The following is a 144179-nucleotide window of genomic DNA, read 5'->3' as shown; positions in this document are numbered from 1 at the left end:
AAAAAAAAGAAAAGCTTCTGATTTCTTGTTTTGATTTGTGAGACAGGAAGGCACAACCCAAAGAACAACTGATGACAGTCTCCAGTCTGCTGCTGTAAATCATTATCAACTTTTTTTCCTTCCATGTTCAAAGCAGTCTCATGTGCTCACTTTGTTGGAGTATGTAACACAAAAAAGACAACAGAGTTTCTGTCATGTAAGAAGATGTATTTGAGCAGACAAGTAAAATTAGGATCCATTCGCTAATAAACAGAGTACTGAGTATTAGGAATGGCAGTTTAATAACAAGCCCACTCTGATTTCATGCCATGAACATGCCGATCTGCAAACCCCTTTTCAACCTGTGCCTTTCGCAAAATATGAATTTGACCTCAGGAGAGATGCAACCTAAAAAGGAAAAATCAATAAAGAATCGAAACTTTCATGTGGACTACCTTGATCTCTGGGAAAAAGTACATATTCCTTATGTTTTGCACAGTTGGTTTCAACTACATTTTGACAGGGTAGAAAAACAGCTGAGACCATCTTGAAAGACGACTATCAATGACTCAAAAATCAGTACAACTAATACATTATTAACTATACGCAGACCTAGATATACTGTCTCTGATTTTCATGCATCATAAACAACTATATATGAGCTACTTCAGCATTCTTTTTGACCTCTACAAAGAAACGAAATTCACAAAAAATTTTTTTATTTGGAACTGCTATGTATGAATATAAAAAGAAAAAGAGGAAAAAAAAACATTTCTGCAGAAAAGGGCAGAGTGAGCAGAAAATAAACAAAAGCACACAGAGAATGCTCTAATAGTGCATTGAAATGAGGCCCATGCATGACACATATTAGCACTTTACAAAGATTAGTTTGTTTTTGATGAGTAATAAAGCACCACTCCCCCAGAAAAGGGGGCAACATTTCAATTTTCTTAGATAACTTTTTTTTGTTCCACATGAAAACCCAACAGAGAAGATTTTTTAAAGGTTTTGCTCTTGCTGTGTCAACAGATTTTTTTATCGAAATATTTGTCATTTTATGCTATACATAACTATTTCAAACAAGAGATGAAATGATAATCGACAGGTACTTATGTAGGACAGTCCACAAGGTCTTGTCAGGTAATAGAAATACATACAATATCAAACTTTATGTTTTCTAAATGTGAACCCACGAGTGGGTGGCATGGGCTCCTGCAGCAGCATGACCACAAAAAGGGATAAACATGCATGGCTTTTGTAGCCTACGAAGGACTACAGTTACTAGTCTTGTGTTCATGTCAAAGTCTTGCTGATTTTTTGAGGCTACCAACATCTGCAAGACGGCATTCTCTGGCACCAGCATTGTAACGGCTATTTTATTGGAAATTTTCAAAAGCAAAATCTTTCTTTTTGGTGTTTTTAACATTTTCTTAAAGCATTTTTCTCATAATGGAGGACATATATAAAGGAGATTTAACTCAATATTGCATTTCTGTATATTTCTTTATTCAAATCTTTGTGAATCAGAAACAGATGGGGAAAAAATGCCATTAGAAAAAGGTTGTAAATGTGACATAGAAGCCACTGTACAATCAGCAAGTCACAAGCTTCCTGCTCCACTCAATTCCAATGCGTTCACTTACAGACAGTCAGATCAGATCCATGTATGTCACGTCTTTGTTTTCCTCATCTGAGCTGGCATCTGGCTCAAAACTGTACAGCTATAAATCTCTGATATTGGTCCCGTTTTAAGGTTGAGGTTGTGAGCGGCTGTAAGCTAGCGGAAGAACACATAAACAAATGGATGATGGGAAATGGGGTGGGCTTACTCCATGCCAACAGCTCTGCCCACAACTCAGGGGACAAATTTCTAATGAATCACTGCTGCTTTGCAGAAACTAAGCCCAAGAAAACAACATCGTTTTTTTTATTTTTATTTTTTTATTTTAGCTAATAATGGCATCATCACAATTAAAAGACCACTGGGAACACTTAAGAAATAGATAAAATGATGATCGGAGTGGGACTTTTAAAGCAGCATGAGAGGAGCTGTTGGGTAAGCTGTACTAGCATTTACTTCACCTTCCAAAATTATTAAATTTAGGATACGTTATGATAAAAATGTCTTTAAAGTTTTAAATAAACAATTACCTCCTTGACTGAACATAAAAATAAAATCCATATCATTTGCAGCACACCTGATGGAGTAAAAGCTAGGCAAAAGAGAGGATTTTAACCAAAAAACAAAACTGAAAAAACGTTTGACTTAAAAGCAATGTTGTACTGAGCTTTGAGGACCATATATACACACAAGACATGAACACAGTGTTCCCTTTTGCTAAGCACATCAAAAGCTTTTTTATTACAAATCGAACTGGAGATCGACATACTCAGATTTTTTTGGGTTTAACAATGATTACAGCTTTTCAATATCTGATAATGTACACTTCTAACTTCAGAGGGGACAAATAATGATCTAAAGGCTTTCTGAGAAAAAGTACCAAGTCTTAAGTCATTCTCCTGTTGATAATGAAGAGGTGCTGATTAGCAGCTTTATTTAAAATTGAATGCTGAGAAGAAGAAAAAAAAGAAATATTCGACAAAACACGATTCCACTTGTCTTTTCCTTACACTACTATTGTTGGCTGCTTACAGCTGCTGTGTGGAACCTCAGAAAGGTGTTTAGAATGAGCCCCATCATATCCAAAGATGACTGGATAACAAGTGTGAGGTAGTGAGAGAGAAAGGTGGAGAAAATAACCTCAATTTACACTCATTTTCACATTTCTTTGGCAAATGTTGCAACATATTGTGTTTTGCTGTGGCAGAGCCTGCTTTCTGTCCAGCGGGTGTGTATGTGTGTGGCGTGTGTGGACAATGGGCAGACTCTCCTGGTCTCCTAGTTGTCCTAACCCCCTGCAGTGAGGCTGAATGACACACCTCATCCTGTGCTTCTTTTCTCCGGCTCACTCATTATCGCAGTCATCTTTTCTCTTCTTCCAAAAGGCTGAGACAAAAGCAGGCCTGTGCTATTGCCATTTTGTCTGTGTGTATGTGTGTGTGTTAATGCGCGTGTATGTAAACGTCCTGTCTTGTTCTTTCAGGGAAATGGTGCAGAAATGGCCTTCATGTGGGTTTCTGACTACCAGTCACTGGTCGTCATTCTTCTGACTGTGTTCCAATAATGAAATTTAAACTACAATAACTGAATAAAATTTACTTGGGTGGTTTGTAGGCAACTGTTGAAAGTATTGCTGACATGACATTCAACGTTGTCCTTTTCTTATGATTTAACAAAAAAGTATTTTGCAAGCACCAACTCATTTTATAGAAAATTATGGCAGTTGGAAAATAAGAAAAACTTAGAAACATACAAAAAAAGAACTTATAAAAGTAGTTTATTTTGTTGCCAAAAAAGTCTGTGCCTTATAAATATAAATTGTTGTAAGGAGTAAGATATTATAGTTATAGTTTATAGTTTAGGGGAATTTTCTGTCAAAAATAAAAAGAGGGACGTGGCTACAGATAACAAAAAAGGTTCCGGATATCATCAGCATGAAGTGGATATAACAGAACTTTAGGCAGAAACAAATGTCTATTTAATAATAAACCAATAAAACTTCTGACAAATAAATCCAATATTTGTCTCAAATATTGGATTTATTTGTCAGAAGTGAAAAGTAGGTTTTTTCAAATAATGCAGTCAAATAATCATTCAACATGCATGAAAATGTTGAGTGCATTGTCCGCAAGCTTTATTTTGAAGATTTGAAGTGGAAGTAGATCATGTTCTTTAGTGAGGATCTGCGATCTGCTCTTTGCAGAGTTTTTTTTTTTTTTGTTTTTTATGAATTTCAAGAACAATCTTACAATGTCTGTCCAAACAGCTGACAGGCTTGTTGATCCTGCGAGTTATCATAGGTATAAACTGTAATAGCTCAATCCAATGTTTCAACTATTATGCCAGTGGTGTTGGCCTGATGTCTTGAAATGCTTGATGCGTCCCACGGAATAAACGCCATTTCCTCTTAACAGATCTAGGGTCTGTTCAATGTTGCAAATCAAAGCCAATATCGATTTATTCATTTCTGTACTGAGGATCCAAAACTAACAGAGACGTTTATTTTGCTTTGTGGCAAAGATCTAAAACAATTTTAACCCCTTCAGACCAACACACCTTTAATCACAGATTCCACCTCTATTTCACATGTCAGTTTTCACGACCAACGGAAAAAAATATATATATATATATTTCCAAACTAAATATTTTGGGGAATTTTGAGAATTTGGTCTCTTTCAACCCCAAATGCTGATTTTGTCTGAGAAAAGAAGTTGCTTTTTTACACTTTAAATCTTTTTGATAAATACTGGTAAGCTGGTACATTTTTCTTACATTTTCCTTTTTTTAGTCTATTTGGGTTTGTTGCCAGTTAAACAAATAAACTCTAAAATGATGCAGATTAAATAATAATCTATTTCAAATAGAAGTAAAGTTTGAAAAAGAAAATCAAATGCGTGGTTTGTTCTTTCAACAGAAACAAGTCTGCAAAATGCAGACTCCACTTTTATAACACTCGTCACCAAATTCACATCATTTTCCTTTGAATGGTGATCCTTCTATAGTTTCCTTTTTATTTTATTTTTGTCAAGAAAACCTAAATCAATGCTTTAGGTCAGACTGCTGCAAACTTCACACTGAAACCACAGAAGTGAAAACATCAAAGTTTCCACAAAGCAGGAATATCAATACTGAACTGCAATATATTGAACAAAACTGAATTCTCTAAAGCTGCTGCACGTTTCTTTTATCTACAGAAGATTTATTTTATTTACTGTGAAAATAAAGTTTTCGATAAAAGTCATTCCTTGTTAATTCAGGAATGACTGCTGCTGTAACAAGGACGCAGCGATCAAACACAACCAGGGATTTACATATCTGTCAGTTTATCTCTGGCCACATTACCTCACATATATTACATCTTAATGCCACTATTTCATCTGATTATTCGGCAATAAAAGGCAAATCATCATGAGATTTTTTTTATTGGGTTGGTCTTTACATTCTAAAATTAATCATTTCACCAATCTCGCCGATCTTGATATCTGTCTCAAAGAATCATTTTATGGCTGTTTTCATTTTTCATGGGACTTGTGATGAAGTGGAATATTAAACCAGGTAGAATGCTCATTTTCTACTCTTCAACAGGCCCAGCATGTGAATGTGAGATTCCGGCATGCTGTAAAGAAAGAAACGGATCGCTGAGTCTCCCTAAGGTGCTGCAGAGTGATTAGGCTTCAGATAGGAGATCATCAATTCATACTGGGATCTATACTGGTCCTAATGATGGGGGAGTTTGTGGCTGTCTGCCGTATTTGTTTGTGTGCCTGTGTTTGTGTGTGTGTGGAGGGGGAGGGCAGGTGGGAGATAGTCAATTAAAATGTGAGGCAGGCTAAAGAGAGTGATTATGTGCTGACCTTTCCAGAAGTTTTAGACACCCTGACCGTGAAAGGGTTATAAGGGACTCTAAATAGAAGCCACGCACACACACGCATACTCACACACACAGCATGCCCTATGGATTGAAATTAATTAAACTTCTAGGTGATTTAGCGGAGGCTGATTGGAAGCTAATGTCCTTCTGACTGTTTACCTGCCCTGAGCTAAAACAACACAAACCATATCTAATAGGCTGAGGAGTGGGTGGAGGAGTCCGCAGCCGTACACATGCTCTGGGAAACTCTCCCACACACTCCTGGGCAATTAAAGATCCCCCTAAAGCTGAGACTCAGGGTGTTGCAACAACAATTGCAACTCTACAACCGATTGATAGTACATCTCCTGAAACCCTTCGTGTCTTGATCAACGTGTCATACAAGTTGACGAAAATAACAAAAACAGCTGTTGAGCACAGAGATAGTCTCAAATTCAAAATCTTTTTATTTTTTGTCGTATGTGCTGCATATCAAGTTAGATTTGTTCCAAAAGTATTGTCTGTCCGTAATAAAGTTTTGTACCTGTGTGTATTATCTGTGAAAAGATTTTAAAGACCCCCAAAATAAGGGGACAGGCACCCAAAATGAGCTCACCTTTCTGCATATCCTTTTAAGCGTCGCCACAGCGAATTGGCGTTCACTGATTCGCACAATTGGTTTGCCAGAGATTTTTACGCCAGATGCCCTTCCTGACACAACTCTGTATTTTAACTGGGTTGGGGACCGGCACAGGGAGGTCCGGATCTGGGCCTCCTTCTGGCTAGATAGTGCGACGGGTCTTGCTCAAGGACCCACACTGGATCAAGCTCATAGCGCCCCCAGGAATCAAGCTCTGACTTCTCCTGTGCCAGTCCCGGACTTAACCAACTGAGCTATCCAGCCTCAATACACCCAAAATAAGGTGATAAATGTATTTCATGACGCCATTGAAACAACAACAACAAAAAACCTGTTGATTGTTATTACTTTCAGGAAATTCTGATGATATCTTCCCCTATTTTGTCTTGTCTCATTTGTGTAGAATGAAGAAACCTTTCTTGTATGTGTGTTTGTTATGCATCTGATTGGCTGGTTCAAGCAGCACACTCATTAGGTGACAGTGAAAGGCTGCTGATTGATTGATTGAGAAGCAAAAGAATTGTACTTGTAACTTGGGTTTTGTCAGTGTGGATCAATGGGTCCGTATTCGTATGTGCGTGTGACATTTTACACATAGGCAAAGCATATTTACGGAAAGACAATTTTTTTTACAGGTATAAAAACTGTTATAGACTCACAAATCTCTTATTAGAATTACCTAAAAAAACTTTTATACAGACATTTTTTCTCTATAAATACGAAATAGTTTTGCAGAGACACAAATCTCTTATAAAAAGCATTAAAACCTTTTTACAGATGGACAATACTTCTGCAACAAATCTAACTTCATAGCTGTATCTCAAAATTGAAACTTAGAATTTCTTCATTGTGGTATTTTGTATAGAGCATGTCCTCTAAAGTGTCACCATTTTTTTCATGTTGTCTGCACTATGTGTGTGTGTAAAGTGATTTATTGCGAGCTGAGGGAAACACAATTAAATTCTGGTCACTTTGTTGGGTACAACTGTCGAACTGTTTATTGATGCAAAATTCTAATCAGCGCTTGACATGGCAGCAGCTTAATGCATTCTGATACGAAGACATGGTCCAGGCGACCTGCTGAAGTTCAAAGCCAGCATTATAATGGGGAATAAAAAGTGGTTTAAGTGACTTTGAACATGGCACGATTGTTGATACACGGCAGGATGGATTGATGCTTTCAAGTTGTTCATGCTAAATTCTGACCTGTAAGTTCAGAGTTTCACAGCAGTAATTCAGACACTTCAGACCAGGCAACACTTTCCCAATCATTTATTGTTCAATTTCAGGAACTAGAGCATCGGTTCATTGCAGGCAGTAGCAGCAATCACTGTGGTTTTTTTTTTTTTTTTTTACTCATCTGCTTCAAGGTTATGTATTCAAAGATAGTCTTTCATGCCTTAATTTTTACCAACTTACTGGTTGAGTCACTACCACTTTTCTGTCATCTATTTCCTGTCTGACCTCACTCCTAAGGCTTCAACAAAGTAAAGAACTTGTACTAAAGGTTCTTTTTTTTTCTAGAAGCCTTTGCAGTACAAATTAAAGATGTCTGTATCACAATAATTTTGGTTATTTCTAAAAAGAAAGTTAATTAAAAAAATGGAGCAATCTGTCTGGAACCAACCCCCCTAACTATCTCACAGTCACTTTATTTCTAATTATTTTTTCAAACCTCTTTGCTAGTGTAGAAGTTTGACGTAAAAAACAAAATAACAGTAATGGTGTAACATACACATAACTTGCCAAACAAAATTAATATTTGACTGACAATTTAGTCTAAAATCTTAAGGCATAAAATACATAAAAAACATGTAAAAAAGGAAATATTGAAAGTTTAATACGACATTAAAAGTTTAACTATTTTGTAGGACTCAGCTTCTAAATTTGGTCATCATTTACATTTTTTTCAACAGTTTGTTGAAACAATCACCTTCTTGAAGTAAGGGATGCTTGTTTTATATGGTTGATTTTAATATTTTAAAAAAATATTGATATACTTCATTGCTATCAGCTGAAAAATTCTTGGGAAAGCTTATAAAAATGTTAAAATTCTGAGGGGCTGTAATGGAGTCTTGTGAAATCAGAGGCATTAATGAAACTAAAGTCAGTGCCATTCATACATTTATTTCATGTTATCTCTGCAATCATATTTTAATAAAATGATCTATACTACATTTCTAAAACTATTTGTCAGTATTGTTACTTTGTCCTGACAGAAATACACATTGTGATGCAAAAGTCTTGAGATTACTTTTTTAATATCCTGAAATAGAAAAGAACAAAAACACTTTTTGCTCCAGCTCTAAAACACGAGTTTTATATGTATTCATTTTACATTTGATATCCTTTTATGTTTGTGTGCGTTGTTGTGTGGCCCTTGGTGTACGCTGCCTTCACCTAGCAGCTAGGATAGGCTCCACAAACCATCCGACACTGACAGGGCTAAAGTGCATTTGGAGACTGGATGACTGGACTTCTTTTTATTGTAGAAAAATTAGCAAGTGACATTGTGGTGGTGCTGACGCAGATCGGACCACCAACCGTTGGAAGATTGCAGGTTCGGTTTCTGCCCTGCCCTCCAATGTGTCCAAGTGTCCTTGGGCGAGACGCTGAACCCTACATTGGCAGCAGTGCAGTGCTGTCTTGTCTGTGTGTGAATGTGTGTGTCAATGGATGAATGGGACTGTAACTGTAAAATGCTTTGGACCTTCTAAAAATGTTGTAAATGAAGGATTGAAATGAATTAATAAATGAAAGAAATCTTCCCAAACGGATTAGTGTTTGAAAAAAAAAACAAGTTGCATCGTGTGTTAATATTTTAGTAAATTAAGGTTTTCAGACAATAACCTAAAGGATAACTAAAGAAAGATAACTGACTAGAGCTCAACATTTTAAAAGTAAGTGATAGTTTCATAAAATCTTTAATGTGGACTTTTCATTTTATAAGCTCCCACTGCTGTAGGTCTCTGGGTGATGAATCAGCCATGAGGGTGATGGCATGCCAGCTCTCCTGATTTAAAGCACTAGACACCATTTCCACAAATGGCATTAGCACCAGTCCTACAGAAGCCATCCTAAATGAGCCACGCAGTCATGAGCATTCAGGACAGTTGATGTTAAAGCTCTATGCATTTGCTGCTTACTGCAAGGGCGACGTTATATAGAGAATAACAAAGAGCTTGATTGACACTAGATGGTAAAAATAAATAAAGAACTAAGAGACAGGGGACAGTGATAAAGGGAATAATAGCAGCAGACAGTGAAGGTGGACGTCCTGTGTCGGAGACAATCAGCCCGCAGGTTGGCTGTCCTTTATGACTCTAGGGGCTCATAATAACTAAACGTTTATATTAACACAGCATATCAGCCTTGCCATCAGAGCAGTCAATGATAGAGAAAGAAACCACACGTAATTATACTCGGGGCCGGGAAATGAACTGTCGTTAGTTTCATACACATACAGGGGGAGGGAGGGGAAACGTGAGAAAAGCAGAGAGAAAGGCAAAATCTAATTTACCCCTTCAAATCACATTCATAGGCTGGGACTGCCTGGCACCTCCTGAGAGGAAAAGATGACAGAGAAACACAGAGAGAAAGACTTAGGAGGTTGAATAGGTCAGGGGACCTCAGCTTATGGGAGATAGCCAAATATTATGTTAATATGGACTTCATTTCACATACAGAGCTAATCAGCGTGGCACAGAATTAAAAGGGCAGATAATTAATTCTGGAGTAACGGGTTATCCTCCGTGGCTATTGTCTTGTCAGGAAAGAGGAGGGCGGAGGGAAAGAGGAAGGACGAAGAAAGCCAGAGCAGTCCCTCGGCCCGTGTTGAACACGCAGTGATAAGGGACGAGCTGGGACACGGCCGCAGGAGGCAAGAAGCGACAGGACAGAGGAAGGGAGGAGAAATTCAAAAGGGGAGGTGAAAAAGAATGTCGGATTGCAGTCACACACAAAGACAATAATAGAAAAATCTGGTGCTGTACAAATGAAATCTGCAAGGGTGACTTTTTCGCACCTTCTTCACATCTGTTCTTTCATTTCTTTCAATGTGAAAAGAAAAAAAAGAACATAGTGGGGAAGGAAATGGCTGGTTTGGACAGGTTGGGTGACCAATGCACCAAAAGGTGTAAAAAATGCTGTTTGGTAAGTGAACTTCATATAGACCTTGTTAACACCGCTGTCAGGTAAAGATTAAAGGTTGTTTTCACTTGAAGATTAACAATCAGTAAACTACTCTGAGCTGTAAAGTAAAGTTTTTGAAAAGATTCAGATTCATCTTGTTTTAAGTTAAACACATTGATCTAATTTTGGCTATAAAGGCTTGACATTGACTGATGATCAGGATCTGAGATCCTGACATAAGTTGGTTCAAAGTGGTCTTTTAATTAAGAAAATGCCGTTTTTAGCCATGATCAAAACACCTGTGTCATTTTCTAGGAGGTAGTTTCTGTAGAGCAGCAGTGATTCATTATAAATTCCCATCCGAGTTGTGGTGCGGACTGTTGGTGCGGAGTAATGCTGTGTTCACCGGGTTTGGCGGAATAGTTACAAAGCAACACAGAGGATGAAAAATTCAGTGGATTTAGAGATGTGAAGTGGGGATTTTGGCTGTTGTTACTTATACTGGTATGAGTTCAGTGGTGATGAACTGCTTATATTTAACATACAAGGTAGGAAGTCCTGTATGCCTTTCCATCCACTGACCTCCCTCCCACTGTAATGATTTGACCCCCCGGTTTCAAAGGAGCTCCAATGAGCAAACCCACACAGACAGCAATTATACTTGCTTGAAAGCTTACTTTGCAGAAAGTAAACAGATAGCCAGCATTTTAATGTATACAAAGCATTATTATTACCCCCCGTTCTGCTCTTTGTCATGTGCCACCACAACATCAGAGCTTCTGTAAAACAGCACTTCCATGATGCTCTTTGCCTTATGTACTAAAGCGCAGGCTATTCAAGTGTGCAAAATGAATCCATGAAAAGAAGTAAAAAGGCATTTCTTTTCTGCCACAGGGTTTTCCTTGCAGTAAAATGTAGCAAACTGTTACACAGCCGGAAGCTAGGCCCCTCTTTATTTCTCTGCCAGAAGAAGCCGAAGCGATTCTCTCTGTCTCCATCTTTTTGTGCTCATGTTTAAACCATAAGGGCGACAGCCTCATTACATATGACTCCCTCACCTGCCACTACATAGGCAGTACGACGTGCAAACACACATTTTTCAACGTGCGCACACACGATTGTTGTCCAGAGTTGCATGACAGAATTTTTTTTTCAAAGATAAAAATAAAACCGCAGCCCACTACAGTTTATAATTACATTAATATGCCACCGAGTCTTTGCAAGCAGATAAAAATACAACATCCCCGATGTGCATGTGTGCAGACATTGTGATGCACACCCGGCTTAGGTAGAGTATGCCCTGTTTACATGGACTAATGTGCGTTAGCAGGTACTTACTTTGAAGTATCATCCTTCATGCCTGTAGAGCAAGCTCAGATTATGTTGAGGCTGTCACTAAAGGGTATAAACACAGGCCTACACACACTCAAAAACCACACTCGCTCATGCACGTCAAACGCACACACATAAACACTCAGAGCTTGCATTGTATCAGTCCCCCTAAGCAGTCAGAACGTGCCGCCTAGCAGGCCTCAGAAGGTGTGCATCAGTGTTCTGATTTGCATACATGAAGTGCAGCAAATGCAGCCTGATGTTTTCACCTCTGCAAAAAAGATTACAGCGGCTGGCGCTTTGCTACTTGAAACGTTCCAGCTAAAATGTAATTTTTACCCCCATTGTTGGGAGATGAAACCAGGCAAAACAACAAAAGGTGGGATACGACAGGGAAGATGTGGCGGTGGGAGAGAGGAATAAAAGGCTGGAGAGATGGGGGGAGAAGGATTAAATAAGCAAGATCGGAGTCTTTGATATTCCCAAAATTTGAACCCAGTGGAAGGAGTTACGCTTGTTGCTAGAACACGTGAATCTGAAGGAAAAAAAAGGAAAAAATAAAAACAAAGAGTGGTGTAAAAGTTTAATGTAAAGCCTTTACTACTTCATTCCCATCCCCTGCTATTTGAAGTTTAATTTTTAACAGTATATTTAACACTTTTAATCAATTGACCTCCATTGTGGGCTAATCCCTGTCTGTGCCAAATTCATTGAGCTCATAGTGTCATTCGGTTAAGCTCTGTTCAATATATTTTCATTGACACTTATCCAAATGGGACTAATATGTCCTCAGCAGACGCATTTAATTTCCATCTGCTCAATTTAGTGGTGAATGAGAATTAATATGAAGAGAAAGAGACTGGATTTAGCCTTCTTTCTGTTTTATCTGCATGAACTGAAGCAACTGCCTCTGTTTCTTCAGTGGCAGTTTTAATGTTGAAGAAAATGTAAGAAAAAGAGAGTCTTCAAAGCGGATAAAGAACAACACTTTTGAAGACTTCCGGTTTTCCTGTGTTCGAGGCTCGAGGATCAGTGTCTTCATGAATTTGAGCCCATGCATTTCATGGAAGCAGTGTTTTGCTGGTCAAATCTGAGCCCTGTTCAATAGTAATGTGATCATCTAAGTTTTACTCCATTTTCTGTCTCTTCTAGATGAAAGATTGGATTGTAAAGCTCAGACAGCATCTTGTAGAAATACTTGCAAAAAAAACCCACCAACAATAAATACACCCACATATGCGCACACACACATTTACTATATTTCAGTAAAGCCTTCTTTTGTCTTACTATCAATCCCTCCTCTCCTGGAGTCTTTCGCTCTTATCTCGTTTATCCCAGCTCCACATGGAGCTGAGATGTTAAAGAAGAACACATATAAGGAAGATACAAAGACAAGTGAAAATAAGATAGGAGAAACAAGACAAAGGGAATAAAAGGACTGAAAAGAAAGGAGAAAGGTTAGAAAGGGGGCACATGGTGGAAACTGATGGGTGGAAGAGGGAGGCGAATGCAGAACGGGCAGAAGAAATAGATAAAAGAGAAATGCTTATGGTCAGTCATGTAGATAATATTCTGGTGTCGTGATCATGCAGTGGAAGTACCTATTAGACTCCTCAAACATCATCTGATTTTATAGATATTCTGGAATCTAATGAAGATAATACAGCTCTGCGATGGTGCTAATCAATACAAGATGCCCTCAAAAAGATTTTACCCCTTCTGGAAATCACTGTGACATAATTAAATTGGGAAGAATAGATAGAGCCACGTTTTTATTTTCATGTGAAATAGGCCAAAGATTATTCAAATTTATCAAGATATCATTAGTATGTTAGCGTAGTGTCATTAGTGTTAGGTTAGCAGTGTAAACAATACACTACTTTGTAAAATGTTGTTTGTGGAGGAAACATTATTTCCAATTTGCCTTCACATTGCATAGCATCTCATTGAAGCACTAGTGGCTCATTGGTTTGGATGAATAAGGACTGAAAAAAACATTTAGTGGAAAACTGGCTGTTGGCAATAACCCCCCCCCCCCCCCATCGCCCAAATGAACTGCAGCTATGTAATTGTAAGAGGCATACTTTGTTGTTGCTGTAATTGAGGATCATTTTTGCACAATTATTTCCATTTCCATTGCCAGATACATAAACCATTGGATGGAGTAAAGTTTGAGATGGTTAGGATAACTTAGAAATGCATAAAAAATAATAATAACTCCACTGCAATTGTCAAAGACAATTGTGCTTAAGAACACAGTCACACGCAATGAAGCACTTTGGTGCAGACACAAGCAAAAAAGAAGGTGTTCCTGCAGATAGTGGGGTCAATGTTCTTAATCCAAAACACACCCCATCTGTCTCCAATTAAAGCCTTAGCCGCAAGAATGTCTACATTTCATAAATATTATCTGGGCCTGGCAAAGCTGGACGGACAAAAGCCAGAGTAGTGTTTCTCAGGGCCGCATCAAGGAATAATTAACAATCATAACATCATCCCTGCATGCCATAAAGTCTTTTTTCTTTTCTTAAAGCCTTTTATTGCCTTGAGGTTGAAAAAAATATGAGACGCAGTCTGAACCTAAAAAAATTCTAGTAATAGCCTAAAAGCAGTTCAAAAAGTTGTCAACAAATGGCAACAAAACACTATTGAAAAAACAGTTTCTGTTTTATGGCCTCTGATCTTAAAAATGAATATTTCTGGCCATCTTTTTTTACTGTGTTGGAAAAAACTATAAATAAATGAAATGGGTGTAACGATTCATTTTAACAATTCAATTCGATTCATATCATAATTTATGGTTGATGATTTAAAGTCAATATTTGTTCATTTTGAATGATCCAACTCACTAACCCAAACTTGATCCAGGACATCTTTAGCCAAAAATTCAACAAGTGTGACTCAGAGTTAAAAACCTTTCCTTAACAGTGCAGGCAAATTTTTTTCAGATTCCTTGTATTTCTTTCAAGATAATCAAGTGTGAAATAAATATGTGTACAAACAAACAAGTAAACACGATTTAATGGCAAATCCATTCACATTTTAGATTTATGAAGTTCAGCCCACTGTTGTTCTTCCACATCAAAATAATACAAACGGAACATTATCAGAACATTTTACCACACTGTATGGTCACATGTGTTTCCACACATTGTACTGGAGTGATAGCTTGATCGTTTTTTGCTGCCATCGCGTGTGTGTTGTCCGCTGTGATGCCACTTGGTAGTTTTTATGTTATAATGAAATAAACATACAGTTCCTCAATTCAAACTGTATTTGCAAACATCAATTATAATCGATGTATGTCATCTGGAAACAATTTTATAATAGTATAGGTCAATGAGATTACAGGGCTATACCTGCTATTGCTAAGCCTTTTATAGTAAACAATATCCATGTATGTGATAATATTACCTTTAGCGCACAAAAGAACAACATTTTTATTAAATATTAGTTATTTTGCTGAGTCAATTTTTAACCTAGAAGTAAAACGGCTTGACTTCTGAGGCACCGGCTGTCGCTCTTTAAGGGTGCTGCCCATTTCATGGCGTTAATCTAGAGTTGGCCTCTGCAGCGTGTAAGAACATCCAAACTTTTGCAAAGATGGATGTGCGTATTGTGTATTAAGAGGAAAGAGTTGCCAAACACCGCTAGTTAAGTGGAGAAAGTGCGTGTGTGTGTTAGCCTGGGGGCAGACTCCTTCTGGAAGGGGGAGTTCTCACTTGTCTACGTCGGTTTGTGAGAAGCTGGCCATTTTCGTGGGTTGGGAAGGGCTAGGGATCAGACGGCAGGGTTTTAGAGGAATGAACATTATAATCCACTTAAAAGCTCCAAAAATTGATTGTGTATGTTACAGGCCCTTTAACAACTTGCTTCAAACAAATCGATCTGGTTGGATTGTAGGGATACAAATCGATTCATCAGAACACTCCTAATAAATAAAAAAAGGTCATTCCTCTTTCTTTTTTTGGCAGAAAAAGGGTAAAACAGCAGATGTACATGGAGGAAAGCAGAGGGTTAAAAGATGTAAGCTCATTACTGAGACAAGTTTAAAAACCAGAGACTTAGAAAGGAGAAAGTAAAAGTTGAGCACTTCCTGAAACTTTGGCTCCCTTTTTTTCCTGTCTTTCTTGAAGAGTTTACCCCTCCCTGCCATCGCCACTATGCCACCTGTACTCCTCCGCACTCCCACCCCTCTCTCTTACTCATTCGCTCTCCCTGCTCTCTTTGAGTTAAGGAGGGTAGGGTAATCGTAATGAAATGACCCCGTGAGGCACAATGGCAGCCCTCGCCTGATAAGTTATTCCTGACTGGCTTTTAAGCTGCTGTCAAGCAATTTCTCTTGAAACCTTGCTTTGTTTTTTAAAGGATAGTGTGTAGATGTGTCGGTGGTGTTGGTGGTGTCTTGTGAGTGTGTGGTGACGATGGTGGTGGTACTGGGGAGGGAGAAAAGGGGGGATGCTTTGACACTCCTGCTTGTCTCCCATGAGAGGTACAGATGACAACCTCAAGGTATAGGCATGTGTGTGAGGCGTTGTGCACATGTGGGTGTGTCTATGCATGTGTGCAGCGGGAGACATCTCTTAGATGACAATCCCGCTAATTGAAATGACAGATTATTCTAATGTGCAGAAAGTCATTAAAAACCTGCTGCCGTTTTTCCTTCCTTCTCTCTGTTTCCTCTTGCAGAGAATATTTCTGACTCTAAGTCTGAGCTGGAGGAATCTGCACTTAAAGGAGATGTTAGATTCCCTTCCTTCAAGCTCATGATGATTATCAGGATCACCTGCCACATAGTTAACATCCGGGAGACACTTTTCTAACTTTCAGTGAAATTACTGAAAGTGCCATAGGCGACAAAATATGCTGGGTTGGACCATAAAGTTTCATTTCTAGCTGCTTCTGTCGAGTGCAAAGGCAAAGACTGATACTTCAAAGGATTTATAATTAGTCAAGGGCAATAACTGCATGCACATCTGGACTATTTGAGCTTGTCAGTGACTCTAGGAACAAAGGCAGTGTCCCATTTATATCTGTATCATTTCCCTAAACACGTCCCATGCATTATAATTAAATCTCTTTATGTGACAGAACTAAAGAAAACCAAGTGTGAGCTAAAATTAACCGCAAACTAACTTTGGAAATTAAGGTAGAGCATCAAAATGTTTACTTTTGCTTGCAAAACCATTCTGAATATTTTACACTTTCTACCAAACAAGTATGACAGAATTGTTGAACTGGTGGGGTATGATAATAAGGCCAGTCTGAGCTAAAAGCATCCTCCCAAAAACACATTAGTCAAACTTTGATCCCAACCCACAACAATCTCTCGTGGTAACTGTTGATAGGGTTTTCCTGAGATTCACTACAAGGTGGCCTTCAGTTCATTTCCACCAAAGGCTTAAATGGAAAGTGGCTCTGCCGCATTGCAGGTGAAAATCCCGAATGAAGACAGTCACAGTAAATTTTAGTGCATCCAAATAGCTCCACTTCCCTGTCTGAAGGCACAAATATCCAACTATTCTTTTTTTTTTCAATTTCCAGTTCTTGCGTTTTTTGCTCCTCACTTGAGCAAGCAGATACACTGATATGGCGTCACAATATCCTAAAACATTCTGCTGGCTGATATGGAATTTCCCAGCGCAACAGATCCAGACAGCTAAAACACCAGCCGGGGACACATTTTTCCATTTTTCCCCTCTGTCTCCTACTCTCTCCACCCACTCTGCCTCCACTGACATTCAGCAGAGGTAAATATTTAACAGCATGCTATTGAGTGCCGTGTGCAGCGTGGCACAGGCCCGGCTGCGGTAGAGATATGTATATAGACAAGACTGTTTTATTAAGAGTCGCTGCAGACATATTAAGGTAAAGTATGCCTGACACCTGGGGAGGAAATTGCCAGTATATGACACTATTCCTCAATACTGTGGCAGCTCGCTTCAGTGCAATTTTGCACAAGGCGAGTGACAGAGAATGACATGCAGAGGGGGAGGGAAAGGGAATGAGAGATAGATGAAATAGTGAATGTGAATGCTTGGTGGTTCGAAACTAAGGGGTGTGTCTCCAGGTGTGTGTGTGTGGGTGTGGAAGTGGCATGGTGTGGTGACATGCAGAGTTTGTAATTGCCTCACCCCATGTGAAGGATTGGCCCAGAGATAGTGCTGTTTACCGGTGCTCTGCTATAGTCACTGTTTGTGGGTGTGATGGCGGGAGAGAGCCTGCGCCGAATGATAAGTTGGTGACATTGGTGAAGAACATGTAAGCCAACACATACGGGGTTAGAAAAAGACATAATGTCTGCGCTAACGCACACCCAGCACTTTCTACATAAACATGTCGAAGTGAAAAGCAAGTTGGTTTTGTTTTGCTTTTCTTTTTCTACGATTTTCAAGCAACTGAGAAAATCTTTAAATGTCCTGTCTATTTGTGTGGAGGCAGAATGGTCCATAGCGAAAGACCTCTCTACAGTCCCAGTTAGTGTCACGCATCATCAGTCAGGCTGCGACAACCAAGTGACCCCAAGTGTGGAGGGGTTGCCTCATGAGTCTCCATTGCTCAGGTATCATTCTGTGGTTGTGAAGTGAATAGTGCTACTTAGTGACAGCCCGAATTACTGTGGTTGATGCCTACGGTTTATAAAGTTGTCAAACTAAATGATTCTTTGTTTAGTTTGGGGGACTCTACTGGCTACCTGCAGGCCAATCAGGGCACTGCTTGGGCAGAAGCTAAAGCAATAACTGAAGTGTGGAGAAGCCAAAAAGAAATGCTGGCAAATAGACAAAGTAAAGCGAGAAGAAGTGCCTCCTCCACAGTGAGTGGAGGGCTGTTGACCTCAACTGGGGATACTCTGGTTTTTTATCTTCTTATTTTTAATTCTTCAGGGATTTTTCCACAACTGGCACATGACAGAATATCTGCAGAAAACACCTTTTAACCTTTCTATTAAGGGAACCATTTTCATAAAACTAATTTCATGTTCCAGAGGCTCAAGAGCTTGGGATGTTTGGTCCACAAATGATCACAAACTGGAACTTGCAGGAGACACACTTCAAGGGTTACATTTGTAAGATGCTAATGTTTATACCAACCTTCTTTTTTCCTTTCATCATCATAACCACAAATCCTCGTCTGAACCTCCTTCACCAGGCCACATTCATTTAGGACCCGTGTTGAAGGATCTTAACAGTTAACCACCTTTTTAGTTTTAGATTAGCCCCCGATACACAAGTTGTTTGGCAGGAAATTTGGATGATTCATTTTAAAAAGCAGACAACAATTTAAAAGACCCACTCCAATGAAAATTGTATTTTTGGTGTTTTTACAATTTGTTGTGGCATTCTTCTGATGATTGAGGACAAAGTAGGCTCAAAGTTATATTTCTGGGTATTTCTTTATTCAAAGTATTGTTTATCAGGAGCAGAAAAAAAAAATTATTGTAGTGTGACGTAGAAACTACAATCGGTGGGTTACAAGCTCCCTGCTTCGCTCCATTCCGATGCATCCACTTGTACCCAAATAGATCCATGTACGTCTTTGTTTTCCCCGTCTGAGTTGGAATCTGGCTCAAAAATGGCTTGAAATAAATAATCTTAATAGCAAATGTTTGCAACAACAATACAAGATCAATTAAAATATTGTCTCTAATACCTGTATTATCCTCCCTGGCAAGCCCAGATTCAACACAGAAATGTGGTTCTACTTTTGTCATCTAGAGGGCAATGTTGGCCAGTTTCACCCAAGCTGTGCTGCCTGAGTTGTGTGTGATGGTCTGCATTTCCTTTTTAAAAGACACCATTTCACACAATTAAATTCTAATTAAAAAGAACAACCTACTTAACCCGTGGAATGTGTTCCATAATTCTGTAATATTACCATGATCATCCCAGTGCTTGTAAATGATTGGTGATAAAAGCAAAAGCAGAAATTAATGCCACTTACTAATTAAAATGGGGGCGATAAACATAGGCCTTTGAAAATGAGGGAACCGGGAGAGACTTTTTAGTTTTAAGTAGTTGTATTAATACAGTGTCAAATATGAATTTGAGTCATCAGAATTTACTTTAGGACTCAAAGCTGTGATGGGGATGAGAGGAGTATCACAGAACACAGTCTACTCCCTGCCAACTCCCCAAAGAGACAGATATCCAAGAGCTGCACCGTATCTTAAACGCGCAGAACAAGAGCTTCCCTGAAAGTGATGAACCAGATAAAATTACTAACATAAATTCTTTATAATTCAATAAAAACAGAGTGCAGACTTTGTGTTACTAATACATTTCTGACGTCTTCCCTTAGAATTTCGAGGCACATCAGTGTGCGCTGGAATGGCAGCACTTGACTGCTTCTGACTTGTGATTTGAAAATTGAACCAAAGGACAAAAAGGTGAAGCGACAATGAGGGGGAGAGACACGGGGAGAGAATGAAAGCGCAGAATAGCAGCACGCTTCTGTGGCTCATCATCACCACCCATTCCCGCTTGGCAATATATCTGTCAAAGCCCTCATCACCATCACAAGGTAGAGCCTTCCACTGATAATGACCCATTTAAAGTAAATAGCTCTGATCATCAGCATAGTAACCATTATCACAGATATATGGACAAGCGTGGGACTACTGAGGTGTCACCATCAAACTGAATATTTGTAATTTGTAGATCTACATGAATGTGTGCGTGTGATGTAGACACCACTAAACATCCAGTTAAGCATCATTAACATTTAGCTTTTGACTTGATATCTTTAAAGTGATACATTTGGCAAATAGCTTTACCATTCTAGAATGTCTTTCTTTTGTTATAAACCAAATGTGATTCATTTATTGTAATGACTAATTGAAATATTTAAAAAGAATCATATTCCAAGTACTTTTATGGAAGAAAATCTCACCAGAAGTCGTAAAGTCTGCTTTATGTGCAAACTGGAGTATTTCTAAAGCTGAAAGACTTTTTTATTAATACGTATCAGCCAAAAGTGAAAAGTCAAAAGGTTTGGTGACGTTTTTAAAGGTAACGTTTTTCTTAAGTTGATGTCTTGGCAAATTTTCACTTTTATAAAACATTTTTTTAAATGCTTTCCAGTTTTATGAGGAACCAAAACAAAAGGATTTGTATTTTAACAGTTTCAACTCATAACAGACATAAGCAGTAACAACAAAAATATCAATATGTAAATGTAAATGAATGCAAATGTGCATTATTAGTTTAATTTCTTGGATATTTGATGCCTAGGTGTCATCTTTTAGTGCTGGTCATAATCAATTAAAGGACAGCATAAAATTGAGTTCTTGTTTTGATAAATTATTCTGCTGCAAAACTACCATTAGAGTGCTGATTGGAATGTTTATTAACCAGATGATATGTCTGAGAATTAAAAGGGTATGATTTGTGGAATGTGCATGTTTCCCTGTCCTCCACCAGAGGTGTAATAAATTATGAAAATGAAGCATTTCAGTGTTAATAAAGCGCTGTAATTAAAATGAAAAGCTTTAAAGAAGTGTTCTCTATTGATAGCCTGTGCGGTTGATATATATCTACAGACTCATACATCAAATCAAGCAGACACACACACACTAAAGAGTTGAGGCGGTGTGTGGCACAGCCTGAGGCTATCTGTCTGCCGCGGTGACTCCCGATGCCCTCCTGCCTCCATCCCTCCCGTCAGTCATAGACAGAATAAAAAATAAAAAAAATTGTCTGGGGACAGAAAACGTTTCATACAGGTCCCTCACCGAGAAGACCTCAGTTTGTTTTAATGACCTGACAAGGACGTGAATAAATGCCCTCGACTTCTTATGTCCAAAGAAAAAAAGGGGTTTAAAAAAGTAGCTGCTCTATAAAAACCCAGAAAAACTGGCATTAAAAATATCTGCAATCAGAGAGAATACCAGAACGTTCAGCACTCCAGCTTTGACTGCATGCAGTATACTGCCTAATATTTGGTAAATAATGAATGAGTGTTTATGTTTGATCCCATCCAAGTACTCGTGTACTACATGACCCAGCCAGTTTACTAGCGTTCATCTGTTTTTAATTACAGTTACTGTACTGCATGTGGAATTGCAAGTGTTGCATTCCAGGCTGCAGGCCCTTTACACTGTTTTCTCTCCTTTTCATGTACATAACTTATTGTGCATCAGCATTTTCATTTGTTAAACTGCAGGAACTACACAGATGTAGTTATGGTTCTGTCTTTACACTATATGTCATATGATTCCTTGAGCCTGAGAACCAAATTTCTTTGACAGGCTTGATGTAGCCTTAAGAAACCCAACGTTAGTGTTAATTAAAAATATTATCAGACTAAAACTTTCTTTTGCCCTGCATATTCCCTTCATTCTGCACACACGGTTCAGTTTGAGGTTTGGATAATGAAGATTTACTGTATATCATGGAGATAGGAACCAACTTTCCTGCAAATCAGCCAATAGGAACTCGTTCCAACCCTCTCTGTGACAAGGTACATTCAGAAAATGAAGCTATAAAACCTGCACTTGTCTATATAAAAGTTAATGAATATAAATATAAACAGTGGGCCATCAGCATAATTTCATGCAGCCCCCTCTGAATGGGGCTTCAGGTAGTCTGTCTGGGCTGCACTGGCAGCAGTGAGTGTGCAGAAGAGGTAGTTAGGGTCTGGTGTTCTGCCAAGCCAAACTCCTGAAGCATGCAGAAGGCTAATGCTCTGCCTCTGATGTGTTGCGCTGAAAAACCACAGGACCATTCACAAGGTCCACTAAAACTCCATCACTCACTCACACCCTGGCAGAGGCAGAAAGATGTTGGAGGGAAGGGGAGCAAAGAAGGTGAAGGGGGGTAGGGAAAAGGGAGTGTACAGTCACAATCTCACAACCGCATGATTGAGGACTGGCTGTGTACGAAGAGAAAAAATGTGAGAAGCAAGGCGGAAAAATAGAGTAACGGCATACTTTGGGTGTCTTAATGTGTATTCCATTCATCTTTTCTGCTCTAAAATTTCTCATTCCTCAAAGGCATGGCTAAATCAGATAGCCTGTATCAGATGGAAACCGGTGGGAGATCAAAGGTGTGGCTGTGGTTTAGATAAGTCATCCACATGCGGTTCATCTGTCTTAAATGTCTGCTCATTTCTCTTGTCAGATAGGAGAAAGACTATTTATAGCTAGAATGATTAAGATGTTTGGAGCAACTCTCGTGGTCTAAAGTCAACACTAACTTCTAAAGTCTTTAGTGTACTTCTTTTAATCGGCTATTCCCTTGAGAATCAAATTTTTTGACATGTTGGTTATCACACTCGTCGACCCATTTCATGTAAGCGTTTTATAATTTTCTTTTTTCTTTTAAAAGGCTGAGATTTTCCGTTTCCCTTTAATCGTTCACTCTCTAACCATAAATTCAAGAAAAGAAAATGTCTGATAATTAGAGATAATTTGTTTTTCCAACATGCCTGAAGAAATAAGGGTTTTATTAAAGCACAACCTCTTTACATAATCCTTCCTGTAATTTCCTGTTGGATTTTAGGAAAAAAAACTCATTTGGTTAGGATAAAAAAAATCCTAACACAGTTTTTTGATTATGGTTATGCAACCAAATGAGTCAAAAAATGCACATTTGGTTTGACAGTGATTTTAAATGGCCTATAAAACTGTGATGGACGGCCGTGCAAACCCATTGTCCTTCAAAGACAGCTAGCATAACAACCTTCCCCATAATCCGTAAAATAATGAAAACAGATATTTTAAAGAACCGAAACATGGTTTGGTTAAAATGAAGGATGAAAAATAAAACAAAAAAAACAATATCTTAGAACAAAAGAAAATCTTAATGTTATTATACACATCATGTTAATGTATTACATTAATGCGCATCACATAAAGTACCAACTATAACTAATAGTTGTTACGTTTTTATTTTTCAACTTATCCAAAACAACTTTTTGGAGAAAACGACAGAAAACTACTACTAATAATAATTATAAATATAAATTCAAACGTATAAATGTATCCAGAATCAAAACATATTTCTTCCCAACATTTGGTTTCTTTCATTTTAAAGTTTAACATAATACCTTTAAAAAATAGTCAAGAGGTAGTTTTTGTATTAATTTCAACATTTTACGTTTTTGTATGTCTATTGTTATGGTCGGAGTGACTTTCCAGGGCATCGGTTAACATGAGATGGCACGCAAAAGATTAGGAAAATAATAAAAAAAACAAAAGCGGATCAATGCCATAAGTTTTTATAGAAGCCTTTGTCTCAGCTCGTTTGCTGCCTGAATCCTACAGAGTGTTTCTGTGGTCTCCATGGCCCTTAACCAGTTTAATAGGCCACAAAGACAGCTCCCACACTTTAGACGTTGAGTCCCGTGCTCCATGATGTCACTGGCAAACACTTGATGTGGGGAACACACGGCCAAACAGTGAAACAATTTGTTTAATCATAAAGTGCATTTACATAAGGCAACGGCTGCATAAATGAATGCATAATTGAGCAGGTTAATGCATAATGTAGTGCTCCCCAGGGACAATAAATAAAGTGCCTTTTGAAAACACGCGAGACAAAAAAATAAAATAAAAAAAAAGGACGGGAGAGACAACACCACCCGCCAAGCTGCGACAAAAACTGAAGCATGTTCAATGAGACAATACCAAGGCCACCAAGGTAAAGAGAGGAGAGACAGGAAGAAAGGAATATGGCAGGAAATAAATAAATAAAAAGGTGAAGCCTTGCTAAGAGGATTTCAGGACATGCTTCGTTTCTTTCCATAATCTGTCTATTAGCACCAAAGTATTTCCAGCTCTCATAACCATGGCAGGGACACTATTAGTGACAAGTTCACACACCAAAACAACTTAACACAGTCTCATGGGAATTTATCCTTTCCCTCTGCATTCATCTTTTCTTCCCTTTCCCCCTCTTTTTACAGCTACCGCACTTTCCATCCTCGTTTTCCGTGTAACATTGACTGCCATTTTTCCCCCTCCTCTTCTGACTTCGTTATCCACTAATATGGTTCTTCTCATTCTCTGAGCTCAGTGCCATTTATTTTGTTGAGACACAGTTGACTCGTCAAGCAAGAACAGATATTAATAAGAGTACAATTTCTAATCAAAATCTGATCAACAGACCCATGAATTTAGTTCTGCCATGCTGTCACGGTACAATGCCATTTCTCCCTTGGTGAGAAAACAAAAACTAGAAGAAAAAAAAGGGTATGTATTCATAGGGTCATATTGAGGATTTTGGTTTTTCTTTTTATATTGATGTCTCATCGACTTAAATACTTTTTTAAGTTTAGTATTTATTGATTGCATCTTTTTAAGGTTTTATAAATTTCTCCTTTCAAGAATGCATTTGCAACGAAAATAAGCGGTCTTATCATGTGCTTATTTTGAAGAATCATTTCATAAATTCTGAAGCTTGGCGTGATATAACTTAAAAAAACATGAGAAATGAATAGTTTTATGAAAATACTAAGACTCCCGCTAACCAAGGGCAACCTATGGTCTAACACTTCTGATGTGGCTAACATGTAGCTTGTTTCAAACCAGTTCTAGAGTTACTGTGAATACAGTTAAGTTAGTCAGTCTGATTGACTAACAGGTTTATCTCTGACTCCTTTGTCTCCCTTATGCTACAGTCACAAATACAACTGCCACAGTGCGATGGGGGAGCATCAGCAGAATCTTCAGGATTAGCTGTCACCGCCTGATTTTTTTTGGAAGTTGTTGATGTGGTCATGAATGTAGACGGAGGCCATCAGACGTCAGGCAGGGATAACGCCATTATGGCCTATACTTATTATTAAAGCTTTCTACCTTCCTCGAAGGCACAAAGCGCTTTACAGTCACAAACCAATTCACATATACATTCACAGACTGATGGCGGCTCCGCAACCAAACACTAGCGCCAACCTTCCTCCAGAGGCAATGAGGGGTTCAGTATCTTGCCCAAAGACACTTCGACACATGGGTGGGAATCAAACCTGCAATATTTCCTATCAGAGGTCTACTGCCCCACCGCTGCACCATGGCCACCCAGTCAGATCGCCGGCAGGTGGCAGCTCTGATTGGACTATGTGTGAATGTCTCCAGGACAGCGGCAGTCAGCCGCCCCGTAGCCCGGGGGTATTTAAATGTGTCATACATTATAATTTTTAGACAACATGCCTGCCAAGAAACCAATCAATGGCAAAGCCCCAGTACCCAAAACGTAGGTCTAAGCAGTCCAACCACAGCAGGACCTACCTGGATCCTCAGTTTGACGTAATCACTGTGCCCATCTCAACAAAATAGAGTACTGTGAATTTCCAATGGTTCCAATAGAACCCAGACTGATGAATTTAGTACTTGTAAACCCTGTTTACTTACTTTGTAGTGTCTATGTTGTTTTAAACACTAGGAGCCTCAGATAGATAGATAAATTGAGTGATAATCACTTGTAACCCTGCGATTGATGAAACGTCTTTCTGACAGACAAACTTGAAATCAGAGTCCATCTTCTGCTACGCAGAGCACATTCAGACTCTTCAGAAACCCAGACGACTCCAACAACCGGAGGAATCCAAAAACAAAACAAATTGCCTATATTCATTAAAGCAGCTGTTATGTGCGTCTGAGAGTCGACTCAGATACCTGTCAGTGCGCGTTTGTGTCATGGCGGCGCGCAACACAAAGCTTGCTTATGTGTGTGTGGCTGTCAGGTGAGATTGCAGCATTTGCACTATGATGTGTCACACCTGATTACAGATACACGTTTTCTCTTTCTCTCCCTCATGTGCTCCGCAAACGGGGGGGTGGGGGGGGTGCGTGTGCGTGACAGGCAGACGTCAGGTGGGGTTTTGGCGGCTGATGACAGCGCCACGACCTCCGATGACGCCCTCCATTTTGTCACTGGCGAATCACGCAGATTACCCCCAGCGCCATCTTCTTACTCTGTATGCTAATGAAACAGAAAGCGGGAGTAATGAGAAAAGAGTGACAGATGAAAAGGAGGAGGAGTTGAAGGGAAGGGTGTACAGTATGAAAGGATACATGGGAGATGCAGAGATTGAGCCAAAGGCTTTGAACGCTTGCAGCAGTAAGGAAAATTTGAAACAAACATGGTGTTTGTCTGTGAATGCACACAGTGGGAGGGGCTCTTTTGATAGAAAATGTAAGGAGCAAGGTAGTGGTAGGCCTACTGAGCCTGAGGAATATTATGAGTGCAATGAATTCAAGATGTGAGATGGAATAGGGGATGCAGGTCATAAAGACAGCCGTATTTCATGCAGGGACACCGACTGGTCAGTGATGCTCATTGTTTGAGGCATGTGGGTTTTTACTGTTATAGTGACTGTGTGTGAAGGGATTTTGTGCTAAGGCTGTGGGTGCCAAGCTACATTTACACCACCCTTGGCAACTCGCTTTTAAGTGACCACTTTCAATAAAAATTCTATGTAATTGCAAATACATACGTTTTTCAGGATACCGCAAACAAAACTCTACGTTCATGTGTCTCGTTTTTGGGCTCTACGTACAAAACATGTATCCACTGAATGCACTTTCAAAGTTAAACTAGTTTTTTTTTTTTTTTATTTAATTCACAGAGATGAAAATTGACCGTTTGAAATTTGATCATGGAAGAGAAATGAATATTTGCGGTTTGAGTTGTATGATGCCAAGTCGTACATCTATCAGAATAGAGCTGTGAGAAAAATAACCTGGAGCAAGATTTGTGAGACTTACAGAGATTCAACATTTCACACCAAGCCTCTTCCAACTGTAGGTGGCAGACATGCGCTACTCAGCAGTAGCAAAAGGAAAAGAAGTCGAATCCCATCCCTGCTTGTCCAGTGTGAACACCGTATGCTAAACACACATTCAGGAATGCGCCTCACATGCCTGGTGTGGACGTAGCATCAAACCCAATCCAGCCTGCTCCAACCCTTGTGCTATCGTAGGCACTTTACCTTTGGGATTTGGGTCATCCAGACCCACTAGACAGTGCACTGAACCTTTTTTCTTCAATGATTTGTGAACCTCACTGGTGTTCATGGATTACATGAAATCTTTTCACCTTTATCCACCTTTGTCATGGGAGGGAGAACACGTCAATGTAAGGTGGGGTCATCTAAGATAGCCAAAGGGTTATTACAGAGGTGGTGAGAGATGTCATTAGCTAAAAAGTCATTATTTCTATAACACAGAGCATGATGACTCTTTTCGATGTCTTTCTCTGCTTTTCTCTCTCTCTAACCTACTGTTTTCCACAATATTCACACCTCCCTTTACTTATTTTTTTGTATATTTATACCCCCTGATTCCTCCTCTGTTCTACCATTCAAAGGATTTCCTTTATTTGGAGCAGCTGTCCCTTTCAAGGTTGAGGAAAATGGCGGTGTGCCTGCGTGAGTGTGCGTGAAAAAGGAGTGATATTCATTCAAGGTCCCGGAGAAGGAGGTGATGGTGACTCACCTTCGGCCCTCAAACCACACACACACCTTGCGCTCCTTCTTTTCGTTTTCTGCCTTTGATGTACGTTTGAGTCCATGGCTAATCAGGTAGCATCAGGCCTAGTCCTCATTTCCCCTTCACACCGGCCCCATTAGTGAGCTAGCTTTCTGGAGTGGGCCGATAAGGACAATATGCTCTCCTCTGGCACTCTCTCTTTCATATATACCCTAAATCTCACACTACTCTCTCATTCTTTCCTTTCTCCCATCATTCCCTCGCCAGCATCTCCCCATTTCTCCATCTATCATTTTGCCTGTCACAGACTTCTCTCACCTTTAACTTTCCTCTCATCCCATCACCTCTTCCTAAATGTCCCATTACTCCTCCTCCTTCTCTTACTTTCTCTCCTGCTTTTCTGATGAAACCGCTCTCTACTCTCTAAATCACACGCTAAACCTTCGTCTCTTCAGTCCTTTGTCAGTCTCCCTCCACATCCATCTGCTTGCCTTCTCATTCCCAAACGTATTTCCCAATCCCCCATCAACATTCTTTCAGTCTCTTCCCTCATGTATCCCTCTTTCGCTGCCTCTTTTCCTCTTTCCCTGTAGTCCTCAGCCCTTTTGCTTCTTCAAATTGCCTCATAATCTTGTGCTCCCACATGGTTTCCCACTGTCTTAAACAGGACCCGTTTCTATTCGTTTTGTGTTAACGCAGTCTGTAACTCTGGGGAAAAACTTTTTTGGGGAGAAACTGAACATATGATTAACTCGTTCTTATGAGATGAAAATACAGAGAAAAGTGGTCCATCGTAAGCATTCGACAAATCAAATTTTAAAAACCCACAGTCAGAAATAAACACATATGATCAGGAGTTGCGTCTATGTCTAAATAGAAATCATATTAAGTCTTTAATTATTAAAAACAAAAATGGCACTGAAAAATGTTCTATTGAGCAATATTTACCAGGCACTTACTTATGAGCTGAGCAAAATGTGTTTTTCTTGTATTTCAATTCATTTCAAAGTATTTAGAATCCTGTCTGCTTGATGATAGAAAATTACTTTTGAGTTTCATAAGTGAAAATGAATATGAATCATCCTGACCAATGTGCATCCATCCAAAATACAGATCATTCTGTGCATGAACAAAACATCTTAACAGGACATATTGGAGGCAACATTTAAAGTGTGTTACTATTCTTATGAAAATACATCTGCATTGATTCCACTTTGAAACAACAGACCCACTCCGAGGAAATCTTGTTTTTTGTGTTTTAACATGTTCTTGTGATATTTCTCTTATAATAGAGGAAAACTATAAAGAACATTTGGCTTAAATTGCATTTACAAGTATTTCTTTATTCAAATCATTCTGAATCAAGAACAGACAATAAATGCAAGATCTTGTTTTGAATCCAAATGTATAAAAATGCTATTCTCAGCAAAATTTTATGGAATTATGGGTCAAAAATCTGACTAAACAGACTGAAAAATGGCTGCAACAGGTATTTCATAGTAATGTCTTCTGCCCTACAGTCATTTCTATCATTTATAAAATTGTTTTGAGAGAATGTTAAAGTAAAGTGTGAATTTCACAGTAGGTTTACTCAAAATACAACTGTTCCTTATATAGTAAACCTGACTGACTGAATCACTTAAGTGTTAGCTCATGGGAATACTGACAACTGCCATGAACATTTTTCTATTAAAAAAAATGTAACTCATGAACTCCTTAAATTAGGAATATGTTCCCATCTGAAGCATAGGGCTGAAACAATTGTTTATGAATGTTACTGTAATAAATTAATTTTCTGCATACAAAATTGAATGTCCATTTGTCAACAGCGTTTGAAATGAACTGAGACTTTCTGTATAATTACACAGACAGATCCACAAAGTCGCTCAAATCTGAGTTGGTCATATACCAAATCGCTTGAACATAAGCACCCCAATTATTTATGAAATGAAATAAAACAAAATAATTCCTCGTAAAGGCAGTAATGAGTGCTGTGATGATCAACAACTTTTTGTCCATGTCTTTCTTTGCATCTTGTGGTGAGGGACCCACACTGCTCACAAACAGCCCATTGCTAATTTGGGAATAAAAAAAATACTGACTTGCAATATTCCACTGGTTTACCACAGATTTCCAAAGGACCACACATTTCGGAGCAGAGTACCACACACGCTCATTTGATGAAATTAGGTTAGGAAGGAGAATGTTCTTTGCTTTCTTTCTGTCAGAGAGGAGCTCAGGGTGTGGAAATTAGGGGCCTGCATGTGCTTCTGTGTGTGTGCGTGTGTGTGGGTGTGTGTGTGTGTGTAAATGTGTATGTTTGTGTGTGCGGGGGGGAGGCTGACTAATCCCCTTGCAGAGCTGAAACGAGTTAAAAACACATCAAAGGGAAGCTTAACCTCTGTGAAACCTCACCGGGTTTTCAAGAACAACAAATGATCATTCCCCTCATTGTTTCCAGGGGGACTCTTTTCACCAGTGCGCTGCTGACTTTTCCCTCAGTGCTGAGAGTTTTCAAAAAAGCCTGTGGTTTCATTTTTAATGACTGTGCCATTTGTGCAAATGTGTGTGTTTGCTGAGGAATATAGATGCATGGAAGTGTGAGTAGATGCACGCGTGTTTGCACATGAAAAAAAGGGTATTTTTGAATGTGACATGGCAAATGAGGAAAACCAAGCTAACAAGAATGTGCAGCTTTGCTCTAAATCATTAAAATGTGCTACATCCTGACTGGCTGTGCAACAGCTGTGTACCTACAAAACCAATGAAGGATAAAAACGGGGTTTGGAAGATAAGTGGAGGTAAAAATAACAGGAGAAAAAAGTAAGATAAAGAGATCGATTGTGGTCTGAGACCCAGTTTTCCCATTTACACAGCATGACAGCAATATTTCTTTTCTCAGTTTAGATCCTTGCAAGCTTCTTTCTTGTGTGATTTATGCCACTGTTCCTTATATAGTAAATCTGGGATATTATTATATTAAAAGAGACACATTCATTTTTAGAATAGAATACTTTTTGTTTTCAAAATCTAATTGTTCTTTATTACAGCTGTTAAAGTATTGAAAAGACTTACAGCGCTGGGGTTGGTGGACAAGCAAGCAACTCTAGCCATATATATATATATAAAAAACGCCCCTCTCACCCTCCGCGGGTGGTTTGTCCTCCAAGCTCGGGTCCTCTACCAGAGGCCTGGGAGCTTTAGGGTCCTGCGCAGTATCTTAGCTGTTCCTAGCACTGCGCTTTTCTGGACTGAGAGGTCTGAGGTCTTTCCAGGTATCTGTTGTAGCCACTCCACAGGCACCACTGTCACCTTCACTTTCCAGGCTTTCTCCAGTTCTTCTCTGAGTCCCTGGTATTATATATATATATATATATATATATATATACATCATTCATCTAACAGGAACAATTCATCTACACTGCTGGACACATTTGCTCCTTAAGAAAATTTGCATTCAGTCACTAGTCATGTGAAGGTCATTTCCAGCATGCATTGCTTTTGGATGTCACACGTTGTGACTGAACGCGTCATCGCCCTGTTGAATTTGCATGACGTCACATGAGATGGAACAACTGGTAAACAAAACAATAAACAACCAGACTTTGGTTGATTTATTTTGCTTAAACACTCAAAGGTTTTCTAACATTTAAATGAGGATTTTTTTTATACGTTTGTGACATTAAAGACTGCTCCTTATGTCATTCTTTTTGACATTATTTTGGTATTGAAGCCACTTCAACCAGCTGGCAGAGCATTTTGTATGAAATCTATACATTTTTCTTGGAATAAATGTCTTGATAAATGTTGGATATTCTAGGATGCACCCCCCCTCCCCAGGCAAAAACAAACATAGACAAAACAGAACCATGGGACTTGAGTTTGACCTGCAGGACATCAACATAATTCTGAGTGTGTTCCCTAGTGACGAGCTGAGAGTTGAAAAGTCATGACCGGTCAAAGTCTTCACGGGCTTCATTTGGCCAGCTGCCTGCTCGTCCTCCGTGACCACACACCTTCTAAAGAGGAGGACACGGCACACTTCTTAGTCAGACTACTCCAGAGCGCTTCACCTAAAGCCTCACCTGATTTGTGTCCGCCACGTCCACTTAGCTTGATTTGAGTTTGAATCTCATCTGCGTCTCCTGCCTGCTGGCTTGCTGTTCAGAAGATGAGGAAGGCCAAGGGTGGAGGAAAAGGAGGCGGAGATAAGAGGAAATTGGGTACTGAGGGAGACTGGGAGGTGGATGGACGAGCAGTGCTGGGAGGCGGGTGGAAGTGAAAGCTCTTGTTCCACTTGTCTGCGCATGGACCTCTCCTCCTCTAGCTGCCTACGCAAATGCTTATTTTCCCTGCAGAGGATGTTTAACTAAAGACGGAAAGAAGGGGGAAAAAAGTCAGGGAGACATATGCACATCGGGAAACATAAGGAAATGTATATTTAAAAGTTTGATACTAGGAAAATTTCAAATAGAGCAAAAAGTGTTTAGGAAGAGTTGTAAAAATCTTTAAGCACCTCAGTTCCTTTTTTGTATTCACCATGTGCAAGTTCATTCAAAGTAGCATAAATGAAGAAAGTGAACAGTTATCATTTTCACCAAACAGCCAACTCTATTATGCACCCAATGCACTTTTCACAGTCACTACCATGTATGTGAAAACAGAAAAGGCAATTGGGAAATTGTGAGAGGATTTCTGGAGTGTATTGTGTTCACAGCTTGAAATGGTTGCATGTTCATGCCATGGAGGAAATTTCTACATAAAAACAACCAATTTGAACGATCATTAGAGGTCGATTTGATACAAAATCATCCGTGACACAAAACAAATCACGCATCGTCACAACATGATTGGGCTCCCTGAAACACAATTACAGAGTAGTTAAATTGAGGGTGTTTGGGTTTTTTTCTAACAAGGACGATTGGGTAAAAGCAGAAAAGAGTATAAGTTCAGAGGCAGTTATAAGCATAAAAGAGAATTTGGTGATTATATTTTTTTCAAAAAAGGTGCTTCTCAGAAGATAGTAATAGGTGGATAAAAGAGTATTTTATGTTTAAAATGATGTATATTTAGCTATTGGAAGATAAAGACAAGAATAAGAAAGAGGGCGGAAAGTCAAAGAGACAAGCTGGGTAGTGACAGCTGCACTCAGTCACATCTGTTTTGAGTATGTGTGTGTGAGCGGCTACAGAATAATTCCACATTGACATGTCTGGCCATATGTGTCTGTATAACTGCGTGTGCATGTGGAGAGAAAGTAGGAGGGAGAAAAGTATAAACGGAGATGAGACAGACACATTTCCAGATGCTTCCGCTAACATTACCCATCCAGACACCATACATGCACTCAGACGCACACATGAAAACACACAATAAATCAAAGCAAATGTAATACATCTGATGACTAAAAATAGTCAAGGTTTTAAAGACCCACTCCATCGAAAATCGTGTTTTTGGTGTTTTTAACATGTTCTTGTGGCATTTTTCTCATGTTGGAGGACACATACAAAAGAAATTAAGATTAAAATTGAATTCCTGAATATTTCTACATTCAAAACATTTTGAATCAGAAGCAGATGAAAAAAAATGCCATTTGCAGCAACACTGAAAACGACAGTATTTTTTTTTTTTTTCATTTTTGACTAAAAACTGCATAACGATAATTAAAAGACCACTGGAAATGCTTTTAAAGTAGATCAAAAGATGATTGGGGTGGAACTTTAATTCTTAATGATCCAAAAACAAACCTTCTCAGTATGTCCCAACTGTTGCAAGTTGCTGAAGGAGTACTTACAGTCTACACCAAGCAAACATCTTACAGTGTGTTAATTTTACGTTACGCCAACAGCAATAGAACTTCTAGATGAAAAACACAGACTCTGACATTTATAATTAACTGCATATTCCAGGGGACCTGTTTAATTTTCCTCGTCTTTGGTGGCTCTTGATACTTTTCTAATTGCAAGAGAGGGGGGTGAAATTAAAAATCACAGCTTGTCTCCTCAGCCTTCACATACAACATGTGAGCTGCTGTGCATACTTTGTTTGAAAGGAAAGGATTTGGAGGATGTGTGAAAGGGACGGTCGTCAGTGTTTCAACCAAAAGGACATTAGAAAAGCTCCTTTTCTGTGCAGATGATTGAAATTAGCCAGAAACAGAGACAGCAAAGGAAATTTAAGCAAGAGTATTTCTTTACATGCAGAGAAGATAAGCTGCAGGAGGTGCTTTTGAAACATTTGAAATTCTTGCACAACTTCTAATGAAAGCCTTTTTTTCCCCTTTTCATTTCATTGAATTTTGCGTCACACATCAAAAGTTTGTCTGAAATTATTTTGGCAGGTGGGTGGAAATCATGCATGATGCATTCGTAGGAGAGACTAGCAGCTCGTGTGTGATGGGTAAATAAGACTGAGACAAAGAGACACTGATCTGATTTATCACACGCTGCCTTGCACCTTAATACTCCTCATTCAGGGATATTTGCGTATGCATCTGTGAAGGCCTGCATGTGTTGCACGCAGGAGAAACACCAGTGGACAGCGGTGACAAGTCTTTTCCCTTCTAGCCTGCTTGTGTGTGAGCAGATTGTTGGATCGATGTGTGTAATGATTCACACTGGAGATTAAGAAGTGCTTTTACACACCTGACCTGTTAAAGAAGACCCCTCTCTTTCTCCCTGCCAGACGCTTCCTCTGTTTTTGCGCTCCTCTGTCTCAAACCTACAACTAATGTCAACATTAAAACTTCAACGAGCACCATCTTTCCTCGCGGCCCGTCAATCACCGGGCCACTCCACAAACTAACAAAAGTGGGGTGAGCCATTCCCCAGGCCCCGGAGGCCTTTTGGAGAACTGAGGGGGCTGAGGAGTACTTTTGATTTGTCTCTCCTTTGGTGATTTGTTGACTCTTGTGAAGTTCAACACAGTAAAAAATGTCAGCATTTCCAGAGAAAATTCCTCTGTGTTTTTTCCCCCACATTGTTTTATCACAGCGGGCCATTTCCCTATGCTGTCATGGAGACATCAGCGCGGCTGTATTGATATACATCTTTCTCTGAGTTTCATGAAAGTGAAATCATTTACCAGTGGAAAGAAACGTCACCGCTTCTTCCCGATACGATTTGTCCCCCCTCCTCCTCCTCCCCCCCGCCTCATCCGGCTGCAGTTTTCACTTTTATCGTAGGAAGAGGAAATGGATGTCTGTGTGTGCTTCTGTGTAAGTGTGCTTGTGTGTTTGAAGTTGGACGCATGAAAGCTTCCTCTTCTGTGTGAGCTCAACAGCAGGTGGGCCGGTGTGTGGGTTTGGGTTTGTATCTGTCGGGTAGAAGGACTGTCAGACTGTGTGTGTGTGTGTGTACGTGCGTGTTTTATGTATGTGCGTGCATGTTCTTACTTGTTGATTTAGCATACTGATGGCCTCCAGGTTGCTTTGCAGTCTGGAATGCATGTCCTTGGTTTTGTTGAGGCTTTGAATGACAATACTCCTCTTTTCAGTGCTGTAAGACAAATGCAAGCATACACACAAACACTCATATCTAAGGAAGTATACAAAAAAAAAAAATGCAAATTTTTTTTAAGACATCAATGTCTAAAACCAGAGTTGGGGGAAAAAGCTGAAAAACTTCACTTTCAAAAAGCTGCAGACTGAGACTATTTAATGTCTAGTTTAGCTTAAGAGAAAATGGTAAGTTTACAATTGCATTTACCTATTTTTAACAGTAAATTTGAGATATTGTCTCAGTCAAATGCCCTAGGAAATCAAGAGCATAAAAAGATGGCATGCATCATCTTCATTTTAACCATCTTCATTATAACTTATTACTAAACTCAAAGATGGGTGAGCAAATGGGTTCCAGAAATCATTAAATCATATAAGAAAGTGCATCTAAAACAAGAAAAAAACATGCAAGCGTAGACAGGGAACATTAAGAGTACAAGAAGCCATTTAAGATTTTAACTGTTTATTAAAACTGTTTTGGGAAATGACAAACAAATGTTAGGGTCTCGTATCTTCAGACCCAGGGCTGACTAAGGAATGACTATTAAATTAACGACGGTGGATAATGGTGCTCTGTGCGAGCCGAAGAGCTCACTGCCCCCGCTTTACGCTCTTTCTTTCATGCCCCAATGAACCTGTCCAGTTAGCATTCTGAAAAAACCTTCTAAATACTTTATTGAAGACTTCTTAGCCCATTAAAGTACCACTGTACCTTCCCTATGTTAATTTTCTTGTAAAAGAGCAAGCTGGGATTTTCTATCAGAGCAGGGGTTTGGAAGACAGTCCCGTTTTGCTTCACTTGAGAAGATGCCTGCGCTCATTGAAACGCTAATAAATGGCATTATGGTTTCTGAAGATATGGTGGGGGAGCTAAGACACGCATGGGCGTAAACTTTTGGCCTTATTAGCCACAACTTAAAAAATTTATAAAGAAAAAAAACACTGGGGAGATGCTATGTGAACTGACACTTTGTTGTAAAAAGTTTACAAAATTGGCTAAAAACTATATAAATTATAAAATTTCAAAGCTGAAAAAAAAACAAAGTTTAAACTTTGGCCTCTTGTTTTAACTTCATAAAAACAAATCTAAAATTGTGACATGGCTTCTTAACTTATTGGTAATAGAATATAATCAGTGTGACAGTATATACGACTTCAATCCTACACAATTTTTTTCAATCTATCATTTGTTAAAATATAACTTGATTCTTGTAAGATATATTGTCTGCCTTGTTCTGGGTTGTACTAAAAAACAACAAATATCTCTATGGATTAACAAAGTATAATTAAATTGAGTATTTTTACTCATTCCACAAGTTTTGTCTTGTCAAATTTTGACTTTTTTCTTATATAATTATCTGTTTTTTTATTTTTTATGGTGGTCCTAATACTCTGTCATAGAATTCAACAGAAGAAAAAGAAACTAAAAGTATTACAATTCCAAACATATACCAACTGACAGCCTGCGGTCTGAATGACTGTCAAAGCAACTAATTTAGCTGTGCATAGGCAAGCACTTTTTTAAAGAAGCCTCATTTCCTGAAAATTACATTTACAAACTGGAGATAACTGCAAATGACCCTTGCAAATATTTTAATTTCACACCATAATGATGATACAAAGAACATTAATGAGAGAAATGCTGAAGTTTCCTTTGATCTCTTAAACTGTAAGTGGCCTTTATAAGCCGACTGCCGTGAGTTTCCTCCCCTACCGTAAAGAAACCAACAGCGCAGGCCCAAATTTGAAGCACAAGCCGCCTCTGAAAAAATCCAAACCGCTGTTTCTCCAGGATGATTTAAGCTCTTTTCTAGATGGTAATGTGGTCTTCAGCAGATCATGAATCATCACCACTGCTGAGACAACTGTGTGAGATTTATGAACTCGATGTGCGGGAGCAGCGAAGTACTGGGTGCTTGGCGTGATGCCTGTGTAAACATATGTTCCCCTGTTTACACGCAAACACGGATGAGTGCAATTAGCAGCCTAACCCAATCAGTGTGTATAATTACAGTCATTAGTGTCAAAGCCAAGCGGCCATGCTCTCTAAATCAGGCAATAAACTACAGGCTTTTCCCTTTTTGCTCCAGTCTCACTCATCTTTCTTATTTACTGCTCTCATTTAGCTGTAAATTTTATGCAAGACTTGCGTCTCCTCCTCTCACACAGTCTCCCTCTCTCTGTCACTTTAGTTCTGTGGTTTTGTACAAATCCTCTGCTGTGATCAGTGGCTGCTCTTAATTGAAAGCACATCGTTAGTGGTGCAACTGATAAAGCCTGATGTTTTATGAGCGCTTCCCCAGACGGATTATGTCATTGAGCAAGTGTTGCCAAAAGCAAACAACAAACTCTTTCAGTATTCCAGTTTTTTCTTTGATACATTTTTATAGAAATAGTCTATATTAAAGGTAAAATGTAAGCATTTTTCTATAAAGTGGAAAAGGTTGTTTAGTTATAGTACCTCATTCAGTTTTTTCTTCTATCATTACTGTATTTCTCATATAGACATTGTAATACTAATAATGATTAGTAGTTCTTAAAATTCTTAGCCAATATTTTAACAGGTTTCCTTCTATTTTTTCAAGAGAAAAATCTCTAAATTTATATATTAATCTTTTATTTATTTATTTGGAAAGTTAAAAATAAACAAGCACATACCCTTTAATAAAAAAAATGACATATTGAGCTTCTAAGCCATTCACACTCATATCCAAACCACAGAGGAGTTTCACTGATGATAATCTGACAAGTACAGATTGACAGGAAGATGAAACATCTGTTCTGCGGAAAACCCATTTACTGCCACATCTTCCTAGTCACATATCTACGGACATTTTTTTTAACCACTGTTTTCTGAGTTTACAAATATAATAAATAATAAACATTTTTTCAAAATGTAGATCAAGATGAGAAAGTAAAATGATCAAGTTGTGTCACCACACATTCATACAAACCTTTAAAATAAAAGAACTGTCATGTTTTTGATGTGTTTGAAAAAATTGAATCAATTCTTAAAAAAAAAAAACTATTTCCTCATGCTGCACAGGTGTAAAACAAATATTTTGGCAATTGCATATTCAATTTGTAATTTATCCTTTCTATATTGATTGCTATTTTAGATTTTGCAACATCCAAGGAGCACTTTAAATAGTGATTTATTTCTTAAATTTGTTGAATTCGATTTTTTGATTCTGTGCTAAACAAATTGGTTTAGACCATAAGATTTCAAACACTTTTTCCAGACTTTTTTGCAGGTGAAAAAAAAAAAAACACTTAATAAGAAGAAATGTGTAAGTAAAAACAAAAAAAAAAAGAAGAAATCTCTTTAGGACAGCCACAGATGAAATCAAAATTTACAGACAGCTGTCAGCTGCTAAGATATCCCCTTTGCCACTAGTAATGAAATTTACACACAGAATGTAAATGCCTGCCATGCAAATATTATACTCTGTTTCCTTATGGATGATTGAATTTAATATATATGGCTTTTTGGGTCTGTGTGTGTGTGGAAGTGATGTATAATAATGAAATGAATTAAGAATCTCCACAATAAAGAGAAAAGAGGAAACAGAGAGAATGATAGGGAGACACTAAAGAAGATGCTTTCATTCCCTGTTTTTATCTTGTTCTATGTTATTATATTCGCTCAATCAAAACCGCTCTTATGCGTACAGCTACTGTATATGAACTGCCTCTCTGCCTCTGCCCCACTCTCTTGCTCAATTGCAATTATGAGCGAAAGACAAAGAAAAACGATTCATCTTCCTGTCGCGGCCCCTTAATGATATCATTAAAATGACTGACAGCTTTAAAAAGCTTTGGGAACCTCACCCAGTCAAAACAAATCTGATCCGTTTTGGAAACAGAGTCTGGTGGTTCGTTAGGGGAGGGAGGGAGGGAAGGGAGGGAAGGAGTCGGTGGGGGATGCAACATAAGAAGGTGTATGTGTGTAAAATAGGGCGAGGTGTTTAATGAAGGGGGGGTCCGCACTGATGGTACACGGAGTCCTTCTGAAGCCAGTTGCCCGCACAAGCAGCCTTTCCCCCTGCAGTCACACCCTCCTTTCTCACTTCCATCCGATACCCAATCCCATCTGTGCCACATTCATTTTCGTGGCCTTAATGAACATAATAAATATATCTCCCCTCTATTGATGAATGCTATTTGACAGCTATGGGGGTGGCAAGCAGGAGAGGATAGGCAGTTGATTGGAGTGTAATCACCGTTAAAGGCACAGCATGAATAACGTATTCAGATTGAGAGAGACACAAAACACACACACACACACACACTTGTGCACAAGAATGCACAGGTGGCCTAGGCCCATAGGGTGTTTCATTCACAAGTTGGTTCTCCTGCTGTTTTTATCATCATGAGCTTTGTTCAGATTAGATTGCGTGTAAAGCAGTGAAACATGTCAGGGGACGCCTTTGTAGGATATGAATGGCAAACTTTGATCAACTGATGAGTTCACACTAATGCGCACACCTATATCTCTCTTGGTCCCTAATAATCCCTACCACACACTTACACAAGCTTGGATCTGGACCTGGGCAACACTATAAAGCAAAATTGCAACCTCAAAGTCCCCACATCAATCATCCTTTGATCCACTGTAAATGGATTTTTAATTATGATGACGCCGTTTTTAGGCCAGGACATAGTTTCTCCAAAGCGGCAGGAGTTCGTCACATGTTTGCCTGAGTTGTGAACATGACCACTGGCGCCTTGTTTCCCATCATTCCTTTGTTTACACTCTCTCCTGCTAGCTTACAGCCCCTCACAATCCCAAACATCCCAAAAAAAATGGCGAGACCTATCGGAGGTATCCAGCCATACAACTTTGAGCCAGATTCCAGCTTGGACGAGGAAAACCAAGACGTATACTGATCTAGTTGTCTGTCAGTGAATGCATTAGAATTGAGCCAAGCGGGGAGCTTGTGGCCTGCGTCACTGCTACAGGTTTCTTCCAACGGCATTTTTAATCTGTTCCTGATTATTTTTAATATAGAAATACTCATAAATGCAGTTTTAATCTTAATTTCCTTTATATATGTCCTGTATCATGAAAAAAATGCCACAAGAACATGTTAAAAACACTAAAAACCGGATTTTCCTTGGAGTATGTCTTTAAACATACTTTTTCTCTTTTCCGATCGTACTTTTCCACTCTGAACTTCTTCACCTTGAAGCGTTCCGCATCTCCCTCTTTCTGATCCACCAGTCTTTTCACTTCCGCCTTAAACGTGTCATTAGCCTCCTGAAGACGGCTGACAAAAGGAGGAAGATGCAGACGCACACTTCAAGAGAGAAATATACATAGAGAGGCAAACACCTATTACCATCAAGAGCCTCTTGTTAACACGGCAGACAAAATATTCTGCCACACAGCTGCGCTGGTGCACGTCTTTCCTGAACAGCCTTTTACTAGCAGTTCACACATTGTCTGCAAACAATCAGAGCGTACAGCAATAAAGTTCTTTAACTACAATTTTGGTTATTTATTCTAGAGAGCTTTAACTGTTTAGCCACTACCGTAAATTTTTGCCGGTGTTATAATTTCCCAATATATCAGACAGATATCCCATTATTCACAGTTTTTAGTGTTTTGGGCTGTTTGGGCATTGAGATTTTCATCTGAATTGCTGAAAGTAAAAAAATAAAAATAAAAAAACGGTTACGTCTTAACACAATTTTGAAATCTATAGCATATTTTTTCTGGATTTCAACAGCTTGTTTTTCAAGAAAAATTATTTAAGAGAAAGTTAAAAAAATAATAATCTACATTTAGAAAATTGTCCAACCACTTTCAGCTATTGACTATGACCCCTGATGGATAATATAGTAAAACTGAATATTTTAAAAGCCGTAATCATAACCTGTTTTTTTTTTCTTTTTAATTAATGAGATTGGATTTACCACCTTGATTGTGACCACCATGACCCCAGCCCTAACCATAGCACAATTTTCTTTTTCAACCTTGGAATTAGCTAAGATTTCTGAATAATAATAAAAAGAAAAGAAATAGCTAAAACTGGCAACATACTTTGGATCTTGTGAAATACTTAGAAGAAAAACAGCTTAAACAGAAGATCAAGTCAAAAACATGTTCCTACATGTTCAGACATCCAAATGTTGACATTTGGCTCACCCTCATGCCAAAGTTTTGCGCTGTGCGACTGCATTTCCTTGAGTTTTAATTTAGTGTCCCTTAAACCGCACAAGACAGTCATGCAATGTCCATAAAGGAAAAATATTTTTTATGACTACTTAGAAGTAAAAAAATAACTGTTAATACTTTGGTGTTCCTAAGTTTACACATTTTCCTCAGTTTAATGGCAAGATTTGGACTACCCCAAATGTAATAAAAGACTTTATTTAAACAGATCTTTTCAGATGCGAGTTATGCACGTTTTATATTGAGGGCAAATGTAGCATAATTGGAGATAAAGAAAACTAAAACATTAGATATAAGTGGAGCTGTAGTCACTGGGAAGAAAAGAAAATCAGGAAATAAATGTCACAATCGAGATACAATAGAAACATTATGAGAAATTGGGGAAATGAAGAATAATGGGGGATGAAAGACATGACATTTGCAGACACAGGTATAAATAGCAAAGTGAGCTTTTAGCAGGAGAGAAGGGAAGACGCAGAGAAGGGGGGAGTGCTGCAATAGACGAGGATAAGATTGGAGAAAAGGAAAAATGGGTGTGAAAACCGCGGCCGGATGGCCTTGGCCAAACTGCTGACTTTTTCATTTTGCTTATCAGTCAGGACCTTTCCAAGCCTAAACTCCGGGGACCCTGGCATATTACCCTTATCGCCATAGAAACACCTTGATATACCATCCCATCTTCCCACAAAGATTTGGACAAACATGGGAAAAGTTTCCAACATGCAGGCCATAATTTTGGTCCATAAAATGCCAAATGATTAACCTGAAATGTCAAAATATCAACTGCTGCTGTGAGATGAATATATATGGCTGTGGAAATCTGGAAAACACAGCATGGTTTAATCATAAAAAGAGATATGAGTAACAGGATTATGCTACATGTGATCAGTATTTTCAGAAAAAAATAAGGCTTTACTTTGGTATTAAGTCATTTTTGCAGCTTTTTTAGCATTTGTTTTTTTACCTTATGCACATTGGGAGTTTGATGGCGCAGCTTATTATCATTTTATTAGTCTAAGTGCCTAACAAACACCTGAAATCCCTACAGAACTGAAAAAAGGGGCATTACAGTTGGGGAGCAGATGTTAAACCAAAAAAGAAGGGGCTGAAATAATTTCCTCATGTAAGGTGGAACCTGGGACTGTGGACAAAATATAAACGCAACATCCAGAATGCAGCATTGATGTGTTGGACTGAGGTGTGGCTGCAAGACCATTTGTTTCCGTTTTCTGTCCAGTTTTCAGCCTACATGGGTGGACAAAATGTAACATGTGGTGTCAAAAAGGAGAAGGGATGACTGTGTTTGAGAACATCAGATAATGACATGTAACTGTGAAAGAATAAATCTGTAGATCAGCATCCGGGATGAGTATCTAACAGAAGCAGAATGTTCAAATGAAACAACAGAGTGTGCTCAGTCAGAGGCTCCTTCAGCTGCACCACAGCACAGAAGATCATTTCAACCTGCAACAAATACAAAGACGTAACTTTTAAAAAACAGATCTAAACACATAAAAATTTCAAATTTGATTAAGTATTTCAGAAGTGTAAGCAACTTTTTTTTCTGAAGACAAATAATTCTTGGTTAGACAATTTTTCTTACCCATTTGGCATTATGGATTTTTTTTTTTGCTTATTTATTTATTTTTTCATATTTTAAGAAATTTTTACTTATTTTTAGGGTAGCTGTTTTTACAGACCAACTATTGTCAAGATTTTACTGTATTTAAAAAAAAGAAATATTATTATGACACCTTATATTACATTGTAACTAAGAAAGAACCCTATCTTACATGAAGTGGTGCAATAACATCACATTAAAATGATTTGATTTTAAAGAACAAACTAATTTAGAGCACCAATGCTTATCATATTTGTCAGCAGGGATATAAATATTTGAATTCTGTTTGTCATTTCTTTTCTTTTTGTCACATGCGCTGACATGTCTTATTCAAATAGTTATATGGAGATTTCAGTGTCAGGAACATCGCTACACAAACACAGCAACTCACACCTTTCAGAAGCTCAAACAGCAAAAACCTAACGAGAGAAAAAAAAAAGACACTAATAAGACATGCACAACCACAGGCATGAGCACATGCACACACTGCCAGAATCTGTGGCATGCTGTAATGACAGTAATTACCTGTGGTCTCACATTAACATCTCCCTCCTGACTGTCTGACTGGCTCGGCTGGTGTAGGGGTGTAAATCGCGGCGCAAGTTTGATGTTGTGATTAGGACTAAATTACACATCATCACCCTGTTTCCACTAGTGTCAGGAGAAGCAGCGAAAGGGTGTGTGACGAAGAGGGGGCGAGTATGAGAGACAGACAGAAGGACATTTAGAGAAAAAGGGAACAGGACAAGGAGGCTCAACTGCAGGAGGGGGGGAGGAAGAGGAGAGAGCTAGCATACCTGCTTAACATTTAGATTGGTTTTGTTGCACAAATATTTTAGTAGATGATGGGGGGCTAAAAGGGGCAACAAAATGCATTTATAACCACATTTGGGGGTACTACTGGTCCTTTCAGCTTTATGCAACTGAAAAATGAGTCGACTACTGCAATGCTGCAGAAGGATTTGGAATCTTTACAGCTTCTGAACCAGCATTTATCATTTAGATTTATTTTATCAACGTACGGCTGATCTGTCCAGTCCACAACCCACACGTGTCACCATGAACCAATACAAGGTGGACTTTCAAAACTCATTTACTACTTTTTACATATTTTTTTAAATAAAAAAACTAATAATCATTACAATGTTTAAAGACCCACTCCAAAAAAAACTGTGGTTTTCTTATTTTTTTTTATTTCTGTCGCAAGAAAAAGTGTAAACAAAGGGATCATGGGAACTGTAGGGAGAATTACCTGCAAACAACTAAAAATTTCTGATGATCTACTGACGCTCTGCAAGAACTATGCCCAAGAAAAAGACGTTTTTTTGGGCTAAGAACGGCATATTGATTACTAAAACACACTGGGATTGCTTTGAAAACAGATCAAAAGATGAATGGAGTGAGACTTTAAGCAAAAATGTAAAAAAGAAAACAAAAGGTTTTATCTTTCTGTTTCCCAATGAGCTGTATATATGTACACAACGTATTCGGACTATATGTCGCTCCGAGTACAAGTCGCAGCTGCCAAAAATATGTTATATAAGTTGCGTTAAAGTATAAGTTACACTTTGGGGGAAAAAAATGCTGGAACAAGAACGGATATTTAATCGTGATAGGCAAATTATAATAACAAAATGGATAACAATAATAGACTGAACATCTGCAAGCTTCACTACTGTTACATTTTGATGCTTATTGAACACAACATAAAAAAAAATGTATTCAGATAACAATATCACAAAGAACACACTAACAAGTCAACTAAACTGTTTATATCACTTCAAATCACTGAATTCATTGAATTTCTTTATCCTCCTTTCGATTTGGAACACTTTCGCCAAGCCTTGCATAAGACTGAGCGCTGCTTCTTCTTCTTTTCCATTGCTGTCAGTCGCCAGTACTGATACACACACCTACAGTGCCTTTTAGCAGTTGTAGCTATATTTTTTAAGTCACATATAAGTCGCACCTGAGTATAAGTCGCACTCCTAGCCAAACTATGCAAAAATATGACCTACATTCAAAAAAGTACGGTGGATGTAAAAATAATAAAACAGTTTGCTAGTATAACATGCTATGAAAAAAGGTATTATTTTACCAAAATTGAGAAAATGGACAATAGCCATGTTACAAAAAACTAAACGTGGGACGTTTGTGATATAAAAGTGGGGAATAAAATCTGTATAAAGTCATGTAGTGATTCTGCTTGTTGTGTCTCCCCATCATCAAAGCACTAAAGCTGAATTCAAGACACTACTCTGTTCCACTCAGCTCATCAGAGCACATCCTCTGATCAAATTAATGAACACATTTATTGTTAAACACATTTTTATAAAACTTTCATTCATTCTGTCTAATTAAAAGACCCAACAGGCCTGAAATAACTTAAATATGCATACTTATCAGTCACAAGGTCTGAATTAAAGATCTTTTTGTGCACGGGGATGTGCGCTGCGTGTGTGCATGATTGAAAAAAATGTATGCGGCTTTCGAAGCAGGCCTTCTCACTCTATGGTTAATGGTGGTAATCATGGCGTGACCCAACATTAAGACAGCGTGCGTGTGTTTGTGTGTGTCCTCACTCTCCCTAATGGTGACGATGATGACATGTTCTCCATTAGACTAGTCAGTGGGCCACAGCAGATCTAGCATATTAATGATGCTGATGATGGCTTCTTTAATTACCTTCGTCTGCTGCAGCATAGCCTGACTCCTTTACTCGATTCCTTTCATCACGCTCTTTCCTACGCATGCTGCTGGGTTGTTTATCAGTGGCTCCCATTACTAAAATCCCCTATCTGGCATCTGGTGTGCATGAACACAGACACATTATCAGCCTTGCTTTTTTGACCAGTTATATGCTTGGTGAAGTCCCTCATCCACTTAAAATTGTATCTGCACAGATGTGAGGTGTACACAGTACTGTTACATCTACCTTTAACTTTTTAATTTTTGCATATCATTTAAAAAATGTTAGTTTTAATGTTAGTTTCATGGAGCCTAACACTGACAACTAGTATTAAATTACAGTTAAATGACATTACTGGGCTGTAGTATTAGGTGCATCTGAAACCTGATTTCTTTGAGAAATCTGGTTACAAGAGGAATCGCTATACCTGTTTAACCCTTGTACTATCTTAGATGACCCCACCCTTACATTGACGTGTTCTTCCTACCATGACAAAGGTGGATAAAGGTGGAAAGATTTCATGTAATCCATGGACACCAGTGAAGATCACAAACCATTGAAGAAAAAAGGTTCAGAGCACTGTCTAGTGGGTCGAGATGACCCAACTCCCAATGTTAAAGTGCCTAGGATAGCACAAGGGTTACAAAACATCCACTACCTGACAGGCACATCATTCAACATTTTAACTTATGTTGATCTATTATAAAAACGTTTTCAGTGGTCTTTTAATCATGATTATGCCTTTTTTAGTCAAAAAAATAACAGCAAAAAAGGGTTGTTTTTAGGACATAGTTTCTGCAGAGCAGCAGTAGAAATTCATCTCAGAGTGATGTGTGGGACAACAGACACAGAGTAAGCCCGCTCCTACTTCCCATCATTTATCTGTTTATATGTTCTCTCCCTAATTTACACCCCCTCACATCCTCAACCTAACATTACCGGTGTAACAAAAATGGGGAGCAACATCGGAGGTATCCAGCCGTACAGTTTCGGACCAGATGCCGGCTCAGACAAGGACAACAAAGACGCACATGAATCTTTTTATCTGAAAGTGGATGCATCTGAGTGGAGCGGAGAAGGAAGCTTGTGGCTTGCCAATAACATGTTTAAAAAAACAAAAATTTTATTTAATCGGAGTGGGTTTTTAATGCAAATTTGCTCGTCGATTAAATTCCTCTAATTCTAACATTAAGATGGGCATCCAGCACTGGATAAAGTGTGGCGACAAATACTGTTGCATACAACTACCTTAGCCTGGCGTATATATGTTTATGTTTTTTGGTCATGAAAAAATGGTTGTAACAATATTTTTGTCAGAAATATATATATTTATATTGATTTAAAAAAAGTATTTGTTTTTATTTTAAGTGCTGTGAGGATCTTGCTCTTCATAATGTTGTGATTCTGCAAGAGTTAGCACAAACACTTCAGATCACAAACAGGTATCTACCAAACAGATTTCTCTTTATGTGCACATTTATTTACCTTTAAATGTTGCAAATGAAAAAATATTTAAACTTGAAAGGATTTTTAAGTATTTTTTTCTATATGATTGACTTACAAAAACTAAGGATACTTTCTGTCAACCATTATAAAGATTCAATTCATAATATGACAAGAAGGTCCCATTTACTTCTGCATGTCCTGGATCTACAGCAGAAGCAAAGTGTGTTTGAAAGAGAATATAAGCAAGAGATAGAAGGAAAATCCAGTACACAGGCAACACAAGGAAACACGCTTTGTTTGGCCTCCTGGCTGTCCATTCCATCTCTCAAATGAATTAAAGAACTGTAGCTTAATGAGCCATGCGGGATGGTGATGCCGCACACAAGCACGCGTCGAACAAATTCAAAGTCCATTCCATGGTTTAACAGCCAGACAATTGAAGCACTTCTCTTTATTCATCTAAACAAATGAGCCTTATTTGTCTGTCCTCATTTCATCATCATCAAACCTGCATGTGTGTGTGTTTCTGAGCATGTAAGTGTAGTGATCTAGACAAGGTCATTTTAAGCTAATTAGACCAGGTTGGATGTTTTATTAGATTATTTTAGGACCAAAAAAAGCCCTATAACTTTTTAAGAAAGAAAAAAAAAAAAAAATTAAAATTGTAAATTTTTGCACATTAAAATACACATTACAAATAAGTCCAATTAGACAAATTAATCCATTTATTTCACTATTTATTTTATTTCACTATTAAAGGCTGGAGATGCTGGAGAAATAAACTCCTAAATTCTAAAAGAATATCTTCTCAACCACAATTTTACTTTAAAATAAGTCTAACACAATGAAAATAATTGGGTCAGTTAAGAAAAATTTAACAATTAAAAAGTATAAGAAACAAAACTGCTGTGCATTGTAACACCATTAATTACATATACTAAACAAACCTGGCCTGCAATGACCTCAATTTCTGAGTCCAACTGGCATTTGTGGCAAAAGTTTGTATTCCATCTTTCATAATGAGTAAAGAAAACAAATTCAAAATTCTAATTCAAAAGGCGCATTTAGAGATAAATGTGTGCAACGAAAAGCACAAATGATCATTAAAGTGTTGCAAACAGAGTTTGAGCTTTTCATCTGGCAGTGAAAAAAAAAAACAACTTATGGAAGTTTTTTGAAATATTTTTTTCTTAAAGATTTTAACCAGAAACCAGCCTCTCTTTTTAATCAGTTGGCAGGCACCACACTGATTTGCAGGGATTAAAATGTTCCCTGATATTGTATTTTCAAATATTACAAAGCACTAAAGTCCCCCGTGAACATTTTAATGGGGTAAAAAACATTTTGGGTGAACTAAAACCAAATTTTAGACAAATTAGGAAAAAAAAAAACTCTAATAAACTTTTCCGAAAACTTTTTTTTCCAATTCTCATTAAGTCAGTTTGAAATCTTTGACTCTGCTAAAAGAAGTTGAGGTAAACACATTAATGACTGTGATTGTGTGAGTTTGTGTGACACTGAGAAATAGGAAGGAGAAGGGCCTGATATGATCAGTCACAACACATGCCTCATGTTTACTATGACTTTTATTTGAACTGGACTCACGCAGAGGAACAGGATTGACTGAAATCCATGTATGCGTCCGTCTGACTGTCTGTGTGTCCGTGCTGAGCGGCATGCAAACAAGCACAAAGCTGACCGTCGAGATAAAACTCCAAGCGTCTTTGGACCAGGAAAGAGCTAACGCCCCCCAAAAGAGCGGCATAAAAAGTATGCCACACACAAACCAAGCAACCACTGCACATATAAAGACATAGACACAGAGGAGACAGAGCTATCCGAGGTTCAGCTTCTGTGCACCAAAGCAATTTGTAATATAGATTTCCTCTACAGGCCACCGTAGTGTACCATTTACCATTTAAAATCCTTTGATTTTTTTTCACTGGTGGATAATTCGTCTCTAGTGAGTCAATACCAGAGATTGGGACTCTAATGAAGGAGTTATAGCCACAATGGTCATCACACTTTTAAACACACTCTGAAGTCAAATTCTTTGAAAAGCTCATCTCATGTTGACATGATGGAGGCAGCTCCAATGTATGGAGTAGGTTAATTGTACAGGAGTCATCCCGCCGTCAACAAAGAAGTTAGTTATTCCCATCTTTACATTTTTTTTAATGCACCGTATTTATCGCACTATAGTGAGCACCAGATTATAAAGTGCAACATCTAGTTTCAAACTTATGTCATATGTAAGGCGCACCGAACTATAAAGCAGATTAAGCAAGACAAAAGAGTTAGAGAAACAGTGTATACTCTTTGTTGGTAATGTCAGGGGTCAAACGTTTCCTGTAAGTCTTCTCAAGGTTTTCACAAACTGTTGCTGGTATTTTGGCGCATTCCTCCATGCAGATCACCTCTGGAGCAGTGATGTTTTGGGCCTGTCGCTGGGCAACACAGAATTTCTACTCCAGAATTTCAACTCCAAGATTTTCTATGAGATTGAGATCTGGAGGCTCCTTGAGTGTGTGTGTGGGATCGTTGTGACGCTGTAAGACCCAGCCATGTTTCATCTTCAATGCCCTTGCTGACGGAGGGAGGTTTTCACTCAAAATCTGATGATGCATGGCCCCATTTATTCTTTCCTTTAAACAGTCAGTCGTCCTGGTCCTTTTGCTGAAAGACGGCCACAAAGCATGATGTTTCCACCCCCATGCTTTACAGTACGTGTGGTGTTCTTTGGATCCAACTCAGCATTCTTTCTCCTCCTTACCAAAAAGTTCTATTTTGGTTTCATCTGCCCATAGGACATTCTCCCAATCATATTCTGGATCATCCAACTGCTCTCTAGCAAACTTTAGACGGGCCTGCACATTTATTGGTTTTAGCAGGAGGACACATCTGGCACTCCAGGACTTGAGTCCCTGGCGGCGTAGTGTGTCACTGATTGTAGCCTTTGTTACTGTAGCCCCAGCTCTCTGCAGGTCATTCACAAAGTCCTCCTATGTGGTTCTGGGATTTTTGCTCACTGTTCTTGTGATTATTTTGACCCTACGGGGGGAAATCTTGCGGGGTGCCCCTGATGAAGGTGGTCAGTGGTCTTGTATGTCTTCCATTTCCCAATAATTGCTCCCACAGTTGATTTCTCCTCATCAACCTGCTTACCTACTGTAGATTCAGTCTTCCAAGGCTGGTGCAGGTCAACAATTTAGTTTCCGGTGTCCTCAGACAGCTCTTTGGTCTTGGTCATGGTCGAGTTTGGAGTGTGACTGTTTGAGGTTGTGGACAGGTGTCTTTTTTATAGATAAAAAGTTCAAACAGGTGCCATTAATACAGGTAATGAGTGGAGGACAGAGGATCCTCTCACAGAGGAAGTTACTGGTTTGTGAGAGCCAGAAATCTTGCTTGTTTTTTAGGTGACCAAATACTTTTTTCCACCATAATTTACAAATAAATTCTTTAAAAATCAGACAATGTGATTTTCTGGATTTTTTTTTTTTCATTTTATCTTTCATAATTGAGGTATACTTATAGATAAAATTACAGGCCTCTCATCTTTTCAAGTGGGAGACCCTGCTCAATTGGTGGCCGAGTAAATACTTTGTTGCCCGCAGTAAGGCATTATGGAATATTGGGGTGCACAGTTGTTTTTTGATAAATATCAAGCCTTGTAAGTGTGCATTTTGTGGGGAAAATATGGTAGCCCTTGTTATGCATTTTGTTGTAACAAGGGTCCAAGATGTCATCAGAGAGTAGATATGTATAAAGACCTTAACCATTTGACAGTTTTTTTCTAAATTTGTTTATGTTGTTCAACACTGTTTGTTTTCAGTTTTTTTGTTTGTTCTTGATGATTATTTCAACAACAGCAGCAATACTAAATTTAGAACTGCACTATTTAGCCGATGCTCATGTTTGACTCTATTTCACAAGGGGTTTATGCATCTTTTGTGCAGTAACGTGTTCCCTAATAAGGGTGGAGCTTCAGTGGAGTCCCTTCCCACAGCTTTTGCCTTGCTTACTGGAATAATCAAACTAATACAAGTTCTCTGGCTGCTGGACGATCATGACTATCAAAGTTTGCTTGAGGTTGTCCGCCATCCAGCTGCTTCTCAATATCATCTTGAGTGGCAGCCCTTACATTACAATTATCGATATTTTGTGTGTTTTCACACATGTGAACAATGTCAAACACAGGGATTTTGCCTTTACTTTTATGATAAAAGTTTATAATTATTAAAAGCCACAGATTGCACACACTGCTGTTCTGAGATTGATCATTTTAATCGGGCATTCCACTTTGATGGTCCACGCTGCGGCCTCTCTTCGTGTCTCAGATGGGTCTTTATCGTGTGGAGTAACCCATATCTTGTTTCTGTGTGGCCCTGTGATGACTGGCATCCTGCTGGGGTGTACCTGCTTTCACACTCAGTAAGAATGAAGAAAGCAACCTTTCTAAGGCTCTGAACAGAGGCGGCTTGAGTGTGTTTTAAAAACGAATAGATGGATGATCTTTAATGCTTTATGCGGCACGTTTGGCATGAGAGACTCTGTCGTGCCATGCAACATTTCTGATCAGAGAAGACAGAGAATAGAAGGCCAGCCACAGTGCAAAGACTGAGATGAAAGGTTTTTTTCAACAGTCGTGAAATAGTTCAAGAACTATTTTTGAGCTCTGGCCCAACAGCTGACTGACAATCAACTGGCTTTAGAAGGTTTCTCTGCCAGCCCTGAGCAACCAAAATCATCAAACCCAGGTGCTCTAAACATAATGTGAGAAACTGAAGCAGAAAAGATGAGTAAAGAGAAAGACGGGGAAATGGGAATGAGAAAAAAAACGAAATGAAGAGTGGTGAAACCGAACAAGAAAGGGGAAGAAACAAAGGCCTCAGAAAAATAAAGGGAAAGAAATTAACACAAAATGGAAAATTAAGATCTGAGAGACTCTCACAGATCAATGAAGCTTAAGATAGAATTCAAAGTTATTTTAGGTGTAAGTGAACATCACTCGCTCATTCGGATTTTACCCTTAATTATCCATTCTGTCTTTGTACAGCAGCGGCTCAGTGCTGAAAACTGCGCTCCCATGAGATTCCCTTCCCCTCCAAGCCAGAACATTAGGGAATATCAAGGAATATTACACACAGGAATTAATGCTCAAAATCACCTTTCTAGGTTTAGGTTCCTCTCACAACCCTCCCTCTCTTAGACAAGATAATCCAGGCTCTAGCACCGGATATATGCCACTAATCATCCAAAAGGTTTGGGGGGGGGGGGGTATGGAGGATGGGAAGGAAAGGTAAGAAAGACCTTGGGGGAAAAGGAATGAGAGAAGAGAGATTATCAGCATTCATGTTTATGCTATACAGTAAACTTGCTCCGATCATTTGACCCAAAATGAGTCAGGTCAGCAGCTAAAAGACAAACATCAATAAACTTACTGGTGGGGGGATATGATAATTACATATAAAGAGAGGTTTGTTACTCAAATTATTTACAAGCGCTTGTGTTTGCATGCTTTCTCTCTCTGCCTCGAGTTACTGAGCAACAGCCTGGCAGAGATATTCGCTGAGCTCTGCCACCTGTTTCTCCAGCCATTCAGCACAGAACTGTATACCAACAAAAATGCCCTTGTTTTATTTCTAAATAAAAACTACAAAAAAAGTACATCTTGGTGCCACTAAGCAGGAATTCATCTATCCTCCCAAAAAGTCAAATGTAACAAAATGATATGAATTCCATTAGTGTTCCTAAAAACAAACACGGGCGTGTCACTCAGCTATTAAGTGTTAAAATAGGCCCATAAGAGTGAGAGTATATTTGCGTGTGGGTGTGTGTGGCAGCCAAGCTAAGGGAATGTGAAGGGGATCAATATGGAGGGGTCTATTTCTGCCACGCAACTGTGTGCCTGTGTGTGCTCTGGTCCATTTGTGTCTATGAGCGTGTGTGCGAGCGAGCCTGTGCGTGCCGGCTGCCCTGGCTACAGGAGAATCGATACGACAAATGATTACCATTTCCACAAACCTCCCTCCACAGCGTCGCTTCGACCGCTCTTGAGCCTCAACACCCCCACCCGCTCTCCACACGCACACGGAAACCAAAACAAACCGCGCCACCCTTGACCCACACTGTACCTTGTAAGCTGAAATAAGAATAAGAAATTACACTTTTACTAATAGCGAAGCAAAATTAGTTACACCTTTTAAAGGTCGAAGTTTTCTGCACATGAACCACAACTAACATTTAATGGATATTAAAGTAAAAAAGGAAAAACGGACTAGTAGTCACCATATAAGTATATGTAAGATAAAAACACACAAATATAAACACTTTTTTTTTCATCTTTCAATGGAAGTTTTCAGAAAGATATGCTGATGAAAACTGACTAATGACCAAACTAGACATATCATTTCAAATGAGTTCATTTCTCTTCAAATCAAAAACATTTATACAGTGTGGAAAATATAGAAAACCAGTCCTGAATTAAACTCCAACAGTGAAAGTAGGCTGCTCACCAAATCACTGACTAAATGTCTGAGCAGCAAATTTAAAGCTAATTTTAATACAGCAAGTCAGTGCCTGCGAAAGCTTAAGCACAACCAGACAGCCAAAACAAAAAAGAAAGAAAAGACTTGATAGATTGCTCCATGGAGACAGCATATGATAGGAAGAACAGAGTGGGAGAGGGAAAGGGTAGAAAGAGAGGAGGCATCCTGTGGAGAAAGGGGGGGATTTCCCACAGCACAGATGGAAGCCATTAGTACCGTGTTGTTGCTTAAAAACCTTTCATGTCTTTGCACTTATTAGATAATACTGGGTTAACAGTAAACAGCATGTTTCGGCAAATGGATCTAATATGCAGACACAGCGATTGTTTTACCACGTAGTACCTAAAACTGGCTTAAATGTCATAAAATGTAATAATTCAGAATGTAGCCTATAAAGTCGCCATACTGAGTTTTAAATTGTCGGTTGACGACGAGTATGTTCCATAGCTCAATTTAACCAAGAAACTCCCTGAGATGGAGACTTGCAGTGAGGTCATGTTGAAGCCAAAGCCACAACCACAACTATGTGTGCACAAACAGGCGCACATAAACACACACACACACACACACACACATACGGGTGGGTGAAACATGCTTGCTGATGTCATCACCACAGCTTTGGTAACACACAAGGATCAAGCAGGGGTCTCCCCTACGAACTCTGAACTCCATCACCTTCAATCTATTGTCTCTCCATATATTTTCTCCATATACTTGATAGTAAATACAAAGTATTGAATGCAATCAAATAAAAAGAATAATTACTGACTTAAAAGTGAAGGTGATTATGGCTGCTCTGTTCCACACATGTTCAGCAAAAAAAAAAAAAAAAGACCTTCTGTGCACAGCACATAAAAGGTCTAAATGTTTTTGATTACTGAGCTTATCCAGGGGAGCATGGGAACCAGGGTGGGAGAGGGTGTTTCTTTCCCCTCTTTTCCTCTTCTACCTTCTTACCTTATTTTCTCCTCCGCTAGCTTCCCCTCATTTAGGCACCCCTCCATCCGCCTCGCCTCTTCTGCACCAACTGCCAACTCCTCCACTGAGCAGGAGACAGGGAGAGACAACAGAGGAAGAAAAGTGTGAGATGAAGAGCAACAGTTCACTGCAGGCACACTTGCTTAAAATTCATTTGAATTCAAATGGTCATCTGGCAGACCAAAAAATAAATAAAAAATAGCCACATAATATCATAATATAATATAATAATAATAAACATGTTTGCTATACAGAAATAATCACGAGAACAAACATGAAAAAATATATCACAACCTCCAGCAAGCCCACCCCCCAATTAGGATTGATTCACAGAGTTTGCCTAAACAGAAATGATTATTGATTCTCAAAAAGTACAGTGGAAAAACATGAGTCACTTTGGAATCCAAAAATAAATAAAAAAAGCTCTTCCCCACAGGAGAGCTGAGCGACTTTCTGAAGCAGAGAGAGGAGGAACGGACACGTTTTACTGCTTCCACTTGAACACGGAAGCAGTTGTTCTGCAGAGACAAAAGAGGGGCTCCCCGCTTTGGTCAATAGATGGCACTCTTTACCTTGAGCGAGCTACTTGAGCCTCTGACTGCAGCCCTTCAATCACGTTCCCTTCTAAGCCGTCTCCTCCATCTTCATGCAATAAAACTCCATTGTCCTACACCAAGTAATTTAGCACATTGAGTGGATACATAAACCACGACTCAAGCTTTTTGGTTAGGTTTGGTTTGCCGGACCTTTATGGTTTCAATTAAAATTTTAAGATTTGCTACCTTCTCTTTTTCTTCTTCCTCCATGCACTGTTTTGAGTCAGTGTTTCTTCAAACCTCCTAAAACCTTTTCACAAAATTCCTTACTCATTGAATATAGCATAAACCGTCAGCCATCGGTGGCCAGGGCTAGTGAAGATTGAGAGGGTGGGCACACTGAATATGGAGAGGGTGTGTGTGTGTGTGTTAAATACTTACAGGACAAACCTTCACTATGTGTATTTGACCGAGCAAAATAGAAAAAGAGAAAATGTTAAGTGCATTTTTGTTACCCTTTTAAAGCTACACGCTAGCACTGTGTTTTTATCGAAAAGACCAAAATAAATAAATAAAAACACTCAGCTAGAACCATTAAAATAACAATGAAAGTTAAAGAAAATAAAATCTACATTTAACAGATGCAATAACCTAAGCTTTTGCACCATCAAAACTGTTTAAAAACTAAAGCCTTAGGAAAATTGAAGCTGCAGCTGGATTTCCTAAATATTTTATGATGCACAAACACTTTTGCTTGTGTGTCTGTGTGCATGTGCAAGTTTCAAACCTTGGCTATTGCACTGCACCTCAAGGTGAAAGTTTGCTATGAATCTCAATAATCAATAAAGCAGAGATGTGAAAACTTGAGATTGGGATCAAATTCATATTCAGGGCATTAGTCTTGGGGTGACCTCAGTGACACCTCCCACCAGTGGAGGCCACACAGAGAGCAATTAGTTGCATGGAACAATCGTTTACACAAACTATTCTCTAAAAGACGTACACACTGAAAAATTGAGACAGGCAACGTGCAGCATGGCTTTTTTATTTTCTAGAAATAAATCTGTAAAGAGGAAAAGTTGAATATGAGTCAAACAGCACAAAAACAAAGGGCTTACTTGTATAGTCTATTGAGTCTTAATCCTGTAAACATTTTGTGTATACATCTGTCCAAAAGATCCAAGAAATTGTAATTTTGTCATTGTCAGTCCCTAAGTAATTTCTCAGTCTTTTATTCTGACCTCAAAATCTAAAGAGTTATATAAAGCCATAATCTAATTCTGTCTCCATCTATCCTCCTCAACAACTTCGTAGGCCTTCAAAGCCCATCGTGCAGTTTATAATCACAGATTTGCGGTCAGATTACCCTGCTCTCACTGCTAGCCTTTAACATGAGAAGGAAGAAAACCTTGCTAACCCTGAATCAGTGGTTGAGGCTGGGCCGGGCCCTGCCTGGTCCTCATAAAAGCTTCATAAGGCTTCATGTGAGCTTCCTTTGGCTTTGTTGGAGGATTCGTAGCCGGCTAAGGTGCTCCCAAGAGATGTCCCAAAGCCTCCCAAGACTCTTTCACTCTCTTTCTGAAGTTTCATAGGCTTGCAACACTGCTTTTGGGTATAAGCCAAAAGGTGCAGGCGCACAAATACACCTCAAGAAATAAAAAAGAAACACTAATATGCACACAACAGTGACTTGCAAAGGCCAACACACATACACACACACACACAAGGATTCCTAAACTCACACACACTTATACCCCAACGCACTCCCCTCTTGCTCTCTCCTCTCTGCTTTATTTACAATCCTTTGGCAGCGGTACAAGGGCCCGGGGCTATAACACACGGCACCTAATGCTCAAACTGCCAGGTAATCTCATGTCTGACATCCCCCTTTGATAGAAACTGATCAATAGACTCTTGTAAAGGAGTCATTTTCTCTGATGTTTCTACCAACCACTTCTCCCTATCTCTAACTCTCTCTTTTTCTCCGTCTCTTCCCCCCTTCTCCTTTATTAGCCATACATTTATAATTCATATTTCAGCCGAGTTGAGTTAGCCTTGCAAGACAAGGCAGGGGGGGGGGGGGGGGGGGGGGGGCAGCTTCTTTGTGTAATAAAGAACAATAGTGGTAAAATGATGGGGAGAAATGCCAGTGTTTGCTGCTGGTTCCGGTGAACAACAGTTTTGGGGATCGATAGAGTGTGAAATGGGATTATAGCTAGTAATAGAGGTGAATTGGAGGAGAGAGGCCTGTGCACATGTGTGTCCTGGAATCCAGAATGGATATCAACGCACACACACAAGCACAAGCACAGCCCTGCACAGATATGCATGCACACACACGAGCATCACGGACACGCTCACATAATGACTTCATCATCTTTAGGCAGATGCACACATGCATCACAGAGGGGTGGTAATATCACATTTCTGTTTTTGTGGGAGTTAGGAAATAAAAATATAGTTTATGTTTATGCTGGTGTTCCATTTCTACCAGAAGACCTTACAACACCTTTTATTACTTATCAAAGATGAGACTATAATATATATCTGGCTCTTAAATATATTTTAACCAGCCATCCCCACCTGAATGTCACAAGGTTCTTGAATGCATGAAGAGCTCAATCTTTGCCTGTTCATTTTCATTTGTTTGTCTACAGGCTGGACACGATGCCCACTACTGTGCAGCATGAACTCTGCCCAAAGCATACCCTAAGAGCACTAAGTGACTGACAGACAGAGCCATCCACCATATTTAAGTCATTGTTTTTTGTCTTTTTTTAATCACTCCCTTTTTCAGACACTCCTTGGCCCATTCTGACAGCATATGATTGACTCCAGCTGTCTTCAAACACTTCAACCTCATCCATTTGACACTTACCTGTCTTCCAAACTTCTTTCTTTTTGTCCTTTCATCTGACTTCAGATACCTTTTTAATGTTATAACCATCAAATCGACCTGTGTCTATGTAAACACACTGACTCAAAAAGTCACTTCATGACAAGTCATCAGCTGGTATCAAAATAATGCTTTTAGTCGCCTATTTAATATCAAGGATTACACTTCATGCTGCAAGTTACTTTCATGTATTACTTCCCATAGTACTGTATTTTCCGTACTAAAAGGTACACTTTATTTACTTATTAGCCTTATAACCTGAAACACCTTTTACAATGGTGGACCAAAATTGTTGGTACCCCTCAGTTAAAGAAAGAAAGAAAGTCCACAATGCTCACTGAAATGACTTGAAACGTTCAAAAGTAACAATAAATTAAAATGTATTGAAATTTAAATAATCAAAATCAGCCATTCATTTTGAGTTGTTGATTAACAGAATTATTTAAAAAAAAAACATTGAAATAGGGCTGGACAAAAATGTTTTTGTTTAATCCATCCTCTAACAAGTTGTTTTTTAAGTCCACTTCAATCTAGACCTGATCTTCAATTATCAATTAAGTCATCCTCCCACAATATATACATTAATAACATAAAAAAGTCACAACAAGGATTCATGTTATTACAAAGGCTCTTTGTTCAAGACAGTAATTTCTCCAGCTCACTCCACAGGCAGTTTATTCAGACCACTGCTATATCCAGGTAAACAATGTCCCCTTTGTCATAATAACGCATTTTTATTCTTCTTAAGTCATTACAATAGGCTCTGCATTGGTGGGTTGTATTTTCTGAAGGCAAAAGCTGAATAATGTGTGGTTTTGTGTGAGAGTAGAGTTGAGGGAATGTGTTTTGATCGCAGACAAAGGCCAGGCTACACAGCGTTGTCCTTCTGTCTCTATCTTGTTAATGAGCAATGTTCACTGAGCAAGCCAGCCACTGTCTGCCATGGAAAGAGACCTCAGATTCATCTCTCTGTGGACAATAGGTGATTGTGTGCTTGTGTGTTTTGTACCTTGGAGAACCGGTGTGTATGTGCAAATTAAAGCAGTGGGAGTTGGAAGAACTGACTGTGAGCGTGCGTTTGTGAGGTGTTTGCCTGGCGTGACCACAGATATGTACGTTAATTCTTAATGAGACATTTCTGTTCCCAGAGAGACCTAACCATCACCATCCCTGCTCTGACACACCACTACAAAGGCCATCATCGAACACACACACACACACCCACTCACACACATAAACCAGATCATTACCATACAGCTAACGCCATGGACCATTAAATCAAGCTACATTGTGTTGTGAATGAACGTTGCATGCAGACAGCTAGCAAGTGAATCACTACGCTCCTGTACTTTAAGCGAACTGATAAAGCTAACATCAGCATGACTGATTTTTGCCATGAAAGACATGGCGTCCAAGCTGCATCTAGCATTGTTCCTCTGATGGACGAAAACGTTCCCTTAAACGTTGCAGCAGAGACCAACAAGAGCCAGTAAGAAAGACTAAAACAGTAAGAAACAACATATAAATAAGTGCAAAGAAATGTAAAATGCTCAATTATTGATTTTACCTGCGGATAGCTACCTGCCATCTGGTGCTGGTTTTGTAGCACAAGAAGCTGTTGCTTCAGCTGTTCATAATAGATTCTTAGAGTCTGGATTTCTTTGATAGCATTCCTCATTTTTTCCTCAGTCCTGCAAAACTCCTCATGATGTTTCCGTGTCTCTCTCCTTTGTAGATCCAACTCCACACTCCTTCTTGCAGACTCTTGTTTGGCTTGCGTTAGTTGTTTCTCTGCTTGACTGAATAGTTTCCTGTGTACCTGTAGAATGAGTAAAGCCCAAAACAGAGGAAGGAAGAGTGTTATTCTTCTGAAACTAATTCACATAAACTGTCTTTGCAAAGCTCTTTAAGATGCAACAGACACTTTTAGCTGTTTTCAAATGCTTTGAAAACAGTCAAAGCATTTCTTGACCAAAATCAAATTTATTTATTTATTTCTTTGAAGCGGCACCACTGTTATTGTCAAAGGCTTAACAAAAAATTTACATTCACCTTGAGGAGAAGGCGATGTGCTCACAGGTACATTTGAAAGACTGCTTGAATTGTTTGCCAGAGGCACTGCGTATAATATTATTTCTGTTAGATTGTTTGAAAAGTATTTTAAATATTGGAAACTTTTGAAAATAATGGAACCACAGATGAATTCAACATTCCAACAATTCTAAAAATAAATAAATAGATAAAGTCCCACTCTCTGTCGCACACCTAGGTGTGCAAAATTTGTACTCCCCATTTGACCCATACCCTGGGGGACCGCTGAGCTGCAGACACAGCCGCACTCGGGAACCATTTGGTGGCTTAACCCCCCAATCCAACCCCTTAATGCTGAGTGTCAAGGCCACAAGGCCACTGACCACTGGGCTGATGAACAATGTGGACTTTTTGAGAATACAGCTTGAACATCTGTGGCCTTTCAGTTATATTTCCTACAACTTTATTCCATACGTGAATTATTTTGTGCCAATTTAATACTTTATTCAGAAAAATAAAAGATTTTGATGCGTGAAATCTATTATTCTTTGCATTTTGCCTCAGCGTTACTTAGAAGTCAAGCACTCCCAATTGCCCAGAGTGAATATGCATGACTAAGCATTCATGTAAATCATTAACTCTTGTATAATTATGAGCATTTGCATAATGATCACTATTAATAATGTGCAAATGCATAATGCATGTGATTAATGTAGATGTAGCTGTCAACATATATGTCTCTTCATGACTCATTAAGTGGTATTCCACATGGAAGATGGTTACAAGTGTGAACCGGACCAGACAGCGAGACAAATCTTTCCTCCAACCGACCACATTTGGGTTGAAGCGGCTTTTTTGAGCTCAATTTTTTTATAAGCACATGTGAAAAACCTTGATGAAGACCACATGTAACGCACACATTGCTGCGTAAAATGAAATATTACCACAACCACCAAGACTACAGTCACACATGCTCACTGCCAATATGTCCAAGTCTGCCAGTGACATTGGCACTTTGCCAGGCTGCAGTCACCACTTTGAGTAATTTGAATATTTAGTGTCCCATTGAGCTGCTAATTGGAGTCAATTTTACCAGCCTTGGCACTGTTTGGTGCTTTAATTAATGGCAGGGCAATTTGTTTCTGCCAAGCAATCATGGGACAATCATAAGAGGGACTTGTGCGTGATGCCTGTAGCTGTGGCAAAGTGCTCTTTGAGAGCTTGAGCATGATCTCTTACAAATATTCCGAACATGCAAAGATAACATTTACTAACAGTGTCGTTCATCTCACTGGAAAGATTTAAATTCACATCTAATTCTGCTCCCAGTGACAATTTGAATTCAGAAAACATACAGAAAGAGTACATAACACAAAGTCCATCTTCTGTATAGAGGAATAAAAACAAACTGCCTCTTGTGTTGCTAAGCATTACTGTCAGTGATAGTCATAATAAATATTTTGAACTGCCTCTTTGTGTAGACATTACTTTACATACCAGTGCAAAAAAGAGTTTATGCTTTTATCAAAACATCAAAGGCTAATAATACTTGCAAGAAAAAACCCATAATCAGTTGCGAGATTTCAGTTTTGTGCTTGTTGTTGCGACTTCCAGTCTACAGTAATCAGCAGGATTTATAAGAAGAGAGTAAAACATATTGGTACAGGCAATTTTAAAGAATTTCATGTGTTTTGGGTCATTGCAAGTTGAAAACTTAGCTAAACATTTAAAAACTAGATGAAAAGATAGCTAACACAAAAAGTAAACATTTAACTTTATTCAAAAGATGTTCTGATGTTAAAAAGCAAGGAGATGTTGCTAAACTCAAGTGTAACTAACTATATTCAAATATTTTGCCTGCTGATTCATCACTTACTGAGTTTTTGCAAACATCAAAATCCCCCAAAAATCACAAGTGATGTTGAGACACTAACTGTTCCTGTAACTCCACCAGAAACAGAAGAAATGTTGGCTGAAAACAAAACTATATCTTTATTTTCTTAGTAGCCAGGTGAATAATTGACTAGCATTTTTCCAGAATGAACATACAGCAAGTTTGTCCCAAAAATAAAGGATATCAAATAAAACGCTCTGCAAGCTAAGGATGCGGTAAGGTAAAATGTGCAGGACAACTTTACCTTTTTGTTTTCATCCAGCATAAATTTTAAATGTCCCAATTCCTCTTTTAAACGTCTCACTTTCTTTTCTATCTGACTGCAGTTATTCTTGGGTTTATGGGATTGAGAAAGGGACTGCTGGAGATCCTCTTTCTCCTGTGTTCTGCAAAGAAGAGAAGAAACATTTGTGTTAATTAATATATCCTCAGAAATTATAAAATGTAGAGATAAAGACCAAATATTTTCCACACTTTCTACTACTGGAAATAGGGAATTGTTAAACAGGATAGAATAGAGGCAGATAAAGACGTGAGGGAAGAAACAAGGACAGACGTGGAACAGATTCAAAGTTTTATTCACACCGTTATTACCGTCTCCAAAGCTCTAACTTCCTCTCAAGAATAGCCTTTTCAGTCCGCGCAAGGCATTCATCTTTGTTAGTACAGCACTGCAGCACACAAAATAAAGATATTTTTGTTTGGTTTGTGTAATTTGATGAAATATTAAATTTCCTTTTAATGCATGCTACAGCTTTTTTACTGAGAACTTAAAGAACCTTTTTTCAACATTTTAGATGCATGTGATACGTTTCACTTGACCCTTACCTCCTGCTGTTGCTGACGGAGCTTTGTCCGATGAAGATACTCCTTTTCAGAACAATCCACCATCACTTTCTGTGTAAACGCAGATTTTTAAGGTTAACAAAAAAGAAGATTTTGAATAGTTCACTCAAATATTAATCGAACTTTGTGTAATTAAATTTAAAGATGAAGCCATGAGTTATGTGGCAAAACAAATATTTGTTATCCACTGCATTTCATTAGATTATGGGAATTACGTTAGACCAATAAATGGCAAGATATATTAAAGAAAAAGTTGATTATGCTTTGGTCTCATTTGTGTATTGATCCGCACAAAAAAGTACGTTCCTATAATGTGCCAGAAAGTTGACAAACAACAATCAAATACGTTCAAAATGAGCAATGATGGTATTTAATGAAAGTAAAATTAGCATTAGAGCAAAAACATATAAATTCTCATATAATTTCATACCATAATGTAATTTAAAGACTTTTGAAAAATGTATTGTTTTTACTCAAATGGCACCATTCTGCCTATGTTCATTGTTCAAGATGATAAACTATATCATTGCCTGCAATCTTCATATGTTAGGCGCTGGCCTTTATGTTGGAAAATTATATCATTAACTCCAAAGTAGTTGTTTCTGCAGGAAAGGTAAAACATTGAAATGTCCTTTAGTAAAAATACAAATGGAATAGAAATTAGATTAAAACAATTAAAATATTTATTGCATAAAAAATTGCATTAAATATACATTTAATAAATGTTTACTTTAATTCTATTGAAGTTTAAAATGAAAAAAAAAATGTTTGATATCCTAGCAAAGAGAAAATGAAGGTATAACTGATTTTAGGGTTAGCTGAGCCCAACAGTGACAAGAGGTAGTGAGTAAGAGGAATCTGAAGCTCCATAAGAACTCCTAACCTCTTGATAGGCGCGTCACAATCAAAGTCATTACCCAGTGTAATAAAGGGCCTGAGATACAGCCATTCTTCAACAGCCTAACTCTTTTATAACCAACAGATTAAAGTTGATTGGATTAAAATGACATTCTGCCCGTCTGACCTTGGCGGCAGCAGTTAAGTTCATCCAAATTAAATTTCTCCATAATAAAGATGATTCATTTGTTGCCGACATAGTAAATATAAAACAGAAAGATTAAGGAAAAACGAGCGTGTGCTCACTCAGTTGCGAAGAGTCTGGGTGTGCATGCAAAAAAAATAAAAATAAATAAAACTTGTTCATATTAATCATTTAATTTAAATGCACTGCTATCTAGCACAACAGTAGTTTATGAGGATTTGCTTCCATGTCTTAAAGAGATTTCAGTACAAAACTGCCACCAGTATTTACTTTTGTTGCCTCCTGAGGAGCTTTAAAGAGTTTCATGTCACAAACTACTTTTTATTAAAATACTTATAAAAGGGGGAAAAAAAGTCCTCTATTTTAAACTTTAAAAATGCAAAGCTTACAAAGATTAAAATAAAGAAGTGGCCTAGGAATGTGTTTGTTCTCTTTGGAGTCTTCTTTTCTCCTATGGTTCATGAAAAAACATCCTTGCCCCCACCTGCTGTTTGAGTGAGTCCATCTGGTTATGCAATGCTCCAACATGGCTCCTCAAACGCTCCACTTCTTGCTGACTCTCTCTCAGTAAACTCTGATTGGCTTGGAGCTCATCTGTCAGCTGGTCAAGAGCTTCTGATGTGCTCTCCCAATGATTTACCTTTTCTTCATATCGTTGTTGCATTTCAGTTAATTCTTCCTTTACAGAAAAACTTGTTAACTCAGACTCTTGTAGCTACAAATAAGATGCATTAAGAAACATTTAGACCACAGGTAGACAGAACTATAAGATAAAGCTGTTTAATATTAATAATGATGAAGAAAATGAACTATAATGCACCTTTTGCCGTAAATGTTGGAGCTCATTCTCCTTAATTTTGACCTGCCTTTGTACTTGAAACACTTTTGCTATTGCAGTGGTGTATTTTTGTTTATAGATTTCCAAAGTTTCCTTTTGTTCCTGGATTTTGGATGTGGCTTCTCTCAGCTGCTGATGAATACAGTCCATCTCCATTTCTTAACCTCCCCGCAACCTAAAAGCAACACAGTAAAACAAATGTCACCAACAAGAATCTTCATTTTTTTGTTCTTATTTACAAGTTCATAATGTTATTTTGACAAAACTTTATAATGGATTTTAAAAGATTTTAACATTTTAATGATAGTATAACTCTTTTTGGCCTCTCAAGTCATCAAATCATGCTGAGCTGCCCTTTTTCTTGAAAGTCTGCAAAAATCTTAAATGGGAAACTGCTAAGTTATGAGGTTCAACTTGAAAAAAAAATATTTTTTTGCTCCCCAAAAAAGTAGGTTTACATTTCCTCAAATTTGTTTTTCTTCTTTTCTAGTTTGGTTAATTCTGTTTAACCAGAAAAACATTTGACCTTTTTTACTCCCAAATGTTTTTACATTGTAAGCTGATTTGTAGGATGGGATTTCATGGCTCTTAGAAACCACTTTAAGTTACAAGCAGTAGGACAAGGGTTAAATAAGAAATTAACATGATTGGTTGAATAACTTAAAGGGAAAACCAAATAACAGACAAATATATTTTCTCGATTCCAAATTGGTAACTTCCACCAAAGCAAACAGAAAAAGAAAAGAAAAAACCTCTTTGCGTTTCTCTAAAATTTAGTTTGGACTTCTTGCATTGTGGGTAATCCTACACAGCAAAATCTGCAGTGTTGATTTGTGTTGAATTTTCCAGTGTTAAATATTTCGAGTTGATTAGTGTTGATCTTAGTGTTGTTTTGAGCACATCCAGTGTTAAAACAGATTTGGGGGCGGAGCTTTGTGCTGCAACGGCTGACGGAGTTATTTCAAACTCTGTTGGCGGTTTTTTCTCGGAGAGCGGAGGAGGAAAGTCGTCTGCTACATTCATTTCAAAAGGGTAAGAACAAATATATAAATGTCTTCACTATTATAAACATAAAGCATGTTTGTAATGCGATAGATATTAGTTAGCTTCGATACATTTATTGCTCTTAATGTTAAGTAACGCGCTATTTTTCTTTAGCTAGTTTTTCAGTGTTACATGGCGACCCACTCCAATTAAAATCGCCTTTTTTTTGAGTATTTTTAACATATTTTGTAGCATTTCTCTGATGATATTGGAAATTAAATAATGTAATATGTAAAACTGTGTTTCTTAGTATTTCTTATTGTAATTGTAGCAGACAAAAATGCGCCGTTCGGAAAAAAAAAACTCAAATATGTGACGCAGTTACTAAAATGCGCGACCCGGTCTCTCCGCTCTGCCCCCCTCATGCGTTTACCGTCAGACGAATAGATCGATGAACGTCTTTGTCTCGTCTGCGCTAGAATCTGTATCTAAACTGTACGCATAACGCAGTGTCGGTAGTGTTACCGGTTTCCAGCCCAAAGTAATCTGAAAACCGCCAAACTCTTCTATGTCCTCGGGGTGGGGGCGCTGCGTACGCTGACACAAGCACACACACGCCCACCCCACACACAGTTCTGCTCCCGAACTTTCATTCATTTTCTTAACCCAATTTTGGACAGGCGGGGCGGGGCGGGGCGGCAAACCCCCAACAACAGGTTGTATGACAGAGCCCGGGTCCGTTAAGCGCCGTCTCTGCCTGTTGCGTCTCCAGTTTAAAAAGGATAGCGGCACTCCAGCGGCCATACAGCCTGACTTAGGCCGGTACGGTATTTTCATGAGAAACCCCCCCCCCCCGCTGAACCGACCCTAAAACCGCCAAAAACGCCCCCAACATAGTTAAAAGACAACTGAGCGCTGTCACAAAAAGGATCCGAAATATAGTAGTAGTAGTGGGACTTTAAACATCTAATGTTATAACTATGGTACAAGGTTGGACTTTTTCTCAATTACAGGTGTGAATAAATCAAAAGCACATTTTTAAATTGAAAATGATTTGAGCATTAATAAGAAAAGTAACTTCTGCTTCGCGCCATAATTATCTAAAGATGGGGGAGGAGGACGAGAATGGACATTCATTGGAGGCTTGACAGGGGCGCGTTTTGGAAAACGTTTTGAGACAAAAAATACACAGTAATTTTATGACCTTTTTGCTACTTATTTATTATAAAATACTTAAATGTCGCAGGATGGGTGAGATTCTGTGTGTGCATGTGCGTCAGTTAAATAGAAAATCACTCCAGACACGTTTTTGATCAAGTAATAGTTGTTTTATGAAAGAAAGCTAGGAAAAGTTGATTTTGCTTATTAGACATTTTTAAAAGTATTACTGATATGAATTGTGTTCATTAGAACAAAAATGTTTATCTATGCTTCAACTTGTCAAAGAGCAAATTAATTCTGTGAAACTAAAGTACTGTTTTTTTCCTTAAAAGTTTCTGTTAACTGCCACTATGCTGCTATAATACATCCAATTACAGTCAGGATTTACCTATGCAGATCTCATCTGTGAAGGTGAGCAGGCATTCTGTATAATTAAATATTTACATCATTAGGTCTTTGTTAAAATGCAAGGAAGCTGGGAATATTTGATCAAATGTAATGACATTTTTTTATTACTGCCGATGTTATTACTTTTTTTCTTTCTTTCGTTCATGCCAATTTTTTCTTCCAGTAAAAAACAAGTTTGGACTTCCGGATGGAACTGAGCTTCACATTTTTGACGTCTCTGACACAGCAGTGGAGGAAGATGTTCTTCTTGAACTTATAGAAAGCAAACCTGACCTGTGTCTGACTGTTTGTGACAGCATATCAGAAAGTAAGTTTCAGTAACTTTTTGAATGATTTCACATAACTTATCATTAGCTCTTGTACAAATTTTTACATTTTTTCCCTTTCTCTCCCATAGAACATTCATGTCCATCCACCCTCCCTGAAGAACAGTCAGTCACTTTAAGTGTGACCGACTTCTTTAGAGAGCTAAGCAAAAAAATCATTGAGGAGGCCAAACACCTGACACGGACAAATGAATTGTTTCAACTTTTGAAAGCTGCTGAAAAATTAGCAGAGAATGATGAGACCAGTAAGCATTACATTGTCTATAGATATGATAGTATACACTGTATTATCTCTGTGTTCAGAGTGGATAATAATAATTTCTTCCCAAATTCTCTGTTATTTTTTTATATTTTGATAGACTGGGACAGTGATATGGCTTCACTGCTGCTCCTTCTTCATCTGTTGCCACCCACAGCAGGACGAAAGAGGATTAAAATAAGCCCCAATGATGCTGTGCCTAAAATGGTGCACTTTCATAAGGTATGTGTTTTACAATATTTACAAACTGGGAGTGAAAACAAAACCACAGGTAGGTGTAGGCACAAATGTGTTCATATTTTTTATTTTAAGTTGTGCAAAATATTAATTTGTGCACACTTTTGTGTTTCAGCATACATTTCTAATTGACAGTTATCTAACCAAATATTCCTCCATTAAACCATCTGTCCCCTCATCCACCTGTCTTCTGGATCTTCTAACACCAGCTAACTTTGTCTTCCTCCACTGTATCCATAAACCTCCTCTTTGGTCTTTTTCAAGACCTCTGGCAGCTCTAGACTCAGCATCCTTTTACCAATATACTCATTGTCTCTCCCCTGGACATGTCTGAGCTATCTCAGTCTGGCCTGAATTCTCTAAATTGGAGATAATGTTTGCACCCAAGAACTAACTATCATGTCCTAAAATATCTATTTATTTTGAAATCTTTGTCAATCTTTTTCAGTCATGTTGCAGCATTGGTGAACACCTGCAACAACGTGAAGGCAAACAACCTTGCCATTGGCAGAACCCAGAACAAAATTGAGACCAACATCGTTGTGGACAAACAGCTCATTCCCTGCCAAGCCACTAGTTCACTGGGCGCGTTTGATGAACTGTTTAAATCCCACTATGTTTTCAACTTGTCCTATGAGGAATCCCTGGTCCAGCTCTACACTTTTGTTCAAACAACCATCTTTAACATTGATGTCACAACAACAGACGAGTCTCCGAGAGTTCGTGAGTTGCGTGCTAAACTGCTCAACTAGCTTAAAAATGTTTAAGTGTTTCATTTGTCAGGCTGTTCATGTGACCTGTAAGTCTTTGACAATCCATTTAAGACTTGACCATAGTTTTTATCCAAGCACCAGGTTTAAGTTGCTTTGTGCACAGGGTTGTTGTAGGCGTCAGTTTTCAACTTATTCTGGTTTCAAAAAGCATTTGGAAACTGTTCACGTTACAGAGTGGTAATTCAGCAAACTTGGAACCATTTGAGGCTTCTTTCAATGACACAACAGAAGTAAATTCGGCAGATGAAACTCTGAGGTCACATTTCAATGAGCATTTATGAGCGTACAAAGTGTTTGTTAGTAATGAAAATGATTTCATTAAAGCAGACAGTCTTGCCATTCACAGGCCATTCAACTTACAAAGTGCCTACAGTGAAGACGACAGCATTTATATTGTACCTCTGTCTTTGTTGTAATGATGGTCAAGTTTACCTTGTGCTCAAAATGTTATTGTGCTTGGAGGATTTCTTACTCTTAATAAAGAGTTTAAAGCTTTCTCAAATGTCATAATATTTCTTTCACATCGTAAAATATTTTTACACTTGGTGTTTTCTCAGGCGGCTGCACCTACAACGCAGCTAGGGATAGGTAGGAAAAGATGATTGTGTATCTGCTTCTACTTCTGTATAATCAAAGAAAGCCACGCTTCAACTGATCGTCGGTTGTTTGTATGTATATATTGACATAAACATATTTACAACATTAAGGAAACAAACCTTTTATGTTTTGTATTTGACTACTTATAAAAGTAAACTTAACGTAAGATAAAACTAGTCTTTTAAAGGCACTAAAGTACAGGAAAAAAACTTATCATGGGAATCAACTCAGAATAAGAGTTAATTTTTGACACAATTTAGTGTTAAAAAAACACTGTTGAAGTGTCAAAAATAACACTAAGAATGTCAGTAATGTAACACTATTGCAGAGTTAAAATAGTAACACTTTATAAAGTGTAATTTTAACACTGGGCTGGTGAGGATTATATAAACACTCGCAAAGTGTTAAAATTGACACTATGGGAGTTAAATTAACACTGCTGATTTTGCTGTGTACATTACAAAATCAAGAGCAAACGAACATACAATGAAAGAGAATGCATTTCAGCGTTTAGTACTTCATCACCACACGTGTCTAAAAATTCAGAAAAAATAGAGGTCTCCCAAAAAAAGACTGTCATGATTGGTGCTGTACCAAAGTAACCTCTGTCGTAATGACAGGGAAACCAAGGAAGTGAAACCAGCCTTAATCCTGGCGTTACACTTGGAATCCTACCACAGCTCACCTCTCGAGGGGAGAGGTTCAGAAAGTTAAACCCGCTCTAACACTCATCTCGAGTTCATCCACGTTAATCCAGTTGTAATCTGGATCAGAACATGAGGGTTTACAACTAATGACAGCCAACTAGTTAGTTTTCAGTGGTTCACTCCAGCTTGGTTTAACCATGGATTAACTGGGTCTATCTAGGACTAAGACTGGATAGAGGGTAGAATGACTGAGAAACTTGCTCATGCAAAGAAAAAAAAGACAAAAGAGAAGAGTCATCAACAGGGATTCTCTTCTTTAGAGTAAAAAACTGAACCAGTTGTTGAACGGCACTAAACCACTGACTCAATGCGTACATTCTTGATTAAATGTTTGGGAACACATCAGTTAATAGCTGTATTAATTACCTTGTGGCTGTATAGCTCTGATCTAAGACACTTAGAACATTGTATGGTTTCTCTTGTCAAAAGCTCACAATTGTGCTACCACTCATGATTCATTTACAAACTATATCTGTTACTAGATTAAATACCTCATAATGAGGCTTAATGCAGACACTGTGGCTTTCTTGTGACCATAATTAGAAGCTTGTGCTTTGGGGAAAACAAACAACTCTCATTAAACATGATGGGAAACACATTTGACTCCACTGACCTGAGGAACCTCATTTGGCCTGTCAGTTAAGTGTTCATGGCAGCCACATGACAACCCAGATGACCCTTCCTCAATAATAACTTTATTGTCTGATATATTATCTAAAGCCTCTTTCTTTCCCCATCTGAATTCATGTTCAGATCCAATTACATGTGAAAGGTTAACAAACACAGAGGTCATTTTGTCTTGTTTAGTTCCCCAGATGACGTGATTGGAGATATATGTAAACTGACAACTTAAAAATAAAGTTTGTAAATTTTATGTCAGTTGTGTAAGTGCATCAGATATTTTTCAACTGTTGAGTGCGTTGGCACAGTGGATGTTTTTGTTCCTTGGGGTCCATTTTCGGACTGCATTTGAGTTTTATGACCTCCAACCCTTTTAAATTTACCCTGCCCTGTGTTTGGCTGAGCTCAGAGCTGTTCTGCTCCAGTCATCTGTGACACAGGGTGTTGGTTCCCATCCAACTTCTTTAGCTTTGTGAGTCTGAAACAACACGCTCCCAAAACGTCTAACCTGGCAACTTCCAAGTCAGAGTTCAACTGATCTAAAGATTTCACAAGAGATATTACCTGCTGGGGGGGGGGGGGGGGGGGGGGGGGGGCAAAGTTGAACAAAGAATCCTCTCTACTTCCTTTCTGTTCTCCCTTTTCAGTAACTGAAAAATATATAGAACTGCTCGTGTAGCTGCTGTTTCTCTTTATCCTTTTGGTCCTTTAGACGTTTGAAGCCTGTGACCTTTTTGCCTAACTGACAGTTTTCTTCCTCTTGCGCTCTGTCCGTGTGCTCTATGTGTCTGACCTCTTCCACCATTGCTGCACCCTAAGCAAAACACAACAGACCCTAAAAAATAGAAAAATAATACTTTATGCATACTATAAATATGCAAAAAAAAATAACAGAGACGAATTGGAATGAGGGCCAGCGGGGAAGATCTATGCACAGAGAATGCTCATTGTTGGATTTTTCTTCACTTAAACTCCCATGAAGCTTTTTCTACAAAATACCACACTTTTGTCTACTTTTTCCTACTTTGGTGAGGCTGCTGAGTTTTGGCAACAGTAAAATACTGCTATTTGGTTCTTGCACTTTCTTCAAGCAGATGTGTGCAAATGTGTGGGTGTAAAGTCAGGTATTGTTGGTTTAAAAAAAAAAAAAAGACCATAAAGGTGTGCACTCAACCCAACTTCAAAATAAAGAGGTAGAAAAGCAAAGACCAAAACAAGTTCAAACCACCTCTAGAAATACCTTGAAAGAAACAATGGCCCTAAGACAAATTCGAAACACAAAAAAGAGAAACATGCCTCTCAATTCAAGCTGTTTTTCTTGGAACAAAAAAGTTCTGATCCAAGCCAACACAACATAAAAACAGTTATTTTCTCAGGAAAATCTCAAACGACATTATTATTCCCAGCTATGTGTCACTCAAAATGATTTAAACAAGCCACCACACCTGTTTCTGTGCATCTCTGTTTTTATCCAGCTGTCTTTATGTCATATCTTAGCTGTTACCTTTCAAAAACATAAACTTTCATGAAATAAAAACAGAAAAAAATGATTACTAAAGTTGTCATTTGAGAATGTAGTCCCACTTGTGATTATTTAGACCAATATTTAGTTATTTTGCTTCCATCTTTTCTGTTTTTCACAAATGTATACATTAAGGAGTGGACCAGGTGATCTTTTTTTTTAAAGACAGAGTTAATCAGGTCCAAAACTGTACAGTTGGATAGCTCCAATATTGCTCGCCATTGTTGTTGCACCGGTTATGTTAGGTTGGGGGTGTGAGGGGCTGTAAGCTAGCAGGAGAGCATGTAAACAGCTGGTTGATAGTAAATGAGGGTAGGCGTACAGTACTCCACACTAAAAGTCCCACCCACAACTCAGAGGAGAAATTCTTATGACAGTGAGTTGCTGCTCTCCAGAAACTATGTCCTAGAAAATGACACAGATATTGGCTAAAAACAAAATAATCATAACAAAAAATACCACTACGATGATGATTAGAGTGGGACTTTAAATACATTTTTCTTGACCACATAAAAAGTGTAACAGCCTCCAGTCTAATTCAGTGTAAATGATATTGATATTCGTTCATTCATTCATATTAGACGTATTTATGTGCAAGTTGGGAAGGGCTGGTGCGTGCATCTACTCTTTCACATACAATATTGCATGGCAACTGTTTGATATTGCTCGTTTCCTAGGTGACCTCTCATAATTACCCACGTCAGCGGTTGTTTGTGTTTGTGTGTACATGTCTGTACATGCTTTTATGAAGATTTGATTTCTTGTCTTTTCCTGTTTTTCTGTGGCAATATTTTGGACTGCATAACTGTGTGTTAAGAGACTATAACCCTTTTCAGGATATTTACTTTTTTCAGTTCAGTAAAAATAACTACGTTTGTGTTTCAAGCCAACCTGGTCTCTGAGTTATCTGACGGATGCTAGAAATGTTTTTTTCTTTTTCTTTAATTTTTTTTTTTTTTTTTTTATGAATTTGTTTATTTGATACATTGACTGTTTAGTGAATGGCGTAAATGGTATATACTCATATAGCGCTTCACAACCTTCTTAGAAGGCCAACAGCACTTACTGATAGCACCAAACATTTTTAAAACTGTAGGATATATATCTAACACAAAAGTTCATCTCAAAAGCTTATCTCATATCAGAATAAATACGCCATTTACAGTCAACTGTGGCCAAACCTTCCTCTATTCCCCCTCCTCTTGTCTGTCCTTCATGATCTAGGGATTGTTTTGAGCAGACTCGAGGGCTCATTTGTAACTGTCCAGAGGAATTGATGAAGTTAACTTGGCTCTTTGACCTTTAACCTGTGGGTGTCAGCTGCCAGGCTTGCTGTATACACTAAACCTGAGATACAGCAAAGGGAAGAAGAAAACTTTGCAAATTTACAACCACACATTTAGTTAAATCTCATGTGGGTGTATAAACAACAAAGACACAGAGCCACACGGACACACACACACATACATTCTGTAATCTGGGTCAGGTTTACATTCTATACACATCAGATTAGTTAAAAGAAATATTATCAACATGCTCTATTTTCTTTCCCACATGATTGCCAACAAAAACATAGCCATCAACTATATGTAAAAGTACTGTCAACTGACCAGACCTTTCATTGCTTTGACAAAATTGCATATCACGCAACCAAACCAAGAGCAATAAATAAATAAATAAATAAAAACACAACAAAAAAATCACAGTGTTCCAGCCAAATATATATAAATAAAATCTTTCTTTGAGCATATGTGTGTGTGTGTGAATTCCCAATGTGAGCAAATGATAGGCAGGATAGATGCTGATAAACACCAGAGGATGTCGTGTCAAAACAGACAACTTGTCAAAACGACACACTAACTAGGTCAATCACAAAGTTTAAGCAGAAACTTTGGAGTGGAGCTTTGGTTTATGCATATCTGTGGATTGATGTCTGTGTGTGTGTGTGTGTGTGTGTGAGTGTGTGATAAGCTCCTCAACGAATCTGCGGGAGGGGACCTCCAATATCGAAGGTATTTTTAAATCAATGAGCTCTTAAGTGTATCTCAGTCTCAATGCGTTCACACATAACACGCACACACAACACTCGGCATACACAGGATCCCTACTGACAGGCTATGACAAGATAAAGAGACGGGGAAAAAAAGTACGGGGGGAGGGCAGGACGATGAGAAAATAATATTTGAACAGTAGAAAAAGGAGAATAGAAATCAGGAAGATCAAGATGAGCAAACTGGAGAGAAAATTTCAATCAACTATTAGCATTGTAATCATTGTCCTTAGAACCAATGTCTGTCTATGCCCAACAATGGAAGCTTAGGCACTGGACTCAATTCAGTGTTTACTTTGTGTGTCTTTATTTTTTTAGTTCTGTTTCATTTCATTCAGATAAATTCTGTTTTCTATTGTAAAATATCCTGTTAAAATTATTATTTTTTTAAAATATTTTTTGCATCAAAACCAAACCTAAGACCACACATCTTTAAAGCCTTCAAAAAGCCTGGGGCGGAAGTTTAGCTCAGGAGGTAGAGCAGGTTGTCCAAGAAGCGAAGGGTTGACGGATTGATCCCCGTTCTACCCAGCCATCCGTCTTCCCCGAGCGCGGCCAGTCTGCAGCTCACCGCTCCTCCCATGGGATGGGTCTAAATGCAGAGAATTTCCCCAATGAGGGATAGATAAAGTATCAATTATTATTATTATTAAAAACACTAAGGACTCTATGATAGAATACCGCTGCATGTAGGACACAAGTTAGTAAAGCAATGTTTTTTTTTTTTGACCAAATAATGCTGTCCATTTTAGTTAATAACCAACGGCTGCTGAACACAAACATTTAAGTAGGACAGGGTGGGAGAGCACATTAAAGATGACTTAGAACATGGTGACAGTATTTGTTCAGCTGCACTAATGTTAGGACATTTAGAGCTGCAGATAGAAATACTTGCCCCAAAGTACACGGTTTAATTTACATTCAAGAGGGTGCAGGCACACTCGCTCTCCTCTGAACACACCTACTGCTACCACAAGCCGCACAACGATGGAATAAAGTGTGCATGCAAAGCTGGAACTGTGTGTGGGTCCATGTGTGGGTGCATGAGAGAGACCTTGTAATAGATCAGAGAGAAACCAGCTTCGGCACAAAAAGCAGGGCCAGATGTGGAGCAGAAATCAGATCCCCGGACAAGTGTAATGGCCCATCTGTTGACTTTACCAATCAAAGCACAAAACACATAATCATGCACATACATGGACACACATGCATGCGTTTATTTATGTACAGATGTGCAGCACAGGTAATTGAAAACCTCATTTGTAAAGATCCATTTTGGTTACCATCATAGTTTAAAAACATATAGCACAAGTATTTGTGAGAATAAACTGCTTCAGTCCTGCAAACCATATATGAATTTAAATGCACTTTTTTTGAAGTGGATTATTAATTAAGAAAAAGTATTTTCATGATGGCCAGTTTGCTAAAATGAGATGTAATAATCTATGGTCTTTTATAAGTGCACTCTATGAACAAAAAGTATTGAAATAAAATCCTTATTAACAACTAACAAAATACCGACCTTAACCTTCCAGTATGAATGAATACTCTTGGAGTAGAGGTTCAGCAACTGAAAAGACTGAATATTTCTTGCTTCTTCCAGTATTAACAAATCTAAACCCTAGAAATGATTGTCCATTACAGTAATACGGTTACCTAATGTTTATTATTTAAAAAAAAAGTATTTTGAGCAAATTTACATTAACTTTAGTGGTTTTACTTACCGCACATACCAGGTTATATATCTACAAGCACACAAGGATACTCTTTGTTCAAAAGCTAAGTGCCTTCAATGATTCTGATAGTGTCCCTGTGGCTAACATTCAAGCACAAACTATGTTTATATAAATTTATAATTCAAACTCTGAATAAAAAATACAAGTACCTTGAGATGTTCCTGCTGCAGATGCTTCAGTTTTTCTCTAGACTGGTTCAGCTAGTCCTGAATCCTCTATCTTTACTCTGCTTGTTTTTAGACCAGTATTTTCCAGCACGTATTCCCTTATTTATAACTGCAAGAGGTGTCCATACATGAAAAGACTAAAAAGACAGCAGTTGTAGAAAGAAAAGTGGAGGTCAGACACATGGAGAAGATATAAATGACCAATAACATCTACATCAACAAGACAACTTGGAGGCCATGGCAGACTTTAAAGACGTTTGTTTTGACGTCGTCTCCATAGCAGTGAAAGAGAGCATCATAAAAGCTTTGTGTAAGGGTAGAGAATCCTACAGTTACTGCTTTAAGTCTTGACTATCAAGACATTAACTTTATAGGGGGGATTTTTTTAACTAAGTTGGGACAGTCAGGAATGTTTACCATCAGGCGACACAAAAATAGGCTTTTCTAAAAAGGTCAGCATTAAAAAAAAAGTCATGAGCTGTCTTCTAAAGAGTTGTGTATGTAAAAGCAAAGGTGAGAATAAAGAAGTCATGAGCTAAATAAATTCAAATTTTATAAACATTTTTTACTTTCTGTCCTTACATAGAAGTACATGCAAACTCTGCAACAACACAGGTCCTGTTTAATTTGTTAATGGGTAAATAACTAGCAATCAGGTGCACTTTCTGGCCACTTTTGAACCATCTTGGGCCCACCTGGCCTTGCTGACTGGGTGGAGAGAGGGAAGTCTGGTCATCTTTGCTTAGGCTGCTGCCCCTGCGGCCCGGTCCCAGATGAACGTAACAAGGTGGATGGATAGATGGAAGTTGTTAATCCAAATGAATCGACCTATACCTTTATAAAACTCTTTCAAATTTAAATAAATCAATAATTTCGATACTGGAAACTACTATTTGGATTGAGGCAAGGTAGGTTTTATTTTCCTACAACAGGGGTGTCAAACTCATCAGCATATAGTGGTTGTCCTCAAAGGGCCAAATATAAGTTATACATGTACCGTAACTACATGTAATGAAAAATAAATGTAACTACTCCTTAATGTTAATTAACTCATTATTTATTTATTATACATTTTTAAAGTGACAATTACAGTTGCATAGAAAACATGTTTGCTTGTCAGTCTAGCATAAATCCTTTTAAACTTTGTCTGTTTATTAATACCCACATAACTCCTTTAATGAAAGATCAAACTGTCCAAGTTAATAAAAAAATAATATAAAACTGAGCTAGAAAGAACATGTATTACACATGTAACATTTTTTCTGCATACACACATAAGACCTGCTAACATTGAATAATTAAAGCAACTACACATAAATAATATGTAATCAACGAAATAATTTTTTTATTTTAAGAAATTTGGCACCACATTTGACCCCCGGGCCTAGACTTTGACACACGTGCCCTACAACATAAAAAGACCAAGCACCATCACAGTGGAAAACACTGATTGCACCAAAAATGATCAAGCCATTATTACAGTCCAATGTGTGGAAACACTTTGAATTTTGCAAAGACACATGACCATATAGAGGGGTAGAATGTTCCGCTTGTATTATTTTGATGGGGAAAAACAACATTGGGCTGAACTTTATAAAACTAAAATGTGAATGGATTTGACAATAATTCTTGTTCGTACAAATATTTAATTTACACTTGATTATCCTGCAAGAAATACAAGGTATCTTGAAAACTTCACCTGAACTGTTCAGTACCCAGATATTTATCTCTGAGTCACACTGGTCGAATTTTTGGCTAAAGATGTCCTGAATTGATTTTAGGTTAGTGAATCGGTTCAAATTGGATCGTTCAAAATGAACCAATATTGACAATGAATCATGACAAATTATGAAATGAATCCAATTGTTGTTCAAATGAATTGTTACACCTCTAATTGAAATGCGTGTAAGGCTGCAGCCGACATGAATCCACAAACTAAGGGGTATCACAGGGTCGTAACAAGGAGATCCACATTATAAAGATCACATCTACCTGTAAATACCTCAATAAATAAGTAATTATGCTAGAAGAAGAAAGCTAAAGTCTTAAATATGAGACAACATTTGACAACTTTTTTCAGCTCAATTGTGTTTCATTTAGGTAGCTGACAGACATCCATGCTGCCATAACACCAGCAGTAGATGAAGGACTTAGTTTGGTAAAGGACACAGTAAATGAGTTAATTTAAGCCTAAGACACTACACTGCCACCTGCCACTCTAATAAACCTTGGAGGGGGTTACAGAAGCAGTAGAAGAAAAACAGATGCAGGCCAAGAATAATAAGTAAAGGAAAGAAAGGACAATGAAAGAAAGTTAAAGGCCATTCCGTTTATCATACGTATGATCCTTTAAAGTACACATTCATTACCACTAAAAAGAGTGAAGCTGGACAAGAGCAAAACAGAAAAAAAGGTGTAAAAAACATTATAAGAAAAAAGGAATAGTCATATATTAGGAAATTGCAAAATAAATAAACACAGTCTCTGTCTAAGTTGTCTCAGCTTGAATAGTTTGGTGATATTCACAGAAAGATGGACAGAACAGTGTACCCTCTGTGGTGCTAAGATGGTAACAATGAGTTATTAAAAATGGAGAGAAGGCAGGAGAGGGAGGTTGCAGGAGGAGGGGAAGGATAGATGATTAACTGTGAGGGAAGTAAAAAATGAGGAGAATTCCCTATTGTACCACACTGGATTTGATTTAGAGAACACTACCCAATTCTGTTCCTTATTTAAGAACTCCCAGCCAGCCATTGTGTGTTCATGTGTGATAAAGAGCATGTGGGCTTCTATTTTGCAGTGTGGCCAGCCTTTCATTATACGTTGCCCAGCACTGGGCCCTCTATTGAGTGTGCATCTTCTTCACAACTAATTTTTGTCATCAAGGAGTCTTGTGAGGCTCTATAGCTTGTATACATGGCTATAAATAATTAATATTGGGGTAAATTAATCTGTAATGTAAGGGAAAAAAAGCATAGATAGGAATATAATGTAAAGGTGTTGATCCTTCATTCATGTTTTGGTTTGTTTGTTTGGTTTAGGTTTTCTGCTGCCACTGTCGATTGTAAGTTTGGCACATAGTCTTGTTACAGATCTAAAGACAATTCTAAACATAAAAAGTCTGCCAGCAAGAATCATTACATCTTAAATATATTCTCTCTCTCCGCTGACAAAAGATAATAATAAGACACTAACAAGTTAAGAGAGGACAAGTCTAACAATAAAAATCCATCTTGGTTTTTTATACAATACAATTTCTCCAATTTAATTTACTATAACAACTTAACAACTATAAATAAAATAAGAAAGAATCTTTGAGTCAGATTGTGTTATAGAACTATGGTATTCATTTTAAAAGAGGAGTGTCCATTCATATTGTTCTAGTATGCCTTAGAATTCATTAAACATGTCTTTCCAAAAAGATCCAGAGTCTTACCAAATAGAGCTGGCAGACATGCTGGAAGTAACTTCAAATAAAAGGCTTTTTAGTGTCTTCCAACATTTACAGGTACATTATTCTCCAGCTCTTTTCTTCAGAAATATGTTCAGTCTTCTTGATTGACCTTCACTATGTCACTGAATTAAAACATTCATAACCATAACAATAAAAGAGAAAAAAAAACGTGCCTTGCCATTGAAGGAAATAATTGTATGCCTAATTTAAATGTCAATCCATTTTGATTTAAGTTGAGTTCAGTTTATTTAAGTCAAGCCAATTTAAAGTAAAAATAATCAATTATTCGAATTAATCAATAAAATAACTTATATAAGGACAGAAGGAAAAGCAGTATAGTAATCAGGATGTCTTGTTCTTACATCTTGTACAGTTATTCTTCTAAAGTATGACAAAAACAATGTAAAAACAATAAAACAACTGGCTGGTGATAAAAATCATGAAAACTAAGAGATCTTTTCATTTTACTTGACAAGGATCTAACTGCTAAAGAAAGGGAGACTGAGGAATGAGTGCAGAGTATTGCCCATTGTCCTGTAGACCTTAAGAAATAACCTTCTTTGCACAATTTACTCCAAATAGAGAGATAGGCTGTTTTTTTATTATTATTCTAACCACTCAGTCTTTTATTCCACTTTCCATTTACTCCTTTTCTCTCAATATGAACATTGTACTTGGCCTAATTTTGGGTCTATTAATATAAAGAGTCATCTTTTCAGTCTATGTTTAACCCTTCAACACCTGAACTGTCGCAGACGACACCTAAATTCCACACACTCCGACATATTTTAAATCTTTAATAATTACCGTGAATCAACTGACTTTGATGCAGAGAAAATAGGCTTGTCATGTGGGCTTTGCACCAATATGTAACACTTTAGGAACGCAATTGAATTTACGTTATATGTCAACACTTGAAGAGTTAAGGTAGTCGAGTTGGTAGTTAAGACTGACTGGTCCTTCAAGAAAAAATAAAAGTGGCCAATATATAATTTTCTTAAAAAGCCAAAAAACTTTGAAGCTCCAAAAAAAGAGTCATGGGAAAATCTAAAAACAAACATAGATTTGGCATTTTCTGAGTTTTTTATACAATGAACAGAATGAATTAGATTTAAGTGATGGAAAAAAAAATAAGTGCACCAGGAAGTTGATTTAGATTCACCCAAGGCTTATGCAACGCTTCCTAAAAGAGTAAATGTTAGGTCTGATCTTAGAAGTTTAATTTCTTTTCCAGTTTCTTTAATGTACGCTAACTGGAAGTTCTTTCCAGAAGGAGGGAGCTCAGTTTATAAGGGTGTTGAAGAATGTTTTTGTAATTTAAACTTGTGCAGTTTCTGTGTAGTGACGTGGTCTACACCAATCTTTTTTTTAATGTCATAGACCACCTATGTAAAGCACTACATTTTACAGACGTTGGGGAAAGTTTCTGTACTTAGCTTGCACATATTGCACAAGTACCTTATGTGTCTGCCTGTAAGTCTCATGGATTACTGACAGCATCTTGAGTTCTAACAACTTTTGCAGCATTGGTAGTTTGCCCAACACTTTTTTGCTTGTTTTGACACATTTTTAGCATGACTGCGTTTGACCCATAAGATCACTATTGTCTATTTTATGGCCCAGTACTAATGACACACAGACCACCACTAGTTTGTGGCCAACCGGTTGGAGACCCATGGTCTACAGCATGAATAGAACACATTTTTGACAAGAGTGGTCAAAATGTTGTACTTCTTTGATGTTTTACTGTTAAAATAAAATTCTCTTCAACTACTTTCCATTCATCTCTGCCATCTGTACTTGCAGTTACAGGTCACACCTAGCGACTTTTCCATTGCAGCAACAGTTCAGGGTCCAGCCTGGACAGAATGCCATTCATAAGATTAATAAACACAATCTTGGTAAAAGCTTATGCTTTCGACCATCATGTGCCAGTTCAAACTTTATTCAGTTTATTTATTCAATGAAAGCAATGAACAGTTTCAACAACAAGATTTTAAATCACTTGTAACAAGTTTTTAATATCAATGTATGGTTTCTCATTCTTTATTATTCTCTGTGTTAATAGCAGTGTGGGAAATCTGACAAACTTCTAAAAAAGTGAAACACCTACTAAATAGGCAACGGTTCCTAAATTTAGCTCCTAGACATTCAACTAAAACTCAAAGAAAATAACCAGTCAACCACAAAACCACAGGTTAATAGAGCCAGTATATAATGAAAGAATATTAATGGGAATGTTCTCCTTGTTGATGTGTTTTTAAGTTTATTCAACATCAAGTTTGCAGTGTAGATGTTTTTTTGCATGTTTGGCAAGTATAGTGCATGAATTGTGATCAGATTCCTCCATCCAACCATCTCCTTTTGCTTATTCAGGGCAGGGCTGTGGGGGAAGCAGTCCAAGCAGAGATGCCCAGAACTTCCTTTCCACATAAAACTTCCTGCAGTTATACTTCCAAGTACCACAAGACACTCCCGGCCAGCCAAGAAAGGTAGTTCCTTCATTGCATCCCAGATCTTCACTGGGCCTATTCTCAATGGGACATCGCCAGAAAACCTCCCTAGACAGTCATCACAGAGGGATGCCCAAGGCCACCTCAACTAGCTTCTCTTTAGGCAGAGGAGCAGTGGCTCTATTCCTTGCTCCTCTTAAGTGACGAAGCTCCTTAGCCTACCTCTAAGGGAGCCAGCCACCCTTATTTAAGCTGCTTGTGTCAGAGATCTTATCTTTCAGTCATGATTCAAAGCTTCTGGCCATGGATCAAGGCAAGTACCATTAAATGTAGTCTCACTAATGCACATATAGGGTCCGTCACATGGAGGTTTGTTAAGGACTAACAAAAGGCACTGTGTACTGATTCACATAATTTTTTAAAGCATTTTTTTTAACCCTTATGCTATCCTAGGCACTTTAACGTTGGGAGTTGGGTCATCTAGACCCACTAGACAGTGAGTTGAACCTTTACTCTTCAATGATTTGTGAACCTCATTGGTGTCCATGGATTACATTAAATCTTTCCGACTTTATCCACCTTTGTCATGGTAGGGAGAACACGTCAATGTAAGGGTGGGGTCATCTAAGATAGCACCATGGTTACAGCAGATTTCAGATGTAATTTAATGATTAAAAGAAAATAACACGTCTTGTGCCCCACTAGTGGTTTCTTTTTACATTTAAGTCACCAGTGTCAACTTGTGCTAAAACGACTTTGTACTTTGGATCTCTTCTAAATTGTCTGACAATATTTGAATGTAGATGCTGTGGTTGAGACCTGATCACACAACTCCTTTAATTAACCAGTTTATCAAAGAACCTGGTGTCACTGCAAGTTCAAGACAATATTTTATTTAAGTAAAAAAAATGTAACATTGCTAATGTATAGCAACGATTACCCACAATGGACGCGTTCTGCTGCAATACTGAATTAAAATACTCTTTTTTATAGAAATTCAACAAGTTTTAGTGGGACTATTGGGAAATAAAATAAGTTTTCACAAAACCAAGACAGAAACGTGTGATTTTAAGTACTTTAGCATAAAGTTTATCATATTATACAGGTTGGCAGAAGTTTATCTCCTTTATGTTAATCACACTATAGTGCAAGAGGGATTTTAAATGAAACATTAATGTAACGTTGGAGAGCACGTCTTCACCAACTTTTAAAAATTATCACTGTTAATTCAAAATAGAATTAAAGTTAATTGGACATCTTGAAGTCAATTTTCTTCCTTTTATATCTATTTTCCATTCCTACCTCATCTTATTCAGTGTTTCTAACATCAAGTTTAACTACACCCGACCCAGATATATTTCTAAGTTACTTTTAATGGCACAAACTCCCCTTTTTAATGAATAAAAAACTTTTACTGAATAATAAGGAAGAAAAAAGCTAATTCCACTATATCTGAGGTGTACAAATAAAATATTATTCAGTGTTAGTAAAATAAATCCTACTTTGAATCCAGGAGGATAATATATGCATAGAACGTAACCTTTGATCAGTTTACTACTTTGTGATATACTGAGTTTTCCATAAATGGGAGCTTCCAGTAAAACACGTGAGTAATTGAAGTTCATCCATCTACTTTATGAGCGCTGTAATGATTTTGTAGTTCAATATTTAAAATGATCAAGTCACAATTCTCAATGCATATAGTTAAAAGTGTGAGGATCTATGACTTTGACTGTTTTTTTTTTTTTTGCTTAGTTTCTTTCTTCTTCAGCCCCACCTACCTTCATGCTTATGTTTCCAAGTCCTTTTCTTATCTGGTTTTACTTTATAAGAAATTCAGCTGCTACTTGTTAATCGTTTTATCTCTTCTTATCTATGTGAATGACACCATCATTTCATTTTCCCAAATCCCCTTTTTGTTTCCTGTCTATGCTGGTTTTCAATCGTGTTGCTTTTTGCTTCGCAAATTACATGTTTTCAGGTAGACAAGCGTGTTACATACTTTGTCTGATTTCCTACATTTTTGACATCCACAACATTCCACTTCCACAAATCCAAAAGTAAGAAAAAGTATATTTGTCTTTTTCTCTAAAAGATGTAGATCATGACATAAATCGCAGCATAAACATTTCTAGAAACGAAAGCTATAGTTTGTATGTATTTACTGTTATGTGTAGAATGCTATGTTGACATTTATTTAATGCCACCCTTTTAATTCAGTCTATTTCACTGTTGTGCTCAAAATCAACGTCTCAATCAAAATCCACAAGCAGAGATCAAGAGTTTTAACAACTTAGTTTTGCTGAAGTATATATTGTATTTTCTGCATTACAAGTCACTCTGGAGTATACGCCGCTGCAGCCTAAAATGGATAATAAAGTAGAAAAAAACCTTTGAATATCTTGCCAACTTTAAAGAACTGTTTTTGTGCGCCCCCTGCTCAAATTACTGCCCTGTTTCTGCTGCATTTTACAGCAATAACATATGTTGATACGTTCATGATATGCAGACTTCTAGTAGAGTTTTTATCTGTATTAATAAGCTTGAAATTTGTAGCACTGATAATAATGATAAATAAATGTCCAGTCCCAGATCCGCATGCAACATCCAATTCTGATAGAGTCTCGATTTCCAATCACTCAATTGGGCCGGGACATCTCTACTCCCAGAGAAACTGTGTGACTTGTGCTCTAAAAAATACTGCATACATTATGGCATCTTTTGTCTTGTTTCCAAATTGGCCACAATAGGAGATTGCTAAAATCATGAGGTCCATAAAAGACTTTTTCCTCAGCGGCAAAGGAACCTTAGCTAGATATAGAGATTAAAAAAAGCAATATTTGTGGGTTTTTTTCTTTAAATAAGTGCTTAAGTATTCAACTTTCATATTAATGGTGCTCCTATTGAGGAAGAAACCTCAATCTGATCAAGTGTCATTACTTTAGCAATCAAAGTTCCACCCTTGAGGTTCTCCTCTTTACTTCTGCCCCCCACCTCATCCTTTCATTCCACTCCAACCTTGTAGCCATCATATGTTTTTGCCACCAAGGCAGAGTAGAAGAAAAAAAGGGAGAGCGCCTTGTGCAAATCCTTGATTGGCCAAAGTCTATCCTGCTTCTGGGATTAAGAATAAAAATGGAACATTTGAGGACAAAGGAAGGGGGAATGAGATGGGAGGAAACAGTGAGAAGGAGAGCTAGTGTGTCAAAGAGAGATGTGAGTTGAAGAGTTATGGGGACAGAAGGAGACGGCGAGAAAGTGAGAGGGTGGCTAATATAATTGAATTAAAAAGATGGAGCGGGGCCATTTCTAAGCAGGTGGGAGTGTGGAGTGAGAAAAAGCGGGTGAGATATTAACTTCTAATAAAAGAGAGATTAGAAAATGGCTATCAGGACTGCTCTGTCTTTACCTGTGGGAACGACGGCCCCCACATAACCTTTCAATGCAATATGCGCACAGATATTGGCCACCGTGCACAAACCATACCATGCACAAAGACATAAAAACACACACATGCGTGCACGTGCCGGTGTCTCTGTGTAAAAGAAGACACGTGAACAATAAATGCAGGAGAATATGGCATTTAAGCATGCACCCCCCCACAAAAAACAACCACTTCTCCTTCAATGATCCAACAGGCAGCAGTCATCAGATAATGAAGATGCAGCTCTTTGGGAAGCTGCAGCCATACAGACAATTAATTAACTAATTGGTCTAATGAGCTTGTTAATGCCATGCTTTTCTTTGGCAGCCCGTGTGAATACATTAACAAGACTAATTCAATTAAACAGGTGCAGCAATCACAGCTGCGTCTCTCGTGAGCAGATGCTCACAAATCCTACAGGTGTTGTGTAGACTCCGTTTGACTCTGATGCCTTTCTCAGACAAACCTTGGCATTCGATCAAAAGTCTAATAATATGTAGATCAAGTGGTGTGTGCTTGTCTATTTGTGTGCTTCCAGTGCTCGTGCCTCAATGGGCCAATGTGCCTTTGAATCAGAAGTACAGCTCACTAAGCTCTACCAGCATTAGTAATCTGTATAATTGAAGGGGTATAAAATAAGTGGGTGGAAAACTAATTGAGGTGTTATAATAGCACAGTTAAATTAGCAAACAGGCTCTTGGGGGGTGGGGGGTGGGGGTTCAGCCAGTAATGTTAGCCAAGGATTCACAGTTTGATTCAGCTAAAATGTTTTCAATATGAGGAGCGATTTTGTCTTAAAAGTGTTACAGCTTTCTTCTGTTGAAGCTATTGATCTGAGGTTTTCATAGCTTCAATTCACAGACACTTAATGGATAAGCAGCAGGGATACATGAGTCGTTTAATGAATAATATTGTAAAGAGAGAACTGTTGTATGCTTTGTAAGTTTTTCAAAAATGTTACACGTTAAAATAATTATCAAGAAATGTTTTTCTCTTCATAACTCTCCTTAAGCCTTACAGTCACAACTGCCCTTATGGCTAGATATGGGTTGTATAGGCAAAAAACTGGCAAACCTGTACAGATAAGGTGTTTGACCGCTGTTTGGTGAGCCTGTGAATGGGCGGAAATGTTCATGCACATTTTTTTTCTATCAGCATGCTGTGAGCGACAGTTCGTAGTAAACACTTATACAACATGCAAGAGTAAGTAGTGGTGAGATAGGTGATACACAGGTTTGTCGTACAAATTTTTATTTTTTTTTTCTACCCACCAAGATCCAACGGATCGCACAAGGGGCCTATAAGTGCTGTTCTTTCCTTGCATGCAGTCTGACTGTAAATGAGGAAAATTTGTGTGGACATACAACTGGCGTCCTACGGGTACTTACACTTTGTATCTTACGTGCACAACCCACTGTGTGTCGCGTTATCAAGAGGTTAGTAAGGGGCCAGTACTTGCACCTCATTGATGGCTGCGTGGTAAGGGCTTCACCGTACGTCATAAATATGTCTAACTTACAAATACTTCACGATACACTTACCACACGCACAATAACTGCACGTTATATATTTTTAAACAATGTCCTTGATGTGGCCGTATGAGCTTCAAAGGAACTGCAGGAGACACCTGTGCTCCCCTTAAGATTTGGCCGCCGCTCCTCTCTACAACCCTTCACGGGCCCGGACAACCCAAAAACTCGAAACACCCGTACGGGTCAACCCATGTGACTGTAACTTTACAAGCTTTAAAAGACAGCTTGATGTTTTTCAATATTGTCATTGGAATGTCAAATTTCCAGAAGCTCCAATAGAGACCCTCTGCTCCTTCACTGGCAGCTGAAAAGTCGAGGTTATTGGTCACCTAAACTGATGACCCCGCTGATTAATTTTCTTCATCTTCCTCTCAACTCCTCCCCCCATCCATAGGTCTGCTTTCTCTCCATCCCCCAGCCCCTTCAGCCACTGCTGAATATTAAATCAGTGCCCCCCTCCACTTTTTTTAATTTCCAGATAACCACTGTTCATTTTTCTCCGTGTGTCATATAACCATGGCATGGTGTCGCAGCCTATATATTAGGGAAGGCTTAAGTGAGTTATTATCACCGTTTTTTTCACCATTTATTACGTGTGTGTCCTACTGAAATGTAAACATGGCTAAATCATTACCTGAATATGTAATGTATGCATGGAGTATATCCGTTTTACAACATCAAATTAGTGTTTCTAGATACACTCCCTGCAAAAAAAAATAAAAATAAAATAAAAGTATTTTCAATTTTCTGAATTGATTTTCTTTTAGCCAACAAGGCTGTATGGATACCCACATAAATGTGTTCACGTTTAGCGAGACAATAGTTAGAAGGTAATCTTTAGGTATTATTTTTTACTGAATCTTCCAGTGATTTAGATTGTTGCAACTGCAGTACCACTGGAAAACATGGCTGCTGTGTACAGATAAAGCCAGGAGGTGCTAAAAGAGGACGAGAAAAACATGGATTATGTGTACATTATATACTGTCAACTGCAAATCAAACCTTTTTTAGTCTATATAATCCTATAAGTCATATCTAAAATCCCTTATCCTTCCATTCAAACCTGGTTTGCTGGTTTGCCTTTAACAATCAACAACACACCTCAAAAAACCAAGAAGACTAGACAGATTTCCATGTACTGGATGCACACCACTAACCTTTTTCTTTCAGCTTGAGTACATTTATATTTACACTTGCATCTTCAACCAACCTTCCTTCACTAAGCTTTGTTCTCATCTTCCAATACCTGCTGCTCTGAGGTTTAAAACATTTCTTCACCGGCACTGCAGTATGCTTCCCTATCATCATATTACTTCACATCACCTTGCTTGCATAGCCTAGAACCTCGCCCCGGAAAGTAGAGGGTGGAAAGTGGGAAGTGATTTAAAAAAATGAGGGCAATAAAAAAAAAAAAAAACAGGGATGAATGGAGAGATGTGATATAAGGTAATATGCTAACCCAATCAACAGCCTGCTGTTTGCCGACAGTATAATCAAAATATCGGCCTAATGTCATTACAGCCATATGAGAAATAATATTGCGTGAAATGATACTGGTGCGTGTGTGCATGCGTGCTGCACACATGAACAGGCTCATGCGTCCAGATGTAGGTGTCATCTACTACCTCTCATAAATACAAAACACGGTACAAAATCTTAGATACAATTATGTCTTCCTTTTACTTATTTATGAAATGAGTTGTAAAAACCATTGATTGTTGTTTACTTTATGTAATAAGTCACAATTATTCTAATATATTAAGAAAATATATAAATTTATTTCTTATTCACACAATGTGGTGCATTGGTTAAGATCGATATTTTCTATGTTATTCATACAAATATTGTGCATTTGTATATTAGCACACATAGATTGTGCATTGGCCCTGACACAAGAGGATATTACTTAGTGTGTGGCTTCCATATCCTGGATGCATGCAGCCACTGATGGCCTCTATTGATGGACACTGGCGTAAAGCCATCACTCAAGTTATGGAGCTTTAATTGAAGACAGCATAAAACGATAAACCAAGAAACATGCATGGCTGAACAGCCCAATGTAAACCATTAATCATAGCATAGGCAAAGACAAGTGGCCGCCACATATACACAGCCACTAACAGACAAGCCTCCTCCTGAACGCACCCACACATCGGCAGTGGCATACTCATATTGCTCTTCAACCTCACACCTCGTATGTGCGTGGGACCCGTGCGTGCACACACACACAATCACACGGGGCATGGCAGAGACAAGAGTCCCAGTCACATATTCTCATGATAGATGACCCATTTAACTTTGATTTCTGAGAGAAATGAGCTTGTCAGCGATACAGGGTTACCGTACAAGCACACCAGTGCGCTCAAGCACATAGACACCCGTTCACAGCGTACACAGATTCTTCACAAAGGCCACATGTATAAACTCACTTTGTGCATTTACATTGTAAGTAAGTCACTGTGATTGAGCCAACTCTCCCTTTTTTTTTTTCTTTTACCCTGCACTTACACACAACCAGAAACTCAAAGCCACTCCTATTTACATGAGTGTGTTTCTAATATGTGTATGATTTGTGATGCGAGCAATCAGAAGTGAAGCGATTTATCAATGGCTGTTTCCACAACACAACTCTACCGGTTCTAAATGCAAATTTGCATACTTGACACAAGAAGGTAAAAATTCAGACATGTATACTTGTAAAATCTGCATATTCAACAGGGAATAGTGTAAAGCTAATGTATAATCAGGTGGCAGGAATAGACAGATAACCCAAATATAAAAATGTGCTCTCACAAACTGAACAATCAACATAAATGAAGTTAAAGAATTGACAGACATGATGGGTTTTTGGCAAGTTGGACTCTGTGTAGCTGTCGATAAAGTCTGGCAAACAAGTGGCTTGTGTTGTCAATATGATTTTGTCATGTGTTGTGCTGCACACAGCTGCATAAGTACATTGATTAATTCATTTTGGCTACGGTGCTCCTCAAATCTCCTTAGAAAGCTAAATCTGGTTTGACTGTTTCATTACCTAACCCACTGTAGCTCATGAAAAGTCCCTTTCAAGCATGTAATTCAGCAGTGCCATCTTATCTACAGCACTAAAATGAGGCTTAAAGAATGTGAGGGTTTAATGTCCCACATGGCCTGGAGAAGATTGTAAAAGAAAAGTTATTTGTAAATTATGCAAGAAATAAATATGAGAGCGATTGATAAAAGTAGAGAAAACATTGTGCAAAAAGAGTGATTGTTAAAGATTTTCTAAATTTGAAAGAGAAAAAAATGATAACATTTTGTATGAAAAATCTAGATTAAAAGTGAATAGAGAGAAAAAACTGACTGTGCATAGAGAACAACTACTTTATTTTCCGGAGTCTGTATTTCAAGTTGCACAGGAGTTTGAAAAGCTGCCCTTTTCTGAACAAATCCCCCAAGCCCAGCGTAATGCTGCCTTCACACGATCAGATTGTCCTCTCTGTTTGTTTTGGATGGTGCTTCTTCTTATGCGTTGCTGTCTGTAGCAAATACTGATACACACACCTACAGTGCCCTCTTGCAGTTGTTAGCAGGTAACAACCGCTAAAGGGCAACCGATTGTTAGTGCGAAAAAGACAAATACATGAACCAAATTTCAATTTTTTTTAAACTGATATAAATCTCCTCTGAGAATAAGTCGCACCACTGGTCAAACTATGTAAAAACTGTCACTAAACTCCAAAAAATACAGAATAAGCTTTTGTTTATTTTAGAATATCTTAGTATTGTTGTTTATTTCCAGGTTTTTGTCCTATTGGGTGTATGACTACAGCAGACTAAAACCCACCTAAACCCCTGTCCAGTGACTTATGAGACAGTGTTGACAGAGAAATTTAAACAGATGGATTGTCCATTAGAATTGAAAAATGCTTTAAAAAGCATGTATGTACGTGCAACACACATACACATGCCCATTCAATGAAGCAGCTGAAGCCCCTCAACACTGCTCTGCCCCCCCATGCTTGGTTTCCCCATCTAATTGCTGCCATTCGTCAGTGAGCCTGTGAGTGTGTGTTCGTCTGATGTACGTTGGGTTTTTGTCCTTACTTTGTGATTCTGACAATGTGCACTTTCTCTAGAAAAAAAAATACAGGGGCTAAAAGACAAAAAAAGGAGAAAGGCAGAAAGACTGTGAGCACATCAACTGATAAATTCGCTGGAAATGATTCAGTAACATGGGACATACAAAGTCCGCCATTGTTTGGTGAGCCAAACGATAGTTTCACATCATTTGTCAAACTTTTCTGTTTTTAATCAAAAACCATAAATACAAATATATATGTGCTAAAGAGAAGATGAAATATGTGGAGCCTTTTGTGAAGCTTTATTTCCGGATAGGTTTAAAAAAAAAAACAAGAGATTTGGAACCTTTTGGTGGCCCTAAAACGCCGTCGTACCTTTAGAATGAGCAGAACCATTTTAAAGTCCAACGCCAATCATTTTTTTTATTATACCGCAGGATTAAAACCTGTGTCGTTTCCTAAGACATGGTTTCTGCAGAGCGGCAGTAGTTAAATAGAAAATCACCTCAGAGTTGTGGGCGGGACTTTTTTTTTCACATTATCCATCTGTTTATGTGCTCTTCAGCTAGCTAACAGCCCTTCATAATCCCAACAATGGCAAGAAATATTGGAGCTATCTAGCCATTCAATTTTGAGCCAGATGCCAGCTCAGACAAAAAAAAAAGAAAATGTATAGGCTATGGATCTAGTTGTCTACAGATGGATACATCAGAACTGAGTGGAGCAGGGAGCTTGTGGCTTCCTTTAGAAACTTATGCATCACACTAACAGGCTTTTCCAACTGATGTTTTTTTTTCTGCTCCTTTTCACAATGATTTGAATAAAGAAATACTCAGAAATGCAATTTTAAGTTTAATATAGTTTATATGTGTCTTCCACCGTGAGAAAATGATAAAATAACACTTTAAAAACTCTAAAAACATGCTTTATATGTGAACTGGTCTTTGAGGGGTATCAATTCAGTCTAATACATTTCTGAAAAGATTAACCTGGACATTCCCAAATACTAAAATGACAAGCAAAGCTGTTAAAATCCAGTGTGTATTTCACTGTCTCTTAGTGCACTAAATAGGAAGGCCCACATTAAAACATTTTTTTTTGGCAAACAGTCATATGTGCATGTGTGCACGCGCGTGTTCAACATGATAATTTGTTAGCTTATGTTGTGAGGGGGGTAAACAGATAAGCAATCCGAGGTCCAATCCTTCATCCTGCTCTGATTATAAATCAGCTGGAGCTCTCAGAAGCAATCAGCAAGAGCAATCTGCAGCCGCCACAGACACCTTATCAATCAGAGGGTACCATCACACTGTCACACACATGCATATACCAGAAGTATACGCTCACATGCTGTCCTGCATTCACATTTGTGCACATCTTCGGACATGGTGGCAGGTATGCTGCAGTTGTAGATCTTTTTGTTTGTGTTATTAAATATTTCCTTTCTTTGTTTCTTGTTTTTTTTCTTTCTTATCTTGTGAAACAGGATCACGACAAGTGAGTTGCAACAAGAGTTTTATCAAGCTAGATGCCTGGCGGCTGAGGAACAGTGTAAAGCGAGACACATCACTCCTAATTACAGTCTGATATTAATAACAGAGAAAAATATTAATCTTGGAGGTAAACACTAAGCCGCTTAAAGGAAAATTGCAAATAAATCAGATTATCTTATAGGAATATCCTGCAAATAGGCCAGGGGGGTAATGAGAAACCTGGGTCCAAGCTCTCTCTCCCTCCTTTTTCCTCTCTATCATTTCCCACTCCCCATTCTCTTGTTGAATTGAAAAAGGCGTGACTGTGTGTATTTGTGTGTATGAGAGTGTGGTTGTGTATTTATAAAGTCGAACTGCAACCCTCCCTGTCAGCCCCCACCCCACTACCAACATCACCCCCCTTTCGTCTCTGCCTTTCTACTGTTGTATTCATTTTTCACCTCCAATTTCATTTTTTCATCAGTCCAGGGGGGCGCCGCCGAGCAGATTCAATTAGGCTCTGTGATTGGGACGCTGGCATTCAGCGGGGTCATAGAAAGGTTAAAGAATTCAGTGGCACAAACATGATTATGGCTCTGAAGCATTTGATCAGAAGCAGGGTTTATCACGGCAAAGTGGAGCTCCTACGTTGCTTGAACTGGGCCCACCAGTTTGGTCTGCGTGTGGTGGGAAGGCTTTTCCAAGTCGAACTGATTCTGCCGCTTAATGATAATAACATACTGAAGCGGCTGAAAGTGCTGCAAGCTTGAAGCAAAACACAGCTAAAGGTAAAATAATGCACATTCATGTGAACACAATCATGTTTAAAATCCCAATGACATGAGAGTGAGACTTTTTTTTTTACGAACAGAAAATGCCTTCTATTTAAATGGTGACAATACCAGCCAATGTACACAATGAAAGAAAATGGCTCAGCTGAAGCAATTCATGAAGTGAAAACAGATGAGATTCTTTTTTTATGTCTTTCAGGACCGGAAACCATTGTTTAGGATAAAAAGAAGTTTGACCGTTAACGATTTGTTTTTGTTTTTATGTGAAATTACGATATTTAATGAGTGCATTTGAAGTTCATTATACTGTTTCATTATGACTTTAATTATAGTCAGGTCAAATTGGCCACCAACCAATGCCTTAATCTGTCAGTCTCTACAGGAGTCTGTGCTCAGGTGGGTTTTGCTGCCGCACCACAAACTATGCAACAGAAGCAAGTATGCATACAGACGCGTATTTTTTTCTTTTTGGGCTTTTTGCTCCCTCTCTTTTTATTGCACACACACACATGTGCACACAGAATCACCAACTTTTGCAGAGTAGCAGAGTAATAAAGGCTACCCTTGCAGAAGAATTAAAGCCAGTCAATGACATTGTCGCCGAGTACACACTAAATCATTTTTATACCCAGATGAAACAGCCAACATAATACCAGCTTGGCACATGTATCCAATATCACCTGGATACTATGAAAACAAACAAAAAAGCAACTAATCAAATATCATATTGAATGTGTCAGACTCATGTCAAAACATGAGATTAATACCAAATATAGGAAATACGGTACAATAAGAGTATGAGACCTTTTTACATTCAGAATGACCAAACAGAGAGCACATTATGAGATATTGGATTGATAACGGGCTTGGATGCTGTTGTTCACTGACTATAATAGAACAATGCTGCTGCTTCTGGGTAAGCAAAGAATGCAATATGATTCTAATGTGTTTTACAGACAAAAGCCTTTCACTGGGGGGAAATTGTGTCAATAAATAAGCAGACTCCCATTTAAAAAGCAAGGGCTATCATAGAGCATAAAACAACAAGCTAATGTGTATTGTTAGTGTTTTGGTGACTATTGAAAATATAATACAGTATGGGTATTTATTTATTCCCTTTCACGTTATGAAATTATAGCTGTTAGGTTATGTCTAACTTACATTAAAAAGTTTTATAGTAGTGCTTAGACCCAAAAAGTTACCAAAGCCACACACACAATTTTTATTCAAAATTGCTACATGCTTACTAGTGTTAAAGGATTTATCTTAAAATAAAATAGTGTTCCCTCTTTTATCAGGGGGCTCACATTCTGAAACTAACTTGCGATAGGTGAAATCTGCAATGTAGGAATATAGATGTTTTCAGGCTGTAAAACCCCTCACTACACACGCTTTTCTCAGACAGATATGAACATTTTTACACTTTCCTGTTTTAAACTCTCAAACTTCAAACCTTTGTAGAAAAATAAGACCAGTTGGAATGAAAACAAAAGATCAGATTTAGGTAAATGTGGGAAACTGAAGGTATTCTATCAATATGTTTGAGTTAATAAGGATTTGTTTTGTAATATTTCTAAAAATGTCCAAGTTTCATTGTGCATTGTAAAGCAGGAAACTGGCTCCTCAACACAGTGTAGTCTGTTGATGTGTTTTATTATGGTTGACTGTGTTTTAGTAGTTAAGGCCTTGCTCTTCCATCACTGTCCCAAAATGGACCAGGTTATTCTCATGTGATTTTTTAAAGATAATTGTAGACCTTTCTGATGATTTCTCAGACATTATCTCTAAAAATATTGGTACAAATTTATTATTAACCATTTTTAGCATATGTGTCCACTCGTGCTTTAAGATGTAGAAAAGTACAGTTATTCTAGAAATGGGAAAGCCATTTTTGCCAAATTGAAATCAAGCTTTTTTTTCATTGGGATTTGTAACATCCATTCATCTTCTACACCTACTTAGTTCTGCTCAGGTTCATGGGGCGGGTGGAGCCTACCCAGATAAGTTAGGCGTCCTAACACCCTGGACAGCTACAAGTCCATTGCAGGTCCACACAGAGACAGATAACCACATAAAATCATGTTCTCAGCGACAGGGCCCAAAAAAAAAAAAAAAAAAAACACACACACAAGAAACGTTAAAATTCTACACAAAAAGGAACCAAGCCAACCTGTTTTTGACATCACTTTTTAAACATATTTTATGTAAATGTGGCACTGGCTTTTTTTCATTTGAGTTCATCAAGTAAGGTTCAAATATTAATTCAGTGCTCAAGATTAGTTTGAAGGGGAGAAAAAGAAAAATCATTTTAATCATTGTACTTTTATTTTGATTTGTGAAGTATTCTCAACAGGAGTGTCAGTCATTAAAGGATGATTTTCACATTTATGTAATTTGGAATAATGGGTTAATGTTTTACAGAAATGCCATTATTTCTTAATGGGTTAATATTTGTGATCTTCCTTTTTTGATAAGTTAAACTTTTGATAGTGACAAGTTTTAGTCAGTACTACATAGATGTGACGATATATGCCATATCTTTTATTTTATGATTGAACCAGCTATATTTTTCCTGCTTTCACCTGGCTTTGCACAGGAGTAGGTTTTTTTACACGCCATTCATATCTTTTTGGGAATGCCTGTCAATCATCTTATCCTTGAGCCGATAACAGTCATCAGGGAGTTTTAAATTTCCCCCTAATATCTGCCTCTTAAGGCACGGAACACTAGCCAGACAGAACCAGTCAATAATGCTGTTTGGTACCTCAGTCCCTTGCCTAATTGACAGGGAAACACTTGAATATGTCCTAGACTTCTCAATTCATGTGGATCCCCACCCCCCCATCAAGAAATCCCCATTTCATACTCAAGAGAGGTATTTACATGCCCCACACCGTGGAGAGCAAACAAGCTCATTTAAAAGTTCACATGCTAATGTGTGACATTTAATCCAAACTTTACACGGGGAAAAGGACACGCTACAATAGATTTTGATTCCTTTCTTGTCTGTGAATCTCATCATCTTTTCAATTCCATATTTATGAGATGAAAAGATGGGACACTTTTGAGGGGAGGGAAAAAGGGAGTTTGTTATTTGGAAATTGGGCTGGTCAGTGATATGCACTTCAAAGTTATATTGGTGTTACATAAATGTTCAATGAATGGACAGTCCATGTTAAAGCTTGTGGAGAAATAACGATAAACGGTTCTTACAAAGCTGCTTTTATGTCCATTTGATAATAACAGCATTTTTAGTAAATCAAATGTACTCATCTGCAGACTTCCAATACTGAGTTGGCGACATTTTGTTTCCCTGATCCAAAGTACAGTCTCCAGGATCAGCTGCAGTGAATTAACGCAGCTAATTTCTGGAGTTGGCCAACCCACAAAATAAAATTCCTAGCATTTGTTTTGTATAATTATATGTACTCTGAAGGCAAAGTCTATACACGCAGCCAATGACAACTTCTGTAGAAATACCACCCTCTTATTCACTTTTTTTGAATCTGCGGAAGACATAGAAAGGGGGAAAACCAAAAAGGCAGCCAAAGAGGCTGCGGTGAGAAGGGTTTGTTAGTTTTTTATGCAAGTGTGTGCTAAGTTATATCTTGAATGGCTGACAGAAGTGTGCACTGCATCTCATTTTCTCATGCAAAATTATGTGTGACCTTGACTTAATGCGGGGACATTCTGATTACATTTTAATTTTTCTTTCCAATTTAAGATCCAAAGTTACTAAATGAACATTTGTCTGTGGAGAAACACATTTGTTTTCTTGAAATTTATGTATGCTTTTCTTTTTTTTTTTTTTTTGTAATGCGCCAAGAAGTGTCTGCTCCTTCTGGCAAAAATCTACCTTCTTTCATCACACTTAATTCATTCAGATGTCCAGCTTTGGAGAGACAGTATGCATACAAAAGGAATGAAATCAAATTACATACCAAAGAAGATGTGGACTATAGTCTACTATAAATCTTAATTAGATTTGAAATGTTTCCATCTTGAAACTTCTCATCAAAATGGATTTCACATGGAGAGATTTTTTTTTTTTAAAAACACCTGAGGTTCTGAAAGAACGCAATCTGCACCATGTTGTAACTGAACAATAAAAAGATGATTTAATTAAACTCAAAAAGAAGGTAACTGAATTGAAAAATGTTTATGGATATATCTGACAAAATGGAAAAAAACAAAAAATCTGCTTATCTCCAAACTAAGAACCCATATCTGGAAAGTAAACATTTTACAACAGTGCAAAACATTGTTTTCACCTTTTTTTTCTCTCCAACTGGCACTATGGCAGGGTGCCAGTTACCATCAGCTGTTGCCACTTGGCAACAACAAAATGCCGCCGTAGAAGCAACCGGGAATTGCAGGAGAGACTAAGGAGACAGAGGTCCTTCAGAGTTTCAAGACTCTTAAAGAGTTTTATATTTTTTTCTTATGATGGTGTTGCATGTCTTCTATGTAGAGTGCTATTGAGGAGCTGACAGGAAGAGGATCGACAAACTGGTGCGGGTATGTGTTCTGGGATGTCCGCTAGAGTCTGTGACTATGGTGGGTGAGAAGACGATGCAACGGAAACTGGAATCTTCATCATCATTCTCTGCATGAGACCATGGGTGCACTGAGGAACTCCTTCAGTCAGAGACTTTAACACCTCACTGCAGGAAGGATCACTTTCACAGGTCTCTCTTCCTGTCAAATATTTGTCTCTACAACGCTTCAGCGCTTCAGAGACACTGGACAATACTTAATTTTTTAGGTGTATTTTTAATGTTATATATCATCTAGCTGATGTTTTTTTTTCTTTTCTTTTTATTCTATTCTATTCCACATCCCATTATGGCCAACTATTTCTGTCATCTTTTATCTAAGCGAACATTGAGTTGGAAAGTTGGCTGGTATGATTCAAGAATTGTGTCGACTCGTGAGCAGTACAGACAATTGTTCCTGACGTTCAAAGAGTGGGGCTCTTTTTGGTTCTCTCCACCCCTTCGTCCTATCTCGAACACACACACACACACTTACGCACACGCAGATCGACCAGAACAGGCCAGGGATGAACACACCCCATCTGATCTGTGCCCCGTTCATTCATTAGACCCATGCTCCCCTCTATTGATTTCAGCTTAAGTAATGAGAAAGCTTATCCAAAAATCTTTAGCATTTGGGCTCCAACTTAAGGGAATCAATGGGGCCATTTCCCATTTTGAACAGCACATACGCAGGGGTTTTATGTATGGTGAACGCGACAAATCCAGATGCTGATAAATCAATAGGCTTTTTTGTCAATAGACAACCATGCTTGCACACACATACATGCATACATGGACACACTTGGCTGATAAATGGTATTTTTGAGGCAATTAAAGTGAGCTGTAAACATATGAAGGCCAATCAATTGGTCAGTGAGGTCTATTATCAAGGCTTTAACACTGATTTAGAAGACTTTATGTGTGGCGCAGTCACTTATGCAGATCAGCAGAAGCCGGTGATCTACACAAACAGCTGCTGTGCTTGCACAATACCTGACACACAACTGTCTGTCATTGATGACACTTTTAAATAACAAGCAAATTAAACTATGGATATTAGTGACCTTAAAAACTTCATTAAAAAAACAGCTAAAAACAAAACGCAAGTAACTGATCTTTAATCTTGGACTTCTGCTGTAAAGCATTGTTACTGTACTGCATAGCTTTTGTGCTTGATTTTTTCAAAAAGAATTCTTAAGAATATTAGTTGTTCCCTAAAAAAGTTCTAGTTATTAAATAAACAAAAATGATTATTCAAACAGTCGCTGCTAAGTTCTGATTGGGAATTTTGGATAGTGTAGCAAACAATTTCTTATAGTTCAGCAAATTATTTTTTCAAATTGAAACTTTGGAATAAACACGTTTGAAAACATTGCAGTCAGCAATTTGATCATTTGTGATTAATCACAAAAAAAGCTATGTATATCTGCTGGGAAATAGTCAAGTATGCACAAATTACAGATACACGAATGCATACGGACATAATTATACAGACGGCTGCCACTTCTTCATCTGCAATACATGTGATACATGTACAAGATATTGTTGTGCAAATTTTGATCTGAAATAGCTTTCTGAAGTCTTTAAGAACAATGAGAATGTCCTGCACTGTGACTTACAGTAGCTGTGGCTACAACAGTAGCGTACCATCAACAAGTATGAATGAGGAGTGAATGAATAATGGACACAATGTAAGGGCTTTGAGTGACTTCAAAAGCGCAGATAAATCCAATCCATTATTATTATTATTATGAGCCAGCAACCAAAGACAATTGAATCGGTTATTTCAAAAGGGGCCCAAGTCCACAATTTTTCAAAATAGAGATATTTTATGTTCTATGGTCTTCAAGGGAAAAGCTATCTGATAAAAGTCCCAAGTCCTTTGTAATGTATTGACTATGCTTGACATTTACAATTCATTAAGTGCAAAATTCCTGGACTTGGGCCTCTCTTGCATGGGTTTTGCTTTATCCCATAGATGACGGCACTAGTTATCCAATATGGCAGTGCCCCTGTTTAATTCAAGGGCCCAAGACCAGAGACTGTAGTTTGCTAGTCCTCTAAAATTATAAAAGTGAGGTGATTCATATTATAGCATTTGTAGGCTATCAACTGGTTCTAAATCTGGGTAAAGTATTAATCATTTGGTATAGCCTCCCTTTAAGCTATGCAATTAAAATCATTTCCTGGAAAAACAAACCTCTTGGACTTTGGTCCCTTTTGAACTAACCGATTCAATTAATGTCAGTAGTCAAAAAAGAAGCAACTTTGATGAAAACAAGGGTCTACAATGTTAAGATTGGATGTGTGAGGGCAGGAAACATGCTAAAGAATGCTTAGATTTGCAAAACCTGAGGTTTGTTTGGCTAAAATATTAATTTGGTCCTGGGCACAGTAATACAAATCAGAATACCAATGGTCTGAAGAGGTTGACTAAGCCACAGTTCTGTAGAACCAGTGTGATTACAAACTACTCCAGAGTGATCCTCCAAACATTTTTACAACAATCAAACTAAATATTTTCTCATTTTTTGGGTTTGGTAAAAATGGCTCTAAATAAACCACTTCTTTTTTACTCTTTCACTTTACTACAGTAAACCTACAAAAAGAGTACATACTTCCATATGCTGTACTGACAAAAAAATAGTGGCATTATTGCTTATATTGTAAAACTAGGGAGATTTCTGGATAGGCAAATAATTGTGTGTTCTTAATATTACAATATGTAAATCGAAATACAACCTAAAATAAATAAGCAACACTACAACACTACAAATTAAATAGAAGGTAAAGCAATGTTAGCTTTAAAGACCCATTCCAATAAAAATCATGGCTTTGATGTTTTTAATATGTTCTTGGAGCATTTTACTGATGATGGAGGATATATTTTGAGGAAGTAAACTTCAAAATTGCATCTCCGACAATTTCTTTATTTAAATCGTGAATAAGGACCATAAGAAGAAATGGCATTTGAAAAAGATTGTATTTGTTACATAGAAATTAGATTGGGTAGACCCTAATCTCCCTGCTCTGCTCTATTCTGATGCATACACTTGTAGATGAACTGATCCACGTATGTCTTTCTTTGCCCCATCCAAGCTGGCATGTGGCTCAAAATTGCACAGCTGGATGTCAACAACATTGTTTGCCATTTTTGCTGAACCGGTAATGCTAGGTTGGGGGGTGTGAGGGACTGTAGGCTAGCGGGAGAGCACGTCAACACATAGCTCAGTTATGGGTGACAGGAAGGGGGGGGGGGGGGGGGGGGGCAGGGGGTTTCTCCACACAGTCCTGTCCACAACTCAGAGGGGGAATTTCTAATGAAGTACTGTCGCTCTGCAGAAACTATGTCCTCAAAAACAACACAGGTCTTTTGACTTTAACTAAAAACAGCATAGTGCTAATTGAGAACACTGGAAACAGTTTCAAAATAGATCCAAAAGATGATTGGACTGAGATTTTAGAAATGCACAATTTCTAACTTAACATTCCAAATTTGCAGGTAACCTCAGAAAAAGTCAAAACAACAAAATGAGAGAGTAAAACATTTGTGCATCCACTTAAATTGGAACACAGATAGTGAGAAGAAGGTTAAGGAGTGATGGGGGCAGAGGATTTTAGAGCAATGGTTACCATGGTGAATCATCTCTGTCAAAACCACCAAGGTCACACAAACTAACCTGGAGTGTTATGGGACTTCTGATTAGCAAACTGAACCTCAAAGACAGGATTTTTGTTTGTCTTTCTTGCCTTATTTTTTTATTGTGTTTGTTTTCAATACTTAACATCTTTTTAGTTTACTTTATCCCTTATTTTACTCTTTTTGTGTATCTTTCATTTTTCTTGCAGGAAAAAAAAATAGTCTCGTTTGGCCTTTATTTCATTTCAGGCTTTTTCATATTTAGATTTGCTAAATGTGCCATTAAGAGAATTGTAGCATTTCAAAATTCATTATATATGACCTGTGCTGTCAGTCGCCTGAACACATTCTGTTCTGAGTTATTATAATTCAGCTGGCCAACACACAGCTATTGTGCTAGTGTGGGGTTAGGGGAGATGCTATAATAAAATATTGAGGGCGAGCAAGGCAGCTGCAGATGCTTGCTGTCATGTGTGAGCGAATGAATGTTATGACAAGCATGTTTAAACATTCATGTGGGGAGGATAGTTTAGGAGGGCTTTTCATTAACACCAATATGTCTTTGCCTCCTTGGTGCAGATACTGCTGGTAGAAGCATGGCAACAACAGGGAGGGGAGGAATTAACATCTCAAGAGGAGGCTGTCAGACGCACGCATCGTGCAAGGTAGAAGCGCTGAGTCCTGTGCAGGAGCGCACACACATTTTACACAGACTGACTTACTCAAACAGATATGAAAACAACTTCCTCCTATTTACTAGGACAGCTGTGTCAAATTTTAACATCATGTTCTGAGTTGATCAAACATCTTATAGAAGGCGTGAGCAACACCTTCAAATACAAAAGACGCAGAGGTGCAAGGGTTTCCCACAATTATAATGACACTGATATAAAAAAATGATTTTTCAAATGGAGAAAGATCTAGAAATGTACACTCCCGTCCATGTTATGTTATCAGGAGATTTGACCTGGTAGCAGAGGAAAATAAAAAAAAAGCACCAACAAAATGTTTATAAGATACTGACAGGGCTAGAAGCGCAAATGCTTTCAGATAAACATTAACGGTTAAATGGATCAACGCCATAACAAACTTTTTTTTTTTCATTGCCATTAAAAGTTCTGAAGTTTGTGATGAGAAAAATGGGATGTGTAGATTAGTAATGCCACAAAACAGCTTGGCATCATCATTTTGTAATGGGAGCAAAAGACATGGAAGCTCACTAAACCTTCCTAAACAAAGTGCAAAATCAATACCTATGCTAATGAGCTCATGAACCTAAAATTGAGCTTAAGGAGTAAAAAGGTACATCACATATTCTTAACATAAGTGGCTCTGACTTGCAAAATGTGTTTGCATAACATGAGCCATAGTTAATGTCATAAGTGGCTTTAAATGCTGCAAGATGCATTGAAAAATATGCATCGTCATCTGTTTTACCTACACCTTGATGTAAACATTTTAAATTAATCTAGTTTTCACCGCTAAGGCAATTCCATTTTGATATTCAGATTTTGCCTGTAAGTGTGCCCAAGCATGCTCTTGCAAGACTGATCTAATCAGTCTTAAATCAGTTAATAAGCCAAGGACACAAAGGAGATGACTCAGCTATTGCCAGCATGAGCTAATATTAGCATTTTACTCTCATTCAAGACCTGTGCTGCACCCACCAGCATCTTGGGTTGTACCCTTGTTCTGTAAAAGTGCTAGCTTAGGACATAAAGTAACACTTTGTAAGGTAGAAAAGTATACTTTCTTAAATTTTTTTACCAAATAATAATTTTTTTATTTATTTATTAAAACTACTTATTTTTTAAATCTTGAAACTCAAGTTGTCTTTTTATAACAAATTAAAACTGTTATTAATAATCTACAGACAAAAGCCAGTGTTTAAAGACCCACTCCATCGTAAATTGAGTTTTGTTTACTTGTGGTATTTTTCTGATGGTGGAGGAAATATATAAAGAAAATTAAACACAAAATTGCATTTCTGAGTAGTTTTTCATTTAAATCGTTGTGAATAAGGAGCTGACAAAAAAAAATGCCATTTGAAAAAGAGCTTAATTGTGACAGGAAGTATCCTGGTCAGGCCACCATTTTTATGAAACCACTTGTAAACATTTAGATCTTTGTTTTCCTCGTCTGAGTCAACATCTGGCTCAAAACTGTAGGACTGGAGCTTTCAGCAACAGGGACGAGAAAGGGGGCGGGGTTGCTCTGCAAAAGCCCTGCCCACAACTTTCTCATAAAGTACTGACACTCAGCAGAGACTGTGTCTGGAAAAACAAAAGTTTTTTTTATTATTGCTAACAATGACATAATGAAAATTGAAAGACCACTGGAAACACTTGAAATAGATCAAAAGATGATCAAAGTGGCTCTTAAAAATTATGATGATGTAAAAAGAAATTGGCAGACACTCTGATTCACAGCTTTTTCCAACTTTTTTAAATGTTGTCCAAGAACTCAATTGTTCAAATTTGCTTTCTCGCTTCATCTGTTTCACTGTTTCACATTTAGTTTTTAAATATTTTTTAAGTTTTTTCTAAGTTTGTTATTTTTTTAAATAATATTTTAAGTTTGTTGGAAAATGTGAAATTGGAAAAGCCTCCAAATATTTCCTGCAATTAGGCCAGTTATAGGATTAGGTGTCTTTTGCTTTAAACGTTCGCAACAAAGCCTGGAAAATGAACCTTAATACACTCTGCTAGAGCCTTCCCTAAAAAGCTCATTAGCCATAACGTAGACAGAGTAACAAATGTTTTTAGATTGTTTAAGTTATTTTTTATTTTATTTTTTTAACAAAGTGTTTAACACATAAAAAAACAAGCACTGTTAAAATAAAGAATAATTACATTCAGACTTACAACAGGATTTTATGCTTTAAATAATGTTTATCTCTAACATTAACTTTATCCATCCCTTTTCTTAATCTCTTATATCCCTTTCGGGGTCACAGGGATGCCGGAGCCAAACCCGGTTATTGTTGGGCAAAGACAGGGACACCCTGAACAGGTCAGTCTTTCACAGGGCCATATAATCACTCCCACACACACTCACACACAGGGACACTTCAGCAAGCATACTTTTTTAACTGTGGGAAGGAAGCTGGGGTGCTTGAAAAAAAAACCCGACGCATTCACAGGGAGAACATGCAAACTCCACACAGAAAGGTCCCAGCCGGGAATTAAACCAGGGTGAGGCGAGAGAGCGCTAACCACTGCACCCCCATGCAGCTCGTAGAACAGAATGCCACAGAAAAGGGTAGAATTGTTTTTTTTTAAGGAAGTAAAACTCTTCTGGAAATAACTATGTGTGTGTTCTTATGCTTCCTCATTGCTTTTAGATTCTAATAAAAACACATCATATTAAAATAAAAAATCTATATCTATAGCTATGACTAAATCTAATTTTCAACTTTGAAATGGCAGTTAAACTTTTTGTGCACGAGTGCTGTAAATGTGAAACAGATTCCCGCCTAGTGTCAATGTCTTCCATGAGCTGAAAAAAAAGATTTTAAAAACCTATAAAGTCTTAATCTGTTGGTTACTAGTAAAGGCTATAACTAAAGTTGAATTAGAAAACTTTGGCCTTATTGGAAAGGTCTGGACTGTATTGGATTATAACAATCATTATGTCTTGGTTCGATGTTCTTGTCGTTTATGCAGTGCCTTGAGGATTAAGGCGTTTTATGACGGCACAAATCTGTGAGACTTCCTGTAAGACAAAAATATATGTTGTCCTTCTAGCTTTACAACACACAGAATGGTCCGGGTATCTACTTTGCCTCTGTCTCATGAGCACCATCAGAACCAAATACAGCTACAGTCAGGATTAAAGTGAATCTTCATTCTCTGTCTTTCAGTTGCACATTTTTTTCCTTTGGTCTTTTATTTTGTGGCTTCCACTCATTTTTAATCATTTCCTAACTCTGTGTTCCTCCTTAAGTCTCCTGCTCTCCTCTCTAAACATCGTCTCCTTCACATTGCCCGGATAATGAGTGTTGGATCCAAATGAAAGGGGAAAATGGCTGGCTCTTAGGAGATGAACACTGACTGAAGGTTTTAAATAAACGGAAAACAAAACAAAAAAAAAAGATTGGGGCCAGATTGTATTTTCAAGGACATAAGCTAATGGAACAGACAGACATTTTTTTTTCAAAAAAATACAATGTTTAAACTACTATATTGTTTAAAAATGGATGGATGGATGGATGGATGGATGGATGGATGGATGGATGGATGGATGGATGGATGGATGGATGGATGGATGGATGGATGGATGGATGGATGGATGGATGGATGGATGGATGGATGGATGGATGGATGGATGGATGGATGGATGGATGGATGGATGGATGGATGGATAGATAGATAGATAGATAGATAGATAGATAGATAGATAGATAGATAGATAGATAGATAGATAGATAGATAGATAGATAGATAGATAGATAGATAGATAGATAGATAGATAGATAGATAGATAGATAGATAGATAGATAGATAGATAGATAGATAGATAGATAGATAGATAGATAGATAGATAGATAGATAGATAGATAGATAGATAGATAGATAGATGGATGGATGGATGGATGGATGGATGGATGGATAGATGGATAGATGGATAGATAGATAGATAGATAGATAGATAGATAGATAGATAGATAGATAGATAGATAGATAGATAGATAGATGCCTACGCAGATCCAGTTAAGAGATAAACTTAGAAAACTTTAAAAAAATGTCTGCGAAAAAAAGTGTTAAACATCTTCAGTGAAGATATAATGTTAAGTGTGAAAAGCTTGTTACCTACCATTAAAAAGCAGAACAATAGATAGATAAAAGCTAATTAGCCAAACATGTTTTCTTAAGTATCTGATATTCTCTCAGGCATACAAATCCACACCCACTTCTACACACAGAGGAGCCCTCTCTGAAGCACTCTATGGGGTTAATTGGATTATCTAGAGCGATTTGCATAACTAATTAAGATCATTGTTAACGCCTAAGCAATATTTATTCAATTAGCGCTGTGTGTATTATGAAGCTGTGCATAGATTTGCGTCTGCTTTGGCAAAAGTTCAAATGAAAATGAAGCAAAGCTAAGTAGGCATGAAGTGAGACCTGTGGGTGCTGTGTGTGTTTAATTCATCATCTATCACACTCACACAGATGCTCACCATCAGGTGCCAGACACCCACCACCAGCACACTAGTATGGTGTAGCTCTAAACCGCCCATTATGATCATTAGAATTCTGATTAGTATAATTAGCATTGGAAACCAAATGAGTTAAGTGGTGCCAGGCAGGGCTGGTCGCTACAGTTGACGTGCATGAAACTGATACTACCCCCTTTCAGGTGGAAAAAGAAGATACTTGTGCCAGCTGATTTTTTATTGATCGCAGCAGGCGATGTATACAAAATTTAACAAGCGACAACAAAAGCCATCCAAAACCTCCTTAAAGCAGCGAGACATGGAAAAAAAAAGGGTTTCAAGTTCGGACATTACTATCACTCAATGACGTCATCAATAGTCACCGGTCATCTATGTTAACGCGCAGTTGCCAGAGCTCAGAAAATATATACCAACATTCATTTCATACCTGTAAAAAGTCATGCAAAAACAAAAACTCATTACTTAGATTTAAATAAAAATGTCTAGGCTTCCAAACACAACCACGTAAAGAAACGTTTTTCATTGGCACCACAAGCGGAAAGTGGATCACTGGCAGAAGGATAGCCAGCCTTAAGCTGCAACAGCTCATCCTTAAAAGAACACTTTTGACCACTACCACAGCTTCAAATGCCCCTAAAATTGGAGCAATGGGGATGAGTCAGAGGGGGAGGGAACCAATTTGGATTCGGCCTAAGTCGCACTTTTAGGAGAATGAAGACATTTACGAAGTCCGCCGTAATACTGTGTTCACACCGAACGTGACGCCTGCGTCAAATTCACCTCCACTACCTCAAATTCAATGCTCAATTCTTGTCCAAAAATGTGTCAAAGTAGATGCTACCGTGGTGTGTGGGAGTAGCTATCATATTGTTTTTAGCCTCACTACTACTGTACATTGAGGCATTTACTGTATACCCCAATGACATTCAGAGATCAAATTTATTTACTTTGAAGAGCCTTAAGCATCTGTAAACATGTCTCTTGGTCTCGTCTCTCAGCATCTGACGGCGTTTTCAGCGGTACTTCCATGTCTCTATAACCCAATTTGACGACTTGCTGTGTTGCAATATTCCAAGAAAGGAAAGAAAAATAACAACAACAATAACAGTACCCTGATGCAAATAAGAAAAATTTAAAGTTCAGGAGGAGAACAATCAGATTCTCCTGTATTTTTGTCTTTGACTGCGCTTCTTCTGAATTGTTGACTGTAGCATATACTTAAACACACACCTACAGTGCTCTCTAGCAGTAATTAGCGATTAAAAAAAACTGCTAAAGGGCAATTAACAAATAAATGAGCCTATGTTTATTTCTAAGAAAAAAAAATCACACATAAGTCGCTTTTGAATTTAACCTGCAACTCTGTCCTAACTTCGCAAAAACCCAACTTATACTCCAAAAAGAACGGTATTTCCTCTGTTTGGGCAACATAGTTAAGTCACACTGACCCTAAAGCTCTGGACGTTAACAGAACAATACTGGACTCACTCCACCAATTGATTTGTTTACATTTGTAAACTCAGATGCTCCCTTCTGTTTGTAATGCTTAGCGTTCGCCAAAACTCGACAGTAAACACCAAAAAAACACTAATCAACAGCAATCTAACTTGTGAGCGAAAACTCACAAACACACAGCTGACCATGCCAAATAACCAGATGGAAAATGAAAGAGAGAGAAAAAGAGAAGGAGTGCTACATTTACTGAAATTAAACATTTTCTCATCAGCCTGAGGGTGCAGCAGGCCCACTAATGTATTATTCATCCCCACTTCACAAAGGAACATTAATCAATTATGAAGATATGAGGATCTTAAAGTATAGAGGGGAGACGAAGAGCGACTCGTTCGTATTAATATGCGGCCGCAATCGTGTGCCCCCCACCCCCAGCCCCCTACACCCTTGGTCCTCAAATCAATATTTTGCAGATTAATTTGGAGTTGTTGTGGTAAGACGGCAGGATGGAAGGAAGCAGGAGTGTGGGAGTAAAGAAAAGTGTCTGTGGTCAGAAATAAGGTGAAGTGTTTTGTTGTTGTTTAAAGATTATGCACGTCGAAATTTATTGTCTTTACGTCTGGTAAAGGCAGGGATCATTTTTGGACCAAAATTTTGGCAGGAAACATCTGTGAATATGGTTTATGCTTCAGGGAATAATTTAAAACATTTTGTTTTTCTCATCCTGAACAATAAATAGCTTTTGTCTGGTGCAAAAATGATCAAAAAAAATGATAAAAACAAATACATATATTATTATTATTCAATTTTAGTCATATTCACAGCGTCCTGCGCTGCTTTTAAATTTTGATCAATAGATTTGATTTTAAAGGTGGTATTATTGTTAGTTCAAAGTTTGCTAAATTCACTACGCTTTCTCAGAGGCTTCAGAGAAAGCTTAACTCCCTCTGCCTCTTTTTCATCCCAATTCTCTTTACTTCCTCCTTTTTTTCCATCTACACCTGCTTTTTCATCTCTTCTGTTGTTTTATGATCGTCATCTTTCATTTTGTGAACCCCCCCAGCTTTGCTTTCACTATTTCTTCTTTTAGTTTAACCCATAAAGTTTCTGTTTCTAATTTCCCCTTTTAGCGTTTGGATCACAATAAAAGAGCACAGCCTTCGATCCTTCAAATTTTGAACTGTGATTACATGTTTACAATGACATTAGCCTAGTATAACTACAGCAAGCACCTGTGCATAAAAGGATGTGCGAAAAATGTCTTACTGTCTCACACCTGATGATTTTGTCTTTACAGCTGCATGTGAGATTATAATTCATGGATGCACATGTATTTCTCCTTCATGTTGTCATTACAGATTAGCTGCAGACAAGACCGTTCGCCCCGCAGGTGCACCAGCTCTCATTACTTTCCAATTCCACTGTTGTCGTCTTAGCCATGTAGTTTTATTATTTGAGAGATTTATTTCTAAAGAAGAAAGGCTTATATTTTCTTCAATAATTATGCCCTGTCTTCAGAGGCAATGTTGCCTTCTTATGAATATTTCCAAATAATTGTTTAAATGAAAAATGCACATTATCTGTTGTTATCACAGCTCAAAAAATAACTTGTTTCCTTGCAAACTGCAGCAAAGAAAAGTGCATTAAAGGAAGAAAATACAAAGAACAGAGCTATAATACCTATATAGATTATGTAAAACCAGTAAGAAATTTATAGGAACTTCTTTAAATGTATGCATAAGATGTAGAAAAGGTCAAACAAAAACAACAAGTTGACTTTATTTTAGCTTTTAATATGTCTGCTATTGTCTCCTTGACAGAGCTTGCAAATTGAGTCAGTGATATGTCTGGAATTTTATACTGGATGCCTTCCAGAGGCAACTAGATAGGGACCTAGAACTAAATCTGGTAGTTGCAAACACAGGGAAGTTTCCTCTTATCCAGAGTTCAGGGGCTTCCAGGTATGAATTAAATGAATTAAAAGATTTGCTTTTCTCCCCACCTAATCTTTTTTGTTGTAATTTTGAACAATTACCATTGAAATCAATAGATAGGTAACCACTAGAGAGGACACTGGTGGTTACCTGATGAATTGCAGCTGGCTATGGCCAGGTGCCATGGTCAGATGCAAAAACCTGTTTTTTTATCTAGAGCACAAAAGCTAAAAAAGCATGCTACTCATATATTTATTGTCTATTTATTTACCAGAAACAATGAGTGGATATAGTTTATCTAGTCTCTTGGCAGTTTCTATAAGAAAAACTTGATATAATGTATCATGCTTTCAGTTTTGAAGTATCAAAAAATATTCACAATATTTAGTTTGTTTATTTATCCAAATTTCCCTCCCCAGTATTAGAAAAAAATGTTGTAGTTTTTTTTATCTGATGCTTAGCATCTGCCTGTCACTTTATTTTCTCCTAACTTAACAGCTTCACATTAAAGACCTACCGTACTCAAATGAAAATCCTGTTTTTGGTGTTTTTAACATGTTCTTAGCTTTTGTCTCATGATGGAAGACATATTTAAATTATATAAAGATTAAAACTGCATTTCTGAGTATTTCTGTTGATTTTGGCTAAAAGTGACAATCATAATCAAAAGTTTTACAACGGATCAAAAGATGAAGTCTTTAGGCTAACCTGAAAATGTGTAGTTTTTAGTTAGAGCACAAATCTGAGGTGGATTTTGTCTTAAGATATTCCTCTTTTTATCCCACATGACAAGGTTTCAAAATAAGAAACTGGCCTGCTTCACAGCTGAATTTAAGATAAAGAAAGTGTTTTTTAGTTCTATGGGAATCACCTATAAAAAGCTCTGCATTTCAGAAGATATTTGTTTGTGTATTTGTTGTGTAGATCTAGCAGTTTAGCAGAAGGAGGATGATGACGAAAGAAAGTTGCTACATGAGTTGAAAATATGATTAAGAGGACAAACTCCGAGTACTTCACATGTAGCTGTAGGGCTCTGCAATTACAAGATCCACTAATTAGCTGCTGTGCAAATGAGTCAATTTGGAGGCACACTAAACAAACAGGAACTGGACAGCACACATAAACAACTAACAAGTGTGGGTTTACCACAAGCACAAACACTCCAGCGTGTTTATTCCTGTAAGTCCGTAAGTAGGTTTGCGAGTGTTTTAACCATAAGCCACAGAAAACAGTAAAACAGCAGTGGGTATAATTTAGTGACACCCTGTAAGGAGGTGTGGGAAGGTCGTAAAAACTCTCCCTTTTAATCCTAGCTGGCGATGCCATATTTGTTACCCAGGGCTGTGAGATATGCTGGTAATTCATCACACACCACGGCTTCCTGTTAAACCTGGCTGCACATGGCGTGTTTGTAGCACAGCTGCCAAAGCAGTATCGTAAAAAAAAAAAAAGGCTTTGCCACTTCTTGAGGCGCCTTCTAAAGCATGCAGCAAATTAATATGCTTTTATCTTGTCATTTATTACTGTGTGGATCTAAGAGAACTGTTTTTGAATGTTTTTTCTTTCTGTCAAGTTCTTTTTTTTAATTCAAGATCCACTTTTAAAAAATTTACACACATTAGCATCGATTTTTATTTTTTTACTAAAACAAAAAAACAACAGTTGTCGGATTAAAAAGGAAAGGTTTTAGCTCAATATAAATTATTTGGAAAAACACGACAAACCTACGAAAGGAACTTCAATAATAATACATAAAGCTGAATATGATAAAATATAATTACAAAAAAATGAAAATGGCAAATACTTGCTGAGCCTAGTGGAATTTGTGCTTGGTGACAGCAAGTAGACTTGATATATGTCTGTCTATTTGTATGCGCATATGTGTGAGTCTGTGTGTTTCCCAGCAGTAAAAATACGATAGCTCAGCCCAGACACCTCTCTGAGTCACAAGTGACAGCTGTCACACACGCGCACACACACACACACAAGATGAGAAAAGAGATGGAAAGAAAAAAGATTCTGCTCATTCCACACATTTTTCCTATTTATCAGCCTCCTGACAAGCACTATTTTGATAAAACTCCACACATTAACTAACATGAAGACAAAACGAAGACATTTTAGATGTCAGAAATGTATGGCACAGATGGAAACGGTTTAAAGAGAGGAGAGCTTCTCTTAACTTCCTAAGGGAGGCAAAGTTTGGTATGCAATGTGTCAACATGCAAATGTATTTATGCCGTTCCAGTGTGCCTGCACGCCTGCATTTCTGCAGCTCATGATTATGCATGTAATAAATGTGTCCATATAACTTACAATACTGTTACATACAATAAGTGGTTGCACTAAACAAATGAGAAGATGTCAAACCAACAAATGAACAAAGGATTCCTTTCTAAAGCCATAAGTATTGCTATGATTACAGTGAGGACCGGCAGAACAGGTTTGAGTGAACATGACTGAAGTGTGTGTGTGTGTGTAACACCGTGCGCTTGTGTGATATTAAAACAGGCTCTCGATTTCTCAAGCTGTCACTCAGGCCTATTAAGCAAGGCTAACAAAATTAGTCATGAATATGCAGTAATAACATGCAAATTGCCGCCACCACCACCCCACCCCACCGTGTGTTGGCGCGGGTGTGTGTGCATATGTGTTTGCCCTCAGGGCCATAGTCATTGGCTCTGTAAACCCAATTCTTTCTACATCATTACAGCAACAAGGCATAATTCCTAAGAGTGATATATAAGGATGTGTGTGCGGTGACAGGCATGCACAAACACATGCGCATTTACCTATGCACAGGACGGAGATCCACAGCACCAGCCTTTTGGAATGAAAAAAAACAAACATAAACAGGGCACGGTTACTGGAGGTTGTTTTTTATTAAAATTAAGACACAAGTTTTGAGGCTGAATACTGAACAGACACCAACATGTAGATTGTCTGTTGCCTCCAACTCCCCAGGGTGATGTTTGACACAGCCTGGGTGCTGCCACAGCAATTAACCTCCCTGTTAATGAAAGGAGTTCTGTCAAGCAGCCAGATGGCACTGGCTGGCATGCTGCCATGCGCACACACACACGCACACACACATTCCTGCTCCACACAGACGCGCAGATGTACAGATTTATTGAAACACACACATTACTGTGTCTCCCCTCCTTTTAAATCTAACTGTTGCTGGCTGACAGCGCCCCTCAATAATTCCTAAGACAACCCCTCCTTCATCTACGCTCCTACCCCCCCCCCCTCCTACAATCCCTTGGCGGCTTCTTCTCTGGCAGCTGCTTATCCCTGTCACAGCACTGCAGATGTCACCACTCACCAGCTGGGGGAACAGCAGGGAAGGAGAAAAGGGGAAAACATTTGAGAAGGTGTATTTTTTTTTTTTTCATTTATATTTTTGACAAAAAAGCAACCAACCGGATGTACAATTACTATTTATAGAATTATGCATGCCTGACTAATCCACTTAGTCAGGAGACTTGCTTTTAAAACAATTGCAACTTTTTAGATTTGTTTGACATAGTTTCCAAAGTCCCTTACTTGGTTCTGAATTTAATACGATTAAAATCAAATATCTATAGCAGGAAGGGCATGTGTGCTACACATGTTCTCAATGAATCTGTTAATAAGCATGGCACTTGGCCAGGGCACATCGCCGTGTGTGTGCCTGTCTGCATGACCATATTAGCAGCCCACCAGGCCAGAGTATTGATCAGTTAGCTTGGCCTAATAGAAGAAGAGGAGCCTAACCTAGGAAAGTCAATACAGAGAAAAAGAGACATATCCTCCTCCTGTCCTCAGAGAGAAATGGCACAGAGGTGAGGAGGGAAAGAAACGTATTGGAGAGGGGGGGGTGGAAAAAAGAGGTGGTAATGTAAATCAAGACTTGTGCTACCACTGCAAAAGAAAAAACAGTAATGGAAGATGCCAGATAGGCCTAGAAAAAGGAGTGGACAGTATTTTTTAAAAAAAACAAGCATCAAGAAAAACAGTAAAGTAAAACAGATAAAACTCAGGTCCCTCGAATCCAAAATATCTCATCGCTTCAGTTGAAGAAGAAAAAAAGTTTTTCTTTTTTTCTTTTCACTGTGGGATAACGCCTCTGTGTGAACTAAGCTAAGTTCCAACCCTTCCCACAAGACAATCAGGATATTCTGTCAAAGCTCCCTTTTTATCCCTAACTAACTCCCAGCATTTGACTGCTTTTGGCAAAGGAAAACAGTACTCAAGTCAACTCAAGTGTAAAAAACTCTGCAGGAGATTATACAGGGGGAAAATAATTAAAATATTGGAAGAGAAGGGAAAAATACAAATTCTGACACACACATCAATACATCAATAGATCAATGTGTGCGTGCACATGCCTATGAGAATCTGTGTGTTCAGTGCATCACTTTGGTTTAAAAATATAAATAAATTTGGAGAAAAACAAAAAAAAAAAACGGGGGAAATGGAAAACTAGATAAAAGACTTAGGTTTTACACGTGCACCAACACACTCATCTGGCTGAGTGATGCTACCCCGGAGGGTGGCTTCAATATGATGTGTTTTATGTTGACGCTAGTGGCAAGAAACTCACACACACTCTCCTGCTGTTTAAAACTGCATTTTAATTCAAGAGTCCTGATTTGCTCATTTTAATTATATTATTGATTGATTTTTACTGTAATTATTATGATTATGCACACAAGCATTTGAAAAGCTTAAGGTGTGAGGCAACTCCCCACTTATCTGACGGCAAACACAGTGAGTGAGAAGCCATCAAGCCTTTCAGCGGCTTTAAAACACACAACGGGCAAAGAAGGGCTGTTCAGACAAACTCAGCGGTGCCACACTCCGCAAGACCACTCATTCCTGCTTGACGGGGTGCTTTAATTGGCTGAACTGTGGGCTGTCAAACTACCGGCTGTTACTTTTGACCATATTTGAATGTGTTTTTTGCTTTCAAATGACAGCTCAGAGGAAATATCAACTGACTCCAAAAATATTCTTGTGCATGGAATCCAATGATTTTTTTGACTATAAATAAAACAATGCCAGCTTGTTCTAATTTGACACTTCAAGGGGAATGCGGCTGTTTAATAACTCTATTAAAACGTTTGATTAAAAACATGAGGGTGTTTAAAATTTACTAAAGAAAAGAGTTTTTTTTTTTTTTCCTATAAAATGTGTATTTTAATAATCAGTAAGTCTCTCCTTCTTTACTGGTGTGTTCAAGTATCCAGCTTTCAGTGGAAAGTGGTACATTTACAGAAAAAATCTTTCTTCAAAAATGTGCGAAATCCAAAATGAAAAATCTGACTCTACAAAAAGGTTTGAGTTAAAAACAGACAAAAAAAACTCTTTAAGGGCCTTACAGCACTGCATGGTGGGAAATATCACACAGGGATTTCCATATTGCCATGGGGACAGTGGTGTTGCAGCGACTCCCTAAGGAGCTCACCTCCCTATAAAGACAGACACACTCCCTGAGGCCAGCTGCTACCTTTCTCTGCAAAGGACTGTGTGTGCATATCTGTGTGTGTATGTCTGGTTCATTGGAGAAATGCTGTGTTGCAGCATGAAGTGCTTTCCATGGAAATAAGCTGACTTTTGGAGGAGCAAAGATCTTGAGTAACTTCTGATATTGAGATGGGTTCAAACTGCAGCTCCACCAATCTCTTCTGGAAGAACAGTTCTAAAATCAAGCACTGAAGGAATAAATGGCATGTTTTAAGGCCAAAAAACAAGTGAAGGAATAATTATTGTCATACATTTGTACCCCTGATTTATGCGAATAAAGTTCACTCGTGTCTGTGTCACTTTCCCTTTGTCATACATTAATGGATTGAAAAGGAAGTTGTTTTTTTTTAGACAGATTCTCTCAGGTGCTGTAAATTGTGATGATATTTGACAGGTCCCAAGAGAAAGATTTTGCGAATGTCACAACTGACTAATTGCACAGAATTAGCATCTTGTTGACAGATCGCCATGACAATGTGAGTTTCAAAATAAAAGAGTTGTAGTTTGCAGACTACAGCCGAGTAAATAAACAACATCGGACAAAAAAATCAAAACTAAAAACCTAAAACGTAATTTACAAAAATGATAAAGATGGAATCTAACTTTGACAACAGTAGCAGCTCTGTAATTAATTAATAAATAAATAAATGTTGGGCTGTGTATGGTGGTGGTGACACAAGTCAATCTTACAGAGGGAAATCAATGGTGACAGCAGTGACTTACAGGTCAACACTTAGCCCTGAGTGAGTAGATTTGTGTTTACTAGCATTTGGCGTCGATTGTGCATAAGTGAGGTCTTGTGTTTGTTCACGTGCAACAATAAAAAAAGAGAAAGAATGCACTATAAAAAGAAAAAAGGAAATAGGTTGTTACAAATGAAAGGTTGAGTTTGTACCATTAAATATATGGAGTAATATTGCATTTATATGAATATTGTAAAATTTAAAGTTGACCACTTTGTGGATTTCATTTATCTATAACAGGTTGTTTTTTTTAGCCTAACTGCAAAAACTCTGTATATTAATTTAAGATTATGTCATTTAAGAACAGGAATAGATTTGCGGTCTGAACCCTTTGGGTACTTTCAGATGGAACGTTTTGGTTTCCAATAGTGTTTAAATTGTTTACTTAATTTGGAAAACATGACAGCTCACCCAAACTGGTGCTAACCAAACAACAGGTAAACCTTGATGTGGTTTAGTGAGAATGTAACTATTCAGCGGATCAAAAGCTTAAAGTGACATCACATCCACCTTATTTTAAAATAAGTGCTCCACAGGACTAGCTTTTGACTACATGGTTGCAGCTCTACTTTTTGAAGTACTTTTTTTTTTGTTTCCTTTGAATTGTCAACTATAATTATCAGAAATCCCACCTAACCTGTGTCCAGCCTACAGGATATATCACACCCACAAACATAGTCATTGTTCAACCTTTACAAGTCAGATAAATAAAGATTTTTTTGTATTTTTTGGGTGTCAAACTAAATGTTCTTTTTTAATTTGTTCTTTAAAAATATTCTACTTGGATTCAAAGAAGGTAAAAGCAAAAGCATCCAGTTTAATGTTTTCTGAAAGTGTGTCTAAGTCCTATTTACATTAGAACACAGCATTTTCTTCTCCTTCATAAAACATTAATATTCCAGTGCAACTGCAATTTTACAATGAGAGGCCCTGGTGATTCTTGAGGTCAGTGGCTAATATAGGTAGGTTGTGTGTACTTGGGAGTGCGGTTGTGCTCATGTTTTTGTGTATGTGTGCCTTATATACCCTTGGGTTAGCAGGAGTTACGACCTGCCTACATTATTAAGGTGAGTAGTAGGCTGTGTTATGTATGCCTAAAAAGGCAGTCAATTCATTACAGATGCAATTCCCTAAGTACATGAATAAGCACATGGCTTTCCCTCTGTCGCTAGCCCTCTGAACTGTAAAGGAGACAAAATATTGGTGTGGTGCAGAGAGCTTTAAATAAATCAGAAACTGGAACAAATTAATAATAAGGAATAAAACAACATTAGCTGATTAAGTATGTATATGGTAGAGTGGCGGCTGTAATTTACAGGAAAGCAGTCTGGGTGTCCGGAATAAGGTCTCATTACGGATCACAGTGTGTGCGGGGAGGGGGTGTCCGTGAGTGTGTGTCATTAGTAATCCTTCACCAGCGGTCTCAGCTTTATGAAAAGGCCTGCAATCTATAATAATGAGCCCTGTGAAGGTTATGACTACCGTAAAACCATTGGTTAGCGGGAGTGCTAACGTATGTATGTCTGTGTTGGGTTTTATTTTTTGAAATATGTGATTTTTTTTGTGTGGTGAGATATAATAATAAAGATGCTGTCAATTCCCCTATTCTAAAAGACTTCATATCTAATTTACTAGCATTGGTTTGGTTAATGTGACAAACAAAGCAGTTTAAAGGAGAGTACGCATTTTTTTACGAAACCAGAGACATGGATCTTTTTTCTAGTTAACAAAAGAGACACAAAGAACATCTATGAACTTCTTCCAAGATCTAACATTTTAACACTAGCTCCGGGTTGATGTTTTTGACAACCATTATTTTTCCACCATTGACTCAATTAACGTAATTCCTGCGGATTCTGAAGTGGAGAGAAGCAGCCTTGCACTCATGTCCTTGCCATCACTTAAGGGGTGGGAGGTGTGAAAGGAGTGGGGGGCTAGGTACGGGGAGGGGGGCCCTATTTATTTATTTATTTATTTTTAATGTATTTTTAATTCGTCAATACTTGTTTTTACATTTTGTTGTGTTTTAATGTAAAGCACTTTGTGTTATATTTTTATATGAAAAGTGCTTTATAAATAAAGTTTGATTTGATTTGATAGGCAACACATAACAGTAATGTATTAACTACGCACTCAACGTAAATCAGTTGATTCTTGTCTTCGCCAATATGCAAAGCCGCTTTTCTCCTCATCAGACTCAGCTGATTCTCATTAATTGCATAAATAGTCAAAGAACGTGTGGTACTAAATCAAAAAGTCTGTCATTTTTTAAGACATATTTTCTGAAGAGCAGCAGTTCATCAGAAATTCGCCTCTCAGTTGTTGCGCGGGACTGTTGGCACAAAACTTACCCTCCACTGATCACTTTGTTTACACCCTCTCCCGCTAGCATACAGGCCCTCACAACCCCAAGCTGTCATTAGCTGTGCAACAAAAATGGCAAGCAATATTGCTACATAGCCGTACAAATTTGAGCCAAATTCCAGCTCAGATGTGAAAAATCCTTTTTTTACCCTTACACGTTAAGTGTTGCCAACAGCATGCCCGCAGAAAGAAATGTGCATTTCGCCCAATGGGCTCACCGAGTGGTCCACGATCTTGATATGCTGTGCGGACAACCTGCGTGCCTCATACCGATATGACCATTTTTCGCCCGCATACAGCCCATATCCACCCATAAAGACAGCTGTGATTAAGGCATAACATGTGCTACCCAAATGTTTGACTTAACATTTTCCACTTTGAAAGAACAAATTAAAATGTAAAAGTGGGTGTAGGGTGCTAGGAAACCATATCAATTTTAAAATCACAATCCTCGCACAAAGCATGTCTTGTGATTCCCAAACTCCCAAAACATTGAATTTACTTAGCTCTAAAATTTACACCCGAATTCTTTCAGTAAAAGTAAAAGTAAAAAGTTAAATATAAATAGTAAGAGGTAAAGAAGGGACATGTCTTTTTCTGGTCCTTACTTTTCTAAAAGAACCAGGAGGTTAAGGCGCACAGTTTAACATGTTTAGATCTCCAGTTCCTGGTCTCTAACATAACCTAACCTGGAACAGGTTAGATTCCCAGCTTAGGTTGCTGTCTTGTTCACTCTAGTAAGAAGTTAAGCTACACTTGTGACACCAAAAGCTCAGAGTTTACCCTGAAGATAAATGTCAAAGCCTCCTCCTTTTTCTTATACAGGGCCCAAGCCAAACACGTCCTCATTTCCCTTAGTTTCTTCTTTTTCTTAAACTAGACCTCCAATTGTGCAATCGTACCCTTATTTCATCCAGTCTTTTCCACTTGAAATAGGTGAATTGATAGCAACAGATGAAGGGAAAATTGCAAAATTAGCACCATTTTTTAATTGGAATTGGTGATGGCTGGAAGGATCCAAAGGTATGTTCTGCTGTGTGAAGGTGAGAGTATTTTAAAGGTGAACTGATGGTTGGCAAATAACTCTTGATCCAAAAGCCTTGAACTGCCTTCCGATGGACTTTAGAAAGTACCAAACTAAATTGCATTGAAAGTATTGTATGGACATTAACAGCATTTGCAGTTCATTTTGTACAAACCTTTAAACTTTATATTTTATTCCCACATTACAACAAATCACTCTTATACAAAACAACAGCTCCTTGTACATCATGAACTCCATAAAACCTGTCGGTCAAACTTCATATAAACTAGCAGTGAAATAATTACTGTAAAGATTAGGGGCCGTGGTTATCCCACTGGATCAGATGAAATGGTTACAGTTCTTTCCTGTCTGATATATTAACAAAGGTTTACAAGGGCAGAGCTTTACATATGTAAGTTTGGCCTTATGGCTGACCTTACAATGCACTTAGTATCCTGTACAGGGAGTAATGCTGAAACCACTCCTACAACCCATTTATTCCAGCTAACGACTGTCAAGCACTCATAAATCAGCATTAGGAACCTCTTTCGCTCTCCCTCTCCTTCATTTAGTCTCCTCTCTCCATTCAACCAATGTGTTTCCTTTCTCCCATTCTTTCCTGTCTTCACTAATATTTACCAAATTTTTTGTCTTACAATTTGCCTTTTAAAAACATTCAATTATTTTCTTTTCTTTCTGATCTTTGTTTTTGTTTTGTTTTGAATTTTCTTTCTGCATTGTCCCTGTCTAGCTTTTTGTCCATGCGCCCCTCATGTGTCCTAATCTCCTTTCATTCGGTTATTGTTTATCACTCCTCCAGTGGCCTTGTTAATTGGGTTTCAGCCCTTGGTTCTGAAAATTTGCTCTCTCGTGGATAGAGATGGTGTCACTGGAACAGCTAACCTGGTATTGGCACCTCTATTGATTTTAATTAAGCTAATTAGTTCATTATTCCAAGGATCAAACAGGGGCATCCATTACTGGATGGGGGGAGTAAAGGGTGCTGGCCATAGATATGCTTGGATTGGGCGATGGTCTGGGTGGGGGGGATAGAGGAGTTAATATGGTAAAGAAGGCGATCAATTATCACTCACAGCAAAGTCATTAACAACAGCATTAGCATAGTCAACCGCGGCAACCCCTTGACCTACCTGGCTCTGTCATTCTCCTTCTCACTCCTCCGTCTCTGTGCTGCAGCGCAGGCAAATACTTAAGTGTGTGTGAAAGAAATGAGGAGAGTGAGTGATAAAGGTCACACGGTGCAGTGAGTGTTTTTAATGCAGACCTGAATTGAGTTTCCACATTCTCTCGCCGACTTCAGCCGAGCAGTCAGGGCTTCACGGGGTCAGCCAGGTTTGCAGCGAATGCTTTTAAGGTAGCCAGATTAATTATGCTCTTCATCATTTATAGCAAATAATTTATATGAATAATGCCACTGGAATTAATTTAACTAAAGTGCTAAGGAAATTAGTACACATTTATTTTTTTCGCTGCTGTCACAGAACTAGATTAAAGGTGATTTTTATTGCGTGAGTGACTGTGAAGCTAAAAACATCGAAATTCTAAATAAATGGATTTTTTATTAATTTTTAAAAAGTGTATCCTATTACATAGTGCTTCTTTGAATGTAGTTTTCTACTTATACAGTATATTTAACAGCTTATATTGTATTTATTATACTAGCCAATTCATATGCTGTCTATGGCTGTATACTGCGCTTTAAAGTAACTAGAAAATATAAATTAAAACCTTTTGTTGACTGAAAATGGGATTTAATAATGAGTTTTCTGACTTATAAATCATACCATTATTATGCATTTGTCATAATTTTTTAACTCATTATTTATCAACTCTGAGTATTTGTTTGGGGCGGCCATGGTGCAGAAGTAGAGGGGTCAACCTCTGATCGGAAGGTTGCAGGTTCAGTTTCTGCCTTGCCCGCTAATGTGTCGAAGTGTCCTTGGGCAAGAGACTGAAACCCCCTCCCCCCAATTGCTCCTAGTTGTTATAGGTTGGCACCAGTGTTCAGTAGTGAAGCCGCCATAAGTGTGTGAATAGGACTGTGACTGTAAAGCCCTTTAGGCTATATAAGTGCTATATATAAGTATACGCCATTCGCCATTAGTTGACCACCACTATATAAAGTCAGAACATCTTGTTTTTTTGTTTGTTTTTGTGGGTTAGAAAGGAAACTAAAGACAGCAAAGACCTTCATTATGGCTGGGACTTCCATAACACTTCAGAAACAAATATACATGAACAACTTGGGGAAGAAATGCAGTGACAGAAAAATACATAGATTTAACAAAACTTAATTTTGCTATTGAGATGTTTTCCTTCTTGTCTGCAAGACAAAGTAAAACCAACCAGAAAAAAAAGAGCAAACTGTTTTGAATTCATAATGTTGTAAGTGACATATAGGGTGAGAAATATTTTATATACCGGTAATAAAAAAGCATGATGATCAGGGATCATGCTCACTCTTTCAATTCAACTTTATCTGTCATTCAAACGACATTGTTGCTAAATTGGTCTGCCTCTAGAGGAAAAAGTGACCATAGACTAATTGCTGCAATAGAAAAGAGAATACAAGCCTTGAATTTCATAATATTATGACCGCAAAATGAACTTGGTTCAGTGTCCATTAGAGTTTAGCCATATAGTGGATCAACAAGACCATACACTACGATTCAATCAGACGTTAGCCGAGCTCTTATTACAGAGCTCATTGCATCGTTTACATGGTGGAACAGTCCATAAGTAGCTCTAAATGCTCCTCATTTGATCGGATTTCACATTACGGGTATCAGAGTAGAAACACACAATTGTCCCTTGACTATCTTAATAGACTGTTGAGAGAGGCAGTCCATTTGTTTGCATTTGTTTACCAATCTAGACCCAGAAAAAAAAGAATAAACAGTAACTGTACACATTTAGCAGGACCTTAATTTAAGATGAGTGAAAATGGATATTCGCTAGCTAAAAAGTGGGCTCACTTGGAATAACAAATGGTTTTGTGCCTTAAAATTGTGTGTCCAAGTAAAAACGTTAAAACTCATTCAACTAAACAACTACCGGTAGTTTGTTGGAGAAATGACATTTGCAGAAGAAGCACAAAAACAAAGTCCATCTGACTTTGGTTATTAATTTTTACATTTTGGCTTGGACAAACTGCAGGACAATGTGCATGATATCAATTTTTTAAACTTTTTTACCCTTTACGCTTATTTTGTGTTTTTTTATGTTAAAATCAATTTCAGAAAAAAATGTATACAGTTCCATTAGAAAATGAACTGCTCTAAATAATAGAACATACGCATCACCGTGTTACTGTACCTTTAACATGTGTAGTGTAGACAGCACACAAAGCTTGCCTTGAGACCTTCTTCATAATACTAGATAAGTACTTCAATTTATAATAGGCCAGAATCACTTTTCTGTGTGCAAAATCCACTCAGAAAAGTGAATATGGATAGAAGCTTGGCCATAAGTGAAATGGAACAATAACGTCAGGTCACTACATTAAGTGCTGATAAAGCATTTAGTCCTACGGTGTGTTGATGCATTCCTGAAAAGTGTTAAAGGTAGAGAGATCTTTTTTTCCACACAGCTCCATAAAGAAAGAATACTAATTTACAATTTTCAGAGGACAATGGTTGAGGTCCCAGCCTTTAAAGATAATTATAGTGGACCTTCTCCTCTTGACTTACTCCTTAATTTATATTCAAGAATGGAATTTTGTAACAAAGAATGCGTTCTTTTTATGCATAACAACAGGAAATGGTTGCATAGCTCAATGCTGTTCTAATTGCTTTTCTCTATTGCCATTACTCTACATGGTGACAAAATTCTGCCCAAACAATGAAGGACTTTATAGAGTGTACTCTGGACTGTATTCATTTCTCATTTTCTGCTTCTAAATTAAATATGTTTACTGTCCTCGTTCATGGTTGAAATTGTATACAAGTTATTTTGTTCTATAGATGTTCTTTATGCTTCATATAAAATCTTAAAGCATTCTATATTCTTAACATGTTGTGGTGGCATTTTACTGATGATGGAGGACATTTATATAGAAAGTTAAGCTTAAAATGGAATTTATTTGAATTTGTTTTTATTCAAACTGTTAATCAGGAGCAATATTGTTCACCATTTTTGTTGCACTGGTAATGTTAGGCCAACAGTCACACCTACAATTCAAGAGGCAGATTTTGTAAAGAATCACTGCCGCTCTGCAGAAACTATGTCCTCTAAAACAACAAAGTTTTTCTTGTTTTGGCATCATAATTTAAATACCAATGAGAATGCTTTTAAATAGCTTGAAAGATGATTTAACTGGGTCCTTAATAAATGTTTTCGGTCACACAGGATGATGATTGATGTAGAGTAAGGATATTTTAATTCATTTCTCTAAAGTCTCTTTTAAATTTCTACCACAAGAAAACTATAAAATATACAGAGGTGGACAAAATTGTTGGTACCCCTCAATTAAAGAAAGAAAGTCCACAATGCTCACTGAAATGACTTGAAACGTTCAAAAGTAACAATAAATTAAAATTTATTGAAAATTAAATAATCAAAATCAGCCATTACTTTTGAATTGTTAATTAACAGATGTATTTAAAAAAACAAACTCATGAAATAGGGCTGGACAAAAATGATGGTACCTCCATAAAAGACTCAGAACTAATTGCCCAGGGGGTCATGATGCTTAAAAACAGCTGTAATGTCCTTTAATTGACATCACAGCTGTTTTTAAGCCCCATAATCAGTCAGTCTGCCTATTTAAAGAGAGACAAATAGTCATGTTGCTGTTTGGTGAAAAGGTGTGTACCACACTGAACACGGACAACAGAAAGCCAAGGAGGGAATTGTCCCAGGACAGAAACACAATTATAGACAAACATCGTAAAGGTAAAGGTTATAAAACCATCTCTAAGCTGCTTGACGTTCCTGTGACGACAGTGGCACACATTATTTAGAAGTTTAAGACCCACGGGACAGTAGCTAACCTCCCTGGACGTGGCCGGAAGAGGAAAATTAATAACAAATTGATGAGACGGATAGTTGGAACTGTATCCAAAGAGCCCAGAACAACCTCGAAAGACATTAAAGGTGAACTCCTAGATCAAGGTACATCAGTGTCAGATCACAACAATCGTCGTTGTTTGAGCCAGAGTGGACTTCATGGGAGACGACCAAGGAGGACACCACTGTTGAAAGGAAATCATAAAAAAGCCAGACTGGAATTTGCAAAAATGCATGTTGACAAGCAACAAAGATTCTGGAAAAATGTCCTTTGGCCAGATGAGACAAAACTGGAGCTTTTTGGTAAGGCACATCAGCTCTATGTTGGTAGACTCAAAAATGAAGCATACAAGGAAAAGAACACTGTCTCTACTGTGAAACATGGAGGAGGCTCAGTTCTGTTTTGGAGCTGCTTTGCTGCATCTGTCACAGGGTGTCTTGAAGTGGTGCAAGGTAAAATGAAATCTTAAGATTATCAAGGCATTCTGGATAGAAATTTGCTGCCTAGTGTCAGAGAGCTTGGTCTCAGTCGCAGGTCATGGGTCTTCCAACAGGACAACGATCCAAAACACACAGGCAAAAAACCCCAAGAATGGCTAAGAGAAAAGCGTTGGACTATTCTGAATGAGCCCAGATCTGAATCCCATTGAACATCTGTGGAAGGAGCTGAAACATGCCCTTTGGAGAAGACATCCTTCAAACCTGAGATAACTGGAGCAGTTTGCTGATGAGGAGTGGGCAAAAATACCTGTGGACAGGTGCAGAAGGCTCATTGACAAATACAAAAACCGTTTCATTGCAGTGATTGCCTCAAAAGGTTGTGCAACAAAACATGAAGTTATAGGTACCATCATTTTTGTCCAGCCCTATTTCATTAGTTTGTTTTTTAAAATAATTCTGTTAATCAACAACTCAAAAGTAATGGCTGCTTTGGATTATTTAATTTTCAATAAATTTTAATTTATTGTTTCTTTTGAATGTTTCAAGTCATTTCAGTTGGCATTGTGGACTTTCTTTCTTTAACACTTGTGCTATCTTAGATGACACCAGATAAATGCTACAGGAACATGTTAAAAACAGAAAAAAACCACAATTTTCAGTTGAGTGGGTCTTAAAAAAATGTCTAAAAGGTAAAAGCTAAAATTAAAGAATAAAAATGTGGAACCTCATCACACAACATTAAACTAACTGTTCCACTGCAAAAAAAAGAATCCGAAGGCTTTAACATCAGAATGCTATTGGCCTTTACATGCTGAATTTGAAGAGGATTTCCCACACTTTTGTCTACAAAAAAAGAGGAAAAGAGAAATATTAATAGAAACATATTTGACCTATTAACAGCCAAAATTAACTAACCAAGACAAAGGAAACTAAATCTGAAAAAAGCCTGACTAAACTAAAACGTGAAGAAGGAAGCTGACAAAACAAACAATAAAGGTGAACAGGACAAACAGCCACAGACGATCAAAACGCAAATCATTTTAAACCAGAAACAATGATAGAGCAGGAGTAAACCAGCTAATGAATAATGAAGGAAAAATCAGTAATCCATAAGTCAGTGTGTGCTTTAAAGACGTGTGATTTTAAACCACACAGTGTCAACACCTGGTCCTACTGTCAAGATCCTCAATCGTCTTCACTTGAGTTCTAACAGACATGGACAAAGACTCTTCTGGGAAAACTGCAAAACCAAAAAAAAAGAAATTTAGAATATTAAACAGGGTCAATAAATAAAAATAAAATGAAATATAGCAAATCTTTTTTGTGTGTAGCTGTTTCTCTGTTTAAGTAACAAATCAAGTCAGCAAAAACTTTTTAAACTTTCATGTAAAAGGTTAAAGATTTTTTTAGGAACTAAACTACGCTTTTCAAAAGTTTAGGTAAAACTTGCAGAGTGTCTACCCAAACATTTGTTGCCTCTAACTGTGGAAAGTTTGCCCATGCAGTAAATTCATCCTTTTTTCAGTTATTTGTCTACAAAATGCATTTCAGTGGTTTGATTTAACTACTTACCAAAAGTAAGTCGTGTGACTTTAAGGTTAGTCCTGAAAAATTAAATCACCTCAATTTTGGTGAGAAAAGGGTTTACTGACCTCCATATTGATGTACAGCTGTTCCTGAGGCATCAAATATGTGGTTTGATTTTTTTTTCTCATTTCTTTGTTTGTTGATGGAAATATTTCCTTACATAGTAACTTAACAAAAAGAATTCTGCAATGTTTTTTAATGAAATTGCTTTAAAATGCATTTGCAAAAAATTTAAGTGACACAGATGTTTTTTTTTTTTTTTTTAATTTCTAGAAACATCTCTGTTCTGCATCTTCTTCATAGAAAGACAAGTGTTGTATTTCCAGTGGACGAGCTTTAAGATTAACTGTCAACATAAACCTTTAGGACTTGGGCGCTCCTGGGTTCTAAATACATAACTTTGTTAAGCAGGCCCTCGGCTGGGGCTGGCTGACCGAAAGCCATCTCTAAAACCTTGTTATTTCCCCTTTGATGCACAGTCCAGCTCACACAGGCTACATTCTTCAGCTAAATGATGTCACATGACAATCCCGATGATTAGAAACCGTTCTTTTTTTAAATATGAGTGTGGATCTGTGTTCCTGATCTCTGCCGCTCAGATGGAAACATAATGCAATTTGCCACCTGTTACAAGTGCTGCGGCTTTATGAAAGCACCGCTTCGTCTGCTACACTGCTTCCTCCTGTCATTTCTTTGACAGGACAGAGGTCATGTTATAACATTTGACTCATGCTGGACAGGATGTGCTTCAGTTTAAAAGTGGATGGGTGATAGCATTAAGGAAATCAGGCGAAACGTAGACACACTGTCGATCTCCTGGGACTGACTTAAGCAAACCTGTGTCATTTAAGAAAAGAAAAAAATAATTGTTTTTTTGTTGTTTTTTTTTTTTTCTTTTTTCCAGTAAGGGTAGCATTGAATGAACAAAACCTAAAAAAAACAGTTTGTTTACTTTTAAAATGAGTGTTGTTGTAATACAATTTGAAGTGCTGCAAGAATTGTCGTTTTTATCAACATGACTTAATCTTCTTATGAATTGAACAGACAGAAAATTCCCATCTGTATGATATTTTAACCACAACTCTGCCATTACAAATAGTGCAACAAATATTTTTCAGCATGATGAAAATATGGGGTTTGGTATTAATGTTAGACCAAAAATTCTTGTTTTTGAAGTATATAAACAAACATGCCAGCAGGACAAAATATTTCAATGTGAATATTATAGCAGAATATCATTAAACATGATTTGAAATCCATGTCATGTCCGACTGAAGTGCATCATTAAACAAGATTACTCACCTGCAAGTATGTTTTGGCTAGCAAGCTATTCTTATTCCTGACTATTAGTTCTATTCTTTAATTAAGTTGTTTTTATATTCCCGAAATAACTTTAAACGCCGTTCATTTGCCGTTTTTTTAAAACTTAAACTGTGTGTCTATAAGTTGTTTACCATCGTTTTCTCTCAAACTTTTGTCGACATCCTTTTACAAATAAAGATTTTTAAAATGACGCACATCCGCTAGTCGTTTGCTTTTGAGTTGGCGCTGCGTGATGTGATTGGCCAATTTTCAACACAGGTTTATCAATCTCAATTTTCTCATGCGCTATTGGTTGGATTCCCGAAAGGGCGGGGTGTAGGCGTGCAACCCGGAAAAACAGTGTGTGGAGTCGTGAGAGGGTACAGTGGCTCTGCATTCTCCATTCCATCAGTTTGAAATGGGTAATTGATCATTCCTTTACGGTTTTTAGAAATTCTAATTCTGAAATGTGTTATTTTAAAAAAATATTGCGGCATAAAAAGCAAGGTATTCGAAACAGGATCGTCTGTTTATCAAACGGCAAAAAACTCGCAAGGCTTGCTTGCCGTCTAGTTTTGTTGCTGTCTCACCGTTGTGTTTAGCTGTGTTTTTCAATTATCTGTCACGAAAAGTGAATTCAATGATGCAACTGAGGTGCAGACTGTTCCATCGAAGGATACCGAGACTGTGTATTCATTATTATTATTATTATTATATAACTATGATTGACGTGTGTAGTGCGTGTTTGTATGTAAAGCTCATAACTCCATTATTTCCCAAAATAATCAACCACACAGATCAAAACCTTCAGCATTAAGATTCAGGTAAAGTTGATCTTATTGATTTTTAGCACTTCTCTCATCCCAATCATCCCTCCTCTCCTCTGCTCTTATCTTTCTCTTGGTTATATCTCGCCTTTCTGACTGTACTATCTGACACACTGCCAAAACTAAATCCCTTATGTGATTATCACATAATTCACAAGCTTTATTATCTATATGAAACACATTTGGGGTTATTGTTATTAAAGATTGATTGGTTTTTGCTTACAAATATATTATGTGAGGAATGTTTTTGTAGTTTTTTATCATTCTCAAATGCATTTTCTCCCCTTTTAAGGCATTTTTTTAACCAGTTGTCGGGTTTATTTATTTAAAAATGTACACATATTAAAAAAAGTAAAACTGTCTAACTTGCTTTTTAATGAATTTACTTGTATTTTTCAAACATAGTATAATTTTTACTGGCTTATTCACTTCTAATCCAATATTATTGCATTTTTACTAATTTGTTTTTTGTTTGTGCAACTTTTTCTAGATAAATTTCTTATTGGTTAACACAGTATCCACTTCAAAAAGGTCATAGTCTCACATAGTTTGTTAGATTATTTTATTAAGTGAAAAATCTGATTATTGTATATCTTATAAATAGGTGTAATGGGTAAATTGCTGTAGAAATTGACGTTTTCTCAAACGAGACAAAAAAAAACTGAGTTCATAGAATATTTCTAAAAGCACTTACTTATCGTAAAAAGTATAAATAGCAATTATTCAATGTTACAATAAACTTCAACCTTGACATTTTTTTATAGGTTTCATAGAAGACGAAGAATGTCCCTTACTTAGTTTGGGTATTCTGGCTGCGCATACATTCCTGGAACTGTATGAAAACCTAATTGTTTCCATTTCCAATTTTCCTATTCTTTTATTGCAAAAAAAAAAAGGTAAAAAAGGAAAGAAATGGCATATTTTATCAGCACAAACTGCTCTCTTTGACCTATTAAAGACAAAAATTTAGCTTTTTTTCTCCATTTATTAGCTGTTCTGCTGCTCTGCTTTTTCCCTCCACATACATTGTGCAGCTCTGCCCTCTAAATGATTTATGACTTTTTAAGTTGTTGTCCGCAAACCCATGTACTTATTACTCATACAGTCTTAGCATACTCAACCTTTGTACTCATGAAATCAATTAATTCTTTTAAATAATTCACCTTCTGAGCAAACCAGATTAAACAGAGCACATTTTTTGTGTTGTCAGACGTGCTGCCCTACGCTGATGTGTAAGTTTCTTTTTTCCTCTTTTCTGCTTGGGCAATAAATTGCTCCGCGCTCTTTGTTGCTTGGAGGAGTCTTGGGTGATTAGAGAAAAGAGGGGAGCCTTGATAAAGCATTAGTGTGTGATGCAAAGACAGCCGGAAGACCCCGCCATGCATCTGCAGCCATTCATTTTTCATAAAAACACACTCATAACAATTAGTCTGTTACCGCCTGGGTAATCCTTGTGTCCCTGTAATGCCTGTGGTCTGCTGTATGACATCACTCTCTTAAAAGTTCCAAATCTGACAATCTCATCTGTTTTCGGAGTGAGGACATTAGCAAGCCTCGGCTAATAGGCCTGCACTCGTTCCTGGCAAAAGACGGGCAATAAATGGAGGGACCGGGGGGAGAAAAAAATTACAAGACTGGAAGTGCTCAATTTTTATCCACTCTTGCTTTTATACAAATTAATTTACATGAAAAAGAGGAGAGATGTAAAGTTGTAATCCAGCAGGCTTTGCCAATGCAAGCCCATATCTTTCTCCAGGAATCACACAAAGCCAAGTGAGCGTTTATGAATTATTTCAGCACTTGCATTATGCTAACAACTATTTCTAAGTGCTTAGGAATTCGAGCACCAAAGCTGGGCTTTTGGCCACCGTCTTCACCTTACGAGCAATGATTGCCCTGCAAGCAGCGACACAGTTTCTCTGCTGCAGAAAAAGTGCATTTCCCCAGAGACTCTTCATCTTCCCTGCATCCCCCAGGTTTCACCCCCCCCCCTCCCTTGCCCTAAACACCCTGATCCTCCCCCAGACACCAAAGCCAAGGTCAAGAAGAAAGAGTGATCTTCCTCTGTGTATAAGGCTATTCCCTGGATGCCTTTACCTCAGCACAGCCAAGCCAAACATGCAGCACCAGTGGCCCCCCACCTTTTTTTTGCGACAGTCAGTCTCAAGGTCAGCTCCCACTGACCTTATCTGTTTTTTCCTTTCTCCCATTTTCCCGTTTTCCTGCTTCACTGTGTCGGTAGACGGCAACTCCCAGCAGGCAGCAGACTGTCTGCTTCTTTGTCTAACCATCTTTTTGTGGAGTTGTTGTCGCTGCACCCCGTTGTGTAGCTTTCAGAGGACCTACCGCACCTGTGGGGCTCCATGCTGGTGCTCCGCGTGTTTTTCTTGCCGCAGTCCTATTCATGGACCCTCGTGTCTTCAAGGAGCGTTGCAGTGGGGTTCTTGTCAGCTTAGAAATTGCAGTTGTTTGTAGCCGTCTTTGTGTCTGCATAATTGTCTGAACAGGATGCCTAACCACGAAGAAGAAACAACACAAAAAGATCTAACGTTAATTTATTATTCCACCTAGACGGGTTCTCTGGGTATTACAAAAGCTAAAATGAATAAATACTTAATTAATCTGTTTTTAAACCCTTATTTAAAGTTTGTGATCTACTTAATGATACACTCTGATGAAAATCCCATTTTTGATGTTTTTAACATGTTCCTTGTAGCATTTTTTTCTGATGATGGAGGACATTTAAAAAAAAAATAAGCTAGCATTGCATTTCAAAATATTTCTTCATTCAGATCATTGTGAATCAGGAGCTGACTAAAAAAATGCCGTTGGAAAAAGCTTGTAGTTGTGACGTAGAAGCTACAATGCGCAGGCATTACATGTTGATGCATCCACTGGCAGACTAATAGATCCATGTACGTCTTTGTTTTCAAATAGCTCCAACATTGTTCGCCATTTTTGTTGCACCAGTTTTGGATTGTCAGGGGCTGTAAGCTAGCGGAAAATGCATGTCACCAGATGGGGGGGCGAGGAGGGGCGGTGTGGGCTTACTCTGCACCAGCAGTCCTGCCCACAGCTCAGAGAGGAATTTCTAATGAACTACTGCTGTCCTGCATAAACTATGTGACAACAGTTTTTTTTTAAATGCCTAAATATGTTATATACATTAATAAAAGACCACTAGGCTGCATGGTGGCGTAGTGGTTAGCGCTCTTGCCTCACAGCAAGAAGGCCCCGGTTCGTGGGTTTTCTCCGTGGACTCCGGCTTCCTCCCACCGTCCAAAAACATGATTCATAGGTTAATTGGTCAACCTTAATTGTCCCTAGGTGTTAATGTGAGAGTGCGTGGGTGTGTGATTGCAGACACTCTACCCTGCGACAGACTGGTGACCTGTCCAGGGTGTCCCCTGCCTTTCGCCCACAAGCCGGGATAGGCTCCGGCAGCCCCGTGACCCCAAAAGGGAATAAACGGTAGAAGATGAATGAAAAGACCACTAGGGACGCTTTGAAAATCGACTAAAAGATGATCAGAGTGGGACTCTAAAAACACTTTGAAAAAGTTCTGCTTCTTTTCTGGTGTTAAACCCTCCTGTTTCCATGTCTGGCCTGCAGCCCACTCACTGCTACCACTTCATACATCCTGGTCTTGACTTTTAACTATTACATAAGGAACATGGATTTCCAGCTGTCCGCGCTAAAAGCTGTGTAAATTCAAATGCTTAATTTTTATAGGCAGCTCTGCATTGACTCATGTGTCTGCTTGTAATATATTTGGCAAGTGCTGCAAGTCTGAAGGGAAGCTGTCAATAGCAATCCCAGCTATTGATATGGCAGTGGGTTGGAGATGTTACTTGGCCCTCGACTCCAGCATCCCTCTGATCCTTCTACATCATAATTACATTAATATTGACAGACCCTTGACAATAGTCACATTACTATTGATAGGTGGTTGTCAATACCATGTTTCCCCAAATAAAACATATTCATTCATAACTTGTAAACTGCTCGATAAAAGGCTTTGAAAAGACTATTGGACCCGGACGGGTTTACTCTCCCAAGAGGACCGCCGCCGCCGCCGCCGCTGCTGCTGCTGCTGTGACGGGGATTTCCTCCACCTGGCAGTGTGTGCCTCTTTGTTTGTGCGTGTGTGCGTGCACGCTTGTCATAGATTATTTTGGCACTGCATTAAAGCTCTGCATAGATCAAAACCCTCCTTCACGTGCATGTATAGTCACACACACACAAGGCACATAATCTCCATATTTTCTCCCATCAAGGAAGAAACTTTTAGATTAGGCTAAACAAACAGAGCCTGTTTACTGGTTAGCAGATACATTCGTTATGTTTTTTATTTTTTATTTTTTTGTTAATCCAAACTCCCTTTCCTGTCACTGCTGAAGTTCTAAACACTAAACATGGCAGGATTTGGAATGCAGCTCAATGAATTTGTCATACCTGCTTACTTCAGCCTGAATTCACTCCTTTTCATTCGTTTGCTCATATTAACTTAGTTGGATGGTGTATCCCTGCTCCTTTCAAACATTTTGAATGCACGGATGGTCCTGTTTACAATACAACCCAAGCTTTGCCGCCAGATGTGGGATGTGTGTGTGTGTGTGTGTGTGTGTGTGTGTGTGTGTGTGTGTGTGTGTGTGTGTGGGTGTGTGTGTGTGTGTGTGTGTGTGTGTGTGTGTGTGTGTGTGTGTTTTTACCTTCGCCTCCTTGAGAAACGTCTTAAGTGACTGTCTTCTCTCACCCTTTCTGTCAAAACTGCCATATTTACCCGTCTGAAATCTTTTTTAAAGGCTTGTGACAAATCCTGTTCGGTGAGACACAAAAGCCACTGTCAAAAGAGGCCTCTCCGTCTCTCTTTCCCGCTCTATCTGAGGCCTCCTTGGTCTTCCTCTTCTTAAGCAGTTCAGTTGAGGAAAGAGTAGATAAAACTGGAGAACTGTGAGCAGTTTGGGAACGTCTGCGGCGCAAAATAGCCCAGACATGACAATGGCGCAATCCCATATGGAGTTGAATTTGAGGGAGAAGAAAATTGTTCCACATCTTGCAAATGTTTATGGTGTACTAGAGACTGTGCCTTTAGCCTAATCCCTGGTGATGTGATTTGTACACACACCCCCTATCTCCAGAGGGAGCAGGCACAGAGAGCCCCTGGGCTTCGTCTCCTGTTCCAGGGTATGTGTGTATGCCTGTGTGTGTGTTTTTTTTGCACATTGCAGAAAGAAGTCTAAGACCCCCTGCTCCTCTGCATGGCGCAGCTCAAAGCTTGAATTTAGGATGGATTTTTCATGTGAAAAGTGATTTCCTTTCCCATGTATAAAGAAAAATAACCCTCCTAACAAGATGTGCTTCACCTCCAGGGCCCCATTCCTCCCAAAGACAGAGCTGTCCTGTAATAGTAGGACTGTGTGCACGTTGTTGGTAACTTAAATAGATCAAATACTATCTTGCCTGTTGATAGCAGTGGCAGGTCATCAGTTTGCTGGGGCTGTTGAGTCATCATGTGTGCCACTTTTGTCTTATCAGCTGCAGGGGTTTAAATCCAGTTTTGTCAGCACTACATTTAGTGGATTCAGTTTGCAACTGTTGTGAAACAGTTTAAAAGTGTTTGTAACGCGCCTTTCTTCATTGATATTCTGCTGCAGGTTTGGAGGAAGCAGCCGCCAGTCCTGATCCTCACATTCCCGTGCTGCGCATCAGTCAACTGGATGCCCTGGAGCTAGACGCGGCCCTCGAGCAGCTGCTGTGGACCCGCTTCTCTCATTGCTTCCAGAACTGCCGGCCCGGTCTACTGACCCCCGTGGAGCCAGAATTAAGAGCCCTTCTTTATCTGCTGCTTTGGCGGTTCACACTGTACTCCAACAGCGCCACTGTGGGCCAGTCTTTACTAAGCCTTCGCTATCACAGAGCAGGGTCCTTGGCTCGGCGCTACAGGCCGCTGTCGCCCAGGCAGAAGTTAGTTCTGGCCGTGCTCGCTGCAGGTCCCCGTTGGCTCCAGGATCGTTCCCATTCCCTGCTACCGCTCGTCGGTTTGGGTTCCAGGGGATCTGTGTTTGAAAGAGATGATGGTTTATTCCAGCAAGGTCTTCGTAAAGCTCTGACGCTCGTCTCCGGTGTTGCAAAGTTTGCAAGTCTCATCAACTTCTTTATTTTCCTAAGAAATGGCCGCCACCCCATCCTATCGGAAAGAATCGCCGGAGCTCAGGCTGTCTTAAGCAAGCCCAACGTGACTAGGGATGTAACTTACCAGTACATGAACCGAGAACTGCTGTGGCACGGCTTTGCAGATTTCCTCATATTTCTGTTACCACTCATGGACACAAGGAAGCTGAAAGCAGCCGTGTCTTCTTTTGTGTTCGGGGAAGAAAGTTCTGACAGGAAAGAAAGCGGAGAAAGACGAGAGTTGTGGAAGGAGTGCGGGCTGTGCGGAGAGTGGCCCACCATGCCTCACACAGTGGGCTGCCAACACGTTTTCTGCTACTACTGCATAAAGAGCCACAGGATCGCTGACGCTCGCCTCACTTGTCCGAAATGTGGTGCTGAGACGAGGCAACCTGAGCCGCTAAACATGAAGGTGCAGTCAGATCGATTAAGCACGTCCTAGCAAACAGGAACTACTCAAGAGACAAATAAAGAAACACAATAATTCATGAAAATGTATTTTTGTATCAAATCATGAATAACGGAGTCAGCTAAATCAGAAGAATCTGATCTTGATGGTTTAAACCAATCCTGGTGTTTGTCTTTTTCTTGAAAAGATTTAGTCGTATATGACTTTATGACGGGATCTTTCTTGACTCTGTCTGTTCTGAGCACACACCGCCCTGCTGTGTTTAATATATGTGTGTGTATATTGACAGTCTTCTGTGCCCTCTGTTTCTCTGGCTGGACTTTGGCTGGAACTATTTGTCTTTGGTGCAGCGGACAGACCGCAGAGAACCTCACAGAGCATATATTTGATGAGTGAATGTGTTGATTTATGCCCCAAATTGGCTTTGTGATGGTGCTCATGTATGTATGTGTGTGTGTGTCTGTGTGTGTTTGTTGAATTGGGAATATTTGTTCTGATGAAAAATGCAGAAAGTCAGCTGAATAAATAATGGAAAGGAATTTCTGATGCCTCTCATCATGGCCATATTAGCATTTGTTGTGTATTTTGTGCCTAAATTGTATTTCAACATCATTAAAATTGATAGAGTGCTACCTCTTGGGTGTTTTATTTAGTTAAGTGGAGGAGAGAGCGATGAGGGAAAGTTATAACAATCAGCACACTTTTCTCTAGACAGGCCCGCTCGTTCTGGCTCCTATTATCCGTTTTCACAGCACCCCAACATGCTAAAGATCAAGGGGGCAGCCGGGGGCTTGGATTGACTCACAACACACTTGACAGCCATCCTCTCGTTTCCCTTGGCCTTTCTCTCTTTTGCTGCCTTTCCATCTCTCCCCTTCTGTAATCTCAAGGGCCCTCGCCCCTATAAGACTGTAGTAAACTGTACCAAAACCCTGGCATCGTCTCCTTCCTTGCAGGCGAATTACTTTCTAATCCCTGTAATGAGTCCAAAGATGCTTATTTATGCTGAAGTTAACCTCCACGAGTGAGCCCAGCCCCGGGGCCAAACTCACCCCAGCTGAGTGAAGCTTTTCCCGGGCTGACAAGAGAAGAGTGGGAGGGATGTGGGGGGGCTCCCACCTCTCCTTCCTGCTCACTTCCCAGCTCTCATCATTGTATTTAATTGCTGATTGCCAAGATGATCAATCGGAAACGCAGGCTTGATGGAGAGCCTATTGCTGGTTGCAGATTTGTTGGCGCATTTGCGCTTAGGTGAGGGTAATGTTTTCGTGGGGTGGAAAGGATAAAGCGTGAAATATTTGTCCTCCTGATCACCGCTGCCAGATCTCCATGGAGGCTTAAATTATTTATCTCACTGGCTATTTGTCCTAGAAATTCAGCAGGTCTTTTATGTCCTTAGATGTCCTTTGTGGCGATGCAAGGCCAAGCTTAATCACTAGAATGCTTTAATGGGCCTATGGAATTACTGAAGGAGGCCCTCAGTGCACTAAAATATAAACATACACCTTGCAGTGGGTGTGTCTATCCTAGATAATGATTAGTTTGACATTATTTAAAGAAAAAAAAAAAGAAAACATGGTGCTCATCAGGGTGAACCTTGGAGGTCCCCTCTCACATCAAGGACATTTTGACTAATGAATCCAACACTAATGCATATAAAACCAGAGACGGGAAGGGCCTGGTTGTCAATATTTTATGCAGTACAACACGTTAATGTGAAGCAAGCCCCATAAAGCGAGATTAAGGAGATGTTTGAGATTAGGGATGCATATATGATCAACTTTAATGCCACTGGGACATGTCATTGTCTTAACGTTCAGACAGATGGAGAATCCAAACCTTTTTGCTGATATTACTCTGGAACTCTAATTGAAGTCCCCCAATCCCAGGAAAAGAGGGGAGATAAAGAAGAAACATTGCATTAAAGTCTGTTAATTGAGTTAGGCCATGGACTGAATTAGTTGGTAGTTGGAGCGGAGCTCTGGACTTAAGGAAGGTAGCTGGGGCTCAGTTAAGCCTATCTGTCTTTGAATCTTTTCTAATTCACGGGCTCCGTGTGGAGAAGAAAAAGAGGAAGAAGCACAGATTCCCAACGGCTATGCAAAGCAATCTGCACATTCACACGCAGCCATTTAGGGAGCAAATTGGCCCTGTGCCCCCTCTGACGATGGTTTTAAGAGAAAGGGAATTAGGGCGGTGAATCCTAACTAGATCTCCTTCTTTGATGAGCCTCTTTATCCGCCTGTCCCTCATCTCCATTTCTTTGATGTGAGGCGTTGATTTTCATGATTAAATAGTTTTTAAAGTAAAAAGCTCTTCTCTTGGCCCTGTAATACGGGGTACTTTACTGTACCTATTGTAGGTTCGTTTGTGTGCGTGCTTGTTGAATGGTCCATCTGTGGTAATCTTTAATTGGAACAGAGCCCCTGGCTTGCAGATAATAAAAAGGATAGTACATGCATATTTTTCTCAAAGAAAGAATGTAATCATTAAAGCTCATGCCTGGCTTTTACCTCTTCATTTGAAATAGCTAGAAGGACACAGAGAGCCCCATGATTCACTAATGAAATTAAAGAGTAAAAACATCTGTGTCTATTCAACAAAATTTCCATTTCTGATCCTGCCGTTAACAGTGTGAGCTTTTATCTGCTTCTCAACAGGTCTGAGAATGACTTTCCTCTTGTAGTGGAGGGATACTTCCAACAATTGACATCGGGGGAATCACATTTTTCTAATGGCAAGACAAAAAAATTGAACAAAAAATCTATTTGTTGACACCTTTAAGGATTTTTGACATCTATATGTCTTTTTGCGGCACCACCGATGCATCAGTGGGAGTTCCAAGAATTTCATATTTCATCTGTTCAGTAAAAGACGTGCCAAAATTCCTCCAAGGTAGTGAAATCCAAGGTGCGCTGGAGTTCAGGGCTGCATCCGCTGCAGGTACCTGTATTATGAGACTCCTTTCAACACCTGCTGGGCTTTGGATACCACCGGGCCCAATTATCGTAGTCTGCCTCTTCTTTTTAACCACCGGTTCACTCTAACAGGTCAGGGGGACAATCAATCACACCTAAAATAAGGAAGTAATTTCCTGAGCTTTTATCATGGTGTTGAGGGTTTGTATGGTTGCGTTTCACACAAAGATGGAGCAGTGCTGCTTTGGGACTGCCTGCAGTTTGACCTTTTCCCTTTTGTGTTCAGAAGACTGGAGATAATTTGAGTTCTTTTTATTTATTTATTTTTATATTACATGTGTGTTCACCCCAATATGTGAAGCCTAGATGAACAAAGACAAGGCCATGAAACTAAAATGTAGGGTGTTGTGTCTTATAAGACCAGTCAACAAAGGTTGTGCTAATCTTTAACTCTAACTAACTAAAAAAAAATCTGTCTTCTGCTTATTAAGAGAACAAAATAGGTTACAGCTGATTAAAAAAAACTTTTTAAAAAGTGTTGCTTATATATAAACTGGCACTTGTACATCACTGACCATTTCTGTCAACTGCAAATTTTACTGTTTTTTTTAAGTCTCATTTCGATCATCTTTTGATCTGTTGGAAAAGGCTTAGCAGTCGTGTTTTATTTACGATTGTGTTATTTTTAGATACAAATTTTAAAAAATCAGCGTCGTTTTCTTGGACATAAATTCTGCAGAGCAGCAGGAGTTTATGTAGAAATTCGCCCCTGAGTTTTGGGCGGGACTGTTGCCGCGGGGTCAGCCCCTCACAGTTCCCGACATCTATCTGTTTACATGCCAGCATAAATGACCAATGTATCAAAATGGCGAGCAATATTGGAGATGTCCAGCTGTACAGTTTTCAGCCAGATACCAGCTGGGACGTAGAAAACAAAGAAGTACATGGATCTAGTCGTCTACAAGCAGATGCCTCGTAACAGAGCACAGCAGAGCAGGGAGCACGTGGCTTGCTGTGGTAGACTGTACATTGCACCTACAAGTTTTCTCAAACTAGATTTTTTCATCTGCTCCTGATTCACAATGATTTTAATTTTAAAATACTCAAAAAAGCTTATATTTCTTCATATATGTCCTCCATCATGAGAAAAATGCACCAAGAACAAGATTAAAACATCAAAAACATTTCTTTTTCCCATTTCAACTGTTTTCTTTCTGAAATAACATGAGAGCTGCTGTGACAAATGAAAAAAAAAAGCAGTGTGTGTTATCAGTATACATTTATTACACTTTTTAACCTTAATAACATACTGAATAAGTCCACTGTACCTGACCCGTCCTTCAATTGGCTGCGCTCAAACAGGAACAGGGAGCGGACAGGGCAGACCTCCAGAGGGCATCATGGGGGATTAAATGCAGGTGTGTTGTGCGCGCCCGCGGCAGCCTCCGCCAAATCCGAGCATTCTTGTGTTTGTGTGCATCTTCCACTCCTTTGCGTGTGTTTAGCTGTCTCGCTCCTTTTCCTACTGATGTCTAGAACAGAGTAAATGGAACATAATCTGCACACATCCCTCCAGATGGCCCGGTGAATTTCCTGTAGCCTAAGGCGCCAGCTGAGCTCTTTGAAAGTTTTGATAACTTCTGCAAATGTGATTGAACTTTTGCTTGTCCAGGAATGTAATTCAGGACATCATGTGCTTATTTCTATTTCCTCTTAAAAAGATGAAAAAGGAGTCATGCACTCTGACTTCTACACGTGGGCACAAACTGGGCACACAATAGTCAAACTCTTATGTCTACTCAATCATTTTCCCTTGCAGACTGTTAGCAACAAAAGATAACATTTTCAAACAAAATTTTAATGGAAAACCTAAGTTCAGTATGCTTTGATGCTCACAATTATTAACTTTTTGTTTAAACAATTTGTATTATCATTTACTTTATGTGATTAGACCAGAAACTAATGAACATAGAAGCCTAATTATGGAATATCAACCTGAAGTTGTCAGTAACTACAAAGTTTTTATTCAGTAGCGTCATTTCAGATATCAATGTTTGACAACAGCTCATCAATCTGAGGATCTTTCTTTTAATTTACTAATAAACAACGCTTTGTTAAATATCACTGCCAATATAGGAAAAGGAGCCTTGTAGAAACAGTTTTTCATAAATAGTAAAAGTTTTGAGAAGAAAGCATTGGGTCGCATGCACATAGCATACATTTTCAATTTGAGAAAAATGACAAAAGGAATTTCTAAATTACATGAGTACACTGCAGTTTGTAATGAGAACAGCTGGCTGAAAAAGCCTAACCATGTTAAATATGAGGCAGCCAGGTAATGACCATGTATTTGTGCATTTCAGCATCTTCCAGTTTTCAGCAGTCTTTTTTCATTTTTCTTTTCCTTATTGTTGGTTGTCATGGATACGTGCACGTGAAAGGTTTTGCTGCGAGTCTCGACTCCTTCAGGAGATCAGTGAACCGCACGTGTCAACCACCATTAACCTGCTCAGTCCAACAAATTCACGGAGACGCACACACGCACGCTCAAGAGAGAACAATAAACACACGGGGAGCGTGCTCATTTCCTTTCTCGCCTCGGCATAAAATACAGTACAAACTGAGACACACTTTCTAAGCACACAAACACCCAGATGTGAGCAGAGCTGCACAATGTCAGAGCTGATAGACTCTTGAGTGAACATGGAGCAGCAACCTGAAAAAAAAAGAACAACTTCAATGTTGTTCTGGAGCTTTACATGAAAAATGGACTGTGTGGTTCTCTCTGAGTTGTGTGTTTTGTTTTTTTCAAACACTTGCAGGAGTTGTGGAAATTATCATCTGTCATGCTTTATTTCAAAGACCCACTCCAATGAAAATTGTTTTTAACAATTACTTTAGGCATTTTTCTCATGATGGAGGACATATTTAAAGCAAATCAAACTTAAAATTGTGTTTCTGAATCCTTTCAAACCGTTGTGACTCAGAAGCAGATGAGAAAATGCTTGTTGCAGTGAATTAGGCGTTACTATCAGCAGGCCACAAGCTCCCAGCTCAGCTCCATTCCAATGCATCCACTTGAGGACAATTAGATCCTTGTAAGTCTTCATTTTTCTTGACTGAGCTGGCATCTGGCTAAAAACTGTACTGACAGCTCCAACTTTGCTCGCCATTTGCGTTGTACTGCTAATGTTAAGTTGAGGTTGCTGCTGCTCTGCAGAAACTTTGTCCTGGAAAATGAAACAAATCTTTTGACTTTGGCTAAAAACAGCATAAGCATGATACAGGAAAAGTTTTTAAAATAGCTCAAAACATAATTGGAGTGGGACTTTAATGCATCCAATATCTGTTGCGACAGTTGAAAATGTAGCTTATGAGGTCAGTTTCAAATTATTTTCTTTCAATAAAAACCACAGCCTCTAAGTTGAGTATTGATAAGCTCTGGAGCACAGTTTACTATGTATTATTTTTGCACAATGTGAACAATCATTTTCTCATTCAAGTATGCATTATGTTGTAATATGACTTTTTTTCGTTACAAATAGCTTTTGTCTATTATTTTTCTTGGGTTTGTCTTTGTTTTTCAAAAACTGGCCTTCCAAGAAAAAGGTCTTGTAAACCTAAAGCCGCCCTTCATTGGCTAGTAATGCATAACAACTAAACACTTTTGAAGAATGAGCATAAATTGGTACCCTAAATTATTTGAAATTCCAACCAAGAAACAACTTGTGCGCATTTTCATCCTTCTCTGTTTTCATCCCGTTCACAAACAAAGCAGGCTGTTTTCTCTGCAGGGCCCCTCACTGATACTCTGGACTGGTTGTCAAGTATTATGTTCACGAGTTCTAGTGTTTGTCTTCTGAGCCAAGCTGCTGGAGTCCACTCTGCCCCATCCACAAAGGCCTTAACATCGTTCGGCAGTCGTATCTCCACTTGTCTATCTAGAGGCCCAGCATGTTTTCCCTCAAAGTCAAATTAAAAAAGGTTTGCCAGAGGAGAGTGCGTATCTGCAATTCAGAACACATTTTTCTATCAGACAGGAGATATATTGCCGACTAAGTATTGTCAGATGTTGGCAAATTCCACATATTTTTCATATCCGGCCCCTGGAACTTGGGGCCGCCTCAAGACTCAAGGCACATCATTGAAAAAAGACTCAGTTTGACCTCAGGAGCGCAGGCAGAAATGAACCAAATATTCATTCTGTTTGGTACGAAAACATTTTCTCTGAACTAAATGCAATATCACCAGCCATAAATCATTTAGGAATTCATTCGAAAATCATTTGAAAGACACATTTGTATGGAGTGGGGGTTCATCAATAAATGTGGCTCCTGTGAAAAGTTTTATTTATGTATTCATGCATTCAGTAGATTCAGTTATTCATGTATTCACTCATTCACAAGGCCCAGTTGGTGGCTACGCTTGTGTGTGTGAGATCTGCTGCAGAGTGGGGCTATGCTGCGGGCTAGTGCTGTTCCCCAGGGGGCTCTCATCTTTTACTGAGCCCTGACAGAGGATGGAGGCTGGGAGAGGGGTCCGCTGCATTAAAAAGCCTTTACCTTGCTCTGATTTATCACCTCTGCCTCACATACATGGAGAAACACACACTCAGACACACAGTCAAATACGCGCTTACCGACCCCACGGCATCTCCCCAGTCCTACGCCGCAGCTCAACTCTTCATACTATCAAGCACACAGGCGTTTTGGATTCATGCGCACTCCCAGTCACACAGACACATTTGCACGCCATCAAACATATACTCGTTCTATCATAAGGCTGCTGCCTCGGAGGAAAAGTGAAGGTGCAAGGCGCCACACTATACCGAAGTGGTGATTTTGCATTTTAATGAAGCCGCGCCTCTCCCACCCCTCACTCAGTTGGTAATTCTGGTGAGTTGCAGGCTAGTTGGCAGTGAGCCATCGGCTACCTCACCACAGGAAGATGGAGTGACGCAATTACAGGACAGCATTTCCCGGTTGCACCACCTGCAAACTGCTGCATTTGAATGCGAGTGCCACCAAACAGGCAAGGGAGGGGAGCAGGGAGAGATGAATATTTGCGTTTGCACTCTGGGATGAAGTTGATTGTCGTTGCGCCACAAATATAACTACATAAAATCCTTGTGGACAGACCTGCAGCACACAGACACACACCCGCGATTGCATGACAACTCCTCACACAAATACAAGAAAATTCTATATCAAGACAACATCTGGAACGGAGACATAGACAAATGTGGGAAATGGGCTCTAGAGAAACCCAACAAAGACACATGCACCTAAGGTTCCAACAGTTAACCGTGGACACAGCTGCACTTTGTCCTTGAAAGGGTCCGGGACTTGATAATCATTTT

At 38.3% G+C, this 144179-nt stretch overlaps 2 protein-coding genes and 1 long non-coding RNA gene across 8 annotated transcripts; 2 read left to right on the top strand and 1 right to left on the bottom strand.

Moving 5' to 3' along the window:
* Positions 1–31408: 31408 nt before the first annotated feature.
* Positions 31409–115629, bottom strand: LOC105356674 (uncharacterized). 4 transcript variants are annotated; one of them, XM_078938963.1, is made up of 11 exons: positions 113288–115626; positions 65003–65195; positions 64667–64897; positions 63123–63191; positions 62889–62965; positions 62539–62680; positions 59951–60188; positions 54917–55001; positions 35373–35475; positions 32065–32348; positions 31409–31998 (listed from the first exon to the last, which is right to left on the bottom strand). In XM_078938963.1, the coding sequence occupies exons 2-10, from the start codon at positions 65174–65176 to the stop codon at positions 32112–32114; spliced, it is 1356 nt and encodes a 451-aa protein (XP_078795089.1). In that variant the 5' UTR covers positions 65177–65195; positions 113288–115626; the 3' UTR covers positions 31409–31998; positions 32065–32111. The 4 variants fall into 4 exon arrangements, with proteins under 4 accessions (XP_078795089.1, XP_078795090.1, XP_078795088.1 ...); XM_078938964.1 differs by having other exon boundaries at positions 31409–32348; positions 64667–64861; positions 113288–115629; XM_078938962.1 differs by having other exon boundaries at positions 31409–32348.
* LOC111946687 (uncharacterized) lies at positions 65893–69664 on the top strand. 2 transcript variants are annotated; one of them, XR_002872424.2, is made up of 6 exons: positions 65893–66052; positions 67498–67576; positions 67737–67880; positions 67971–68144; positions 68259–68380; positions 68844–69664. It is a non-coding gene; the product is annotated as an uncharacterized LOC111946687 (long non-coding RNA). The 2 variants fall into 2 exon arrangements; XR_013652438.1 differs by lacking the exon at positions 67498–67576 and having other exon boundaries at positions 65905–66052.
* Positions 98145–136534, top strand: pex2 (peroxisomal biogenesis factor 2). 2 transcript variants are annotated; one of them, XM_078938965.1, is made up of 5 exons: positions 98145–98440; positions 102510–102595; positions 104887–104942; positions 109920–109951; positions 134977–136534. In XM_078938965.1, exons 2-5 carry the CDS (start codon positions 102527–102529, stop codon positions 135933–135935), a joined length of 1116 nt encoding a protein of 371 aa, XP_078795091.1. In that variant the 5' UTR covers positions 98145–98440; positions 102510–102526; the 3' UTR covers positions 135936–136534. The 2 variants fall into 2 exon arrangements, with proteins under 2 accessions (XP_078795091.1, XP_004081272.1); XM_004081224.4 differs by lacking the exons at positions 98145–98440; positions 102510–102595; positions 104887–104942; positions 109920–109951 and adding an exon at positions 128766–128914.
* Positions 136535–144179: the final 7645 nt, after the last annotated feature.

The sequence above is a fragment of the Oryzias latipes genome, chromosome 20 (genome assembly GCF_053564925.1).
Source record: "Oryzias latipes strain Hd-rR chromosome 20, Olatipes_Hd-rR_3.1".
Classification (NCBI taxonomy): Eukaryota; Metazoa; Chordata; class Actinopteri; order Beloniformes; family Adrianichthyidae; genus Oryzias; species Oryzias latipes.
Note: the sequence above shows the minus strand (reverse complement) of the source record. Positions and strands in the feature narration are given on the sequence as shown.

Coding starts and splice junctions, on each gene's coding strand:
- LOC105356674 (XM_078938962.1), bottom strand. CDS start 65,176: ATGGAGATGGACTGTATTCATCAGCAGCTGAGAGAAGCCACATCCAAA. Junction 62,681..62,888: donor AAGTTAGAGCTTTGGAGACG/GTAATAACGGTG, acceptor TCTTCTTTGCAG/AACACAGGAGAAAGAGGATC. Junction 60,189..62,538: donor TGCTGGATGAAAACAAAAAG/GTAAAGTTGTCC, acceptor CTCATTCTACAG/GTACACAGGAAACTATTCAG.
- pex2 (XM_078938965.1), top strand. CDS start 102,527: ATGGCAACAACAGGGAGGGGAGGAATTAACATCTCAAGAGGAGGCTGT. Junction 102,596..104,886: donor AGACGCACGCATCGTGCAAG/GTAGAAGCGCTG, acceptor TCGGGGTCACAG/GGATGCCGGAGCCAAACCCG. Junction 104,943..109,919: donor GACAGGGACACCCTGAACAG/GTCAGTCTTTCA, acceptor TTGTCATTACAG/ATTAGCTGCAGACAAGACCG.